Consider the following 144,179-nt stretch of genomic DNA (forward strand, 5'->3'; position numbering starts at 1 on the left):
AGCACGCTGCACTGTCACTGGTGCCCACCCCATCTCCTTCCAAGCCCACACCGAGGAGGAAGAAGCTAAGAAGGGAGCAGCCCACATCGGGAGGAAGCCAAACCGGTGACAAGCTGCACGTGCACTGAACGGCCTGTTACAACCCACGGGACCTCGGCCATCTCACGGGCAAAATTCTCCTCTCGAAATGCAGGGTATCATCACAAACAGCCACTTAAAAGAGGAGCAATGAAACACAGATCGATGCAGAGCCTCACTGAGCTGCTCCGTCACTGCTGAGGCTTCACCGTTTGCACTGTGGTGGCTCACAGCAGCCATCTGGTGACCATGGTCATCATCTTCTAAAGAAACTAGACGAGTGATGGTGCCAGAGCATTGCCAGGCTGCGGCCAGAGCATCCTCCCACCCTCCTGAGCTGACCTGGTGTTGCCTGGGCAGGATGCAGCACAGCCCTGGATAGGCTCTCGTGCAATAATGATTAATGTCATCATCTAGAGGTTTCGATGTATCCAAAGTGTTGGCATCCTCATCAATGCAGTAACGTAACTACTAATAAAGCCAGAGAAACACAGTGCCATCTGAGCCACCTCCACCATGCTTAGTTTTGTGTCTCATTCCATGTTTCTTGCATGCTCAAAATATTTAGGGTTTGATTTGTGTTCAAAAAGAAAAAGGACTTGGCTTCAGCGTGATCTGCGAGGATGCAGGTTTTGCACTGGAGCACTGCAGGGCCTTTCCTTCCCCAATCTAAGTCAAGGCATTCACCCTCTCCAGCCTGCAAACAAATGCACTCATTGCATCTGTTCCCTGCAACTGATTTGAAAAGAAGAAGAAGAAAAGAGGGGGAAATAAAAAGAAATAGGGGACTGGAGCAGCTCTCCTGCGAGGAAAGGCTGAGAGAGCTGGGCTTGTTTAGCCTGGAGAAGGCTGAGAGGGTACCTTATAAATATCTTAAGCGTGGGTGTCAAGAAGACGGGGCCAGACTCTTCTCAGCGGTGCGCAGCGACAGGACAAGGGGCAACAGGCACAAACTGAAGCAGAGGAAGTCCCAGCTGAACACAGGGAAGAACTTCTTCACTCTGAGGGTGACAGAGCACTGGAACAGGCTGCCCAGGGAGGTTGTGGAGTCTCCTTCTCTGCAGCTATTAAAAACCCACCTGGACAAGGTCCTGTGCAGCCTGCTCTGGGTGACCCTGCTTCGGCAGGGGGGTTGGGCTAGATGATCCCCAGAGGTCCCTTCCAATTCCTGCCATTCTGTGATTCTGTGAAAAAGGTGCTTTTAGATCCTCTTACATATCTTTGTGACCAGAAACATAAAGGCTCTTGCTTTGAAACAAAAAGGGCTAAGAGACACTCGCCAGTTTTAATCAATAATGCAGGGAATATTTTGGCTCCGGGCTCACCCCTGCAGGAAGGTGTTGTGTCGAGGTTTTGAGCCTCCCTGGGACCAGACAGACAGGAGGAGATGCGCTGAGTACATCACCCCATGCAAGAAAAACCTTAGCGCGAGATGCTCGCGAGGCATTTAAGCAACCAAGCTGTAGGCATAGAAACTGTCGGAAGGATCCTGCCTTCTCCCAGGACAGCCCCTTCATCAGCAGCATTCATAGTGTGAGGACCCATTTCACCTCTCTGAGAGCGGGTAATTATTTCTTGTCAGTTAGACTCAATCACTGAACTCTGAACAGCTGGTGGTAGAGAACCATTTAGCCTCATTTACCACCGTGATAGCCTTTTAGCTCTTCCACATTTCACACGGTCTCTGCCATTTCGCCCATAAATTCTCCTTTAAAAAAAAAAAATCATAAAAATTTATGAGGGAAAAAAAAGGGCATAAAATGAAGGCGGCTAAGAGAAAAGGTACTAAAATTCTCAAATGAAGATGAGGTTACGTACCCCCAGCTGTTTGAAGTGCAGTGATTGAGGGTCTCGCTGATGAGGGATGATTACATTCCTCCTGCTCCTCACCCCCATTAAAGCGACATGCATCCTCCCTCTGGATACGGCTGATTAACAGTATTGCAGGGGAGACCTGGGAACAACCACATCTTCCCTGTTTTGATGCAATCCACGAATTTTCCTGACCTTACTGAATGAAAACAAGCCCCTTGCAATAAGCTAGCACCTTTAAACACCCTGCAAGGTTTGTAGCAATAGGAGCTGGGGATGCATCGCTTTACAGAGAGGCCAGTTTGAGGCAGCGTTTAGGCTAGAGAACATACACAGAAATTACCTCCTCATTCAGTTAAATGGGGTTTGGCTTCCGGGACTGGTTTTGTCACACAAAAATCCAGGCTAAAAATAGAAATGGACATATTTACAGCACAGGGGTTCTCAAACAGTACCCTGGGCTCCACTGACCAAATCCCAGTTACTTTCCTGGGACCCAGACTTTGCATCCATCTATTGTTTGCACAAGCCCCAAATTCCATAACAAGGCTAATAATGATAAACATAATAATAAAAAAAGCAAATGGTAGGAAGTGAGAAAGAATAGACAGGTATCAGGGCGACTGAATATCTGCAGAGAAATCTTAAATCCACCCTGGAGCAAATTCGCAGCAGCCCCTCTTTTATTAAAGACCTTTTATTTATCATAAAGACCTATCAAAGCACAAAGTAGTACGGATTTGGATGACGAGTGTTCAGAGTGTTTTTGTAATTTGATTTGCTACTGACTTCTCTTAATGTGTTAGGTTTCAGAAAAATACTGTAATTTTTTAACAGTTAGACCATACTAGTGAACCAGATTTTGCCTGCATGCAGAATACTCGATGCCAGCCACCACTACTAAAATAAACATTACCCAGAGAGCATCCTACGCTCATGAGTCCCTGACCCAGGGCCATTTTGCTCCATGCAACGCTAAACAGACACTTCATACTTCCGAAGGTGCCCAAACTCCCTGGGATGTATCCTGGAAAAAACAGCTTGAAGACCCCAGCCTCCTCTGCGACGAGGGCTCCGAGAACAGCCAGGCACCCCAACCCCCTGAACACCTTCTGACCATTATCAAAACAAATGGAACTGCCACCTTTTACCTTTTCCTTTGAAGGTTTTAGCTATTTCCCCAGCCCTCAAGCCCTGAAGAGTGGGATCCATGTTAACTGAGGCTGTGGAAGGCACGGAGCACGGTGTCATGCACCTCACTGCATAGATGCACAAAGCAAGTAGCCTCCAAAACCCCCCTCTCTCTGCTCTTCTCAGCTTTTCTGCAAGCAAAGATTGTGTGACGCTGTACAGGAATAGCCCAGTTTCAGAAGACGCAGCCTGATTTGTTAGTGACACAACAGGATCGGAAAAGGCTGCTGGGGCGATTTAGCCTATTCTCTCACTGCTGCCTTAAAATCCTTCTTACGGAAGTAGAATCCTCTGCTCATCAGTAATTTAATGAAAAGTGGTTGTTAACTAGTGAACAGCGAGTGAGATATGGGACTAGAATCGGAAGAGATGGAAACGCTCTGCTCCCAGGTTGTCTCCGAAGCATCCCCAGTGCCGACTGCATCCCCACAGAATGGTTTTCTCAGGTCAGCATCTTTAATTTTTAGCCAGTCGAAGGCGTTCCTTCCCCTGGGATCTTTTCAAAGCAGCACGGACGGGTGAAAATATTTAATGTATATTCAGCAGTAACCAGAACTGACATTTGAAACCCAGGAGCAGTGGCACTGTGTGAGCAGTCAGTTCTCACTGAACCCATCGAAGGATGCTTTCTGTAGCTTCCGCCTTGGTCTCTGAAAGGCTGAAAGCATTGAGCAAAAGCAGAGAAAAATCTCTGAAAACTGAACCATTCAAAAAAACTCCTTAAAATAAGTATTTGCAGGGTGGGGTTTCTGCTTAGGGCAGTAGGGAGGTGGTTGATTGGGTCACTGTTTTGAAATCCAGTATTAAATCTGCATACTACACGTGCACTAACGGTTCAATTCTGGAAGTTCCTGACCCATCCATCCAAAAAAGGCAGTCATCTTCAGCTATCGGCAATTAATTCACTGCTCTTTCTCTTTTCTCACTGACTTTTACAGCAAAAATCCTTATTTATTAATACCAGAGTGCATGCTCTTGCACTTTGCAAGATTAAATTTAATCTCACCTCTATTCTAATTCTCTGGCTCATCCAATTCCTGGAAGACGCTCCGATCCTCCTCCTCATCCGAGCCCTCCCTCACGCAACTCCCAACACGCTTGGTGAGCACACTCAAACTCTTCCTGCCCAAATCATTACAGAATAATTAAGGTCAACCAAGACCAATTTTTGAAGCATTCCACTAGGCATCTCAAAATTTGATTTTAAAGGTTTATTTGTACCTCCCTTGGTCACTCCCTTTCCACCCCTTCCATAACTAATTTTCAGCCTCACTGATTTCCTCCACCACTTTGCAGTTGTCAGCCTTCTAATTACTAAAAATCTAATTCTCTTAAATATTTTACCAGTTCATCAGCTGGACATCTTAACTTTTAAAGACCACATAGACCCTCATGCCTGATCCTAACCTGGGTGTCAAAAAGGGAGACTGTTTTTCCTCTGTGCTGTGCAATGGCTCACCTGTTCAGCTTATTGCAAGGGTTGGTGTGCTCAGTGGTGCATCAGTCCCACTAAACCACAGTTCGTGCCCCAAGACTGCAGGCAGGGAAAGCCAGGGAAACGTTCAAAGAAGCAAGGAGATAGAACTTGCCAGGTTTGGATTTTGAAGGTTTTGGGTGAGGTTTACTTTTGCTTGGAGCTTTCTGTAGAGGACAATATGTGGAAGAGGTGATGCCGCAGTCGGATATTTACAGGGTGCTCCTATTGTTAATTCAAAACAAAATCAGAAGGTGAAAACGAAGCTGGAACTCTGTAAGCAAAGATGGTTATTCTTACGTTGCTCACTATAAAAACCACTGCATCAGAGGCGTGTTTGGTTTTTTTTACCTCGATGAGCTTTCTAAGGTCACTGTTGCTGGTCACTAACACATCCTCAATCGAGGTACAAGCAGAAATGAACGGCTTGGAGTATCATCAGCGTGCCCCCTAGGCAACGATGATCTCTCGAGCTCCAGCCCCAGTAATGGCGTGACATGCTGGTACTGCTGCACTGACAATGTACCTGCTGGATCACAGGCAGCCACTTCCAGCAACACCAGAGCGACAGCAGGTCTTTTTTACATTTAACTTTGTGAACAATTTTAACAAACTATTACAAAACCCTACAAAGTGCAAGGTGGCCAATTCTGACCTCTTGATACACAACACACCAGCAGAATTAGCCTTCGTTTATGTTGATGTAGTTGTGTTCAGAACATAACTGACAGTGACCATACTGAGCTTGCTGAGAGCTCCTCTTCATGTTGTAAATTAAGATGGGCAATATTTAAAAGTAGAGATCATTTATTAGACACATCAGTATGGCTGAAAAGCAGCAGGAAAGCTTTTACACTCACGAGCTTTTCTCCTACACCTATGTTACGAGACCCTTGTCAGCCTCCAGACCCTCTGAACCAGCCACACCAGCACAAGCCCCTTTTACCACCACCTATCCTCAGCCCCGGGTTTTTCCACCTGGGGCACCTCTGCACAGCTCTGAAAGAAGCCCACACTATCACGCTGACGTCAAAGTAGGGGCCCAGAGACACTACCATAACAAAGAATAAAAAATAAAGAATCAAAAATAAAGAATCAAAGATAAAGAATCAAAAATAAAGAATCAAAAATAAAGAATCAAAAATAAAGAATCAAAAATAAAGAATCAAAAATAAAGAATAAAATAATATGGTATGTGAAGCTTTTTCTGACGAGTTTGAAGCTCAAGTTGTACACCAAGTGACAAGAGAGGAAATCTGATAAAGACGAAGTTTTATTGACATATTTTAGGTACAATAAATATATTTACATGTTGGCATTTTAAACATGGAATTACATGTAAAAAAAGCTTGTACATGAGATAATCTTTGTGTTTCCATTTTTACATTCACTTAAATAGGTACGACAAAGATCTCTTACGCAAGCGGAGGATTTGGTATAGCTCAGTATTACATTCAAGAAATCAGCAGTAAACACTTTGTGCAGATGATGCTGTAGGAAACCTGAGGCAGACGAACCCCCAGTGGAGTCAGCATGATACAGCCGGCTGCTGAATTTATATCCTGAACTGCTAGCAAACAAACTCTGTAATCCAGATGAGAGCAATACACTCAAAGTGACTCTTAAAACACCCAAATATGTACAGTGTTTAAGACTTTACAGGTTAGGAAGGATCACATTCAGTAATAGTAATAGGAGGTAGAATTGTGTCGACAGTGTTCATATTTCTAAAAAAAAAGTGCTATTACTATCACTGAATTCAAGAACAGAACTCCTGAAAAAGTGAAAAGGATAAAAGAGTTGTTAATCCTGTTTCGCCTGGCTCGCCACAGATGCTAGAGCATGTACACGTTTTAGTTCTCCAACACGGGCAAAACTGCAAAGAAAAACCGTTAAGCGATGCTTCTCCAGGGCTTTGGGATGGGCAGCATCTCCCAAGGTGCGATACCTGTAAAAGCAACCTCAGCTTCTGGCACCAAAGTCTGCAAACAGAAGTACAGCACCATGTGCCTTCAGAGTGGGAGGTTTAGGCTCCAGGTGTCCTCCAAGGAGCCTATAAGAACAGAAAATAGAGCAAAAGACTGAATGCAATGCACTCAGACAGGGACAGGTCCGGAGAGAAGAGAGTGAAAAGAGCAGGAACATAACAAGGACACAAATATCCTTGTGGGAATGGAAAAATGGGGGCAAATGAGGTGGAAATGAGGTAAAGCAGAGCACAGAGGAAAAGGGTACCACAGGAAAAAAGGAAGTTGACTTCTTCTAGTGGCACTTTGTATCAAGAAAAATTGTATGCTATTGTACGGAAGCTCAGCTGTGAATAAATGACTGTTAGCATCTTGTCTTTGCTGCATCTGTAAGTGAAAATGTGTATTAAGTAGAAGTGAAACTGCTGAACGATGCTTCACCACCTGAAAAAAAAAATCGGTTTTGTTACTACATAAATAGAAAGAAAACTGTCAGGTTCCACTAGAAAAAAATACAATGCATATTAAAAACCATTAGATGCACACAAAGAAAATCCTGAACGACTGAGCAAACGTAACATTAATACAGCAGTGGTTTAAATTGTGATCTTCCAAGTGACTTCACACCACATTGCAATACAGCCAACATTTAACTGTACACAGGTTCTTTTACAAAAATATTCTTAATCTGTTATACCGTTTAAAATTATTTAAATGGCAAAGATTGCTAAACCTGAGTGCTGTTACATTAAATAAAAGCAATGTAATGTGTTCAAAAACTGTGTGTATATAAAGCCCCTTTCCAGTTAGTTAGAAGAATCAGTGCATCCAACCAAGGAGTGAGAAAGCAACACAGGCACCTAAAAGACCCAGTGAGATTAACTTGCCCCTTGAGGTTTTCTTTAGTGCAGTAAGGACCATACTTTCCACCACAATAAGCAGAGAAGTAGAAAACAGAGGTGTTTTTTTAAATAAAAAAACCCAACCCTGCAAAAAGCAGCATTACAAAGAACAAAATGATCCTTCCCAACCATATTATACCAGAAGATGGTATACGTAAGGATCCAATATGAATCCGTGTTTTTGTACACAAGACCCTGTACTCATGTGGATAAGAAGTCCATCTCCATGATTAAAAATCAGGTTACAAAAAAACCTTACATAAAATCCTTAGGATTTGATACTAATTGAAGATAAAATACTTTCAAGTATTATGTTTATAAATGAATTAGTGGTTAAGGCATGATTTAAGGCAACACTGAAATAAAAGCCCTGTGTTACCCTAAACGACCTTTGTAATACAGCTAAATTTCTGCAATCTGTTCAGTATTGCTTTCCTTCACATTTAATTTCTCACCCAACATGCTGCTAAAAATAATAAAAAAGCACAAAAAAATAATTTAAAAAAAAGTTTGTGTGTCTCTGAACAAAAAAGGCTTTTTGACAGTGAACAGGCGAAGCCAGGTTTGTACCTTTGAGTATCACCACTCACATAAGACACACGGTACTACGCGAAGGACAAGAACAGCACAGTGCTACGCCAGAGAACAAATCCAGGGCATCTCTTGAGTTAAGGCAAAAAACAGGACCCCCCCCCACCCCCCTGCATGAAGTGATACCCTGCCCGCTCCCACCCGCCCTGTCGCCCCAGCTGCAAGGGCAACGCACCCACACACACATACAGACACGCAGTCACTGCCTGCAACTATAGGAAGCGCCTACAGCCGCTCCTGGGAAAACTCCACAATCCCAAGCTCAGCAGCTAAAAGCTACTACATCTAAAAAATGTATATAAAAAAATAACCAGCACCAAGTAAAGGGTTTTCTCGTATTCCAAGCAGCTGAAGCTAAGAAAAAAACGATGGAAGCCCCTCACGATTATTCCGAAATAGCCTACAGTTTTGTGAAAAATGCCTCCTCTAAATCCTTACAGTGGAAACCTAACAGCAAAGAACTACACTGTCAGCCTGCTTGGCGTTTTAATGGCTAGGACTTTCTTTACAGAAATTCGGAAAACTGAAGCGAATCTTCAGAATTAGACTGGGGAATAAACTAGGTATCTGAAGGTACTTTACAGAGGGGGTGCCAATATTTACTCTTCTTTCCCGAAGTCATATTGGAGATGTATGTGGACCAAGAGCAATCTCCCTGTCCATATTTATTGTTTACCACTACTTGGAGATCAACCCGTGCGTGGCAGCTCCTCCTGCAGCTGTGAAGATGCTACAGGCCCATCCTCCTCCTGCCTAGCACCACCGACACCGAGCCTTCCACACACTGCACATCGTTCCATCACACAGCATACGTGCCACATCAGTTGCGAACATGGTGATGAACCGACGGGTTACATGACCAACTTGAATCATGTGTAAAACCAAAATATCCCAAACTTTTGAGAACAATCTTACACGACAGACCTGATTTGTACTTCTGCAGCACAACAGAACAAACCTAGAAGCCCCGTGCTTTGGTCTGACAGTGCACTGTATTTCCCCTCAAAAGTTACAGCACAGAGCTTATTTTTTTTTAATTAAAAAAAAAGGTAAAACATTCTACTAAAATACCACAGATCATACGGCCAACCCAATCTTTTAGTCAAGGCAAAATATGATTAGTTATAAAGTGCCACAAGATGAAAACAAGGTAATAAAAAAAAAGTCGGCTCCATATAATCACCTATCGGAGCTGCCTATTTAAATCATTATAAAATTATGCTAATAAAAACTGTGAACAAATAATACACAGATCAGGATATATGTATTGACTTACTAGCATCTTTATAAAAATTTGAAGATATACACAAAAACACATCAACATTTATGGAACTGTATCCATTAAACTTAGATAAGACAACACAAAAAACTAACAAATAGCTAAGATGTGGTTGACTGTAAGCACTTTGAGTAACATTTTAATTTTAAAAGGTCAATATTTACATACTACATTAAATGTCTTTTTTTTCCATTTTGCATTGTATTTTGAATGCATGATAAAGAAAGAACAAGATAATGGTTGCAACAGATCTTCCAAGAAAGTTAACTTCACATGGTCAGATTTAACTACGTGCTGAAAGAGAACACGGCAAGAACATGTCCGTCTAGCTTTACCTCTGCTTCCTTTGTGGTTTTTGGGAGAAGGCAACAAACGGATCTGAAAGAGCTGCATCGTTCAAACTGATCGTGGCCAAGAGATCCAGTTTTAAGCCAGGATTTGAGAACTAACAAAACACAAACACTTTAACAAACGACTCACCTAATTGCTACTTTTGCTACTGAGTTTTTTAAGATTAGAGAGATATGGTGACAATACAGGGTGGGACTATGTATGTATGTGTATAATAAAAATGCATATAGACATACATACATACAGTACGTTTACATATAGTACGATACCCAGGTACTGCAATAAGCAGCTAAAATCACCACCAGCAATCTGCCCACACTCTCTCTATGCACAAGCAATAACCTACTGCAACCGCCTTTAAAGAGGATGCATCTAGTCATTAAACAGGCATTGCCTATGTTGCCTCCTACGTTTAAACAGATCTGAGGCGATTTCATGTCTTTATTGCAGAGTCACACATTTACCTCAAAAAAAAAAATTTTTAAAAAGCCCAACTGAATAAAAATTATTAAAACTTAAGTTGGCTGAACCTCAGCCTCTTTGGGATGGATTCAAAATCCAAAGCAGGAGCACTTCTACAAACTTCTTTGACTTTTGAATCAAACCCATATTCTTCGGCTCCAAGAAACCCTCTAACCCCAATAACGTTAGCTTCTGACAGGACAGCTGATCAACTGCAGATGTTCCTACTGCTGAACTCAGCTGCTGGCCTGTCTGGCGTCTGCATAAAACCCAGATTTCCAGACACGCACTATCATCGCCCCGCCCCGAGACGTCTTCCCCACCTTCTCATTACAGAGAAGCAGCTCCCTAACAGTAGCATGAATAACTGTTTAATGACTCGCTTTAAAGATAAGCATTTATTCCTTAAAAATACGAATTATGTAACCTGAGGAGGCAGCGTAGCGGTCCTAGTGCTCCCAGTGCGAGGAGTTAGACAGCACGGGGCAGACCACCTCGCAGGAGTCTTCGGGTCGGCTCCCAGGGGGCACTTCCTACCTGTGGCTCGGGTCTGCCCTGAAGCACTAACAGCACTTTGTGAACAGGAACTGTGCTAAATGTTACCAGGTATCATGCATAAATGGGGAACTATACAGACAGGTGTAACTCACTTATCATGATGTTACTGCATCTCATCACTACGCTGTAAACGGGCTTAATCACTCAATTTTTTTTCCCAGTGCAGTTATTTCCGAAGTACCACATTATTCTGTATTTTTTCAATGAACATAGAGCAGTTTTACCTAGAAGATTCATGACAGTATTTATTTTCAATTATTGTTTTTAGTAACTTCTACCTAATTGAAAATCTGGACCAAAATTGTAAGAAAGCCAATTAGGTCTTTGTGACTTGGTTACCACTAAATCTTCAAAAAAAAACCCAAAACCAAACCTCAACCAAAACTATGTTACTATATACTTGCTTAGTTCATCCTTCCATGCTTGGCTTGTTTATTTTGGACCCCATCTGCAGCTGTTTCATTACATACCAACAGTGTTCTGCGGTCACTCAGGTAACAAACCTATAAGCTTTCTGTAAGTCCCCCCACTTGAATTGTAGGTGGAGTGCTTAAGGGGACTCCTGAAACAAAGGATGAAGCAAAAGCTCACAGTTTAAAAACTAAGGAAATGTTCATAAAAACTGGAATCCAATATAAAGATGACATTTTAATAAGTTTATTCAGAAGTAACTGAAAAAAATTGTTCCTTTGGCAACACCATCTAGATGGTTCTAACCAAAAGGAAGTATTATGGATTTTACTTTGAATAAAATAGAAACTCCTGAATGCTTGCACATAATTTTTGGGAACTGCCATGTTCACCAGCAGATTCACAATGTCCTTACAGTCCTGTATTGATCGGGAACAACGCATCAAACCACGTCCTTTCAGTTATGGGTTTCTTATGGTTCAGCATTAGTCACAAAATAAATCTCAAAGAAAAAAAAACTAATCAAAATAAAGCATAAGGCAATAATGAAAAGCTAACCCAAAAGAACTATTAGGAATGCGCCACTCTTCCAGTGTAACATTTTTGAAGTGAGCCACTAAATATTTATTTTTCCTTATACCTGGCAACGTCATTTAAAACAACCTAGTTACAACTTGGAGTTCGCTACCCACGATGCTACTGAAGGGCAAAGATCCTGTGTTTAAAAACCAAGGGTAAATACAGCAATGTTATTCCTGCACAGGGTTTTATGGAATAAGTGGAGTTGGAAGGAGAAGATGGAAGTCTGTGTTGAAACAGAAAATGCAAAGACAGACTCAACATATTTACAAAGTTCGAAACTACATTTTTTCCAGCGTCACCTCCAAAGCTTCTCAGTGTACTGCTACTCAGTGAAGTAGACCACGTTTAAATCTATGCAAGAATACCTTCTGTGCTCTCAGACATACACCATAACTAATGTGTTTTGTTTAGAAAAGTGAGTTTTCATTCAAATACCTCACACTGAAGATAAGAGCAACCATTATCAAATATTCTTTGCTATGAAGAAAGTTTTTCAATCTTTCGATGTAAACGTTCTCTCTCAAGTCACTGTGGTCACACAGTAGTATCTTGAAGAACACTGTCTACATGCATTGAAAGCATCTTGAAAAAAAAAATCCGTAGTTCCATGTGGTTACAACAGAACGCGAACAAACCGAACAGAAATTCCACCTGTGCGGATCCTCTCAAGTTCAGCTCTTCTGAAGGAGGACATCTTGCTGCTTTCTGTAGTTCAACACAGCAATTAAAGACTAAGCTGAAAGGTTTCACAACCCGATGGTTTTGCCACTGTGCCTCACGCAGCTCCACAGTGTGCTTCTGTTAGTGTCAGGGATTCTCTCAGCAGACATCACTCAACTATCAGCGCCACGTTTATGTGGGACAGATCTATCATGTGCCTGTTAAAAGAAATTTAAACGACTCTAGAAGTGGAGAACAGACAAGGAGGTTCTACGAAGGTCACTAATAAACAGATGCTTGATTGGATTAAGAGAAACACTGAGCAGAGGAGACGGATTTAATCTTTTGAAGGGAGGGAAGGAACCGAGGTGGCAGCAGTGCTTAATTATTTACCTGTGGAATTTCTGCTGAAATGCTAAAGCATGTGCTGGCTCCTTAAATTTTGCTATGGCTTTCCGTTGTTGAGGAAGCATCTGTAAACTCTGCAGAGAAAAAAGCCAAAACATATTTTCAATATTCACTTCAAGTTCCACTTAAGAACACTATTTTGCACCAAATTGATTGAAATTTTGCCATATTTCTTTTATCAGAAACGTATTTCTTTTCTCTTATTGGTGTCCAGGGAATGGAAAGAGACTTCTGAGCCTGTGGCGAGGGACCCAGCTGAAGGTGTTTGAGCTCCTGCATTAAGCAACTGTACCAGCTGGAAAACCCAGATCATCACTCGTTAAGCAAAGGTGACAGCTCTTGCACTCAATCCATACAGATGAACTAAACCCTGCAGCTAAACTCCCACCAACCAAATAAGAAACGCTCAGCTGGCAGAGCTCAGCTTCACACACAAGCACCTGGAGTCATTCACCTGATGTACATTAAAGGATCGATGCTTTCCACAGGTTAAACAGGACAGACACAGGAAGAAGTGGTAGGTTTTGATCTCTAGACTGCATATTCTGGCACTGTTTCAATAAAAATAAATGGCTAGCTTTTGACAGACACTAACTACCACATAACCCTGGTGACATGGCTTAGGTCATCACTTGCTAGTCCTCCTAGCAATGGGAAACCGCGAAACACACATCTACTCAGACAAATCCACGGGATATGTGCTTCCCATACCACGAGAGCAGCGTTTCACAATGCTCTAACCATCCAAAAACCCCTCCGTAGCATTGAGGTCTATATAACTATAGCACGCCTCAGCCAGGGCTTCGGAGAACTCATGTCCTTGCTCCCTGTCACAGCAGGAAAAGTCCAGGCAATGCCAAGATGATCCCGGAGAGCAGTCATGCGGCCTTGGTAATGAGAAGTGATCAGACTTACTGAGGTTGAAGCTGATGCTTTGGGTTGGCGCTTTAGTTAGAATGGTGTACTTTTCACAAAGTCACTTGATATTTTTGAGAAAATTAATTTTTACACATTAAGTATGTACACACTCAAGAATCAATGAGAACATGCAACAGGTACTCAGCATCACAGAACGCTCAGGATGGAAAAAGTATGATCCTGCTATCCCACCGCCTGTGAAAACAGACCACAGATTCTACAGTATCTAGGTTATAACAGATCTTCTGAAAGCTTCAATATAATTTTTCAGCTCTGTGTCACAGTGATTCCATTATCTCACAGCAGGTTTTGGATGTGCAATGGCCTACACTGCAGCACATTCAAGACAGAATTGTTCTGATTCAGCATCTGGTTTCCAATTGTTCTTATGGCTTTGGATGCAAAATTAAAGAATTCCTAACATCTCCCTTTTCTGTGCGTAAGTTTCTACATAAGGCAACTCCAATTTTGCACTGAGCGTTCTATATACATCCATATGCATATGTATGTACACACGCACACATCTATAGGAACCTTAAAGCTTTTCTAGATTTTATTATAACCTCCTGGTGGTTATGCATAAACGTAATTCCCTGCTCCTGCATCTTGCCTGGAACTCAGCAGCATCCCCCCACACTTGGATGATTCCAGCACACTGACAGGCAGTCTCCTGGATTTTAAATTTTACCTGCAAAAACTCTATGATACAGAGTCCAGCCTATTAAAGAAGGCAACATCTACCTTTACACAAACAACTGTTCCTTGGGAAACTACGTACAACCCCACTCGCTGATGCATTTCAAGGCTGACACAGTTTGCAATCTCTCAGTGAAAGAATCTTCAATCCAGCTAATGCATTTCCTGTTAATTCAATCAAATACAGCATTTTAAGCAAGGTGTCAAATGCCCAGATGAAATTTGCTATTAAAATTGCCTACCTTTATCTTTTTTGAACAGGTAAGACTCTCATTGATATGACGCTTATTTAACAAGAGCCAGAGCACCCTATAGTTACATTTCTTCGTTTCCAAGCCTGACAATTCAGGTCTAGGCTCTTCCATAACTTATCTACCTGTGATTTTGAAGTCATTAATTTTGGCAGTAGCTACCTTGCACTTTCTTGTAATTGAACAGGAAACTTCCCTCTTGCCAGGCAAATCACAGAAGTTTGATACTTCTGTCACTTCTGTGATTTCAAAGTGAAAGCTGAGGAAAAGTTAAGGGATTCAGCAAACCTGATAAGTTTCAGGGGGTTACTTGCACTGCATAGTTTTTGGAAAGCTGCTGTGAGGGAAAGGTTTAGCTAAATCACTGCAGTTTCTTAGTTTCTGAGCTGGTAGGAATGGGATTTATCTTTAAAAAAACCCAAAATACTTGGCTGACGATTATTTTTTTTTTAAATCAGTGTCATGGTTTAAGCCTGCAGGCAGCTAAACCAACCGCCCAGCCATTCGCTCACACGTCACCACCCCGCCCCAGTGGGATGGGGGAGAGAATCCGGGAAAAAAAGTAAAACTCGTGGGTTGAGATAAAGACAGTTTAATAAGACAGAAAAGGAAGAGAAGACTAATAATGATAATAATGTTAAAAGAAATCCTAAACAAGTGACACATGGCACAATTCCTAACCTGCTGACTGATACCCAGTTAGTTCCCGAGCCGTGGCACCCTCTGGCCAACTCCCCCAGTGTATAAACTGAGCATGATGCCATATAGTATGGGGTATCCCTTTGGCCAGTTTGGGTCAGTGGTCCCGGCCATGTCCCCTCCCAGTTTCTCCCATGCACCCCCTGCCTCCTCACTGGCAGGCCAGCATGAGAAGATGAAAAGTCTTCGACTGCTTTGCCACAGCTAGAAACACCAGTGTGTTACCACCATTGTTTTCAGCCCAAATCCAAACCACAGCACTACACCAGCTACCAGGAAGAAAATTAACTCTATCTTAGCTGAAAGAAGGACAATCAGAAAGCTCTTGACAAGGTTAAGCACATTTTACCAACAAGAACACGGTCGTGCTGCACAAAGCACCAACGGAAGACCTTGGACAAAGCTCAGTTCTCCTGAAGGTTATCTGCTGGAGTGAGTGAAGGTGGTGCTGAAGTTTGCATTTTCCTCCTTGACTGATGTCTCCTTATTATGATTTATACAACTGTATCTAATACACATTCTCTCGACACCCCTCTTCTGGCTAGAAAAGGACAAAAGACTAAGTCAGTCCTAGCACGAAGGACTAAGCCAGACCTAGTACTAAGGACTAAGTTTTGAAGACCACGAATTAATCGCAGCCATTAAGCAACAAGATTCAGAAACAAGAAACTTGTAAGAGTTAAAAAAAAATCTCTGAATGGCAATTAAAAAAAGACATCAAGAGAAGTAAATCTGGCTCCTTTGTTCCTTTCAAAGAACTTGAAACTTTTAATATGAGAAAAACTTGTTTGAATCACTGAAAGGACGCATGTTTCAGAGAACAGTGGGACAAGAGGGGCTGGAAAAGAACCCAGGGACGCATCCCTTCGGCTGTACCCTGCACACTCTGCTGTCACCTGCTTCTGTCCCCTCTCCTGAACCATCTCCAGCCCTCCTGCAGACAACTGAGCCTAACAACGTCAGGGCTTGCTCAACTACCACAGGAGATTTTTCCCAACACTTTATGCTCCAGACCCCTGTTGTGATCAATCGAAGAAGAGAAGCTGCATTTAGTGACTTTTTTCCACAATAACTGAGCTATTATTGCATTAATATTCTTGAGATGCTCAAAAGCAAAATGTGATTTTGCAGTTTATACACCAAAAATGATAAATTATTAAGAAGCTGCTTGGTAATTATCACATAAAAATTGACTAAAGGAAGACACTCTGGTATAGTGCAAATGTATTAGCAAAATTAGGCAAAGTATCTAATTCTTATTATAGACAACTTCTTCATGATTTCACATGAATTAATAAAGTTTATTGACTGACTAGTTTGGGTACTATGTCACAGCCTGTTCTTATGTTGTATCGCTGCCTTATATTCCAAAAGAAAAAAATGCAATCAAAACACTAAATACATTTTAATTTTAATACTCAACTGCTTTGGCAACAAGCCATCAGTTCTTGAGTAAGGCTATTGAAAAGCATCTGTATCAGATCAAAAAGCCAACCCTTCCGATCCTTCGCTGAACTGCTTCACCACCACCCATCGCACAGCCCTGCGGTAAGGCAGTAACTTCTACCAGCACGGTCTTCCCAACTGCCACAGTTACACGTGCCTGTGGCTTTAACAAGAGAGAGAGTTAAGGACTGCGAAACGAAAAGATAAGCTAACACTACACAGACAACACTACTCCAGTCAGAAACGGTCTGTAAAATTTTAATTCAAATGGTTTTCGTACAAATTCTCAGCTTCCACTGCACTCATACTGTGGTACTGAAAATAACGCAGAATCGCTTGGTGTTTGTTTAGGTGTATTAGGTATATACACCTTATTTAGGTATAAAAAAAGTTCCGGTTTTGTTTTAATCAGAAAAAAATACGGCACTCACTAAGCTAAGTTACTTTGATGATATGAACACCATAGCCTGAAATACCACCATAAACATTTTTGCTGACAAAGATTTTTAATTTCTCAACACGAATCATTATCTACCTTGTGTTTTCAAACGAATCCTCATCTATCGTAACTTGGAAATATGATCACTGTTCACCCTGCTAACAAAGATCTCTTGGAAAATTTATGTTCTGATTTCAGGACACCACCTCCTTACTTGCATGACTATTTAAACCCTGAGTTTTATGCTTAACAACATCCATTGCCAGGACAGAACAAGTAGGTACAATTTTGCTGGAGCGTGTCAGTCCTGGCCTGCTGCTATCCCACCCTGAGCAGATGGGTTATCAGATGGGAATACAAACTAGTGTTCCACTTCAGTGGAAACCTGAAGTAAATAACTGCGTACTCATCCTACTGGATTCTTTTCGTCTCCTTGAATTTGGGAGGATATGCAGTTTAGAGCTGATCCCGCATTTCAATGATGTTAACAGTGATAGTCTGGAGAAAACTGTAACCTGTGGAGTTGTTAGCTCAAAATCTTGTTCAAGGCATTATCTTACAGGTTTACTTCACCAGCTTCTGATTTTGTTGATTCCAAATACATCTGCTAGGAAAATACAAAATTCATTTTGCATATCTTAATCACGCCACCTTGCTAGTTTAACACACTTGATTTTTTTCACCTCTTTAGACTAATTTGGCAGACATTTTGTTCAGTGATATCATTTGATATTACTAGCATCCAGAAGATTCTCAGATAGTTTGAGTGCTCGCACATTCACTACAAGGTGATCTTGAAACAACCTCCTAAAGTTGTTATTTTTAATAACACTCTCTCATCAATCAGACTACCCACTGTATTAGCCAGCTTACTCATACAGAATGCTCTAGTAAGTTTCAAAAATTATTGGTACCACTGATTTATGTATTTCATTAATGTGAAAACCCATACATGTGCAAGCATTCATTTTTAAAGCAAAACCTGAAGTATTGCACTAGCTATTGCACAGCTTGCACATAACCAGATGCTCACCTATAACGCTTTCAGTATTATTTTTGTTACCCCACACTGTAGCTAGCTTCTATTTCCAACACAATTCTGTACTTCAGGATAGATTTAAACTTCTATGATTTTTGACAATTTCTTTACATACTGCCCAACTACTTCTAGAGGGGAAATTATAACAAGTTAAACAAAAGTTTCACTAAACAAAAGCTCATCTTGGATGGTTCTCTATACAAGTAAACCAACTGATCTAGTATTCAGACACTTTTAACTATTGATCCTGTTTACTTTTGAAGTTAATGACATGTATTTGAAATTACCACCTGTTCAGAGACAAGGGATTTTTTAGTTAATATCTAACATCATGAGCAGAAACTACATGATTTTAAAGGAAGCAGTTAAGTCTTCTTTTCGGACTACCGACCTCAATGGCTGCTAAAACCTCCATGTGCAGCATGAAATTATGGACATCTCTCCTCAAAACTCACCACATGAGAAGCCTTGAAGTGAGAGCTAACTATAACAGCAAGAGGCTAGGAAGATCACTGCCAAAGTAAGGTGAGAAAAAAATACAGATTTCAGAGGGAAAAAAAAAATCCTCAGTATGTGATAAGCAGTAGGAAGCACAACATTCTCCTTCCTGAAGAAAGTATTTCTCCTTGACAACAGTTAATATGGGCAAGATTTACAAAGTTCTAGTTTGCTCAGAAAAGGTTTTGCCCATCTTTTGCACCAACAAAGCCAAATGGGCCTACAGCAAGTATCTGAAAAAATATCCGTCCTTCGTGGGAAGTGCTAGCCCTCCTGCAACACATTTCCAAACACACCCCAAGGGGTATGTGCTACAGGCGACCGTGCCAGTGTCCTGCTCAGGTTCACATCCTTAACAGCCAGTGCTACGGCTGATACTCGGGTGCCACAACGCACATGTCTTGGTGGTAAGTTGTTGGTTTTTTTCCTTACAAAATCTAGATGACTTCTGATTTGCACTTTAAAGTATGCTTGAGTAATGTCCTACAAAATGCATAACTCTGTGTTCCTACTTAGAGATAGATGTGTTTAAATCTCTATTAAATAATTCCTTCAATGATGTTCAGATACAGTGAGCACCAGAGAACTACAGCATTTTGTGATGGGTTGACCCTGGTTGGAAGCCAGGTGCCCACCAAAGCCAGTCCATCACTGTCCTCCTCAACTGCACAGGGGAGAGAAAATACAATGAAAGGCTCATGGGTTGAGCTCAGGACAGGGAGGAGATCACTCACCAATTACTGTCACGGGCTAACCAGACTCGATTTGGGGAAATTAATTCAATTTATTGCCAATCAAATCAGAGTAGAATAATGAAGAATAAACCCAAATCTTAAGAACACCTTCCCCCCACCCCTCCCTTCTTCCCAGGCTCAACTTCACTCTCGATTTTCTGTCTCCTCCCCCCAAGCGGTGCAGGGGGATAGGGAATGGGGTTATGGTCAGTTCATCACATGTGTCTGGTGCTCCTTCCTCCTCACACTCATCCCCTGCTGCAGCGTGGGGTCCCTCCCATGGAGACAGTTCTCCACAAACTTCTCCAATGTGAGTCCTTCCCATAGGCTGCAGTTCTCCACGAACTGCTCCAGTGTGGGTCCATTCCACGGGGTGCAGTCCTTCAGGAACAGGCTGCTCCAGCGTGGGTCCCGCACGAGGTCACAAGCCCTGCCAGCAAACCTGCTCCAGCGTGGGCTCCTCGCTCCATGGGGCCACAGGTCCTGGAGCCTGCTCCAGCGCGGGCTCCCCACGGAGTCACAGACTCCTTCAGGCATCCACCTGCTCTGGTGTGGGGTCTCCATGGGCTGTAGGTGGAGATCTGCTCCACTGTGGACCTCCATGGGCTGCAGAGCACAGCCTGCCTCACCAGGGTCTGCTCCACGGACTGCAGGGGAATCTCTGCTCCAGTGCCTGGAGCACCTCCTCACCTCCTTCTGCACTGACCTTGGTGCCCGCAGGGCTGTTTCTCTCACATTGGCTCAATCCTCTCTTCAGCTGATGTTCCTCCCTTCTTAATTATGTTATCCCAGAGGCACTACCACCACCGCTGATTGGCTTGGCCTTGGCCAGCCATGGGTCTGTCTTGGAGCGGGCTGGCACTGGCTGTGTTGGACACAGTGGAAGCTTCTGACAGCTTCTCACAGCAGCCACCCCTGTAGCCCCTCCGCTACCAAAACTGTGCCAATACACATTTCTGAAAAAATAATTCACCGTGTTGGTTTTAGACCTCAGGTAGCATCATAAAGCAGCTGAGGGCATCAGACAGGTCTTCATACAGTACTGATGACAGCTGTTCTCTCATTTTCAAAGAGCACATAATACTAATCTTTAGTCTTATGATCTCCGTTACAATGATAAAAATATGAGTCTATCTTTCCCAAAGTATCATGCCTCATTAAGAATTTGGTCTGGATTTAGTATTATTCTGTAACCGACTGATTTGGAAAGGCCATCTAGGGGAGGCAGGGAGCGCCCAGCCACGCAGCTCTGCCTCTGGAGACGGGCCAGTTCTACCGAGCATCGCTTGATTTCCCATTTAATGGGAGGACACTCACGTCTCCTCCACAGGAGATTTCTCTGTTGCCACACTGCGCTCCACTAGCATCTCCTTCTATCATGAATTCCTAAACTGAACTATCACAATCCTCCCAAATGTCACCGCTCTAAGAAAACAACTTCATTCACATCCTCTCTTTAAGTTGACCTAGTCAGACGTTCACCAGAGGATGAAAACCCCTTCCCAGACCCACTCAGGTGTAAAGGATTGACAATACACACAATAACTTCCAAGGGATTTCAAATGACGGGTTACTTTACGGATTCGGGCGCACAGATCTACTGTACAGCACTTCCCAAGACCAACTTGAGATCAGAGGTATTCTGGGCATGTTCCGATCCGACTCAGGAGTACAGAGATTACATTCTGACATATTCCCAGAATTAAAAATCGGTTTAAGCTGAGGAAGAGTATTTTACATTGGAAGGATTTAGATAGCATAGAGCTCATACCGATCTTGATTACCTCCTTTTTCTGCTTCCTCAGGTAGTGCCATGGGAAGATGCAGATCTTGTGTTGAATGGAAAAGGCAACAAAACTAGTATTTCATGATCACTCATGCTTTTGATTGAGAGCCTGCCTACAAACTGTTTTAAAACATACTATTTAATTCAACAACTTAAAAATAATCATCAGCTTTGGTTTCTTCTGCAATGGAACTATTACCAATGACTAAAGCATGAATATCACAAAAGGACCACTCCTTGTGAAGACACTTCTTTAGGCCTGCAGACCCACGCTGCCCTCAAATTTCTCCTTTACACACACTCTGTAATTAAAGCTACATTTTACAGTATCCATGAAAATAATATTGAAATAGCCTGTATGATAACAGCAGCACAATCATCCCTAGTTAAGCTCCACTGCAAAACAAAGAGCCTTGAGACAAGCAGCAGGACACCCAGGAGCAGAAAGCAAGAGACCACTTGCAGAAAGCAAACAGCTTTGACACTGAAACTCTCAGAGGTTACATAGTGAAGAAGTTAAATGGGAGACAACAGAACACTGGGAGATGGAAACCAAGCAGGTAGGAGTGGAGCAAGCACTCATTGCAATTACAGGAGACACACGGAAAATAAAAGTTTCCTCCTTTACTTAATTTCTTTCACTGAAGTAAAGGGACTACCTAATGGACCACACATTCAGTTCACTGGTGAGTTTGGGATGAGGAGTGGCAGTCCAGACAAAGCTGCTATAAAAGGGTCTATGCAAAAAGCAAGTGCAAACTTTCCTAACCAACACGATCTCCAGCGTGTGATCCAACTTGCTCTGCAACAAGTCGAATGGCAGCAGGGCAGGCACTTTCTAGAAAGAAAGATCGGATTCTATTTATTCTTCCCTCCCATCAATAAATGCAGACACCTTTTTATTCTCCTCGCTGTCTCCTGACACCTGAAGCATCTTTCCAGGGAGTGACACTTCCCAGCCACTACCAACAGGCATACAGGCTGGGACAGAATGTATTTATTTTATCCTCAGCTGTTGCAACTGATCTCTTCCACCTTCTGTCCCTTCTCCCTGCTTTTCTGCCACCTCTGACTTCCTACTACCTGCCTTTGAAAGTGCTCAACTTTCCATCTCTGTATGCAAGATGAGATGAGAAGAAAGGTTCTTCTCCTGTCATTGAGATGGGCATCAGTAGCTCAGGCACTGCTCTGCAGCAGGGCTGAACTGGACAGGCTCATGACGGAGCTGCTCTTCTCTTTCCCCGGCCCCAAGGACAGAGCGGGACTTCCCAGGGCCTCTCCCACAGCTTCTGTGACCGCTGAAAATGTTTTCACAGGTAGGAAGACCACACAGGTCACCAGGCCAGCCCCACGTGCCTTGCCGCATGGAGAACCACCCTGCTGATCTGAGAGCACTCGGGTTCCGGGCACGCTCATCCCCGCGGGCTTGTCATTTCCACCAACACCTCTCTAAACTACAAGGAAATCCAGCAATTTTTAATAGTGAGTGCAGAGAGCTGCCTTTACCCTAACTGAGCACTAGGTAGCACTGTCACTCTAAGAAAGCGGGAGAAGCACGTCAACACGGCAATTGTTTTTCACTTCCGAGACCAGAGCAGAAATTACTACTTTATCCGAATAAAACTCGTATTTGTAAAACTACTCATACTACAGCTATAGTTGCAACATTCTCATCCCTCTGATATACAAAGTGGGTTTTTTCTTTTTTGTTTCTAAGATCAGAATTTACGATCTTAAATCTTCCTAAAGCAATACTGCGATTTTGCACTGATGTTTTATGTTTGCAACCACTTGATGTAATAATGTACAATTAAAGATGGTGATGGAACACCTCCACAGAACGATCACTTAGTACTCAAATTATCTGGAGATCTAGCAAATGATCCCCTCTACCTGTCACCATCTTAAAAAAATAATAATCTGAAGGTGGCAATAACTAGCTGAACACAAGCCTCTTTACACAGTATAAGCACTGAACCCGGATTCAAGAGCACCAAAAAAAACGTGCTGGGTTTTTCATGACCTTTGCAACTTATTAGTAGTCTACTTCAGCAAGTGATTCTGGACAGCTATGTACTGAATGTCACTGCTCCAGCGCGGTTCCCAGGAGGCTTCAGTTTGGTGGCATGCTCAGAAACCTTCTGCACTTTCCAACACCTTGAAATGCATAATTTTATTTATAGTCATTATTTTAGATTCAGCACTCAGCTTTTACTGCAGGTACACCATTTGTATCTGAAAGCTTATAGTCTCCAGAAAGGGCCTGACAGCAAATCGTATGTTGAAAGAGTGTTTCAAAGCTCATATATGGGAAAAGATATCTTTCTCCATTTCTAGGGTATGGAAGAGAAAAAACGCTGAATTTCCAACTTGAGCTGTAAAAGTCTCCTTCATCTTATCTGATGCACGTCCAGCTACTCCCAAACCCCAACTCACAGAACCACCACCTCAATGCAAGCTGATGGCAAAGCAAGGAGCATCAAACATCACAAATTGAGGGAAGTTTTCAACTTCCCTTCCCAAGGTTTGTGCTGGGTATTTGTACCTCGATGATGATACTGACATGGAAAAGCTAAAAATGAAAATCCAACCCTTTTGTACCCAGAAAAACAAAGTAATCTCTTCCTCCCCATTCACCCTATTGATAAATTCTAGACTTTCTCCATAAATACATTAAAACTTTCTGTTACGCCAGTGAAGATCCTCTTCTCGAGGAAACACATGCAGAATAAGCACACTGCAACAAAACCAGGAGCCAAACTATGTATTTGAAAACAGGAGCTGGTGTGGGATCGATTGCTCTACAGGTGCACCAGTGTGGAAGGGGCAGATTAAGCAGAGGTCCTGTACAACATGGGACAAATGGTCGCAATCTCTTCTTGTTGTCAAAGAGCAGAGAGATCATTGGGAAGCATTTCTTTCCCTTCTCTGGGAGCTATGCCTCAGTGCAGCCATTCCCAGGTTCATGTCTTGACTGCAGCAGAAATTGATACACAAGACACAATATTCAGATTTATGAGCTGCATTTGCATGTCGCTTTGAAGCAAGATGCTTGCTCACCATTAGAGGCTTACGTCCTACAGTTTGGGAATTTTTCCCTTACAGTTTGCAGAGGAATTTGTACAGCACTGAGCACAAACACTAGTAAAAAGATGCATTTACAGCCAAAAGAAAATCTACTTGTGCACCCTGGGATTTTGACCTTTTTCAAAATCTAGGACCATCTGTATTGAAGTGATTACTGTGAACAGACACAACACACATTTTCAAACATTTTGTTTTCAGTCCTTGCCTTACAAGCCACTTAAAATTGCTACTGCTTCTTCCTCAACTGGTGTGCTAACACTTCTGTGGTACATCATGGTACCATAAAAAAAAAAGAAAAAAAAAAAAGCTAATATTGCATAGGGTGGTATCAGTCTCATATTCTTCTTGCAAAAGGATCAGTTCTCCCCTGCATATCTCACTATCCACACTTGTGAAACATCACTCAGTCTCAAACAAGCCAGGAAATTTCTAGCCTTCTGAAAGTCAGACTTGAAATTCAAGTGCAGAATTAGCACAAAAGCCTTCTGCATCATTAGCTAAACTCAAGCACCTCTTTCAAGCACTATTTCTAGATCTTGGATAAGGTGAAAACAGATGATGATTTAGAAACCATAATTTCCAAAGGTACAGCTGATGCCACTGCAAGAACACATGTTCTGTAGGGCACAGGCATGTATCAAATCCCGCTGGAAAATTAGTTATAATGTTCTTCCTGTAAGTACATCCTTCTAAACTGGTCTGTGACACTGAATTGAGAGACCAGAGTTTAGAGTCTGTTATGAAACAGCAAGTACCAAACTAATTTTTTAGCACATTCTCAATAACTTCTCTCATTTGTGAGTATTTCCTAGCAGGTTTTCTGTTAATCTCCTTCTAATATTCTCATGCAAGATTTAGCAAGTAAACACTGAATAAATGTGCTTTGTAACTGTCTGAATAATTTCCTAGAGTACTACAGAACATGAAGGGACAAAGTATTTTGTAAGAGTATTTTTGCTTTCATAAACAAATTAAATCTCTATGAATTGACGCTGTAAATAATTAAGCATTATTCCATTAACTAAATTGGGAATAAGTGAGACAGAGTGTACATCTTCAGGAGAGCAGCATGTTTTGAAACAGATGATCGCACTAACAAAGAAGTCTCACAGAATAGCTCCAATTCATGTACCATATTTGTCTGCAAATGTTGATCCCATCATAAGGAGCACTGAAAACTGAAAAAAAAAAAATCAAGGAAAAAAAATTCTCCTCATCAATATGTTTCACTATTCATTGACTAATATTTTCAAATGTACTAACAGTAAGTCGGACAGGGTCTCCTAAGCCCTTCCAAAGCCCAGTGCTTTGAAAACCTCCTGTTTTCCTGAAGTCAGTTCAACTGATACATCAGTTCCAGGAGGCAGTTTACGAACGGAAGCTTCGCAGTAGATATGTCAGTGTGTGTGTCATAACCTTGCTCACACCCCTCTCCTAAAGAGAACATTCTGAAAAAATAAAGGATAAATAAAATCCTTCAAAGGAGAGTGCATTTTCATCTGAAAAAGTAGATGGTGCTACATGGCACAAAATCTGCAGTCCTCTTACCCCAGGACTGCGACGACAGGAAAACGTCAATGTCAAAGAAGAGGGCAGGCGCAAGTCAACGATAAAAACAAGGACAGCAATCAAAAATACATTTGCTTTGAGATGATTATTTGGCTTTAACAACCTCACAACCTCTTGTCGAAGAAAATAAAGGAGACAGCACAGGAACTCCAAAATGAAGGAGACTTTTTCAGCAGGAATGTGACAGTTAGCAAATTCCTGCCGTACCTCCTGTGCCGCAGTATCATCACGTGCTTGTCTTTGCTACCAGGTGTAGCGCATGTGGGTGCGGGTGCCTTCAAACATAAATTACCAATAAACACACATTGTGTTCAGTGTCAGGGAATTAATTGAGCTTTCCGGAATGAAAGCCTTTTGGCACAAAAATGATAAACCGAGGCTGACCTACCTGAATGGGTCCCACTGACATCAGCAGGTTTTTCAGTTGGACATCAGTAGTTGATGAAGAAAGCCCTTCAACTGACACGATACAGGGCTGAGGTTTGCACTCCACCACTCGCAGGTTCTGTTTATTTGGCATCAAGCGTCCTCGGCCCATCTGGCCTGCTACTCCTCTGCCTCTGCCGTGCATAATGACCTGCCAACAACAAGAGTAACAGTATTTTGATTTACTTACCTAGTGCTTCTGTTCACTGCAACTGACAGACGATATAGAAGTTGGTGATTTACTTAAAGACTTGACTAAAGAACGAGTTGATTTAAAACAGCTTGTTGCTGTTTGCTGATTTGAAAGGCCACTTATTAACATATTCATCCACTGCTTATACAAACCTCTCTCAAAAGGATAGTGAGTTACATATTGAATTATATACATTGCATTGAGGCTAAAGGCCTCAGCTTTAGCACAGCTCGACCAAGCAGTGGAGGGTCTCAGACCAAAATATATAACCTAGTTTTCAACAGTGATCACGTTAGCAGCATGTGTTCAGTCCCCGTATTTTGAGTCTGGCCAGAAAAAACAACCAGTGATCCCTCTCCTTTTTCTTTTCTCAACCCCCAGGTAAATTTAACGTACCCAACAAGACCAGCAAACTGCTTCAAGCACCTCCAGTCTCTACTGCTACCAACTCTTGGTCTGTTACCGGGATGGAGTACTCACACATGCTACATAACTTTAAAACAACTCTTTTCAAAGTTCCTTTCCCCCACATCCTGTAGGATCTGGCACCACAGTACCTTCTGGAGCAGGAAATGTGTGGATTTAATTCTTGTAAATTAAAGGTTGAACAGTTGGAGAGAGGAAAAAATAACAATGAAACAGAGTAACAAACATTAAACAGAGCTAACACTTAACACTGAGTTAAGACTCCACATGGTTTCCCCATTTCTACTTGGAAAGCCTATGGAGGGTAATGACTTTTCACACCCCTCCGCATCAGCAAGGAGACTTTATCCTTACATGAAGCAGGAAGATTATGGCCAACAGTTCAAAACCAAGAAATAACTTGAAAGCCAAAATACCAGCAATTTCCAGGGAGCATGCCAGTTTGCAAATGCAGAGAAGGCACACGCCACTGCCACCTGATCCCACCACTCCCTGCCCCCTCCCAGTGCACCACCAGTGCAAAAATCAAGTTACGAGATCACCGTTTTGAGCGATACCAACGCTGAGAATCGACCGAAGAGCATCCTGAAACAGTTGCTGTGCGCTCCTACATATGCAGGAATCAGCTGGAATAAAAGCTTAAGCACAACTTCAGAAAAACTCTTGGTTTTAGAGCCAGAAAGCACGTTGGATACCACCTCCTACAGTAGCTATCTTGGGACGCACGCAGTTCCCCCAGGGAATATCATGCTGGACAGAAAGTCAGCAGATGAAACAACCTTCAGGCATCTCCAGTCTGTGCTGGGTACAAACAGGCCTCTCCAGATTAAAAGCTTTCAATGCAATTATGCATCTCCTGCGTCATGCAGCCCTATGCTAGCAATTGACAAACAGAATGCTAGCTATTAATAGAGCAACACAGCTAGACAGGAAAACTTCTAGCAGCAATATGCATCTAAAAGAAAAATCACCTTTTTAGGCTGATGGATTCCCTGGATGTTTTTGACTCCTTGAGGAGCTGGTGAATGGATCTGTGCCTGCTGCTGCTGTTGGTGCTGCTGCTGTTGCATTCCCTTTGTCAATGTGACCTTCCGCACTGGCTGCTGTTTCGGCTCCGGGGGTTGGTGAGGCCGCTGGGGCTGGCCCTCTGGGTGAAAAAAGCCAGCATCCTCTCCCCCCTGCTGAAATCAACAACACAACAGGCGGCTCAGTGCCCGGGCACCGCAAACCCTCGCCCTGCGCAGCCGCCTGCTCCTCAGCGCAGGGAGGATGCCCAGTGCTTCGCCTGCTACAGCAAAGCGCCGGCCGCCGCAGGCGAGTGCACCGGTTCAGCCGGGAAACCGTCCTTCAGCCTAAAATAAATCCACAGTATCTGAAGTACAGTTTCCTTCATTCACACTATTATAATTGCAGCATTCAATAACATCTTTTCATATACAAAGCAGCAAGGTGATTTTGCTTCCCTTCCCACATCATTCTTCCTTCCAGGGTTACATGTGAACTATGGTGTGCTATTTTTTTTATTACTCCTATTCTGAATTTTTTTTTTTTTCTTCCTTAAAGAGAGACATACACATTGTGGAAGGAGCAAAGAACTGCAAAGCCTGGAAGAACCAGGCAAATACTCTCCTCATCTTCAAAACTCCAATCTCTCTTTAGTTAAAAACTGGTATTTCTTTTGAAGCGCACACTTCTTCTGCCAACTTCTATACCAGCAGCCTTTTAAGCAGTCTCCTTCCTCAAACACTGTCCGTACTTGGAACAGTTCTTCCACAAGGTTGGGTTTTTTTGTTTGTTTGTTTATTTTATAAAGGTCTTGTTATAAACTTTTATAATCACAAGCACAACGAAACACCACCTCAGTGCCTCTCTTGCCCAACATAGCTCTTTACACTACATCTCTCAGTGCAATCAAGCACAGTAAAAGCATAAGCTGAAAGCACTAAGAGAGAAATTATTTCCTTCCACTGCCTCTACCCAAACAGCTCGTTTTTTCTACACACACGTGACTTTTGAATGTGACTCCTGAATCTGTGTCCTGCTGTCCAGATCAGATCAATCACTGGAAAACATTCCATGGAGCAAGAGACAGCAGAGCCCAACAAAAGACTGAGTACTTTTGCAACTATGAAGCACACCTTATTATTGCATGGTTTCACCAGCAGTATCTGTACCTTGACTGGACTCAAACTTTAGAACTCAAATACTAGTGAAATTTGCATGTGCAGGGGGAAGGCTTTGTCTAAGTCCCTAACCAACCTCAGGTGACACTGCAAAAGCTCTCAAGTAGAAGGCACATCTGAAAGGGGGAAAAAAAAAATTTGAAAGCATCTTTATTTACATAGGCATTTTTTTCCCTTTCCTTTCATAGTAACTGGCACGTTTCTTCCAGATAAGAGACAAAATATGGGGCTGCAGAGGAAACAGGTTTATGCTTTAAGAGTGAGATTATCTTGATTGAGAATATAAATCATTACCTCTCTACTGGGATTAAAAAAAAAAAGAAAAGGCAACACCTACTAACGACTGGTTACTAAATCTCTTTGCTATCACTTGAAGAGAAATAGCCTGGTACAGGTGGCATGTAGGATAGTCTCATCTTCGCAAGTTCTCCAGTTCAGAATTCGCACCCCTAAATCAAGTCCTCTGTATTATCAAGTATATGCAGGCAACAGCTTCAAGAACTCAACTACTCAAATCCCAGACAAACCAGCTCCATCACCCCCCTGCACCGTCTACACTTCAAAAGCAGAATCTGTCAGAGGGAAAAAATCTCGAAGCTCTTCCCACTTAATGGCTTTAGTCCACAGCATCCAAAGCGAGAAAGCAACAGAAAACTGCATCTAGTTATCCCACTCCTAATCACATACATTTTTTTCTCTGCTAAACTGAATGGCTTTGTGGCTTCACAGAAAATCTTGTATACAAACCTCTGAGAGCAGTAACTAGTAAGAAATTATAAAGCTTTCCCTTTAGAGCCTCTCACTTCAATTACTGCTCAAAAACACAAGAGCAAGAGCTCCCCCCCCTTCCTGAAAAACCCAAATATATGCACACAAACAAAACCTTACCAGGAAACCAGCATTAAATTCTCCCCAGTTTAGTATTAGTTCCAGTATCAGCATCACCATAAGCCCTATGCCCTGATCAGATAATTTCTTTTATTCAGCCCTACAGCAGCTGGAAGATGATGAAACTAAAAGGAACAAAAAAATTCTAGAAGAAATTTAAACACAGTAATTCAGAGCTAAAATCTAATATCTGCTAGCTGCCTGCTGTGAAAAACAACCACAAATGTTCGCAACCATTTCTTTCTGAACCAATAAACGATCCCAGCACACAGAAAGAGCATGAGAGTGAAGCCCTCAAGGTACAAAACACGTCGAACATGCTCATTACCGAAACTTCTAAAACAAACAATTGTTTCCCATAAAAGGCTAGGATGGCCAACAACCACCCAATATTGAACCACTAAGCCAAATCATCACCAAATAAAACTACATAAACTAAACACATAACTGTAACAGAGTCAAAGGCATAAGCACACAACGCTTGTTCACACTGACAAAAAATTTGTCAGGGTTTGTTCCCTGCTGGGGTCTCAAATGCCACCTTTGGGCTTCACTGCCAGTGTGATGCTCCTGCAGAAGCCTGCAAAGGTAGAAACATCTCCAGACTTTCTAATGAATTAATACATTTCAGATATAAGAAAACCCATAGAAAACAATAGAGAAAGTTCACAGGGTAAGAAAAGGGGATGGAGCAAGGTCTGCTTCTTCCCACAGTAAGAAGGAAGAAAGGGCATCTGGATCAAACCCTTTCTTTACACTACTGCCCTGAACATCATCTGCTTTTGGAGATGACTTGAAGAGGGCAAGCAGAGCTGAACCTGCAGCATCACTTCTCAAGAGAGGTCCATGAGCAAGCGACTTAGTGCTCAAGGACTAAGGGTGCTCCCTGCCAGACAGCAACACGTTGTTTCCCATTACAGGTAGCCCTGGTTTCAACTGAAGACCAAATCTGGTGGTTTTCTTAAGAAAATGAAAACCAAATGTGACTCCTAGGTCACTACGTGCCTAACAAGCAAAGCAGCACAGCCTCAGGTAACAAATTTTAGCACCAGTTCCTTTTCCACTCGTTAAAGACATGGCAGTGCAAGGACCAGCACTGTCTGAGCCAAACTGAAGAAGCTATGTCACAGTAGTTAGTGGCAAATTAGACTCACCACCAACATCATCCTTTCAACTCCCTCTACGCAAGGCAACTGGGGGCTTCTTCAGGCATGTCAATGAACAACAACTAAGTCCAGCAAAACACCCACAAAGCGTTTTTAACATCTGGACTTAAAGGTGTAAAACCTCAGAACATTACTTACAGGTCACACGCTCATAAGAGAACATGAACATTTTGGAGGAAAAGACGTACGATTGTATAGATGACTCTACATAGGTTGACTCCCGATTTTCACTCCGGAGGTATACAGTGAGCTGGCACCCAGAAGGGGAATCAAAAGACACAGCAAAGCTACAGGCAAGCAAGCAAGTGAACTGAAGCCGTATTGCAGAAGCTACCCCAAATGTACCCCCTACATCATAGGAACTAAATTGCTAGCATCCCTTCTACTTCAAATGTCTCCGTTCCAGCTCATCTGAAATCAACTTCTGCTTCTCCTAAAGACAATTTCTGTATTGCTAATTTTTTCATGAGCTTACATCACTGCCCTTCCAAAACTTAAACCTGTAGCAACAGAGGTGGTATTAAAATTTTAAGTCTTCCCTCATCAAAATACATTTTTATTTGATTATTTTTTACAGCATTTTGGGACTTACAGGGCAACACTAAATTTTTCAGAGATGCATCTATTCATCATCATGGCCTCCATACAATTTGATGCACAAAGTGCTGACACCAGGTAGAATACTTCTCAGTCCACCACTGAGACCTGAGACTGATTGATACAAGCTCTGGTTTTTAACTGCAAATTTCCTCCACAAGGTCCTATGCAGGGAAGTGAACTTCCACTCGTTGTCTGCAACACAACAAAGGAAGAAAGTTCTCCTGTTATTGTCTACTGACTAATTTCTACACTACAAATCATTCTGACCTTCAAGCTCGGAAGTTCCAGGTTTTATAGAAGGCCTACCTTCCCAACACACAGCCAGGAAAGAGTTCTCTCGAATGAAACTTTACCACTATTCGGTTAACTCTGGAGTAATGAAAATGCCTTTTTTTAAGCCCCAGGAGTTCTGTCCAGAGGAAAGTATAAAAACTACCTTTCAAACTTCAAGCACTGCAAGATTTCTAGTGGTGTCAAAACAAGTTAATTCCAAATAATGTAATTAAACAAAACTCAAAAGATCGAGGCAAAAGGATTTGATCTACATGGTGAATGGTTTTCAGACTTCTCCTGTGGAAGAGTCTGCACAGTTTGACCCAAAACTGGACTAACAAAAAAGAGTAATTACGTCATTCAATGGCCATGAATTGTAGAACTGATTCACCAATACTTATCAAGGCTGTTTTTCAACAGTGAGACTCTCTCACTATATATATATATATACACACACACACATATATATATATATGGGTCAGTGTTGTGTTTTGACAAACATAAAGATCATTCTGTCAAATACGAGATCACAAATTCTAAAAGCAGAATTTTACGAGGGCCTGCTTGAATTTAGCAAGCTGAAGCTCTCTACTCTATCATAACCATTATGACAGTTTTACAATGAAGATGAAATTTATTTGCCACCAACATTAGCAGGACAAATTTATATATAACAAATGCTTTAAAATGTACTGATAAAAATGCCTATTGATACTGTCAGAGCTGCTTGCAATTTGACAGATCAAATCTTATTTTCATTCTTAAACCCCATGAAGGAATGGTATCACCAACTTGCATTCTGTAGTGAGCAAATTGATTAATCCCCCTCTATAGAAATCTCAACTCTTGATTATACCTATCAGACGTTAAGCAGCATTATTCTAGAGTGACAACACTTGACAAATTCCCAAACCATTTTTCTCAGCCTTTGTGGCCATGCTAGCTTGTATTAACCCTGATGAAAAATTAATTTTCCTTATCTTCTGCTAAACCCCAAAATCCAAATCCGCCAAACTGGCAACTCTTTCTGTAAAGGTATTATGAAAACCTCTAAAAGATTAATTGCATGTCTTCAGGTGACATTAAATTAATTTCTGTACTCGTGACAGACATTTGATACTCCGTACTGAGCGGACAGATAACATTGTCAGGATACACAGAAGGACAGTGGTGCAGTGTCCCAGGGCAGCCTCTTATGAATTCTCCTTTCGATAAGGCCATACTTCACTGTCATCGGCGCTGTTAGGGATCTTGCAGCCCGTAGACCTCACTGCACAGGTTTCTATTAACTACGACAATGCTGTGTCTATCCATGTAATCTTTATAAAGCTAATTCAAGATCAGCCAGCGGTAAAGGGATGTGTATGCTGGATAAAGCACTTAAAGGAAACAAACTCTGGTTGATTTGTATAAAAATAACAGAGAGAAGCAAAATGTTTTCATCTTTTCTTAGATGTACCGCAACTCAAATTCTCTGCAGCATGATGAAGGTTTAAATCTTGCTGGGAAATCTCAATCCAGAGATGTCTTGTAATTGATTTCCTTTAAGAAAGGAGAAACCCCTCATTTGTTACCAGTTTAGGCCAATTTTTCTAGAAATGAGTACCCCTACAGTATCACAGTAGTTAAGAGGGGGGGAAAAAAACCCACCCTTTAGGTTATTAAATTCATCTTTATTTCCAGGTCAAGAGAAATTACTATTCATCGGTTATATAGATTTTCATATGCAAACTTGTATTTTACTGATACTGTGACTGACTACAGTAAACGAGGCAGACATCTACACAGGCAACTGTGACCCCCATGTAACAAAGAGAAAACAACAGTAAAGCAAAAACCACACAGAGCAGGAAAGATCACCATCTAATATACGCGAGTATGTTCCCACTACAACTATCAGAAACATCTATTCAAGGCAAACCTCTAGTAAGCAGATATTTCTCTTCAACTGGTGCTCCAAACGCTTTACCACTTTGATACGGCCAGTTGGCAGACTGGGCACCTGGGAACAGGAAGCCTAATCACTTGCCAAACACCCCACCACCAAGCGACCTGACCAAGCACTGTCTCAGAACAGCTGAAGGTCTGTTTTCGATCTGTCAAAAAAGCCAATGAGAAACACCTGGAGACCTGTTTCGAAAGGCCTTCCAAGACCTTTCAAAGTCTTTTTTTAAATTCAAGAATAGCAGTACGTAAAAAATCCTCCGGCTTTCCAGCCAGGCTCTATCAGCACTACTCTACCAGCAGACCACTCATCATTAACAACTGGTTTAAGACATACTAATGGCCTAGTTTTGACTCAGAGTACACACAGAAATAAGCTACACCAGACTACAGAAGTAGCAGAACAACCAAAGCATTCCCCATTCACACCAGAAAAAAGACAATTCTGGTGCTGGACAGTGAATTATGGGTTATTTTTCCTAGCCTAAAAAACTTTTGCATGGGGCAAACTTACCTCAAACAAGAGCACCCAGACTAAGCAATAAATAAATAAAATGCAGATAAATAAAAGGAGATGGTGGAGAACCCTAGGTATACACGTGCTACACTGAAGTTTCACAACGAGTGACAAACACAGCAGATCAGATGTCAAATCATGACTGCGCGTTTTTCTAGTACAACCACCCACCAGTTCATTATGAAAAAAAATACAAATTCTATGTCAAAGCTACAGCAAAATCCAGGTTCTAGACTGGATATGTATAATACTCTCAGAAGTACCTTCATTTTTACTTTGCTATCTGCAAAATACATAGCAGAGAGGTCAATAAACACCTTTTTGAGCAAAGCTTCCTGGTTCCCTTTTCAGCTGCCAGTCTCCAGGACAATTTTTTGTACAGAGAATTTTAGTGAAGCCTGGACACGCACAGAAATCACCAAGAGAACAGGCTCCCATGGGAAAGTATCAGCGATTCAAAACTTCTGACGGCCCAAAGCTCCTGACAGAGCGCTTCTCAGCCGGACACCAGCACGGCACAGAAAGCCAGTACTGGATATTGGAAACCAGTACAACTGGAGCTTCCCTTCCTCGGTCATGTCTAGATTCTGTAGTGCACGTTCCTCGAAGCTTCAAACTAATGGCAAGTTGAATCCCTCTGGCGTGTTGCTCTAAGCTCCTTGTACAGTCTTGACCAGGACAAGCCCCCTGACCTCCCTCCCCACCCAGGTACAGTGCCAGGACTCTCCCAGCCCAGAGCCACACTGCCACAGCAAAGGTCTATTCCAAGCGGTCAGGCCTGAAACACCATTTGACAAATGCATTTGTGACTTCTGAAAACATTATGTTTAAATTGGACAAATTTACATGTTTCCCCCTCAAATTAAGAGATTGCATTCAATTAGGTTTTTTTTTGTTGTGGGGCTTTTTTTTGGTTTTTTATGTTTTTTTTAAAGAGCGTTACAGTTGCCTTTAGTCACTCCTATCGGGAAACCGGGCTACTAGACACTCCATAACACCAACATCATATCAATATGAATTTTGCACTATAACACACACGATGGCAGAAAAACTCTCCTCTGAGACTTAGCGAGAGTGACAACACCAAACGCCTTCCTTTCAGGGTGCTCAGGAGGAAGCAGCACTCTTCAATGTACAATTTAAAAGTCTCCTGAGGAAAAGAAGAAACCTGTTCTGCAGGCTGCGATAGGGAATACTTTATTGCACTTTCGTTCCAAGATATCCACAGCAAAGTTAAATTCAGTTTAGGTAGATCTCTCTTCCTCCATTCGAGGATTTTATTACAATAAAAAAGTGCTATCAGAGTCTGGTTTGGTTGTCAGTCCCTCTAGTTGCTAAGTGTGTCCACACATGTCCTTGTATTTTATTTTGTCAATAACCAAACATGCCCCAAACCGTACAGCACAGTTTGCCTCACTGCCCCCAGGCCATGGAATACTCTGTCTTTACAGGGACCATCCTCACTGGAGGTCTGGGAGGACAGGGTTTATTGCTCATTTTCAAATATTTCATGAAAATACTATGCCTTTTTCACAACCAGAATACCACAGGGCTCCCACACTTCCCCTTTTTTATGGTTGTGGGGTTTGGGTGTCTTTTGTTTTTTTTTGAAGTGGATTTAAGAAATCAATGTCCATTTGTGAAATATTTCCAGAGTGAAATCTTGCAGTTGTGACAGCAAGAGTCTTTTTTCAACAGCATTTACACTCACACTGCTCCAAAGGTCTGGCCCATTTTGACAACCATGGTATCCAGGTATTCATTCAGATACCACCACGGTTTCCACAGCTCCTTCAGCCCACTGCTGACAGAATACGGACGTTATCCATACCTCCTTCAAAGAGAGGGATACGAATAAACCACAAAGCTGTTCTCCTGCTTCTTAAAAAGCAGGACTATGGTGTGCAGCGAGAGTTCCTCTGTTGTTTCTCGCAGCTGGCAGCACTGCAGAGCTGGGTGAAGGGCTCCCTCAAGAACTTGTCATGCAAATACCAGAAATCTTAGTGTTTATAATTCCTGACATATTTAGATAAAAGGCGCTATAGAGCTTTCAAGTCAAATATTTTTAATTAAGCTTGAAAATACACATGCAAGTAGAAACAAGTACAAACATTAAGCCAAGTTGGTTGATAAGGTTACATTATCAAGCAATAATCATCTCAGAGTATTTTTCCATATTTAGAACTCCATATTCATCTCTTACACTTCTCAGATACTCTAAATATGAATAAAGTTGTCTATCTTCCATTCCAATTCTCTTTTTCTTTTTACAATCCGAGGACATTTTTGTGGCAGGCTTTTCGAACAAAAGAACTTGCCAAATCTTTCTTCAAGCTTTTCAGATGAAGCATCATCTCAGGTTTTCAGGAATTATGATCACTAATAAGATACTGCTTCTAGTCCAACAGGGAACGCTGTGATTTTAATGTATTTTTATTTATATGTATTTATGAAAAAAGCTCATTGTGCAGCTTTCCATAGAGACAAAGACTGGTGTGTTCTTGGTGCAGCGTAAGAACCAGTATTTTCAGGCCTTTGGGACAGACACAGATCTCTTTGAGCATGGCAGGACATTTTCTGGCTAGAGAGAAACCACCCAACAACAATGTAAGATGACTGAATGATACAGAGACTTTAAGCTACTACCATTTCCCACAGAACCTCCAACTAAATGAAACACATGTTCAGCACATATTTGATACGACCCTAAGATATTTAAGGTTGGAGCTGGAACAAACCTGTTCTTCCAGGACTAAGGTCACTTCTAATACAGTGGCTTAAGGCATTCAGTTGCACTTGGTACTGGAACTATTTACCAACAGACTGATCACAGAGCCCAAGGAAGACCACCACAAACAGCCAAGGTGTTAGAAAACATGCTCCGTCAAGAGGGAGTGAAGGAGATTAGTGTTCAGAAACAGTTACGAGATCTTTAAAAAGAGAGACAGCCACAAAGTCGCATATAAATTCTTTACCATCTCTCGAAGTATAATACAGAGAGTCAGAGGTTCAAAACTGCAGCAAGAAAATGTGGTTTGGTCACCAAGAAAATTCTCCTAAATGCATACGTTAGACACTGAAATAGATGGCCAAAGAAATCTCCAATAATGAGATCTCAGAAAAAGGTTGGACGAATCTGTCAGGAATGCTACAAAGTTCATCCCTCCTTCAACACAGAATAAATTATTTCTAGGGTCCTTTCACCTCGATTTTTAATAATTTTATCATCACATTTTAAAGTGATTTATTAGGGTACTTCTTCCCAACAAACACTCTACAATCTCACTGAGTTTATTCTTATGAGTATCTTTAGGATTGACTTCAGGCTCCTCACTAAGCCAGGCAAATCTCAGATGTTTCCTTAGTAAAATATACTAGCCTGAATACTCAGCAAATACACTGACCTCCTATATCTGGAAAGGTCAGCTCTGAAGACATGCCACAAACCGTAAAGCATGCTGGATCCATCAAAAGATATTTGGGCCTCCATTAAAAAAAAACCAAAAATCAAAGTTCATCTGCTAAACAATATGCACTGCCTCATTTTCCAGGAACCTAACTTTTAAAGGAGCAATTATAATGGAAAACTCTTCACTATACTGCCATTCCTGCATAAATTACAGGAATATTATAAAGGGATAGGCACATCACTACTGAGGGGGGAGGTAGGGGGCAGGATTTGTTTAAAAAAAGAGCACCAACAGACAAAATCATTAAAGACAGTACCTAACGTGTGACCTTGATATGTAGACTTAGTCTGACATACAGGAAATGCTGAATCATTTACTACTTTCCTTTTCTTTAAGTATAAGAAATCTTAAATTAAGGCATCTTATACATCAAGTAAACTGGGCAAATTAAAATATTTCTTGGAATTTAACTAGTATCTTATAGTTCCATAAAAATACTGAAGAAGCAAAATACTCTGAAGAGAGAACATCTGGAAACAGATGAAAGGCCGTTTTACCTTCTTAAGTAAGAAGGGACACTTCAACCTAGAGGTCAGGGATCTTCAGTAGCACAAAAGTGCGCAGCAACACAAATAAACATAGTCAGAAGCTTAGACTGGGAAAGACACTGTCCTCAAGAGAAGAAACCATTCTCTTCTGACAGTATCTGTACACTAAATCACACCAATACACCAAGTACATCTTAACTGTTCAACAAAAAACATCACCAGCAACACACCACCATTTAACACTGGTTCTACAGATGGTCCTACTAAATTTATAAGTCCTTGCTACCAGCTCCTGTTTTAGGCCAACTGGGTCTAGATAAAGTCAGTACAGGTCTGGCCTCAATCAGCTTCTTCAACTGACAGCTCTGCTATCGTGCTGTACCATGGCTGGCAGGCTGAAAGAGACTTTCCAAGTCTTTGCCAACATGAATCAAGAGAGCTTCAAAAAGGAACCTGCATTGTGTCTAATCGCAAGCCATCTCACTCACACACGGGTATTCAAACCATCTCTGCACAAAAGAGCACTAGAAAGGGAAAGGGGTACAAGTGATTAGATGGAGAGACTGCAGGGCTGCGTAACTGCAGGATCAGGTCAGTGCATACAGACAAGAGATACCAGGCACCCCTTTGGCCAAAGACAGGGAATTAGCGGAAGCACTATTACATGCTAAGGAGAATAGCTAGGAAAAATGAGATTTGGCTTTTGCTTTACCCTTAGGGTAGAGGCAAAAGGTGTGAAAAAAAAGCAAGCATATGGCAGGACTAAACACTAGAAGTAGAAAACAAGTGTGATCTGTGATCTTTACAGTATTCAGAGTTCAAGCAGCTTTTAATTCTTCTTTAAAATCCTGTCAAAATAGACAAGATTGCCCCCCCCCACCGCTGCTCATTTTTTTCTTTTTCCTTGTGTGGTCAAAGAAACAAAGTCATAGATTCAATCTTGTTACTAACTGATTAAAAATTAATTAACTATCCTGGACTGTGTTAAAGAGCTAATTGCAATGCTTGCTTTTATTCTACCACAGTTGGAAGAAAAACTTAAAATGTCCATGGCAATATGAAAAAAGTAACGAAGGCTACATGTACAGAACCTACTTTACCTCGCTAAAACCTTGGCATCTGAAAGTTAAGGACAGAGCAAATCTGCTTCTGTATACAACAAAAGAGGGGTCACACATGCATTTGATGAAGCTAATTGCTCTTTCTTACCATGAGACTTATCTGAAACAAATAATTTACAGTTTTCTGAAACAGAGCATTATGATGAAAACTATTTCATTGTGAATGCTACTGCGGGCACTAAGAACCATTTGTTACAAAGAGCTGTACACAGTGGTGACTGGCATTGTTTTGTTTCACCACATAATAAAAGAAGTTGTGCATGACTGCTTTATTCAGTTATTCATGAATAACAAACCCGTCGTACCTTTTGCAGGCCACTGGGATTCCTGCAAACATATTTATATATAAATATTTTTAGCCCAAAAGAATCAATTTCTTTCAACTTCTTGTGCTTTATTCTCCTGTACTTAAGTTATCCTGTCTGAGGAATTAGACATCGTCAGGCTGTTGTCAGCTCTATGCAGTCAATAAGGCCCTTTATGTTAATATTGTGAAAGACCACATGGTCATTATGCAGTTCACATTTTTAAGTGTAAAGTTTCTTGAGCTGTAGAAAAAATATTTATAAAAAGTAGTTGAGACTTTGACGTTTGGACTTCCTCCCCATTTCTACAGCATAAAGCCTAGCCTCCAAGGTCTTGTTCAGTCCCTGTTAACACACCATTCACTTCATTAGACTTACAGCATTTCTGCAAGTTTCCCTAATTAATGCTCTGAATAATTTAAGAAGCATTCTTCCAAAAAAAATCTCCAATGTACCACAGCATTAAACCACATCACACCCGTCCTTCTTCCTCAGCATAAACCCAAGGACAGATTTCATCCTGACCACATGATCTCGCTGTGTCCCATCATCTGGTTCTTCAGAGCCCTAACAAATTAACTTGTCTTTTCATTAAGACAGAAGAAATTTGGTCAAGATACTTTCAGACCAAAGCCCCAGATCTTAAATATGCACACTGCCATCAAGACCAGCATTGTGAGTCCTCCACAACACTGGTGCTCAAGGGACACTCTGCAGATAATAGACCCCTCATCAAAAGATAAGGAAATCTCATTTAGATGCAGAAGTGAAATAGTCACATCTGAAACCCAGCCTCTAACAGAAAACCTCCCTCTCCAATATACTGCTTAAATTAGTTTCACGACACACTTCCCAAGAAAATAAAAACAATCTTCCCTTGAGTACAGAAACCACACTAACACCAGCATCTGCACACAACTGAATTAGGTGGTTTCAACTACCAAATAAGCAGAGCCCAGCTTTTTTTAACCGAACCTTAAAAATAGTCATCCAAATCCTTTTCTCTGATCAATTATCAGACCAATTAAACTTAAGCAAAAGGAGCTCAGTTGAGGAGTCTTTCAGGCTCAAGTTGCAACTTAAAAGAAAGGAGTATTATTTCAGTGTGATTTAAGTGATAACTGGCTGGCAGTAAAGCATTACAGGAAATGTTAATTTCTGAATAACTGCTAATAACTTACAGTTCTGAAAATATAAAATATGGACTATTAGGTCTGCTAAACCTGCTACTTCCCCTGTCAGCTTAGGTCCATTTTTTATTTTGGGATTACACAGAATGAGACACACATAACCAAAGCACGACAACACAGACACACGAGATGAGCCTTGGAAACTTACCCCTCCTGACAACTTAATCACCCTGACTTTGCTGCCGACATGGGGCCCATCTCCACTACCACTGTTTGTCCGCTGCATGACAGTCCTTTTCACGCCAGGCTTCAGCTCCTGGGGCCTTGCTTGTACCGACGCCACTCGAGCAGTCTGTGTCGCGGGCAGCGATGCCGCAGCAGGTTTTGTCTGTAATACTTTCTGCGGTGCCTGAGGGTGACTCGGAGGTACCGCTCTAGTCTGCCTTAGCTGCTTCACCGGCTTCATCTGCTGTCCTTGATACTGCATATTCGCCCCGACCTGTGGGAAATCTGTGGGTTTGGGTTGGAGATTTGGAACGACCGTATCTTGCTTTTTAACAAGGAGTCTGTTTTTCACATTTTGCCTGGTCTGCAAGCCCGAGTGGGGTATGTAAGGGCTGCCGTTGGTGGGGTACTCGGAGGAGTCGTCCTCCTGCTGCATGTAGGACTGGTGCGTAGAAGGTGGTGGTTGCTGCTGCTGCTGCTGCTGTGCAAGTCTTTCAAGCAATTCTCTCTTCCTAGCACCAGCCTGCTGCTGCCGTCTCAGCTCCTTTTGTTTCAGAATTTCTTCTCTTAGACGCTTCTGCTCTTCTATCTTCAAACGATACAATCTAGTTTCTTCATCTTCGTCTGGATACTACAAAGGAAAACACAAACGAATTTACAAAATTCTCAACAAATGCCCAGCTTGGTCAAAACAACATTAAATTGTTGTTTCAGATATCGTAGAGCTATAACCCTCTGCAGAGCTTTTTAAATTACCCCTGACACCAAACTAAGGCTATTAGTGGAGTGTATCTGCTGGTAAGGTTTATTTGCTATTCATTACAGACAAACAGCTCAAATCTGGTTTAGAACTTAGATATACTACTTCCTAGACAGGAAAAAAAAAAGAGCTATAATACCAGTTGAGAAATCCTATCAGAATACTAAAAAAAAAAAAAAAAAAAAAGTTTTAGAAATTGGAACTCATTTAGAAGTTTCTAAAACCAATTAAACTATTAATATAATTCAAGATATCAAAATATGTTTCAAATGGAAAGTAACAATACAGAGGCAACCCACTGTCACACAGGTTTTATCTTGCTCTTTTCTGACAAAGTAACAAAAGGTAGGGTGGTAAATGACCTGAAAGGCCCTGATTAGAACTATTGATTTTTCTCACAGAATTTTCAGCCTGATCTCAAACTCATTTGTCACACAATAATTGGTTATAATGAACAGCACAAGTCAATCTCTCTGACCTTGAACTCGTGCACCCTCTTCGGAATCAAAATGTTGCCAAATGCAGTATTGGAATATTAATGGTATACAGAGAACGCCTTTAATATTCCAGCCCTGGGGGCTTCTGAAAGTATTACAGCCATCAAATAACCTTTCTAAAGATTCCTCAACTTTGGCACAGTGGGTTCTTATGAAAAGCTGTATAAAAATGGACAAGAGCCAAGGAAATGCATATTCCCATCACCCTGGAAAAGAAATCAAATTGCTCTTGTGATACAAGCACATGCATTTTTCAAAATTAGAAAGCATATTTTTTCACTATATTCTTTTTTTCTTTTCAACTATTTGAAATATTAAGTTAGAGACTTGTAGAGACTGCTTATTACTGCTTACAAATGGTAATGAACACAACATTCTACTCAAAATACATAAATCACCCCTAACAAAAACAGGCTCTCAAAATAACAATACTTTGCATGTTAGCAAATTACAGCATAAAGCATGCCAAGACATGGCTCAAAAACCATGAATCCATGAATCCCGTACCTTGCAGTAACAGGGTGCAAACTCCTGTCAACACAAATGCCATTTTTTGCACACATAAAAACACAAGCATGCAACAACAGATTCACATGTGGGGTGGGTGTTTGTTTTTTTTTTTAACCCAAGTGCTTTTATTCCTGGTACATCCTAGAACCCTTCCCAACCCAAGGGAAAAAAAAATAAAAACCAACCACAAAACAGAACAGATCCAACTATAAAGTCGGTTCACAGATACAACAGCCCAGTAGAGTCGTATTTGTACTCCTAGAATCCAGATGCACAAGTCCTGAACACTTCTTTCCTTCAGATGTAACTGCTCCTTCCCTGAGCATTTAATGGTAGGGATTATTCTCACAGTGGCTAAGAAATAGGTGCACGTCTCACATGAAGTCCAGCCTAAACAATGCCCAAAATCGGACTTCAACAGAAGTGGATTTTTTTTTATTATTATTTTTTTAAAATATGGGCTATAGTTTGGGGATGAGGTCTAACACTGTCCTTTTTAGGAGCATGGATTATATAGCAAAAGGTTCTGATCTTCCTTTATACTTTTCAGATGACAGTGGTGGTAACTATGACTACTCACTACAACAACTAGATTACACGTCTTTGTCGATTGACTGTAACAGGAATGTACTTCTACAAAGTAAAATGAGGAGTGGGAACAAACTCAAATATTTTATCTTATATCGAAAACTGGAGATGCTGTACTGTAGTTAAAAAAAAACAGCCCTTACAAAACACAGTGAAAGGACAAGACCCTTAAGTGTAGTTTGCATAGGATAACAAAATACAGGTAAGCTCCAGACAGAAGGAGGATATGCTGTCATGCAGATCCTGGCGCTATGGATAAAATGTTCAGTCACTTTCAGAGACAGTAAATATCTCGGTTCTTGAAACTGCCTAAACAGAAATCCTCTTCCACTTAACCTAATAAATTAGCTTATTTACTTCCTTTGCTTTAGATCAGAATATCCTATATTTTATCTAAACAGGTTTGATGGATGCCAGCGAGCCAGTACCAAAGTTACCTTTGGAGGTAGTGCAGTATATTTTTTTTAAATGTTCAACTAAGGGTGTCAATACCAGCAAGAATCTGCATGAAACCAGCCCTCCTATCAGTTGTCCTTTATTATCAGGGACTTGTCTGGTCATATTACCATCTATCCAGTTCTGAAGGCCTTGGAAGATGTAGATCACAATATAGTACACACAAAACACTAACTCAAAGGCTACATACAGCAGCACAGAGATGTGTACATTGTGGCACTCTTAAATGGGTCTTGCCAGCAGACAAGCAATGAACATCCCGAGGGACTCTGACCAATACGTCCATGCAGTACAGACAGATACACTCATTTCAACTACACTAGCATTAAACACAGAAGACAACTGACAAACTGTTACTACCAACACAGATGAAGCTGTTTGATGAACGATTAGTAGAATCTTCAGGCAACGTGATCTCAAATATAAACTGACATTTTCCTCTCAGGAACTTAACTCAGTATTTCGGAAATCAGTATGGATCCTATGAAGTCAACTCCTTTTTGAAGTGTAAGCTTTGAAACCAAGGGTCGTGAGCTCTCAGGTTATATGACAACTGCAGATCAGTTTGTTAACAGGCTATAGGTAGACCTAAGTCCCTCGTCTTCGTAAGCGAGTCACTACTACTGTTAAGTTCTCAGTAAAATACCCTTGCAGCTAGAGTAAGACCAAACAGCATGAAGACCCCATGATCATTAATAAAACACTCGAATTAGGAGTCGGGTTTAATTGGAATTAGTTGTGCAATGACCCAACAGTACAGATTCAGAATGGGCAAACCCCTCACTAGGTTGAAAACAGTTAAATCAGTTAACAGGCTGTTAAACCTCCGCTGCTTAGCTTTCAGAGCACCTTACATATACTACACTACAGAGCATGTGTGGATATATGTAAGAGACATATAATATATATGTGACCTATAATATATAATAAGGAGCTTCATCACAGAGAACAGGCAAGACAGTACATTGGGTCAAGCTGGAGACAGTAGGCAACGCCTATTGCTAACGATTTTCACCCCATTAGTTGAATAAGCCCAGGACAGATTTCTCCAACAAGCAGTAGCACTGCCAAAAAAAAAAAAAAAAAAAAAGACGAAAGTAACTGTGAGAAAGTAGACATCCTTCAAAGACGTCGTAAGGTTTACACGTTGTGTTTGGAAGTTTCCTGCTAAAAGCAACATTATCTGTAAGTGAAGAAGCAGAACAACTTGAAGCAGCCTTCTTCCTAGATAAACTCCTGACCACCTTTTTCTGCAGAAAACTCCACAACACGAAAGAACCTTATATTGTATACAGATCCTTCTTTTACAGGAGGCTACAGAGTACAAGGCCAGAGATGAAAAGCAGTTCCCTTGGTTTTGTGGAGGTTTGTTTTGTTGGGTTTTGTGATGAGTTGGTTTTGTTTGGCCTTTTTTGTTGTTGTTCAGAAGTTTTTTTTAGGGGTGGTTTTGTTTGTTGGTTTGGTGAAGATTCTAATTTGCTTTTGAACAGTTCATGAACACATTGTATTTCACAGAATCACTGAATCACAGAATGGTCGGGGTTGGAAGGGACCTCTGTGGGTCATCCAGTCCAACCCCCCTGCCGAAGCAGGGTCACCTACAGCAGGCTGCACAGGACCTTGTCCAGGCGGGTCTTGAATATCTCCAGAGAAGGAGACTCCACAACCTCCCTGGGCAGCCTGTTCCAGTGCTCCGTCACCCTCAGAGGGAAGAAGTTCTTCCTCATGTTTCATTACAGTCTGAAGAGAAATCCAAGCCTTAACTATAAGTTTTCTTCTGCCTTAAGGGCCAAAGAGGCTTTGATGGTAAGTACCAAAAGAAAATGTCACAGGCTGCTTTTCCGAGTCTAACTGAAGAGCAGCAGTAGGAGAAGCAGCTGTCCCACATCATTCTCCAGGAGACCTTAGAATGGCACTGGTGATCAAGGAAAAGCAGCAAAGACATACTCTAAAACAAGGGATTAAGTTTTCTACTAAGTCCCAGTATCAGTAGCTTGTTTCTCATACAGTAAAAAAAGCAAAAAAAACCCCACACACAAAACCAGACCTTTTTAGAGGTCTTTATTACAAATTAATAGAACTAAATGCAGAGTCCTAAAAGCAGATACTAGAAGTGTTCTGGCTTGCTATCAAGTGACAACAAAGGAATCACATAACCAAGGTCACTTGTGTCCCTCACTAGAACGGCTGTAAGAACAGAGCAGTCAAAATGGTTTGATCTGTGGCACACACACAAATCTATTCAGCAGGCTTATCTTTGTTTTTACAGTTGTAACACTAGAAACAAAAGAGGCTAGAATAATTTGTCCAAAAATTCGTGACAAGCCTTCATAAAGGGTAAGGCCAGACCCAAACAACATCATTTGTCTGCTTGTGTTCAAAACCACGAAGTATCCTGAAGACACCTACATACACATGACACATTCCACACTACTGATGAGCTCAGCTCTTGAACCCTAGGACAGGACAAGTCACCCTACAACACGCAGGGGCTGTACATCTTAGACAAACGGGTAGAGCATTAAGAGCAAGGCTACACGTTACTCTGAAGCACAGTGCCCTCTTGCGATCTTCCAACCCAAAAGAGGCTGTGGCAAGAAGAATCTTCTCTAAGCACAAGACAGGAGGCACCATTATCAAAATTTGGAAATAAAACTTATTTATACTGGAGAAAACTCAAATTTAGACACGTACAATCTTTCAGCTAATTTCCAAAAACACGAAAAGATTTAGATACCTTTGTTCCAATAGCGTAGCAACTATTTTCCATATTGCAAGCCTTACTGAAGAAAGACGGAAACATAAAATCCAACAACCCACTTTAAAATTTACTGATTTGGGAGAATGGAATGTCAAGGGTTTTCTTTCAGTAGATCAGGGACATTAACTGCAACGTAAGTAGTAATACCAGAATATCTATGATCATGCAGTGCTCTACTAATTTCTCTCCTGTTCTGAGTTCCAATACCCATTTCTTATAAAGAGATTCACATCACATGCCCACATTCCCCTCCTGTAAAATAAAAAATGTTTAATACTGCCTTAATTCACACCTTCTTCCAAACTAGCCTCCAACAAGAACAGAATTATGCCCACAGTCATCACCCATACTTCCCAATTTCAATGACAAAATGATTTTTTAGACTGAGGATATACAAGTTTAAATCTTGGAGAGCAACAGCTATTCTAAAGAAGGCATTTAAAGACAGTATTTTGCAGCCTCATCGGAACGGGAACACAAGCATACTAATAGTAAAGTCAAAATATACTTTTTAATCTTCCAGTCACTCAGGTTGAAAGCCTTTCAAATATCTATTTTGAAGGTGAGCAAAACCTTTAATAGTCAATATTTCTATTTTTTAGGTGCTTCCTGAATGATAGGGCATTCATAAATGTGGCCACTGACTCTTCAGGAAGAAGGATGCAAAGAAAAGTCTTAATAATTTTCCAGTGGAAGACACTTGCAAAATAACCTGCCCAATTCAGTTATGAGCAGCACAGCTAGAAAAGATGACAGAACTTAACTCTCTCTCATCTTCACAGTAAGCAAAAGAACAGGACAAAGTTAGGTACTTACAAGAAAAACACACAAAAAAGACTGGAAAACATTACAATCTGCCTAAGGAGAGAGATGTAATAATCTACATTACAACAACAGTGAAGAACACGATTAAGTGTTTGGAAATGAACATTACTAGTGCAGCAATCCTGCTTGCAGAAGTGCAAACAAGCGGCATCAGTGAACAAGACCAACGCAGCAACACAGCTGAAAAGGGACAACTGCTACCACAGTGCTGCTGGCAGCACTAGGCCCTACTTCAAATCCGCTTTGAAAGGAGCAGGGTTCTGTGCATGCACAATATTCACACACTTTTCTAGTACTTGCCAAGGGTATCTACAAAGGCTTTACTTTTATGGTTAATAACAGGAAACACTAGAAGATGTCATTTTTTCCAAGGCAACTTTTTTATTTTTATCCTGTTTTGCAAAAACTTACATGAAACAGGTATCAAACTGTTTTCAAAAACAGCTTTGACACAGAAATAAAAAGAAAGCTTTATTTGTAAAATCAGGAATTCACATGAGTAAGATCAGTCTTAGAATTAAAGGTTTGTTAGGATATGTTTAAAACTTGAAGAGAACAAGGTGACTGCTTTGTTAGTTGCTTTTTTAAATTAATTTGACTAAGAGGACTGAAAAACATTCATTTTTCTAAACACTGTCAGAGATATTTCAGAACTAATACCTTAAATTTCATATGACTAAACTATGAAAGAATTATAAGGTGTTTCAGATGGGGAGGCCTTTGCATAGCTCTTCAAAACTTACCTTTACTAATGGCCTGAAAGACAGAGGCTTCTCTAAGAGGCACTGCTTTTTGTGTGACTTAGATTATTCCAAGAGACTGAATTGAGGGAAAGGGGATTAAGTAATTAAAAAAAAAAAAAAAAATCAAAATTAAAAGCTGAAAAGCTGAAAGAGGTTGGGTTTTTTTTCTTATATTCTCGTTGAAGAGCAAGTGCATAGGAAGTCAAACACTGCTAGCTATGGGTTTCTTTTGTGCCTCATTTATGAATATTAGTTATGACCATCCCTAATTCAAGAACAAGATGAAAAGCTAATCGTAAGCAGCTTAAATGGAAGACAGTATTATCACAATTAAAGCTTTCTGACAGTTGTTGAAGAGAACCTGGCCCCTGAGACAAGACTCAGTCAACTAAACTATCAAGATTTACAGTTCTTCTCAGAACAACCTGACACTTAGAAATTGTACAGGGTGCATTTAGCCATCACGTTCCTCTGGCCCCTCCTGATGTTCAGGATCAACAGCACCATCAGCACAATCCTACCCACCCCGTCATACTAACAGTGCTTGTAGAGAGTCTTCCCTAGTTTCCACGAGAATCTGTGCAGGGAAACAGTCATCTGTTCACGCTGCACGACCTAGTCAGCCCCAAAACACTGGCATGCTACTTTGTCAATATGCAGAGTACTAAAGATTACTAGCAGACCAATCACTGCCTTTTCGTCCAGAACTGAAAATTTGAGAGCATCTCCTATTTTCCCTCATGCCAAAAGGTTTCACAAAAGAGAGACTTCCTTCTTCAGGAGCAAGAAGCTCCATGGACAATGCAGCTGTATCTTCCTGCACGAGTGCTCAAGACCCTAAAGGAGACTGGGCAGCCTGAAGGAAAACAGTATGAGGAAGATAATACTGTACACAGCCTTTTTTTTGAACCATACAGCATCATAGAAAATGGAAGAGAAGAGGCTTTCTGGCTCAGAAGAATGGGATTACCTGAAAAAAAGATGATACAATCCCGGAAAGTAAAGATGGACACAATGAGTATTTCAGAGGCTTGTATCATTGATGACTTTTACTCAACCTCTGTCTTTTCACAGTAGAAATGACCCCTCCTCCTGCAAAACAGATTCACCACAGCCCTGTCAACCTTCAACACTTCTTGTTTTGTCAATGGAGACTGGTTTTGCGATCACATTAAAGAGGAAAGTGCAACTCGGAAGGGAGGCCTCTAGTGGCACCAAAAAATACTGGGCGAATAATACTTAAAAGCGTGCTTACAGTTCACAAGTCAAACTAGAAAAGTTTTTAAAAGGCACGAGTATTTTCTTTGTTGTTGCTTGTTCTGTGTTTTTGGTTTGGTTTTTTTTTTTTGGTTTTTTTTTTTTTTTAAAAGCGCCTTACCTCTGGCTCAGATTTCACTTCCGATTTTGCTTGGCCCACTGGTGTGATTGCTTTAGCTTTCATCTCGGGCCTTCCCTGCGAGTTTCCCAGATCAGCTACAGACTTGGTGGCAGACATCGTGCTGGTAATGGGTTTGACCTGAGCAGCTGGGGTAGAGGTTCGCCTGTTGTTGCTCATTTCCATAACATGTGATGGTGCTATCGGCAACTCACGCAAGTTACTATTTCTTGGAGCAGTTGACTGTAGCTGCTGATTTGGACGCTTGACAACATTTTGTGATGGTGTATTCTGAAAAGCAGAAAGGAACAAGACTGCAGACTTCCACTACAAACAAGACTAAGTGTTTCTTGTTTCACATTTTCATGATTTAGTTAAGTTTGGTGAAAAAAGTGTTTTGAAGAGGCATGGTATTTTCAGTGTGAGAAGAAAAATCAGAGAAATAAGAACATTTCAACAGGGTTTTCATTTTCTTCAGTTGAAAACAAAACTGAATCTCACTTGTTTAACATCTTTCTCAGAAATGGGCTTCACTGTGTGACTTCTTTTCCCAATCAAAACAATTATGCTGCACTACAGTCACGTTGTCTTGAGCCCCGCTACAGACTGCTGTATTACCCCAGCCTACCCAGTAACAGAATATGCTGCACTGGAGCAGACTCACAGGACATGAGGGGCACTGTCTGAACCAGAAAGCATATTAGCTTCAAACTGAAAGACTGTGAGTTTCCCACACAATCACAGGCTACCAGCAGTCTTAAAATCTTATTAAAAGCAAACCTATCCTCCAAAAACCCCCAGTTCTTGTGCAACTGCATCACTGCTTATTGGAGCCAGATCAAAAAAAACACTGAAGATTGGACAAGACAAGAAAAAGGGGAAGATATACATGCTATTTTTGGATGCAGGTTATAAAATGATCAAGTCAGAAAAGGAGCAAGAAATGGTGAAAGAAGGGGACAGAACAGGAGGGAATAAATGGGACTGAAAAACCACACTGGTGAGTTTTGAAACCCGCGCTTACACGTCTGTTAACCACGCAGAACTACGCAAGGCAACACTGATGTACGCCGTACTCACATGCCTTGGCTTCATCGGACCCTGTCGCGGCTGACACTGCATCCTGTTGTTATTTGGCTGCTGCTGTTGCGTGGCTTGCATGTGAGGCCTGAACTGGGGCTGGTTCATGGGCATCAAGGGCTGTGGCGGCCCTTGGAGATGATGATGGTGTTGCTGCTGCTGCTGCTGGTGATGGTGCTGTTGCTGCTGCTGGTGATGGTGCTGCTGAGGCTGAGGCTGTGGCTGGGGCTGTAATGGAGGATGCAAGGGACCCTACACGCGAACAGAAAGATTATTTGGTTTTAGTTTCAAGGCAAAAAACTCCTGAAAAGCAGCTCCAGCCTCCCAAGTCCTCAAAACATCTGTAAGCGGCTATAAATCGACCTAAACCAAAACTATACCGAGTAAAAAAACAGCCTAAAACAAAAATATACTGAGTATACTTATTCACCATGAGGGTGGTGAAACACTGGCACAGGCTGCCGAGAGAACCTGTGGCTGCCCCCTCCCTGGCAGTGTTCAAGGCCAGGCTGGATGGAGCTCTGAGCAACCTGGTCTGGTGGAAGGTGTCCCTGCTCATGGCAGGGGGGGTTGGAACCAGATGATCTTTAAGGTCCCTTCCAACACAAACCATTCTATGATTCTCAAAACCAGACTAACAGAAGCTATGCAAGGTCGTTCTGCACTTCAGCTTGTTTAAGTCAACAGCTGAAGTGGAAAGAAATGAACGCGAAGGTTCCTGCCCTCTGCCCGCTTCTCTAATGACTCCAACCGTTAGGGTTTGGTGTTTTTTTTCCTCTTTTTGTCGTGTCGTCCCCCCCCCCCCCCAATCAACAGACTTCAGGATTTCCCCACACTCAAAGCACAGACACCGCGAAAAGACCCCGCACAGAGCCCACCGCACACGCAGGTCCCTCCACACACCCCCGCCGGGCCCCGCGGCTGAGCGCCAGGGGGCGCTCCCGCCCCGCCACCGCCCCCCGCCGCGGAGCCGAGGCGGCCGCAGGGGCGGGGCCGGGCCGCGGGGAGGGGACCCGTCACCCGCCGAGGCTCCCGGCAGCCGCGCTAGGCAAGGCGGCCTCCGGTCAGCAGCCGCACCGCGCACCCCTCGAGGGCCCGTACCTGCATGGCGGGCTGCGTGTGGGCGGCGAGGAAGGGCTGTCCCGGAGCCTGCAGGTACTGCTGCCGCGGCGGGATGAAGGGCCGCGGGCTGGCCGAGCCCGGCTGGTTGAAGTGGAGGATGCCCACGGGACCCTGAGGCTGGATGTTGGGCCGCACCGGGCGCTCCCGCGGGAACACGGGCTGCTGCGCGGGCTGGGCGAAGGCCGGGCCGGGCTGGCTGAAGGGCATCGGGCTCTGGGCCGGGACGGGATGCGCGCTGTTCAGCAGCGGGGGGGGCGGCGGCGGCGGGGGGCTCCGCTGCTCGAACAGGTGATGGCTGGGAAACCGCGGATCTGTGGGAACCCGGGAAGCAATGAAACGAGGACTCCCTCGGGACACACGCACACGCTTTCAAAACACAAAGCTCTGCTTCGATTTGGAAAAGTAAGCTGCAATCTGGGGAAAGCAAAACTGTACGAGCTGGTTCAGCTGGAAGAGCTACCCTCCAGGTTACATTTCTCTTGCTTCTGCCTCCTGTGTATAAAAGGAACCAATGCTCGAAAAACCAGCACAGCCGGTAATTCGCTGGAATCGGGAACGCCTTTTAGAAATTCTACTCTAATGAAGCCAGTGAAGGATTCCAGGGATTACTTTAAAACATACAAGAACTCACAAAATTTTGACACCATTTGCTGACCAGACATTTAGAAAAAATTTTTATATGTATTTTTGGTGTGTAAAATATCTATGAAATAGATGTGTAAAATATCTATGAAATCATTATGATATCATTATGTGTACACACATTACATCTATATGCCTACTTATAGACACACACTACCTATTTTGTTTGCTATGCTGTATCATTTCAGCTAACCTTAACAATTTTCTTGCAGTACAGAAGTAGTCCGGACAGTTTAAAGAGTTGCCGGTGGAAACCAAGGCGTATGGACAGTGCTAGCTATCTAAAACATACCAAATCACAACTTTATTGCAGCAATCACTTAGACACTGATTTCATTTTGTACATGTATAAATACACAGATTGATGGTAGTTACAGATGACACAAGATTACATCAAGGAGGGAAAAAGATACTGGACCACTGGAATTTTTGGCAGCTACTAGTCCAGTCGCATCAAACAGGATGTTCTGGTCTTCAGGCCCTTCCAAACATTTCATTTTGTGCAGTGTAAGTGCGTATCATACAACAAGTGGGCTTTGTATGTTAATGGAAAGGAAAATGCTCACCTGGTATGAAGAAAGGATCTCTGTCCTGAGGTGGCGGAGGAGGGAGTGGTGGGGGCGGTGGTGGTGGTCCTCTCCACTGATCCTGGATTGGCAGCCTTGGTGCTTGGGAGAAGTTGGTAGGAACTGGTCCAGGCGTATGCTGCTGGAAGTCTGGAGGGCCCTATCCAATAAGGCAGAACTAAGATTAAGACTACTATCCAGGAATTCATCTATTGCCTGCTATAACTTTTTTCTCTTAAAAATACAATTGCTTTACAACTTATCTTCTATCATCTGTACAAATTGGCAGCTCTTACCGAGTTATTCTTTCACAACAGAAGAGATATTAAACCCTGGTACAGTATCTTGAAATGAACTCACAATGTTTTAATCATCACTAGCACCACAGGAATGCCATTTCTGCTCAAGCTTATTGAAATCCATGCAATTATTGACCTTCTTTTGCACTAATCAAAAAAAATCTGAACGTCTACTTTGTCAGACATTCCTCACATTTATCTTCTTAAAACATGCTGTTCTTTGCCATTAATTTAGTACAATGTAAGCTACAAAAGTGAAGCAGCTTTACTTAAAAAAAGGAGGTGGAGACAATTTATGGCATCCAGAAAATTAAAGAAATCATCTTTCAAAGGAACTAACAGGAGTAACATGTCTATCTATTCACAACTTAGCATCTGAAGCATTATAAGAGAGAGTGCAATATTATCTTTCCTCCAGTAATTTCTTTTTAAATGTAAAGTGAGCCTTCACATATTGCAGAAAGCAAGATGTTAATTCAAAAGCAGAACTTTGCAAAGCCACACTTCATTGACTAATTCACACTACTGTATTTTTTTTTAATATCAAAAGTTGACAAAATATGTTGGCAACCTCTTGTAACTGGAAGAAGCCATGCCTCACATAAATCATATTAACAAACATTTCCTTATTACGTGTCAGCAAATCAAATAAGTAATTAAAATAATCTAACAACATCCCTGTTTTCCTCTTTATACAGATTCTGACATCAGTTGTGGCATCTGTTCCCTCTACATTTGATGCTCGCCTTAAAGCTTAAAACTTGCCATTGCTGAAGACAAGCCTCCCAAAACAGATTTCAGACCACACACACTCTCTGCTAGACTGAAATACAGTCACCAGCAAAAGACCAAACAACTGAGCTGCAGTGTCTTACCATTTATCTGGTGAGTGCCGCTCAATAACAGCATGCGCAGTCTCACTCTATCCTATTTGTACTGCCAAAACACTAGCATTTTAGGAAAAGATTTTCTCACACAGCAAAAACGGGTATCTGCCCTGGAAACTGAAGTCTACTCACTACCGAAGTAGCACAAGACAAAGCTGCTTCACACCCTTCTACCAGCACAATACATCTGGGACTGGCAAGGACCAAACAAGAAGATGAGAGGGACACTGAGGATCGCAGCCACTGTTAAATCTGTGGCCTTCTTGGAAACACCTTAACAGGGATATGCAAGATACTAAGACCTCTCAATTGGAAGCAAGACTGTCACTACTTATTTTACGCCATTATACAGCCATCAACTGTAAATACTTTATCATTCCTAGAGATTAAAGGGTCTATATGCCCTTGCCAGTACTCCTAGTGAGCCAGTCTCCTGTGGGTATTTCATTTAGTGGAAATACATTATATTACACTCAAGCATGGCAGTCCTCATAACATACACACTGTTTGTAGGAGGAGCTGCTACACTTCCACAAGTGAACAGTTATCAATGCAAAATATTCTTGCCACCTCAGAAGAGACTAACGCCTCAATTTCACAGGCCGCCTGCAAAAAGCAGCAGCTGGAGGAAGAGAGAGTTATTTGGGAGGGAGAAGGCGACATTTATTTGGCCCATCAAAATCCATTCCGGTTTAGCTGAAGCGGGCTGTGCAACGGCACTGCCTTTCCCTCCTGTTGAGCAGGACAGCGCTGGCTGCCTGCCAAACGAGCAACTGCACACAAACCTTGAGCATCCTGACCCTTCACTCCCAAAACACACCTCTACCGTTCACCGCACACAGGAGCTGCCAGACGTACTTTCAAACTAAGGTTAAATGCATTCCCTCATCTTGGAAGCCTTGGTGATAAAAACATACTCCTCAAAGCGTTGCTCTTAGAGCCATCGGTCACCCTGGGGAACACACCACGCTTCTGGAAGCCGCACAGCCTCGAGGGAGGCACCCAGCAAACCAACTTATATTTAGTTATTCAGTTATCACTGGGTAACGCATCAGGTTGAGGGGTTGGAGCAATCCCAAGCACAAATACAGGCTGGGCAGCACAACCGAGAGCAGCTCTGAGAAGAACTTCAGGGTGCTGGTTGACGAGAAGCTCCGCATGATCTGGCAATGTACACTCACAGCCCAGAAGGCCAACCGTGCCCTAAACTGCATCCCCAGCAGCGTGGGCAGCAGGGCGAGGGAGGGGATTCTGCCACTCTGCTCTGGTGAGACCCCCCCCAGGAGTCCTGTGTCCAGCTCTGGAGCCCTCAGCACAGGACAGACATGGACCTGTTGGAGCGGGGCCAGAGGAGGGCACAGAAATCATCAGAGTGCTGGAGCACCTCTCCTGTGAGGAAAGGCTGGGAGAGTTGGGGCTGTTCAGCCTGCAGAAGAGAAGGCTCCAGGGAGACCTTACAGCAGCCTTCCACTACCTGAAGGTGCTTACAAGAAAGCTGGAGAGGGACTTTTGACAAGGGCGAGTAGCAATAGGACACAGGGTAATGGCTTTAAACTGGAATAGGAGAGATTTAGATTAGATATTAGGAAGAAATTCTTTACTGTGAGGGTGGTGAGGCACTGGCACAGGTTGCCCAGAGAAGCTGTGGCTGCCCCCTCCCTAGAAGTGTTCAAGGCCAGGTTGGATGAGGCTCTGAGCAACCTGGTCTAGTGCAAGGTGTCCCTGCCCATGGCAGAGGGGTTGGGACTAGAGGATCCACAGAGTCCCTTCCAACCCAAACTATTCTATGAAGGTCACTGCAACAGAGGCAGGGGAGAAAACAGCTCACCAGGGCAGTTTCACATAAGATGGTTTTTATCTTGCAACTTATTTACAGCATGTAGTCACATGAGCACATCACACTTGCAGAGAGAAAGCCATCTCAGACAACCTGCTTTTTCCTATTTTTGGAGAGCTTGACTTGGAAGCTCTGAAATTCTCCCAGAATTTTTCTCCAGTCACAATATATGCCTACACGCAAGTTATTTCTGAAAAAGCCAGCAAAGAACAAATTATGCGGAAACTAACTGAAACCTGGGCTAATAAAGCATAAGTATCACATATTTGCTACCCGAGCTGAAGAACTGGCAGCAGTAATGATACGGCTCGGCTTGTTTCCAAGCACCAAAGGGCACTGCAGTGACCACAGTCTCCTCTACTTGCTTCTTCCAAACTCAATGTATCCTGCCCTGGTCGAGCTAACAGATCCTTATCAGTCTTTCCCCCCAATCCTAAACTTCAGTTTTAGTGCTAGGCTACAAAATCCAGGCGTAGGCTACAAACTAAGCAGGTTTCTCCGCTCCTATCCCCCAAATGTGTAACGCAGTCTCAAGCATTGTCCCCAGTATTAATTCTTTGTCCAATTAGTCTTGCTGTTCTCCTGGCTCTGCCTGCTCTTCAGATACATCCTCTCACCTCCAACAGGTCTTTCATTCTGCCCAGTGGCTCCTAATCCCAGCCTGGATCCAGCTTCCCAGCTCCCTGACTCCAAACTCGAGATCTTGTCTTGAGGCAGCTGGTCAGAAGCTGCCATTTACCACCCCCCCGCGCCAGGCCCTGCCTTTCTTGCTCTTACACTTAGTCCAGGCAATCTCCCCTCTTTTTTCTGCCAGGGAAAGAGAAGCAAATGAGAGCACAAGTTGAAAAAGATCCTCTACTTATATTTCAAATAAACACTTCTTCATACCAGCTCTCCCTCTGCTGCCAACCCATAGCCTTCTTATTATTCCCAGATCTACCTCATCCCAAAGCAGTCCTGAACTGCAAATGCATGAAAAGTCCAGCTGAATTTCACATAGCTCTTATGCACTGGAACATCCTCAGTGCAGTCAAACTCAATTTTCTTCCTTGAGAAACTGAGCAATAGTAAAACACTTCTAAATTACCTGGGCATAACAGTATTTGGAAAATTTCAACCAAAACGATTCAAAACCAGGCAGGCAACCAGCACAACATCTTGGTTCAAACCACAGTAGCCTGGTAGTACTACACGCACTGAGAGCAGCTTTCTCTTTCTCTTCATAAGGAAACTTTAAACCCCTATGAAATAAGTTTTAGTTAAGTTTTAGAACTGAGTAATATAAGGTTATTTTAGATCTAAGAAAGGTCACAAAAGATTGTAGTTTATTTAAAAAAAAATTACAGAAACCAATAACCAGTAAGATATTTTACTGTTAAAAATACAAGCAATACTGATTTCAACCTCCCTTCAGTACCGAAGGTATCCATCTGGCTTAATTTAAGAAGCAAATATTTATTGTCCTCGAAATACTTCCACTGATTTTAAGACAAACTAACAGCTATCCCACTGTTACCCAAAAGCTCGTACCCAAAAATTCCAACAAATACCAGCCAAGATACATTGAGAAACTTTTTTTCTTCCTCTAGTTTTTAGCAGTGTATTTCATACGAGTATATCCCACCACACAAGTTTGGGTCAAAATAACTCCAAAACACTCCAAGAAAATTAGAGCGAGAAGGAAGTATTTGAAGTTTGGAACTCTTCCTACTGGCCTCTCTTTTTTCCATCCCTCACTTAAGAATTCTCTTTTTTTCACTTACATTTTAAGTGAGATTGCAGTCAAACTTTAAGGCTGAATAGTTTTTAGATATAACAAATATTTTCCAATCCTAAAGCCAACCCTCCTCCATTCTACATTTAAAGTAACGTGAAGATCCTGTTCATACTGTGCAACAAACACGAGTTGTTCCTCACCGCCAGGATCCATCGGTGCTGAACAATGACCCTTCCCTGCCAGAGCACTCACTCCATGCGCACTGGTACAGAGGGCTGGACTTTTTGAAACCTAAAGTTTCAAAAATTGCAAAACTATAGAAGTACAGCTGATATAAATCACACCACAGTAAAGCTGTGTGCTACACAGATAATTGAGTATCACTAAGAAACACGACTTATTTGAGCACTGAACAGATTTTAGCTTTATGTATACAACATTTTGAAGAAGTACTAAAATATGACTGATCACATTTCTTGCCTGATAACCAAAGGACAATCATGCAAAATTAATTGCAAAGACCTTTGTTATTTGCCAAAAAAAACGAACTACCAATGTTTGCTTCTAAAAAAAAAAAAAAAAAAAGAAATTAGTTTGATTCTCTTCCTTCTAACATCTGTGAAAAAGACTGACCTTCACTTTTTCCCCTAACTAGCTTTGCTTTTACTATCCCTAAACAGTGAAATAAAATTCTGCCCCAAAATTACAGTAACATAGGTAGGGAGAAGCTTGTATTTTCAGATTTTACATTGCTGTGGTTTTTCTTCTGAAAAAGCTTTCAGTACAATTCCAACAGGAATTTGATTGTGTGATGGATTCATTTCATATACTACATGTGAAACAAATTCTGCGGTTCAGCCAGAGCTATTAACTTCCAGACACAAATGAACTTTTTTTTTTTTAATAAGAAAGTATGTAAACTATGGAGGATATTTTTCAAAGTTATGAGGTGCCTGCTTATTATTCTGAAATGTCATTACATTTTTATCATTTTTTTAATTTAATAGGCATACACTAATAATATAACTTCAACTTTTACTTATGTCAAATTCTAATTGTCCTAAAAATACTACAAATTAATACAACAGTTCTCCATTACTTAGAGTTTTTAAGTATGTTGCTTTGGGTTGGTTTTTTAATTTTTTTTTTTTGCTTAACAGTAGTTAAACTACAATACTAGGAGTGAATTATTTTACCATTAGAGTTAAACTCTACATTCAGCAAGTATTTGCTACTAATAACCCCCCAGTGCCCTCTGGTATTTTGTAGAAAAGACCACGCAGAACTGTTTAAGTTCTAAAATTAATGAAGAGCAGGTGCAAAAGCCAGTTCTCATAATGGTCTATTTTGGATAAAATAAGCATATTGTAACATAGATGCCTAATAAATCTTTACATGCACAGTAGATACTCCCATTTTTCATGGCTTTGCTATCTGGACAGTTTCAAATTACAACCAACTATTCAGTACACACATCAACTGAGACTCCCTACAAAAAAATAATTTTAACTACTACCTCACCACTATTAAATCTTTTAGGAAGCTTCCCCACTTTATAAATCTCATAGTCTTCAAAATACCTATTCTCAAGTTAACAGGTTTCAACCTAACAAAAGAAAGAATTGCAAATTTGTACGATCAGCCAAGGCTGCAAGGTTCTACATTTCAGCCCAACACTGGGGCCAACTCTGACACTAGGGGAAAAGCATAAAATATTTATGTGCTTTTCCAGTGAGACCTCACAAGGCTGGTTCACATGCATAAAGAAAAGGTTACAAAGACTGAGCTACCGAATGCCCATATGAGAAAGACCCAGCAGAGCACATCCAGTAACTTTTTGGAAGAGTCATCTCCCCTTCTCATCGTTAGTGGATTATATAGTATCATTGTTATTGATTTAGTATCATTATCAGATTGATTACTTAGTACAAGTGCACTGAATTGCAAGGAAAGACTCCTAAAATGGAGTTTTCAGCTATATTTAAAGATAGTTGCACAAAGAGCACGGAATTAGGAAACAGCACAAGACCTGAAGTAGACGTACCCATCAAGCCACAGTCTGGCCTCAGAGCCCTTAACCAACAGACACGTACCCCTTCACAAAACTGCAACCACTTCAGCTCCTTCCAAACCACCACCTGCAGCCCTGGCGTTAACAAGTGTTTCAAAGACCTGAGAGAGAAACTGTCATTTTGGAAAGCTGGAGGGCTCTTGAACAGTCTCTCAGCAAGGCTTTGTGGGCTGAGGGGGACAGCTCTGGCCATTCTTTCACACCTTCTGTGAAAACCAAAACATATCAATGCCTGAACACTGAAAGAAAGGTACTGAACATGAAGATTTTTCTTAAACTACCAAAGCAAGCAATGTTTGGTCTGCAGTTTTTCCTGTTTTTAAGGAATGTGATGAACTCTCATTTAATTTATCCTCTTATAATTTTACTTTGAAAATTCTTATATACCATCTTCTTTTTTTTTTTTAACACAACAACTGAGGTCTAGAAAGAAAATCCACTGGAAATAGGGTTCCATGGGCTTTCTGGAAATCCACACAATCACAGACATTTTAGAAATACTTAAAAGGAGAATATAACCACACACTGAAAAGCCACTGACAGGTATTTTATTGTCTTCAATCTTTAATTTTGTGAAGTTCACTCTGCCAAAAAAAAAAAAACCCAACCCATTCTTCCTCCCCACGCAGTGTAATTCACAGCACCTCAGACTGACATTTTTATACAATTCTGCATGCCTGCAGGTTGCACAATTTCCCCTTTTACTAACTTCCACTATTCAATATAGCTAAGGCATAACTTGCACCTTATCAATCACTTTCAGGAAAAAAAAAATGCAATGCAAACTTATGTCTACAATTCATCAGAGTTGTGAATAGCTCATTGAACATGACTTTCAGACACTGAGGCAATCCCACCTTCTGAAAGAACACGAGATAAGGTTACTTTAATCCTTTCAAAGAACTGCACTATTTTGCCTTCCTTTTATCCCTTAAAATATCCTTCCTAGTTAAGAAATTAACATTCTCTCTCATACAATTCTTACACAAATTGTACTTATACTTTTCTGCATCTCTTGTTAATTACATGATGTTATCTCCAATAATCTATTCATGAAGCACAGATAACTTTGGTTACCAATAAAAGGGAAAACTTAGCATAAATTGCTTAGCACAAAGTTAATCTTATAAAGCAAGGAATAAAGAGGATCTAACAGCCATTATATGACTTATCAGCTTCTCTAAAAGGGTCACTCTATTTTTTTTCATGAGACTAATTAAATACCTTAACAATGTCATTGAAACTTCATGAATCTTTCAATAAATTATACCCTGCCTTTACAACATGTTTTCATTTATTAATCTCACTTAAAATGCAAAGAGCTAGGAGAACCCCATTGACAGTTAAGCAGGGCCACTCAGTTAATTCTTCTTATATGGTTTAAATGCAAAAAATAATGACCACTATAACCTATGACAATTAAAACTATAGCCATCTGTCACAAGATGTTAATCCTCTTATTTCAGCAGCTACTAGACATTTTGAAAAGCTTTCCTAAAATGCCTGCCTTCCAGTGGAAGGAACTCACTTTCCATCCTCTTGTGTAAGAAACCCTGCTTCATATATCCTGGATATGGTTCAAAAATTTTAAAGTAGAAATGTATACATCCCATAAACAATGGCTCTTCACATTCAGGTTTCACAGTATTCTCACTTACTGTGCACAGCATACAGAAAGGGAATGACTCACTAAATTCTATTATTTTATAATAAAATGTATTTTGATTTTTCCTTAAATATAGTTTAAATGGCTCATTAGTGTCTCTGTGATATCTATGACAATCATGTAATTCCATCAAGGAGAACTAAAACCTACTAAGCACCATGATTTTCCTAATGGATTTAGTATTATAAGACGACCTTACATAAAAATTCATGTCTTTAATTTTTGTCCTTCTTGACTGTAATGTATTTAAGTTCAGAGTGATCATAAAATTCAAGACAATGAACGTATGCTACCCATTCTTGAGTCTTTTCAAAGCTTCTGGAGTATATTTTCTGAAGGAAAAATGCAAGGAGATAGCAACTGCTGGTTCAAGGCTGTGGACTGCACAGATCCTAATATTAGAGGCAGGTTGAGTCTGAGCAAGAATGGGTTGGTATTTTCCTCAACTGAGCCAGAAGTAGTTTTTAATATTAAAATGTTCCACGTAACTTGGACATGTTTCTCTTTGATACTACACAACAGCAAGAGATGAAGTAGTGTGTTGGGACATTTAGGTACAAGTCCAAGTCATCTGTAAGAGAAATCACCAATGCTTGATTTCACTGTTTAAGGTCCCAAAATGGAATTCAGCCATCATGGAAAATCAGTACAAGCAAGGAGAGAAAGGCATGGAATCCCTTGTTATTTAAGACAACCCACAATCAAGCAGCTAAAATAAGGACGCAGGCAACACAGAAAAAGGAGGATACTCCCAGCACAATAAGACAATCCCAAACAGTTCAGAAGACTAAAGCTAAAAATGAGATGTATTGCGTGTTAAAAATATCCTTTTCCAGAAAGTTTCAGGGCATCCTCCTAACACATCAAGCAGGGACACATTCATGCTGCAAAGGGAGACAAAAATACTCACAACTTCAGTGTGTTTCTGTAAGAGACACAACAAAGCAGAGCGGCCCACAGGCAACCAACCAGTTCTACACAGAAGGATTGCTTCACGTATAGGTTTCTTGGACCTCCATCTGCTCTACCATCACGGTATGTACGTTAGAAAAGGAAAATCAGCAGGACAAGTGGTCCCATTCGAGAACAATTCTCCAAAAACCCTCCTTAATGAAATGCAGGCATAGGAAAGATCTTGTTAATTAAATCCCAACCCTAGCTTTCAATTCGTAACAGTGGTGATGTGCAGAAAAGCAATGCTCTCATCTGTTCTGTATGGCTGAAGGATCAGTGTCTCCAGCAAGGAGAGACAGGCCATAACAAGAAATAGTGTGACAGACAAGCTGTAGCAGCCTGCACTGCCTGAAGGAAGCGTAAACCCAGATCTCTCAGATTAGAGCACAAACCTAAGTAATGTCTTACACAGGTGTTTTACACTAATTCATCTGGAAGATTCCACTTCACTTTAGTTTGCAGTCCTCTTCAGGGGGGTGGTGTAGAAAAGCGTATGATCATTTTTGTTTGGTGCCCTCTAACTTTTAAAAAATAAGCACCAAACAGAAATACCACAGAACAGAAATTGGAGAAAGTGTATAACAGATATCAGTATCATTCAGAATGATGGACTGTCCCTTGAAAGAAGATAATTCCATAACCATTCTAAAGACAAGAAAATTCTTCTGCACATTTTTGTGCTGAAACCTAACAGTTTCAGGTATGTGTAAGAAACAGGGACCCAGAAGTACGGCAGATTTTGGACCTCTTCTGATTTCAGAACTGTTGAGATAAAACACCTATGAAAATTTATACCTTAACCTTAGACTTACCAGAGACTACTGCATGGAAATATTACAGTGTTTATTGACCTAGTGAATCTTGGTGGCCTGCAAGTCACCAACTAATAGAAACAGCTCTGAGGTCAGAACTAAACTGGATCAGGAATATCCAACTCAGGATTTCTACATAACACTCCAAGCTTGAAAGTGCAGTTACAGTTAATTTAAAAACACTCTGAGAACCTCAAAGATGAATATATGTCACTTGCAGATGATGCTTCTTCCTTCAACAAAAAATGCTCAGATTGCTACAAAAAGTAGTTAAATTTTCTGATTCCTGATTTTTAATTCTGTAAGTAAATCCCATTTTTGAGATGTTTTACACATCTCTGACCTTGCAAACACGCTGATGTGAGAACTTTACGTACCCAGAGCTCCCAACGTGCCTGCAGGTACTACTCACGTGTTGTGTATGAAGGTCTGAACATTTTTTCCTTTTTGGGTATCCTACAGTCAAGTCACAATGTTCCTCTAAATTACCTCATTTTATTGTGAACAGTAGTATGACGTACTGTTTTACAATGAATGAAGCATTTTTTTCCTTTCGCAAACAATTAACAAGAACTCAAGGTACAGAAGGTAAAAAATATCCTTTCATAGATTTTTTTTTTGTATCATGATGACACAAATATACTAAATTATCTTTTCAAAGTACACTTTCTAAGCTCAGTGAAAATGGCTTAAGAGAACTATACTATCATCTAAGACTCTATAATAGTATAATAAATATATTTTAGTTCTCCATTCAGTGTTTCGGCACTAGATTACTCTTACTGCATTGTAGTAGGAGGTCAATTGTATATTTTAATTGGTCTTGACTTCTGCCAAGCATGTCTCTAACAGTGCCTAATTAATGGCTACACAGCTGTATGTGTAATACTTTTTCCTCTTTGCCTCAGTAAAAATTTGTACTTTGCTTACAAGGCTTAAAAATGCCAAATGTCATTCATACAAACATAACAACAACAATGTACATACATATACATACATGTATATACAGAAACATACCTATGTAAAAACATTTTTACTGTGAGGGTGACTGAGCACTGGCACATGTTGCCGAGGCAGGCTGTGGAACCTCAATCCTTGGAGGTACCCAGAAGCCATCTGGACACGGTCCTGGGCAACCGGGTCTAGGTGGCCCTGCTTGGACGGGGCGCTGGACCAGTCAACCTCCAGAGAACCCTGCCAGCATCAACCATTCTGTGATTCCGGACTCAGCAGGTACAGAAACTGAGACTGAAGAAAATCTAGCATCACTAACACTGGAAAAAAAAATTCTACAACTCTGTTTTCCTTGGCAGTGCTAAATAATAATCATTTAACAAAAAGGTAAATTACAATAACTACAAAATTTAAATGCACAAGTTTTCTGTTTGATTTTTATGTCTACAGAGCATGTGCACACTGGAGCTACCATGACAAGTTAAAGGGTTACTGCATTTAGAAAGCATCTATTTCTTTCTTATTTAATAGCTGTTACCATCATGTTTAGCTGCTGCTGCTCCTCCTGCAGATGGGAATTCATTGATATGATTAAATTTGATGGTATGATAATGTATGGTAATCGTGATTAATCAGAAGCCCACTAGCAAATGGAGGATGTTGGGTATTATGTCACCTGCATTTTAAGCTGCATTCCCTCTATGCCAGCCTGACAATATTTGACAGCTGGAGGGATCTCATGCTGCATCTGCTTGCTACTACTTATAGATCTGATAAGAGAAAGTGCCCATCATTCCTTCACTATCTTAAGTGCTGTAATTATAGGGCTTTGCAGTCAAGCTGTGAAAACACTAAGTGTTAAAAACGAAAGCTTTTTGCTAGCTGCTGAACAAGCTCTGTCTCACATCTGCAAGGGCTATAATCTGAAAGAAATGTAATTCGATGCAGCAGTCTCATTCAAACATGATTTGCATGAAATGCTGTATAAAGCAGTATCCAAGAAATGTCAATCAACACCACCTGATACCATGTATCCTGTTAAACGAAAACAAAATGCTTTCTACACTACCTGCGATCTGCCACTGCTACACAGTAAGAGTGAAAATTTCATTTACTGTTACTCATTATAGTAAAGCCATAGCTAAAGCAGAATAATTGTGAGGAAGCAGGAGAAACATTTTTACAACTGGCTTTTTATCTCCATTAACAGTTTGTCTCCTACATTATATACTGTTGTAAACACGTACTAGTTACTAAACATCCTTACTTGCTAAGTATCAGTTTAAAATGATTGACTGTACTCAGATGCAGGACTGCTTAAATTGTCCTTACTGTGAGTACTGAAAATTATGAGCCACGACCTTAGTAACAGTTGCTAAAACCCTTACTCACTTGTAGCAATTCACACCTGAATTTGAAACAATGGGGAAAAATTTCACTCCCTATTTGCATTTCCCCCAATGAACAGCAAACACTATTGCCAGGAGCTCTGTTCCCCAAAGCACCGCTAATTTCTGCTTCTACCTACTGCATTGTGTTTATACTAAGGCTCACCCACATACCCAGGTACATCGTAATATGCATTAAACTGCTACAAGTTTGCTAAAAAGGTGGTGTAGGCTGCTCCAAGTCAGTCCAAGGGCCACCTTGGGGAAAAAGAAGTAAACTGTATTCTAATGTACCTTTTATAATTATTTTGTATAGCACTAATACATTGTCTGTCTAAAAAATATGTTTCAGGCAAGCGGAAAATGTGGGACAGCAAATTGTTCCAGGCAACAACTGGGAACCTGTTTAAAAACCCTCAGATTAAAGCACAAAGAAGTGTTTAAAAGCAGTCTCTGGATTTCAGACAACACCTGAAAGCTCACAATTCGTCAAACCAGAGCTTTCAGCAAAGGTGAAAAAACTGAATCAAAACTACTAAACTGCCTTTCACAGCATCTATTTAAGACAACACCTGACATCCTGGAGATCACGCAGAAGCACGTTGAATGGGGATATAAAGAAAGTTTACTAAGGTTTCTGCAGTTTAAGTGGGAAAAAAATTATCAAGTATTCTTTTGGGATAAAGATGATTTTGAAAGCAAATTGTAAGGTAAGTTCCAAACCCAAATCACATCAAACTCCCCTGGGAGCTGAACAGACATGCGGTGTAGAATATTCACAAGGGCCTGAGGACAAGTTGCTCTATTAAAGTCTTATTTTCATATTGAATAAAACATAATTTGTTACACAATTCAACTTCCAGACTTGAATTCAACAGCTACCTGAGAGGTACCCTGTGCATCAAGGTGTCCTATCAAAGGAGAAAAGCTTTGTGCATTAAAAAGCATCAAAGCCTTCCCAGCATAAATCTGTCAGGAGGGCACTAGTGCCAGTTCATCTTGTGCTTCGTGCCACTTCAGACTATTCCTAAGCGCAGCTCCGAAACTCCAGTTGACCAAAGGTAATAAAACCTGTCTGTGGGATGGACACCTGCCCAGCTCACACCACACCCAGGGTGTCAGGTTAAGGACAGCAGCTAAACTGGAATTTATCCCAATTTCATGAAAATTCTCCTGGCAAAAGGCAGACAGCTGTGTTAACAGGCTCTGCTCCCGGCAGCGGTTTCAGAGGAGGATCCAGGACAGAGGGGGAACGACCCCAAACCTCTCTCCTGCCTTCACCAGCGAGGCAGGTTCTCCCCAATGACTTATTCACTCCAAATACCCCATTTCCAGCCCTAAATTTAGATGCTAGGTACCCCTCACTATCTCTGGTTGAAGAGTCTGGACCGTGAAAAACACGTTTCCTCTGCCATGTTCTACCCAGAACAGGCATGACACCCCTAGCTCCACTTTTGTATGTCCTTAAAAAATTGCACACAAGTGTGCTGCATACAAAAATTACTTCAGTGTTTATTAAGTTGAATAATCTTTGAAGCGAAAATTCTTCACAAATTTTTTCTTTGGGCAAACATTGAAATATTTCAGACACAGAATGTGCTGGTGGACTCACACAAGAGATTAAAAGATTTGGACCATCAATTAGCTCATGCAAATTCCCACTTTAAAGCAAACAATTTTGGTAGTTTCATGTTAAGTAAGGATCCAGCCTCTACAATATTCAGTTAGCAGCAGCCTACATACAAGGTGTTCAGAAACACCTCTTCCATTTACTATTTAATTTATTCCTCCCTTGTTTTATCCCATCCTTCTTCACCAAATGCAGCAGCTGAACGAGAAATTAGCCCAGATAATAAACAGCATAGGACAGAAATCACAGTGGCTCCTCTTGTGTAACAAGAAAGGCCACAAGCTCCATGCCTGTATTCTTGCACCTGCAAGAACTAGTAATTTGGTCAGAAAACATGAAAAATTCAGAGGACCCATACAACTAGTCTATGAATAAAGCCTTCCATCACCTTCCTTCAGTCCCCAAAGCAGACTGCTGTTGTGAAATACCAACCATGACACTGAGACGGCAACTCAGAGAAAGGCATTTTAACCACTTAAAGCAAAGGCAGATGATAAAACAAGACCTCCAGAAGAACCTGGCCAAAGAGTTAGCTTAATCGGTTCTTTAAACAGTGTAAAGAAAACACACAGTTGGCACTTGTACAGTTTCACATTAATTCAAATATCTGGAAAAATATTAGTATTGACTGTGCTTGAAGACTGAATTACTATTGACGACAGCCACCTGAGGAGTAGTTTGCAATTTAGACAAGCATAGAAGCCTTTGCAAAACTCAAGGCTCTAAGTCCCAGCCAGCACAAGTTCACCACATTTCTCAGCTGCGAACACGCCTCACAGCCACCATTTATTCAGTCCTAATCAGCTGAACATAGCTCTCAAATATCATTCACATTGTCACCTTGACTGCTTACAGAGTAAGAGACAGACAAGTTCCTTGCTTGACTGAAGATTACTGTAAATGTTAAAATAACTTTAAGTAGGGAACACAAACAGATTAATTCAATTATGTCCTTCCTAGTACTCCCCCTCTGAACATTTAAGTGGTTAAGCTTTAAGTAAGAAATAATTGAACAATGAGCCTTACCCTGAAATATTAAAATTTAGATCTAGGGTTAAGTGAATTTCATCAGCCCCATCTCCAAGCAGGTTCAATTCTGATCAACATTACTCTAATTTAATACCACATTATTTCTTATAATTTAGAACTCAAACCAATATGCTAACATACTCATCACAACTTTGTTCAACTCTTCAATTACGTCCTTCTGCAAAAGGTTGTAAGAATTAACCATTACATGGTTACAAGTATCTTCATTAGCCCTAAATTAATAACACCTGGTTTCCAATGGACTTATGGCTTGCAATTGATTAGCTCTGATTGAAGCTTTTCCTGTGTTTGGAGCACACACAGACGCTGTGCTGAGAGGTTTCTCTCCTAGAAAAGACAGGAACTCAGCAGCAATTCTTTCTTCTGTTAGGGCACTAGCCCCTTTTAGGTCTCTCCCTTGCAAGAATTTCATTACCTTTAATGTTTCTACCTCTCCTACATTAATCAAAATAAAATGTCCAGTTCAAAGTTAAAGGGGAAAGCAGACTACAAATATTTAATTCTAAATTGAGAGTTTTTTGGAAACAAAGCAACCAGAAAAATCAGTTTATGATTTTCCTTTGATTAGGCAATCCTAAAAAGAGCAGCAAATTCAACTCACTGGATATCCAAGGATTCTGTCTACAATGAGGAAAAGGATGAATGAACTACAGTCTGGAATACTTTGATCTTTTTCAAACAGCTTGTCAGCAAAGCTGTCTAACCATTGCTATACTGCTATAAGTCAACATTTATACATAAACAAGTGAATTATAATAGCATAAAAGCATTTGACATGCAACAGAGCAAAAACAGTAGTTCTGCAAGATAAAACATTCAAGTCAGAAAGTAAATTTGACTTCAGCTCAAGAGCTAACATACTACATTTAATAAAACAAACATGAGATATGTACACAGTGACACTTCATTCCTAATCCTAGTGTGACTGTTAACCTATGCAAAATTTATAAAGTACTTCATAAGGAAAGTCCATATTATACCCATTTTATAACTCAGTGAGTCATGGAAAGATTAAGTAACTTTCTCAGGGTCATATAGCAGATTACTAGCTGCAGCAGAAGGAAAAAAAAAAAATCCACTCACAGCAACCAAATCACTGTATTGGATCCTCTTAGTTAAGATAGTCCCTGCCCCCGTTTATGAAAAAAGAACTACACTGAGTCTTTGCTAGTGCATTGCTTACATAAAAAGGCAGCAAGCATATCAAGTATTTTCCTTCAGGCAAAAGGAGCAAGAGTCCTACCAAAACTGTTAAATCTACTTTACTGCATTTTAAAAACTGTTGCATACAAGATTAGCTAGGTTTGCAACACTTCTCAACTTGCAAAAACCAAAAGTGAACAGAATTAAAATCCAATTTCACAGTCAATTTATAAAAAACTAATTTCCAATTTTTCCCACAATGATGTAAACACACATCAAAGATGTCAATTACAATGCCTTTACAGATATTCCTTGTCCTCCAATTTCTTTTCCATCCCAAATTGTGTTTATTGGCAAAGCAACGTAGTATCAAAGGAAAACAAATGCAAGATCCTTGTTTTAATAAAAAAACCAAGTAGAATTACTTTAAAAATGTTAAGAAGGTCTCCACATAATGCTAAAGGCTGTTGCAGAAAACTACTTCTCTGAAAACCGCAATATTTTTTAGTAGAAAAATCTCTAGTTGAAGTGTTGATGATGAAATTACGTGACATGAATTTACTTAACTAAACTGCGATTGTAATGCTAAATCTTTTTATACTTCACAGAAGAAACATGGCAATTTAAAAACTCGAGTTACTGTACAACATATGGACATCACAATTCCTCAACTAGATGTCCTGTATGAAAAATATTCTCCATCAGAAACAACCAGGTATGCACATGGCAATCAAAAGTCACAGCAGGTTTCTGAAATCTGCTTCTTTCAAATACATCTGATCTCTATGCAAGTTATTTACTGTGTGATACTACACAGACATTCACAAACATCTATTTTCCTCCTTCGATACTGTACACATTAACAGAGGATAATTTTTGTTTTATGTATTTGGAAAACATAATATATGGGTCTTTAAAATATTTACAGCAATATTGAATGAACTATTGTGTCTTTTGCTTCTTTTGATACTTATCAAACCACTTGAACTAAAAATTTAGAAGAGAACTCTGAAATGATAAGAAAAGGTCTAGAAGTGTGCACTCCACTCACAGAACTGAAAAAAATTATCAAGTCAAATTAACCTAATGAAGCAGCTGAAGGCCTTGTTTTAGAAGTTAGAAACATAAGAGAAAGCAAGGTCCTGCAATGCCATTCCCATTTTTTATGTAAAAACATGAGAGCATTTAAATGCCTGAAGTAACGATCAAAATGATTGCTGATTTTTGCAATAAATATATATTACTGCTTTTTAAGCCTAGGGATTATTTCAAATAACATTTTATTATTTCAAATAAAACACGGCTCTTTTTGTATAAATAGAATTCAAGTAATAAAATGAAGCCCATATTCTTTAAGACAAGGTGCATTCATGCCTCTCCCACTGGAGAGACTGGTTCAACAATTTTACAGTTAAACAGAATTAATTCTACCCTCAAAAATCCATTGACCTTAAGCTTTTAACAAACATTTTCAACTGCAGAGTGTATTGTCAATATTTACAAATCCTTAAAATTATATTTCACTAGAACAGCTTTTATTTGCTATATTAATATTTCCTTGCAAATGTATGCTTATCCATATCAGAGAAGAAGAAACAGCTGCTACTCACAGGAAATCTCTGGGGTCCTACAGCAGGTCTGGGCTGGGCTGGAACTGGCAGCAAGGGCACTGAAACAAGAAGCACCTTTTAACACCATTTGTTTTACCTAACAGTTGTTGCTGTTATTTCCAAAAGCAGTTGCAGTAAGAAGCCATGATTAAAATCTGCAACACTTACCCTCACATGTCACAGTTCCTACAATTAACTTCAAGCAACCATTCCCTCCCCTACAACATGCAACAGGGCAATTAGGATTCTCCTAGTTAATTTACATAATTTAATTCCGCATTTTCCAGAATTAAATTGCTCCTTCTTACAGGAAGGAAAACTAGAATACTTATTCAGCCAAAGATGTCTCTTGAATAAAGCTGACAGAGACTCCAACAATAATTTTATGTCTCAAACAGAAGGATACATGATTAATTTGCCTTCTCAGCTTCACGCCCCTCAAGATTTCCTATGTATCTCCCAGTCTCACCACCAACCTCCCACAGCAAGCATGGGCAGGAGAGACTATCTGGTATAAATCACAGCTCACAGGAGGGTAAAATAAGGCAAGACAGCGGCAATTAACAGCAAGCAAAACCTGCTTATCTGGCCTTGCCGCCGTACTGGTACATGGAACTGTGATCACAATTCGTGTCATCAGAACTGCCGATCTCATGAAAGGCTGCTATTTGATAAAGAGACACCAAGCAGAACTAGGAGATCCTTTTCCTGAAAAATAACCTCCAAACTTAGCATTTCAGGGGGATTAACATAGATGACTTATCCATACAACTGCCCTTCAAAAGACTAGTCTCAAAAAATATTTCCCAAAACATTCACTTAATGTTATGGCATAATGCACAAAGCATCTACTGCTGGATCACCCTGGGGACTGAATCTGTATTTGAATCCCCAGTACGAAGTGTAATGACAGATTTCCCATTTTTCAGTGCAGTTTTTCTTCCCTCTCCGAGTTGTCTAGTGCTTAAAAGTACAAATGTTTCAATGTTAAATACAAGGCTTAGAGAAATTCAATAAAGCATTCAAACACCACTGAACCTGTTTGCTCATCTACTAAAAACTTCTAGTAAGTTTATTTTTCTTCAAGTTGTTTTTAGCATTTCAGAGAGTGACAGGAAAATGTTTCGCACACAGGGTTAAACACTGACTTTGTAGACAACTACTGTATTACACTTCAGAGCAGGAAAGATATTAAGAAATGCATCCAACTTCTCCATTAAACTACCTGCATTTCCCAACAGAGTTTGCTAAGATGCCTCAAAAATCCCTTTTTCCTTGGTAACTGAGGCACAAGAACTAATGCCTTAGTGGTTATTTTTAGTTCATGCCCATGTCTGCCTTCTATCCACTTTCGTTAAGCAGTTGTGGTTTACTAGTTCAGGTACTGATGGGGTAAACTAATTGCACCAGCCCTTCCGCGCCAAAGGACTGCGCGCAAACTTTGGATCAGGTTACACAAGCACGTTAGTTGAACAGTCTCATCTCGGCATCTAATGAACATCTGTCAATATCAACCAGCCATGGCCACCTGGAAAAAACTGACAGGGTGCTCTTGACAGACATAGGACTAAAATAGCTCAGGTATTACAAGTCAGAGAGGCACTGAGAAAAATCGCATAAGGTGAGAAATGCAGAGAAATGTCAACTGAACAGGGCACTTGTGTCTATTTCGGTATCCTGCCTCTGGCAGTAGCATAGAGAGAGATATATATTTATATATTTTAAGCAAATGAATTTAATACTCATGAAAGATAGTTCAAACTCTGTGCCCTTTCAATCCTTGGACACTTGCTGAAGCAGCAAAGAAGTCTCAAATAAGCTTTCATTTTCCCGATGTCAAATCTTCCATAGGTTTGAAAAGTATGTTTCAAAAAATAATACACAGCATGTTGTTAGACAATATTGTAAGATTAAATTGCTTTTAGCTATAAATTCCAATACTATACCTGAAAAGATGAAGAAGCAATTCCCATAGTGATTATTTAAGAGAATTAGAATGTAATTTTTCCCAAGACACCAAAACAGTTTTTAAAAAGGTAAATGGCATACTAATCTACCGAGCTGCCATAAACTGCCTATTAGTTCATGTCAATTTTGGCAGCACCACAGTATCCTTGAAATAGTTATCTGTGGTATAAACATTAAGGGAAAAATAAATTAAATACCTTTATCACAGGTTGAAATAGTATTTCGCAGTACGTCTATGTACAGTCCTCCAGTATTTGTAAGTTGACCATATTCAAATTTGGACATGCATTCAGCCAAAAATTACTACTTACAACAGGACACAAAGAAGAGAGATAACTATATGACAAGCAAGGAACTAAAAGACATGGGATTCACACAGCACAAAAGGCACAGCTGAACGTCGACTGACGTATCTGCAGCACGTATGCGCAGAGGCCCCACAACCGTTTGAGGGGTTTTGATAGAGTCCTCCTTAATCACTCATGAAGCTTCAAAGATTAAAAATAGAAAACTGTTTGAAACAAAACTGACTTGAAAGTAACTATTTTTTTGAACCAAGATTCAAGGCTGGGCAGGGAGATGGCAGCCACTGTAAGAGATTTGTCTTTGAGACATCAAAGGAGTAAGACAATGACAGGATTCTTCAAGAGTGCTTCAACTCACTTCCAGGCTGAAGTAGCTGGCTACCAGAGCTCTTACACATGCTGCTTTATTACCACGAAAATTTCATAAAAAATTACAGGAGGTTTGAGTCTGTTTTAGAAAACACCGATACTCGATGCATTTCAAGGCTAACACACCAAAATGATGTTGAGAATGTATATTTCTAAGATTTGCAGTTAGAAAAACTGTCCCTGGTGCTGACAATTAGACGTATGTGAGCTTAATCCTGCCATAAAATTAGAGAGGAAAAAAATGCCAGCCTACACTAAAACATGACAGCACACCATTAAAATTACCAGAATCTAAGTGTGCATATCATGCACTTCCAGACGTGGCATTTTTAGCTTCCAGGCATCACATTTTCGACAACAGAATCCCAATAAACTTTGCACCTACCTGACTGTATTCTCCAGTGTGTAAAAACCCTCTTCCCAGAAATATATACAGCCAAGAAGGGGCAGGACATCAAGAACACGAAATCAATCTGATCTTTCATACATCCTGCTACCCCAAAATAAATGACTCTGCATGTGAAACACACACGCTGATGTTGTCAACCACCAGTCTCTCCCTACAGGGGCCTCAGGCAGACAGACTAAACTGCAGAGGGCTCCTTGAGAGGAAGTTCGGAACAGCTCTCCCTACACTGGAATTTCTGTCTACCATTTGCCTGCAGTGACTGCTTTAAAAATTCATCTTAATATGCAAACGTCAATGCAAACTGAAGATTTTAGAATCATGCTTATCTTTCCTGAACAAGGCTACTGATTTCCTACACATTTTCCTTAGGTGTGCAAATGTATATTTTCATGTAACATAACTGCACTGCTGCAGACTGAGATGGCCACCACTCTCCGCCACTGCAGAAGACTCAGCTTCCTAAACACGCTCTCTAATCAAGAAGATTAAAATTCTACAGTGATTTAAAAGACTGCTTTTAATAGTATGCTGCACATCTATCAGCAGAAATATTCAGTAGTCTTGCTGAGGATTCCTTCAGTAAAACAGACAGCAAAGGTATTTCATAGAACCAGCTGCCATCGATACACATAGCAAAGATCTTCCTCACTGAAGTACAGGTCTTGCACCATTCAAAAATGGATCACTCATTCTCCAGGCCTGTTCATTCTGAGAGGACGACTAGACTTTCACCAGTTAAGAAATGTATGTGCACACAAACTTAGCAGGTATAAGATCTAAAAAACCGATTAAAAATCCAGTATTGAATATCTAACATGCAGGAGCTACACAACTTTGTTAAAATGAGGATCTGCAAGTAGTGACAGAAAAAAAGATCATGCAAGCCAAGATAAAGCAAGGCTCCTGGAATATCCATGGTGCCACAGATGTAGTGGTAAGGCCGAGACAAGCCTGAAGCCACCTCATAATGTGAAAAAAAAAAAATCTAGACAAAAGAAAGGAGATACACTGGTATACTTTTGACACTGGTATACTTTTGACACGAGGCAAAAGCAAAAATCCTCAGCTGACATTGCTGGCATTAGGAGGAAACTTGTTCACCTAGATGCAGAAGATTTGTTAACTGTTTCAAGGGGAGAGAGGAGAGGGATCTAGAATAGCCTAAAAACAATTTTTACTTTATACAGAACAGTAACTGCTGCTTTGTAAATGTTAGGAAAACACAGAGGAAAACACAGAGAAGGCATATATCCAAGACTAAAGGACCTTTTGGACTGCTTCCAGATAATCTGTCCTGATGCATAATTTGGTGGGAAGCACTGATTCTATTAGACAGGAAAAAGCAAAATAATCTCTACAATGCAGCTAACATGAAGCCATCTGTTTAGAAATCTAATAGATCTCTATCAACAGGCAGTATCCTACACTGCCAATTTCCTACCTTTCATTGGTCAAATACATGAAGCAAACATAGCACTGGCACAGAGTTCTGCTGATTTGAATGGGGGGGGAGATACAGAAAACCCAATGGTAAATATGTATAAATCTATATGTATTTCCTTACTTTTTCTAGTCCCAACAGAATCACAAATCAGAGCTATATAGGTGTCTTTTTTTGTTTTAAATCCTCTTAGGGATTAAACACTTCCCAAATAAGTAGTAATGTTAACAGCGCTGCTGAGAGTTGCATTAAAAAGCGTGGCCCAAAGAATGCTTGTGTTAAGTTATGGAAAAAGCATACTTGCAGGCCATGAATCACAGTCACAAATGTGGCACTGCAAGGAGAACCGAAGGCATGTATCTTGTCAAGTAAGGACAGCAGCTGATACCTTTCACAGAGCAACTACAGTGCAAGGAGTGCCTCAGCGTACTCTCACTGAAACAGGTGGGTGGTCATTTTGTGTATGCTTGGCTGCAGCTTGGAACAATGTGGGAAATCATAAACTGCAGTACTTACCTAGTTTTGAAAAGTGACGTTTGCTAATTTTAAAAAGCATATTCTCTTTTCAGTTTTCATTTTTACTGCTCTTTGCAGGCTTTACAGTATAGTAACAAAGATGATAAACAAGCTGAAAAGGCTTTACTAGTTCAGCTGGCCACAGTCCAACAACATTATGTCTTACTTTAGGCAAAACATTTGTTTTGAGCTTAAGGAAAAAATATCAGCCTGAAGCACATTTCCGTGAAGTGATAAACACACAAACTGTTGCATCTCTGGCAAAGAATAAGATGAGCCACACTCGCATGACTAGGGAGGTATTCAGAAAGCTCACCTTGTACAGGTGTCACTACTGTCCCCTTGAAATGTGGATTTATGTGTATGTTCTTCGGTTGCTGAGGTGTCACTGGAGGTGGAGTCATCATTATTCTAGGCGTTTCTATCTGAGGGGGCATATGTAGCCCTGGAGGAGGAGAAGAATGATGCTGATGCTGTAAAGGAAGCAGAGATTGTAACTGTTGCTGCTGCTGCTGTTGGTGCTGCTGCTGTTGTTGTTGTTGTTGTTGTTGCTGCTGCTGTTGGTGCTGCTGCTGCTGTTGGTGCTGCTGGAACAGACTCCTAACAGGTTGCTGGTGTGTTGGAATTAACCTCTGTGAATGAGTCTAAAGTCAGACAAAAGAATAAAGTCAATAGGCTTTAAAGTTAAAATATCCTGACATAAACCAGCACAAAACCAAGACACCTTCGAAGAACAATCAAGGCCAAACATGAACAGAAAAACTTTTCCCACATCATCAACTGGAACTGTTAAGAATCATCAGCACAGGAACGCAAAGAAACAATCGAAGACACTCATGTGAAGGAGAGGACTGCAAAGAGCAAGGAAGCACACAGGGAACGCAGACTTTCATTCACTTGTTTTTAACAGTGGAACTGTCTAGTTTTACATGTAGGGTTCTGCATCTGTCACTGGAAATTCATCAGCTGCAACAAGGCGTATGTGATGAGCACCAGAAATCTGACTCTTAGTATCAAAACAAATCCACTACCTCTTGTCTCATGCATACAAGAGCCTTGCTGAGAAAACAGACATAAGAGTAGCAACAAAAGTCAAAACACAAATTAAGCTAAATTCTTAAGATATCAGTGCAGCTCATCTATACATACTGCTTGAAGAAAAAAACTACTTTAAAGATACTTTTCAAAGGTACCTTTCATAACATAAGAAAGTCTCTTGCTGCTCAACAGTCTCAAACACAAATGGCCAAAATCAGTTGATAGCAAAAACAAAAAAAAAAATTATGTTTCTCTTCAGAGACATTCTTCTGCTTCTGAACTCACTGATAGTAGATATCAGTCCTAGTCTAGTATCTTCCGAATGGGAAGTGCAAGAAGAGTTCCAAATAGGCAACCTTCTAGTAACAAAGATGTGACACATCATTTTTTCCAGCAGCCGTATACATAAAGCAAAGCAGCTACAAAGTGTGCACAGGAAGATCTTGTGATGAGCACAACATGTTTACAACACTTAAGCTTAAAATAACTAGGGAAGACTGCAGCAATACAGAAAAAAAATGATTCCACCTTCACTGTTTTAAAAGCATGAAATATTCTACTGCAGAGTTCTCAACCGCTGAGATGTCCACCAACTCCTGTTAGCGATCAGCACCTAGAGTTACTGCTGTTGGGAAAAAAATCCCCTTTAACGCAGATGACCTTGTCCTGCAAAGACACACACAGGCTTTGTTCTACAATCTCAGCTTCCAGTACATTTTATGAGAGCTAAAAATGAGTGTGGGCTACCTCTTCATCACACACTTACTTTTTGTTTGTGGATGGGAAAAGTAATATCTTTAGTTTGTGATACAAAGCACCCGGGGGGGGGGAAGTAACAAAGTTAAATTTCATCTGAAATCCCAAGATCCGAATTTATCTAGTGGTGATTACTTTCCTTGGGTTTTACGCACCTCCACAGTAGCATGGCAGGTATACAAATAGATTATATTAGAATTATCAGCAAAAATATTAGTCTTAACAAAGCCAAGAAATATTTTACAGAAAACTAAATTACTATCAGTAATGTGGGAGTGAACATGTTTCCACACTGCACGTAGAGGACTTCTCAGAGGAATTAACTTTTTCCTCCATCCTTATGCAAACCAGTAGGTAAGCCTGATTGCATTGTGTAAGTCGTAATCCACTTTTCATTTGGAGGCCTTGAGATTCCTCAAGTTGAGATGGATAACAGGACTAAGCTTATACTTTCACAATCAACATGTTACGCAAAGCCCATCTTGCCTAACAGTACCTTCAAAACGCAAAAAGTGTACACTGGAATATATATTCCATCTTCATAAAGATTCATGACTTAGAATGCATTTCGCCCTAATTTCATGAAAGTATGTTCAAAGAATACTAAGGATTAAAAGGTACCATTGTTGATGGCTGGTTTGGCAGCAGCGCAGGCCTGTGATCCTTCATTCTTCCCCTATCGTTATGGTCTCTCCTTTGTTCTCCCATTCCATGGCACATAATTGAGCCTCCTCTTCGCCCTCCTCTCCTTGAGCCGTATCGTCCCTGTTTAAGCTGCCTTTCCCTCTCTTCAAATTCAAGTAATGCTGCTTTAGCTTCTGCAGAAAGTTCTGTTAAAAAGAGATGGGGGGAAAAAAATATTTTAGCTTCATGCTGAAAAAATGGAAAACATAAGGAAAAAAACATTGCTAGAACTCGAGAAGCATCCCTGTAACTAACATAAAATTTGCAGGCACTTTAATCTCCTTTAGGTGGCATGTTAACATTTCATTAAAGTCATCTATAAAAGGGAAAAGCACATGGATACTTGTATCTGTTGCACAGGCAAAAAGCAGCAGGTAAATGAAACAAACATGAACAAAAAGGTTTGGTTGTTTGTTTTTTTTTAAGTGCTATTGAAATTTGCCTTATGCCGTAAAAGGAGGCTGTGGCTCTTGTCACATCTGTGTTATCTTAAACAGTATCTCAGGTATCTGCAGACATGTCAGGCTGTACAGTGAAATCCCCAGTAAACTTTTCAGTAAAGGGTATGTCGAGTCTATACTTCACAAGTGGTAATTCCACTTAAGAGAGAGCACACTTCAAAATCTGTGCTCAGCTCCAGTCAAATATATGGCCACTGATAACACCCACCCAACTCAATCACAGGTAAACACCAGAGAACAGATGGTACTCAAGAACACTGTCAGATTTGCTTGAAACCTGGGACAGTGCTGATAACTTTAAGAGAAAACCATGCAGTAACAGGTCCAGGTTATTAAATTACTTGGAAATACAGAGCAAGTGTACAACAAACTTCAGGAAACACACTGTGACAGTATGAGCAGTGCCACTCACCAGGTTTCACTGACTTAAAGGGGATCAACCTTAACCCAAACATGCAGCTGATGATTTCACCATGTTCCAGTCAAATCCTTGTTACCTCTCAACTTGTCTTCTGCCTCTAACAGGGAAAAATTAAACTACTCTACAAGAAACACACTCCTGGCAAATAAAAACATATTTTGAATTAATGGAAATGGCAATTAGTGCAAGACTTCCAGTCTTCCATTTAAAAAGTCTGCTCTTAATGTTAAAGGACACTGGATACAGGGGCCCCTTTTCAGGACAAAGCATTTTTACTTACTGATACCACACATAGTGGCTATAATATCTGAAGATCAGAATAAAAATAGTTTGTAGCCAGTAGGTGAGACTACTACAATGTCTCCATATCACTATATATCCTCCATCAAGAATACGTAACTAAGGCAATTGAAAAACTATTACAATTTCTTGGGAGTCTAATAGCCAAAGCTACTTAAACCACCATCTTAAACATCTTCATGAGGAATCTCAATTAGTCTTTGAAGTTGAGGATTGACAGAAGGGCAGAAAAGGGTGAGCACCACGCATTCCCACTGCAGCAGTTGCTCTTACTTGGCTACAAAAACTACCCGCACAACTGAGCTGCAAAGACTGTAAATTTGTATGTCCCAGATTTCAGAAGTATTCAGCACCTCCAGAAAGCAGAGGCTTTCTAATTTTGGAAAGAAAGTTCAGAACTTGCTGACCATCTAAGAACACAGCAAACAAGACAGACTCCTAAAAGCCCAGGATCTGCCATATAGTTTCCTTTTTCAATTCCGCATGTTGGTGACAAGTTTCTCTACCTCCTTTTCTCCCCCTCTCTGATATTGCAATTATGTGGCATAAAGCCTTAATTTACAATCTCACCAGATACTCTTATGAAATGCTACCTTTGCCCTAACACCTACCTCAAGAGATCGGCAGAGCCCAAGACAATCAGGGCTTTATCAGGAAAATCTTACCACATGCTTAGAAAGGGGCAAGGAATCACACTCCGTGAAGTCTTTATATGGTATTAAACATGCACACTATGGATTTCTGAGGAAAATTAAGACAAATGTACTCCTGTCCACAGCAATCAAATGCATTGGATGTGACTAAAAACACCACCTTATTCATCCTTAGCTGTCAGGCATGAAAAAAGCTGGTTTAATGGGGGAAAACAGGGCTCTGAATTCAAGCCTCCTTCTTGTCCAGACCTGCAGCAAGTTCAGTTTCTTCACAGGCTTGCAAGTGCAAAAGGGCTAACCTGGGCTTTGAGTTGGTCTGCAGGAAAGAAAAACTACCAGCTCCCATATACTTATGGGAAGAAATGGTGTCATTCCATGGCAAAGCAATAGCTCTCCTCCCTTTAACCAGAGAGGATCCAAATCCTGCAGGGCATCCTGGGCATGCTGCTGGCTGGAAAATTTTCTTTTTTTCCCCAAGAATAGGACAGGCAGGGCAATTTTTCTGCCGTCTTCCACACAACCCTGAACTCAGCAAGGTACTTCGGAAAGCAAAGTTCAGTCATTGCAACAAGTACCGGCCACTGATACTCATTCAAGATGATAAGAAGCTATTTCCTATTAAACAGATTAGAAGCCACAGGTAAGGAAAGCAATTCTTAATGAACCTGGGAATGGAGTTAGGCTTCCTACAAAGCAAGATCACGTCTGAGCCCCTCAGCCTCTTGAGCACATATTGAAGGACACTGATTAGAAAACAGCTTTCGAAGGAAGAATGGGCTGCTCCAAAAAAAATGGCTTCAGGGGGTTACACTGATTAAGCTTGGGGGAGGGATGACCACATCCAGGGCAAAGTCAGTCCTGCTGATCTTTGATGTGCAGGTACTTTTCACTCTCTTTAAAATAAAAACTAATAAATTGTTTTCCTACTCACTTTACACGAAAGTTCTCAAACTTTAAAGGCTGTGTCTTTAAAGGCACAGTCCATATCTTCAGTTTTCCTGCCAGAAAAGTGAAAATGTTTGTAACACTGACCTTGGAAAAAATATCTGAACCAAAATAAAACCCCCCATGAATTCACTGCAGCAAGCATCATTACCTTCATACATCTATGACCACAGAAGTACAATATAACCATTTAATTACTTCATTAAAAAAAGGAATGTAAGATTACATTAAGATCAAGTATACTTCCCCCACAACATGCCACTGAAGGCAACAGTGTCCTAGTCTGTGAAGAATTTTGCTTACACACGAAACTGCAGGTTCAGAGACTCAGAGACAGACTGTAAAAGTGAAGACTCATGCAATGAGCTAAGCTCATGAATACCTTAAGTGCTTTTTATTGCTATCAGTCACCATGCAGCAAAACATACAGTCAGCTCAGGTGGGCTGGTTATCGAATGTGAGGGCACTGTGCCAGACAAAGAGATCAAGGAGAGAAGACTGTGTGGAAGACAGTTTTGCAGGGAGGAGAGCAAGGAAAGTAGTCCCAGTCTTCCCTGAAAGCAAGATCAGACTGCTAGCTAGAAAAGAGGTGACGAGCAAGGAAGAAGAGATCCTCTTTCCCTCCCTAGGCTCTCCCAAAGCACATCCAGGTATTCACATGAAAAAGCCCACCGATTCTCCCTGGCTAAGAGCTTGTGTGTGTTGTGACCAAACGCACTGAGCCAGGCTCGACTCTGCCGTGCCCCGCACAGGGTGTGCAGCATGCTGCAGCTCACGGCCACCCGCTCCTGGCTGCACCAACCCTGAGCACGGCTCTCTGGCTACATCTGCCTTGCACAGCTCCGAGAGCAACGCCATTTCAAATCCCCAGACTTAAGAATCCCAGAATCCCTATTATTCTGGATAATGTGGAGATTTACAACATAAATCACATGCCAGAACAGCTATTAAAAAAACATACATACGGATTTACATACTTCTGCAATCTAAACTCAGAGAGACAGCAAATGTTCGCCTTCGTTTTAACATTTTTCTCCCTATCATCCAGACTTGCAACCTGATTACACTATGTGCTTCTGCACACAGTGCAACGGCACAACACTGAAATCATTCCTTTTAATTTCCTAGTGTTGCCCAAAATCTCAGCCACTAGTTATCAGACTGAACATAAACCAGCTAAGCAGGACATAACAAAAAGCACTACCATACCCAATAATCTTTGTTCTCACTCTCCAAAGGGCTCTGGATAATTGTAAGGTTTTGTTTTGTAATTTAGGTAGAGAATACACTTTAGTTTGGTGAGGCCAAACAAAGCCATTCTTCACGTTCCTTAACAGGTACCTCAATCCAGAGCATAACAGTAATTCCAACTCTGGAAGACTTCAGCTACATGCACTGAAAGAAGTTATATACTTCTCACCGAATATGCCAAACTCAGTATCTCTGGAAACCAACTGCATTGCTGTTCTACAATACCTCTCCTTTAAAATTTTCAAACCATTACTTACATTATCTTGGATAAAGAAAAGTTTAAGATCGATCTCAGCTACATTCATGAGAATACTCTGTATTTTAATATATTTTTTTTACCAGCGCACACTTATTCTCATCTTGACTGCACATTTCTCACACACACAGTTAATGCAGTGAATCAGCAATTATTTTTCTAGTGTCTCTGAGTGTCAAGATTAATTTCACTATTGCTGGTAATAAAATGGTTTCAAATGACATCTTTAATCAGCAAGTAAGAATGCACTCCTCCAATAGAGACAAGCTGTCACAAAAGGTCACCAAAATGTGACAGGATGGAAATTACGTTTGTAACTTCAACTGAAATGTTAATTCCTTTTTAAGTGTTTTCTCAACTATGTTCAGATTTTAAAGTAAGGAGATGTAGATCTGCAATGAAGTTTCATTCTTAAACCAGTAGCATCTGCAAAAATTTGCTCTATAATCTCAAAAGCAAGCAGATATTTATACGCAAACAAGTATTTTTTGCTGTTTAGCTCTCCACCACATAGTCAATCATTTGGTCTCTTCATCAACAAATGAACATGAAAAATTAGTATGGATAGAAACCATCTCTCAACAGCAAGACTGTATTTTTGCCAAAGATTAGTTTCAAAAAAAGCTCTTCAGTTTACAGAATCATCCACACTGGCATCACCTTTTCCTTGTATCTCAGAGCTACATCCCAAATCACTTAAAATTACACTTAAAAATTAGTCTAACTGGAAACAGTCAAGCTCCACTACAGCTTTTCTACTCATTGGCTGGGTCTTGTCTTTAGGTTAAACTATAGACTAAATCCAGACATATGAAAATGCACGCAATTGTCATTTACCTTGTGATTACGTGCAGAGACTTAGCTATTCCAGTGCACTCTTGCTTTTAAAATACTACGTTTGGTAAAGCCACCAGCACCTTTCATATAAATAACACATGCTCTGTGTGTGGTATGTAGAAATATGGTCTAATAGTTGAAAACACATTTGGAATGCACCTCAGCCAAAATATCCCTTGCCCATATAGACTACTCCATGCCTCTAGAGGATTCCCTTCAGTCTTATCCTAATTAGAATCAACTCCTGATTATTAAAACAATACTGAATAAAGGCCCTTAACACACACTTTGCCTGCAACTGCAAGTAAGAAGAGCTATTTGCTAAATACGAACAACAGATGAGAAAGATTTTGATTCAAAATCATGCACTGACATCTCTCTCTCAGCATGACATGGCCTAAAATGAATACCACAGTCAAAGTCTGGTTCAGCCTCTGCAGCTGACTCCTTGCTGCTCACAAGAAGCCCTCTTAGCCAGAACACCTTTGTTACAGAATTAAAGCGTCTCAATTTTTCCAAGCATAGTAAAAGCCTAAATTCCTTGCAACTGAATTAAAGAATTAATAGGCTATGCAACTCAAGAGAAGAATCTTCAGAATGAGCATCATTTGCAAAGCGAGACTCTTAAGGTACGAAAATTTCATCAGGACGAGTTCCAGGTATCTGGGTGAACATTCCAAAATGCCCTGCTGCCCCGAAGACAGTGACTGATCTGGAAAGAAAGCAGAAGCACCCAGCTTCCAAGCTCAAGCCGCATGGCGCCCAACTTAAAGCAATCCTGTGTGAAAAATTCATCCATACAATCTGGCAAAACCTGAAGTATCATAAAAAGATACATGTTCTCCCAGTGGTATCTGGCAATTAGCAAAAAGTATCTGACAATTTGCCCTCACTACCAGTTCACCTCTCTTGCATGTCTTGATTCTATTCAAAGATCAGGGCTTTTTCTCCATAGTTTGAATTGATATTTTGGTTCAGTAGCCAAACTATGAGAATGCTACACCTTTCTGAAAGCAAAACTTAATTTCTACCCATCTCCCTAATGTGACCTTTTTAATTTGACTTTTTATTATTAATATTTGTTATTATTATTACCACCTCTGTAAGGCCAACACGAAGAGGCAACATAATCATACCCAGCACGGCAGGCACATGCCAGCGAATTTTAAAAACACCAGTATCAGATACTTGAGTACCCAGAGCATGAGAGGGCCTCAAATTAACTCTCAAAACCATGGATCAGTGTGATTTTATTTACAGACTAAAACAGCGTGGCTGCAATAAAGTTGCAAATCTACTGTTTCTGAACCAGCAGTGGCAAATTCATTAGCTACACAGAGCAGTGTCCCTAGACACAAACATGCTTGCGTTGCGCTACTCAAATACACGGAAAATACACCCTTTTAGACATTGCCGAAAGTATCAAAGTGGTATGAGAGATCCAGATTGTTCCATGTTAGAAAAGCTGAACCCAGAAAATGGGTGTTTCCATATTTTTTCAGCACACTCCCCAGCAAGTTAGAAATTCTCTAGGCCAATCCAACAGCAGGAACACAACAGGTTCACAGCACGCTGATGTTCCTGGCAGAAAACAGCAAACATGCAGGTGTTTAACCGCAGAACACGACTAACAAGATTTGTGTTATGAACTGAAAATCTTCCAAGGATGGAAACCCAAAGGAATTCCTTAAAATGTAATCCACCTCAATACGCAGTGAAGCACAGATCAGACAGCTGCTGCTTGAAACGAGGACAGCTTTGCAAGACACCACAGAAGTCTCAATGAACAAACAATGCGCTGTTCTTCAAAACATGATATGCTTAAACATTCTTCCCAAGGAGACAGACACTACACATACTACAACAGACTACATATGACTTTGAACAACTTGGATTATAGGCAGTCTAAATTAGAAGGCAACTGTTCTATCTTCTGCCTTGAAACTCTTTTCTAAAAGTTTAGGCAAGCCTGCCTTTTACTTTATTTCATTACAGCTCTTCAAAACAGTCCATTGCCACAAAACCTTACCCAAAGTTTCTGGAATGTTTCTCCTTTCTCTTGTCACATCTGAGAGCCTAATTATCGTTCCTTCCTTCCGTTCAGTTTTGAAACGTAATCGTCCAGACTCTTCGTCATCATCCTCCTCTTCATCAGATTCTTCTTTTGTTTCTTCTTGAAGTTCCAGAGATTCAATGGCTGCCTGAATCACAAAACACAGAGGACAAGCAAACCGAAAAGTTTACTTTCTTGTGATCATTGAGTGTCAAAAGACAAAGCTTTCTTTAAAGGTCCCTTTATACAAATCTTGCTGCTATTATACATTATTCTCATACATAACTCAGTGAGCATTTAATATCTTGGTGAAGTTTTTACAAATATAAAGATATGAAGTATATAATAAATTATATAGTAAAATCTACTCAGAAAACCCATTTTGCTGCAATGTTTAAGGGAACATGGAAACTCCAATTAGAACCACCATCTAATTAGTAGCTACCTTTTGCACATAGAGCAACATTATATCACTGAAATAACTACGATGCAAACCTGGGATACTACAAGATTCAATACAAACAATAAATCATTAATACTTTTTTTTTCATTTGCTAACAACTGTCAGTGGCATGTTGTTAAAAAACCCAACAAATAACCTTACATTTCAATTTTATTCCTCTAAGTATGTATAACTGTACTTGTCTACTTTTTCTACTCCTTGAACATTTGCCAATTTAATTCAGCAATTGATGGAGAAAATGGAGAACAGGATTGGATAAAATTTGAATATACTAAATTTATATATTGGAATGCTATTCCCTTGTCCTCCTTTACTTTCCAGTTCTCTCTATAAAAAAAAGAACATTTATTTAGATGAAACAATGTCCCAAATGAAAATGGAACCCTCTCCTTCAAATTAAAAAAAAGAAGAAGAAAAGAAAAAAAAAAAAATCAATTTCATTTTCCTGTGCTGGCATGATAAAATTAATGTTCAGGATGTTACACAAGCTTTATTTGATTTATAGAGTTGAAAATTAGAAATGTTCTAATGTAATATGATTTTCTGTAAAATATTTGGTTAACTGTATATTTGGTTATTTCTTGTACAAGCCTACTTGCTCATTTCCGAGAGCCTGCACATGCATTTTAATTCTTTGCAAAGTCACTAAACATATCTTAACTTCTATGTTGCCCAAGGCCAGTTAAAAAAAAAAAGTGAAATAACATGCAAAAAAATGGTTTAATCTTCTAATAAACCAGATTAGTGCATTAAGTTACATGAAAAAGGCATAGTAAGCGTGTCAGTCAGATGGACAGATACTAAGTCACAAATCGCAAAAAATAAATTCTGGCAGAATGGTGCAAGAGATTGCAAACACCCTTATCCAGGAGCCCAACTTCATCCAAGACAGTTTCTACTTTAGAAGACAGCACATCAACTGAACTCAAGCTCAAAGCTACTCCACCTTTGGTCTAGTGAATAATGATCTGTACACTCACTTACTGGGCTTTAATGGACTACTGATCCCAAGTTATTTTCATTTTATCATCTCCTTATCTTGGAATGTGTTTTATCCATTCCAGGCAAACATTCAAGCACTAAATATCCTGACCTCACAAAAATGCTTTAAGATATAACTAAGAGAACAGCCAAAGTTTACAAAAAAGCTTTGAGGCTTATATTTCAAAAATATATTCACTTTTATATAATGACTTTATCATATCAAAAAAATGTAGCTAAAAACAACAGACAGGATAGCAGGCAAAAAAAAAAAAAAATTCCTTCAAAACTGAAAGAAATCCAAACCTCAAAAGCAAACCCACATTGGGCACAACTGGTCTGATTAACACACCTGTGTATAATCAAAGTACCTCTGAGGACAGCCAGTTGAGACTCATGGAACAGAGGAGGGATGTTAGCAAAGAAAGGGACACTAATGTGGTTTAATAAAAACAAACAAAACCAAAGGAGAAATACACGGTTAGAATTTTACTTTCAAATGAGGTACTCCCAAAAGCAAAGGAGTAGCAAAATTTCTATCAAATTTATGTTTTTAAATATCATAAACCCAAAATGCTTGCCTTTAAAAACCTTCCCATCAGGATTTGGAAGTCAGAACTGGAGCGGCTGTTTTATGAGACATGCTCTCTCACTACACGGAGCCTCCTGCTTTACTTTAGGGCACAAATCCAAGACAGACACACTCTCTATGTCCATGCTCCTTAACAGCTACGTTGGAATTCCAGTTTTTATTCATCAAAGACTGGTCTCAGTCACGTAATCTTATCTGAGTGCAAAACTTCCTCATGCAAGGCTCTACGTCTCGCTCAGACTGCAGAATCAGGACTAGAATGGTTAAAGCAGTCTGCACTGTCGTGAAAAATTCTGTAATGCTTAAGGAAATGCTATAGTAAACACCTACGGAAACTGTTGCTGTTTGGTAATTATTCATTCTAGAAAAAAAAAATCTAAAAGCAAAAAAACCCACACAAATTGTAATAGATTACAAGACAACTACTTTCATATGCAACAATAAAAAACATTTCTCAAACTTTTCTAGACCAGTACTATTCTATTATCAGCCACTTCTATCAACTCTGCGGTCTTCTGGGTCTAACTCACTCACTCATCAGTACAATGCTCATGTGACCTATTTACAAACAACAGCCATACAAGCATTAAATACCAAAGACAAAAAAATCAAAGGAGCTAATGAAAAAGCAGGCACCAAGTTAAGGCAGTGCTCAAGAACACTGACCCATGCCCAAGTCTGATTACACGTATTATTGAGGGATTTATATTAGCTGCAATGGAGACACAAACACGTCTGACAGCCAACCGTATGTTCTCCACACACAGCTCCAGGAAAGGTTATCTGAGCTGTGTAGGAGCATACATCCTTCCTCTGCAATCTGTTCAACATTCGTAGCATGCAAGACTTCAGATCATCTTTGCCAACTTCCAGCCTAACAGGATGAGTTTTTTTGCCAAGATTACAGTATATGAATGGATTCTATGTTTCAAAAGAAATTTATACAGGAAAAGACACAAATGTAGACATACAATTAATACATACTAGTACTTACAGGATTCTATTTAATACTTGCTAGTCATGAATATCTGTGCACATACATAAACAGTCCTTGCACAGCCACTTGAGGTCACTTGACTGGACCAGCGAGCCAAGGCTTCTTCGCAGCTGTGCTCAAAGGGAGCTTAACATTTCCCATTCTGACACCTCGCGCAAAGCTACCATAGAGCTTTGTTGACTCTTCCTTACGAAGAAAAATAACGACCTTTCTTCCATCACAAGGTCAGAGTTTTCTGCCATCCTCATTAAATAGTTATGCCATAAACCCCAGCCACTGGTCAGAACTCCCCACGTTGGGTTATGATCTGCTATGGAGCAAGAGTGCTCCCACCCCGGACAGCTTACCATACAGTACCTGCAGGACTGGTAACAGGCACAGCCCAAAGAAAGCAGCAGAAAACACCAGTCTGCATGATAAATGCTGACGTGAGCACAGGATCCTCCCAAACACGGGACTGTCAAGTGTTCTGGAGAGCTTTGTGCCAGAGTGCTAAGATGTACAAAACTGGTAAGCATTGTAAAGGCCAAACCAGGTCCCTTACACGTGAAACATTATGAAGGTGAGACAAAGCGGAGGCTAACACTGAAGCAGCAATCCTAAGGGATCAAGAAATAACACAGAGCAGGTAAGAGGATGTCACACCTATTCCAAGGGCACCTCCACCTCACAGATGAAAAATGGGAATAAAACACAAACCTAGGAGCTTCTAAATATGTTTAAAACTTGGCTGGTTTTTTTGGACTCTCTCCATCATTTTCTCCAGGCTGACAGGTAGTGTCTTCAAACTTGAACAAAACAACTGAAATGCCTAAGTTTCGGCTAAACACAGATGGAACAATCTCGCAAACACACACATTGGCCTTTTTTTTCCAAGTCTGTACTCTGTCAAAAGAAAACCAGTATCCAATCCAGCACTTCTTCATTAAATATTTTGCACTGCTTCATGAAATGTTTTCTTGATTAAAGTCATCATTTCTTACCAGCGTAACCGAAGACACAGTTTAAATTTATGCAGTGAGAAACCCCCCTATCACAGACTTCACAGGAGATTAGTGCCATTACCAAAAAAAGAAATTATGAATTCTAATTTTATGAACATTTTGTAGAAATACTGATATACCTCTAAAAATATTTAGGACATGATAACTCATATAACTGACAGTTTTACCACACCTATTTGCTGCTGAAGTTTCCGGGTATTGGGTTTTGCTTTGCACCTTAGGAAGGCAAAAATATTTTCTGAAACATTCCTACATTTTTCAAGGAAGCTCCACAAAGAGTGTTATTTATTCAAAAAACAAGTTCTAAGCATTGTTTCAAATTAAATAGCAAGTGAAAAAGCATGCCTGATCTTGCTAAGAGCACAAACTTTTCCTACCTCTTCCTCACACCTCCCACCTGAATGCCACTCCTAACAAGTGTCTCACTTCCCTTATTCACCAGTTTCCCTCCATCATGTCCCAACCGCTCAGCCAGTCAGCTTTTCTCTTGGCTTACAGCATTTCTTCAGGCAATGTAATAAGAGGCTTTATTTGGTTTTAACGTGGAAACTGCTTAAAATACAACACTATCAAACACTTTTCTCTATCAGCTCACTCTCAGTTATTCAGATGCCAAATTTCAATCAAGAAATAACAACGCTATTTATTTGTACCGTATCTATTACGGCTCCATTGTTATGTTGCATTTTCTACATGAAAATGTCAACATTCCCCCTTGTTTACAAGCAATGAATGTTATGAGGAGCGCTATTCCATAACACTTGAACAAACAACAAAACTATTCAGAGCAAGAGGCATGCATCTAACCATGTAATAAACAGACGTGCATACTCTACAACGGTTCTCTCTCTTGGTGGTATTTTCATTTGGAGAATGCAATTGTGAGTCTACTGACAAACATAAATAAGCTACATATGAAATAATAAAGGAATAAAAACATGGTATCATTTTGGAAACAAGAAACCTGCTGCAATCTGCAAGCCATCAGAATAAAGCCAGAATGCCTCTTAACTGCATAGGTGTGGCCAAAGCATTCACTTTACATGAAGAACAAAATCTATGAAGGTCTATTAACAAAAGCAATTAAAAACTTGCATTAATGTTATCTTTTGAAAGGAATTTAATTCTGAATTGGACAACTTTAGACAACATGATTATTACAGAATTCTCACTAGTTCATAGTTTAAAAATGAAGCTATGCTTTTTTAAAGCAGTAAATTTGACAGTGAATTCCAGCTATGTACTTAATTTTACACAATGTGCAGTGCTTTCATCGTCTCATGCAAACTGCTGCTACAGATAGCACAAACGCATCAGTCTGCTTTTAAAACCCCAGAAGTAAAGTGTATATAATCCACTGAATGAATAAGAAGTGTTTAAGTGTTTCACAGTTCTTTGGAATGGTATATTTATACTTAGGAATTAGGAAATTAACTATATTACAGTATTAAGGTGTAAGATATCATGCTTGCAACAGCAAAGACTGAACGAGGTGGCCTCTTTCAATGTCTCTCTTCACCTACCAAACAATGTTGTTTTATTATAATAAGTCCAATACAACTCGAGTATCACAGCACACCCATTTGTTAGAAATTCACAGAGTAACACTGCTGTGTCTGAGGAATTAATTTCCAGATGAGTTAAAGCTCCAAAGAGGGAACAGTTCTGACTACACTTCTCAGCAGGCAATCCATTCAATCCTATTTAATTAAGAGCTGGAATAAAAGTAATATTAAAGCAGATTCCTGGTGGGGAAAGGAAAAAAATCCCACATCAAAAACTTGCTGACAATTAATAACAAGTATGGTAACACAGTTCCAGGCTACAGACAGTGAATGTATACTTGACAGTTTTTGGCATAAGCTTTCTTCCTGCAAATGAAGGAACTCATCCTTTTTCCTATCAGAAGAATTAAGATAAACCTCACAGAAATTTCGGTCTCAATACAACTTTTTCCAGAACAACCAACAATCTGAGCTTTTCCTTTCTAACATACCAAACCTTCCATGCTCACGCTCCTCCTCAAATCGGGACACCCAAGAACTGTATCTACACTCCCAACAGCAGCAAATTATCCATCTGGAAAGTGAGGCACCACAGCTGTTAGAGATTTCACCGACAGCATGCAGTATCACTATCATTCTCCTAAACAAAAGGGCCCCCGAGTTTCTAATGTTGAAGCTGAGATTAAACATGGACATTTTAAGCTCTCCCTCACGATTTTCATCCCCAGGAGGGGAGGGGACGTGATATATGCGACAATATAGATGCTATCACATTCATCTTGTACAAAGAGGAATACCACCAATAACTCCACATTGGCAAAGCTGCATCAGTTTTTACCCAGCATCATGGACAATTCTACAAATTCAAATTCTGAAACAACTAGTTATTTTAAGTTTCCATTGAATTCCTAACATACCTCTTCCGATTCATTTGTCATTGTCTGGGATTCTTCCAGCTCCTCATCAGCTGCATATTCTTCTTGTTCTTCCATTGCTTGCTCATTATATGATTGCATGTAATCTTCATCCTAAGGCAGTAAACACATGAAGGTGAAAAGACATACGCCAACTTTACAGAATGGCAAACACATTAAGAGATGGGGTCTGTACGCTTTGTTACTGTTTCCAGAACCGGAAGAGAAGAGCCATATCAGAACTGCCAATTATAAGGGATGTATCATATAAGTGATAAATCAATTAGCAGGGCTTTTAACTAGACAATAATTTCAACGTTATCGGAAACATAACCAGAACAGTTTGCATTCGTATCCCAGCAATGTCAGTATAAAAATCCCATCTGCTACTGTTTGCCCCATCTACTTCTGTACTTCTACATCCTTTGATTACAAATTCCTGAAGCAAAAACTGCAGTACTTTCTTACCACAGGAAACATGCACCTATAGCACATATACATTAACATCAGATTTTACCCTTAAAAGATTCTGCAAGTGCTTACACATGAAGAGGTTCAATTCTGAACAATTATGAACATAAAACTAGAGCAAAACCTTTCTCAGGTAAGTTTGCTTGTATTTTAAAACTCCTCACTGATCACATACAGCTTTAATTAAATCATTTTACCAGCAATTAAAGCCAGTACATGTTCTCTAATACACTGCTTAAATTATATTGAATTATGCAGGTGACATTTTCTGAACTAACCTCCAATCTCTTTATTCAGGTTTAGACAGTTCTCAGTTACAAAAAGGATGAACGAGCAGGACATCAATCACTATGGGATATTAGCACCTTAAAGATGTCTTTAGCAGGTCAATAATCTTTTCACCTTCGAAGGACTTTATCAGATCTAGTCTAAAGCCTGGATAAAAGCTTTTGCATTAAGTACTTCTAACAATTGGCAGTGTATCTCCACCACACAAAGCTGTTTTCTTCCTTAAGGATACAATCCTCAAGGTCATGATTCTCAACTGCCTTCCAGCATGACAAAGGAGCATTACCTACCGCCAAACAAGCTGTCAACACAAACTTTGTCACAGCCTAGATAAAGAAACTGGCAGACAGTGATAATAGGTCTAATTTCCCCTCCTCCCTAGGGAGGTAAACAGATTTCAAATCAGTCTAAAACCCTATGCACGTGAAGCAATGTTATCTTTGAAGATACAATAGAAAGAAACTCACTGGAAATTCATCTAGGGGTTCATTGATTTCAAGGTCTAGCACTTCATCTTCTTCTCCAGGCTCTTCCCCATATTCTATTTGGTCTTCTGTCAGCTCAGGATCATTGCCTTCATAATGTTCTTCATCTGCATAGCCTGACGCATATACTTCAGGTGCTTCAGATTTGTCATAAACAATTTCATCTTCCCCTTGGTCATACTCAGACTCATGTTCTATCGATGGATCATTGATGGTCTCAGAGAGTTCGTATGACGTAAGCATGCCAGACGTAGCATTGAGGCTAACTGTGACACCTTGAGAACTACGGTATAGGGGGAGGAAAAATTCAGAGGTTCAAGCATAACAGTAAACTGCTCACAAAGATTTAGCAAAACAAAGCCAGCAAATACAAATTCTCTAAGTTGGTGGACAAAATTATACCTCACATGCTACTTGACTCCATGCCATATTCTCGTAATGCATACTGGACTGCAGCTTATCACCAGCTGCAGGCTATTTGACCAGGGGAATCAAACCAACCAGATGGTTTAGCAGGTCAAACTGGCAGAAGTTCTGCTTGGTAACCAAAGCAGACTGGATTCAATTTTAATTCCAAGACTAACAAAAAAATACACAAAATTACTATAACTGCATCTGGTATCCCAATCTTTCAGAATACGCTAGTAAATTTTTTTTACTGAATGTATTAATGTTGTTCCTTTTTGATTATCTTGAATTCAAACTTACATTTTTACAACAGATTAAATGTTCTACTTAAAATAATGTAAAATATAGAGTCAAGAACTGTCACTTACATGCCTAAAACTTACTCTAACTTGGGAACAGCACTGGTACAGACACTGAAAGAACCCAATCAATACAAAAGCTGGTAAGTTTATAATTTCAAAGAAAAGCAAAACTCAGAATTTACTCTTTTCAATAGCTAGTGCCATCAACACATAACAGAGCAACTAGCCAACTGTAGAGTAGTTAGAAAAGCAGGGTAAAATGCTCTTCTTGATTTGAGGGCTCTGGGTACAAGGAAAACAGAGTTATTTTTTTTAGTTACATTCCTATTATTCACTATTTTCCTAAGTTTGAGGGAACAAGATCAAGGCAGCTTTGAGCTATTTGCACCTATAAGACAAAGAAGATTTAATACAGAAATGAAGACATTATGAAGGATTATCATGATCCTCCCAACTACAGAGCATAAATGAGTTTGAATGGAAGTAGAGGGACAGGGGAAAGGAGTGGAGCAATGCTCTCGCTCTTTGGCAATAAAATTGCTAAAAATGCAAGACTTGTCTACAGAAACCTGCTTCCACCGAGCAATACTGTCACACTTCTGATACTTTCTTGTCACTCATGCAGTTACATAGCCATCCCTGCTGCCCAGGGCTCACAAGAAGGAAATCCAGAGAAAAAACAGCAAGGACTGTAACTGGGATTCCCCATTTTGAAGGGAACAGTCCAGCCCTCACTCCTGCAGGGAGGAAAACAGTGGCCAGTAGAGACACTGATGGTCTGAGCTATTTCACCACACCCTCATCAATCCAACACAGGGACAGGACTCCTTATCCTAATTCCAGCCAAGCATAGAAAGGAGATCTCAGCAATATGTACATATATCCATACCCCTTCAGATGACGTGCCCCCATAGCATGCAACAAGTAAAGGAAAAGCTGGCAAAACACAGGCCACAAAAAGCAGCAGTGGTAGTGCATCACTTCTGCATCAGAAGCATCTTCCTTCCCCCTTCAGTCCAGCTTGCAAAGTAAAAATGTCAGCACACTCATTTTGACTTGCAATGCCCATAACTGAGTTGTGGAGCTGTATCACCACAGAGTATTCACAGGGCAGGACCCTCAGTAAACTCCCACAGGAGTATCTATTCAAGCCTATAAACTTTGTACAAATTTTTCTCCTGTGTAACTGTATACAAATACTTAAGCCACAAATCAAGCCTTGCAAACTATGAAGCTCCTCTCCTCAGGGTCTTAGGAGGCAAGTTACATTTTTAAAAGAAAAATGGCAGAATAGGACTTTACAGGAGAAGGAAGCCTACAATGATACCAAGACGACACAGAACAAGAGCTCTGTAAGTATTTATAAACAATTCTAAACACACAGGAGATGACGCAGTTTCTTCTTCGTAAGCTTTTCTTATAGATTTGAGTTAAATTTATTAGATTCAAATAAACAAGAACATCATTTTACTGAAATGCTACCAATGCTACTGAACACATTATATATACATCATTAAGTAACTGGCTAGCTAAAAAGCAAAACTGTTGAAAGTATATACCTACAACTTTAGTTCAGTAGTTAGTAGTTATTAGTAATGGGAGTCATTAATAACTTTGAGTTATCCAAACCACAAGATTTAGAAAAGAGATACCGAAATTCTTGTTCCTCTTCATTGTCACTTTGCAGAAGATCATCATTCAGCTCTTCATCTGACAAGTCTGACTGATTCTAGGTTTCAGAAAAAGTCAATCGTGAACATAAAAAAGGATACACACTTTTAACTAGGTAATGAAACTATTGAAACTTCTGAACAGTAAGTATTTTTTACAAGAATGCATTCCAGACTAAGACCATAACTTCAATGAATTACCTAATTCAATGAGAAAAAATGTGCTGCACAAGACAACAAATCTGAAAATGTTTAACAGCCTTACGGAAATTTACAAAACTCAAATCTGCCTAGCTAGCAACACTTTTCACTGATGCATACCCAAATATAGCCAAAGATGACATTTCACTTAAGGAACACCAGGAAATAACAAAGGTTAGCTTCAGTACACTGCCTTGTGACTTTGATGCATTAGGCAAGTGAAGAAAATCCAGTAAGTTGCTGCAGCTTCTAGAGAGCAGAGATACTCAGGAGACTGGAGGAAAGGATACAATGATATGAAGAAAACTGAAAAAGTATAATTATTTATAAGTGAAGAAAAAAAAAGAAAAATATATCATGCCTCTTCTGAACTTGTCCTAATTTGTCTATCATCATTTCAATTGTTTCATTTACCTTTTTCTTTAAATAATTACCCACTAGGATGAGATAACTGAAGTTTTGCTCAGCAACATTATTTCCATTCCCTAAAGTAACAGGGGCAGAAAGGTTATACAAGGGTAGATTTATCTAAAAGTACTGGGATGAGATTAAGTAGAAGTGAGTTTAGCCTAAATAGCTTAGGGAAAACTTCCTGAGAAATCTATTGTGACTCCACCATATGAGTCTGTACCCACAGACACTGCTCAGAGCCCTGTAACATGGCAAACTGAAAACAAGAATAGAAACAGCACAAGAATGCACAATATATTGGAGAAATCTAGTATTCGTTAGTATTCACACAAATAATTTTTTTAATTTTTTTTTTTTTTTTTTTAAGATAAGCAAGTAGCTTTATGAACTTACATTTCAACTCCAAAGATGTATGCATTGTTAACTGCTTATGTTTTTGATAACTGCATAACACACATCTGCAATCCCTGTCCTCCTGGAATTTTATTTTTTAAACCAGTAGAGAAGACAAAGGAACTTCCTATCTTTAACAGGGTTTACTTACAGAATAATTTCAAGAAAGCTAACTTCCAACATTTAGAGTGTGATTCTAAAAAAACTACATCAACTAAAACTCAACTTTCACTAGATCTGTGTTTCTTAACAAATCTATTCATCTCTAAGACTTTAGAAACTATTTTCTAAATGCAATCATTTAGCAGATAAGCTGAAGATAGAGGTGACTAGCCGGTTTTCATTTCCCAAACAGAAGCCCTGTCTTCTCCTGACAATATCTGGCAAATTCAAACATACATTCAGTTCTTTTCAAAGAGTTCAATTTCGGAAACAGGCACCAGAGTGAGGAGTCAATAGTCAACATGGGAGGACTTGTTTATGTTCTCCAATGCCAGCTGCTCCCATATTCTTCCGTCACTGTAGAAGGGGAAATCCTCTGCCTACTCGTCAAAGTAGTAGTGGATTTTGTGCAGTGAGTGGATCTTTAATAGGCACCCTTGACTGCTTTCTTATTTACTCTCTTGTAAATACTGCTGGTTATTTTTGCTGAGTAATATTTAATAGCCACGAAACTGGCAGTTGAAGTGAATTCTCCAGAATGCTAATCAGCACTCAGGAGGCATAATTGGGGGTTTTTTGTTTTGTTTTGTTTTTTAGTTGCCAAGTCAATATGAGCTACAAAGAAACTGATTTTGAGAACCACCTCCTTTTCGAACTGTGTTATGAGAAGAAAAACTATCTCAGAAAAAATAATTCTTCTAGAACTTGTATTTTAAAAAGCCACACTTGCAGGTACTCCACCAAAGAAAATGGAGCTCTGGGTGCAGAGCACTCTAGCAACAGGGCAGATCTCAGGTACCCGTGGCTGTCAGGCTTTGGGGAAGTGACCGTAAAATACATAAAACACCATACCAAACAACTGAAGTTGAAAAATTCACATTTTAATATCTGTAACAATTGACTTTAATGCACATCTCTTACCTTTTTGCCAGTTAGCAAATCCTCTCCAAGCAAGTCATCATCAAGTTCACTGGAAAACATTAACAAATTTAAGAAATTGAACCTTAGAAAACAGAAACAAACACCATATAGGGTATATGCCTTAAAAAACTAACTTCAGAAGAATTGTCTGGAGTCTGCACAAAGCTTTCCTTTTAGCAAAGCACTCAGCAAGTTGAAAAAGGAGATATAAATTTTAAACGAAACAACAGACCATACACACTATGTAAGATTGTTGTTGCACGGTCATTTCATTTTCATACACTCTCCTTTCCATATCCCTTCAACCGTAACACAGCACATAAACCTCAACAAAGTATAGGCATTTAAAACACAGTTACTAGGTCCCCCACTCTAGATCCTTCACTTCAAGGCCATTTGGGCATATTGTCCAAACTGCTGCTTCCCACCTCCTCAGGGAAGAAGCGAGATAGTAATGTCCTGCGGGCAAGAATCAAGTCTACGGGCCACCACATCGCCCAAGCTGCACCTCACAGAGCATCTGTCCCATACATAGGGTGCAACACAAAGACCTACAGGCCAGATCAGTTAAGCTTTAGGACAACTGGTCAATCTCCTTCTTCTTTCAGTGAAAGAATTATCTAGTGACAGGAATAAGCAGATTCTCCCTTCTATAATAAACACTTATTACTGACAAATGCCTGTATTAGAACATGCGTGTCTTAAAACTGAGATGCCAGTGATTTGAAATATGAGTTGTAATTCAAGAATGAGACTATTTCTACCTGCACACCTTAAAAAAAAAAACACAAAAAACATCAAAAGCATTCCTTATATACTACATAAAAATTAAATATCCCAAAGTGAGAATGGGCTATATGAACAGAGTAGGAATATGTATGTATAAGAGTTCCTTGGGACTACATAGGAAATAACTGAAAATGGGGAGGCAATCACAAGACATAAACCAGTGCTAAGACTTGGTTTTGCACATAGACACATCTCTTTCCGAGCTGGTTACTGTACAGATAATGGAGGAGGGAATAAAAATCATGTGGGCTAGCAGAGAGCAGGTGATACTCCAAATCAGCCCTAAATAGGGTGTTATCATCGGTACACAATATTTGCCCATAGCTACTGATGTCAAACAGTTCCAGGAACGACTGAACATTAACAGCAATTGTTTTGTGCTCACTGCAATATTAAACAAAAATTGGGACATAAGACTTATCATACATTCCAAAGAGCAAACTGACTAGAATTTAAGCCCTTTATTTCAGAAACAGAAAACTCTACGTAACAGAAACTGCTGCAGAAGAATTTAGAGCCCAAACTCAAGTAGGAAAAAGTCACTAATCTCTTCAGCTGCCTGTAATATGACAAATGCACCAAAAGGTTTGAAAATATTTCCCAGTACTATGGTCCACCACTGACAGCTTTTAATAAAACTGCACTAGAGAAATTCCAAAAGACGGCAGGACCGTATGTTATAGCAGCATTCAAACCCTTACGACTCAGGTACTAAGAAATGTAGATCAAAAAGGAAAGGAAAACAAAGTGAAAAAATAAATTATTATCTAAACACAGTTAGGGCTATTCAACACATTATTAAAAAATATCCTCAATGTGATTTAAAAAAAAATGATTAAATATTCGTTCAACAGAAGTAATTGTATCCGTATTCTAGATTTTTAAAAGCTTTGGCTTATTACTTGACAGCTATAAAAATTAGAACTAGCACATAAACGAAGCTCATAACAGAAACAAAGTGTTTCACAGAATGCCCCTCAAAACCTATTGAAATATTCAATGTCGTTCAATATTTTCATTGACAAATTAAAAGAAGAAAAATCACTGTTGATAACTTTGTGAATAAACAAAGTAACAGTGAAAAGTCTGCACAATAAAGCTGCTTTTAAAATAGCAGAATCTGAAGCTATCTACCAGAAATAAGAGGGACCAGAATTACCAGATCTGACTATTAAAAAAAAAATTAAAAAATACTTAAAGATCTCAGGCTAGCTGAGAAAAACAGACAAAAATGAATGATTGCAATCTGATACCACACAAAGCTACATAAATTAAACTGGAATAAAAGTACACATCTGTGATAGTTCCAAAGAAAACTCACCCTATCATCAAGACACAAAGGTCTACCCAAAACCACCATTCTAGGAAATTATGGAGGGTTAAGATAATCTTCAGAGTTCACTGCTCTCATGAGAGAGAGACTCATTGCTCTCCTTCCTCAACTCCCAATACTCAACATTCCCCTCACTGAATAAATTCAAAGAAAGAAGAGAAAATAATAATAAAACAGACAACAAAAAAGAGAAAGTTTTCTGCCAGTGTAGAGAAATGAATGATCTCAGAGAAGGATCAGAACAAGTGAATTTCAACAGAAGTCAACTACTAAATCAGCCCTGTCATCTCACAGAATAGCTCCAGAAATGCATATTTTTCCCAAATGCAAGCTTTGGGCTACTTATAGAGATAAATGTATAAATTAACAGCCCGTGATAAAGACGTCATACTGGCCCTTTCTGGCCTCCAATTTCATGAGCATGCCTCATTAAACATGAGCAGTAGCCAGTACACAAGTGTTTCAGGAAAAGAATTTGTAAAAAAATGCAATGGGAAAAATTCTCCAAGAACAATGTTACATTTGTACTCCCAAAACAATAGGGGCCTTCCAACTCTCAGTTATCACCCTCCAGTGTTTGAGGAAGGAGAGAGATCTGGAAATTCAAAATTATTTAAGTGACTGGGGGATGGGACTCAGGTAGCAACACAGTAAGAGCTAATCATTAATCAAGATGTACGACTAACGCATAACCCCTTCAGCGTCCTCCACAAAAAAGTGGTTTAGGTTGCAAAGCAAAGCACGAAGGATTGAAAAACCCAAGTCTGCTGTGCTCAATCAGCATTTTTTCCATCTTCAAGAAGCTGTGCCCCATACTGCATCAGGCCAGTAGTTAAAAAAATTCAAGCAATTACATTAGGCAAGAACATATCCATGTACAGCATTTGTAACTGCCCCGACAACTGCAGAACTTAACACCTCCAAAGACAGCATGGCAATCTAAAATGAATTAATGATAATAATTAAAAAATACAAATTCCAACATGCAAATAAAATAATATTCTATTAGATATAGTTGTAAAAAAATTTTTTGAAATGATCAGCAAGATGAAACTCTGGAATCTCCAGCATGCACCTGAAACCACTTCCCTTACAATTTCACTAAAGAACAAACAATATCATTTTTGATCATCTATCTTAAATTATATGCAGCTAATAAAAAACACGTAAATGAAAACTTGTCTTCTAAAACTGACTCTTTATGTGCTTCAAAGTCTCAGCTTAGTGAAAATACTCTATAACCTTTCTCAGGTCCTATAAGAATCTTTGCCACAGGCAGCTTACCATTGGCAATAAGCTTACAACTTCTGATACAATTCCTGTTTGACTCTTCCAAATTTTCCTAGGTGGCAATGTAATCGGTTGAACTCAGCATTACATTTGTAAGCATAGAAGGTCAGTCCAATCTAATTATTTAGCTAAAATATGTACACTAGGGTTAACGGAAGGCCAAGATGTTGATAAGAGTACTTGATACAGGAACTCCTAATCAGGAACTACTGTCCTTGGGAACAAAGCATATCTTGGAAAAATATGTAAGCTAATTAAGACATTTCTGAACAATTTGGAACTATCAGCAGAAGAATGATAAAGTGTGCCCTTAAACCAACTATCCTCATTACAGTACTAAAAATCACACTCCTCGAGCTGGAGACCCTGGCCCAAGCAAAGACCTTTACTCACTGAGCACACATAGTAAATTTTAGGAGTACTGTATCTTTAAACCAAAGTGAGAAGAGAACTAACCAGTCATAGTTAGGAGGGTATGGCTAACAGGCAGAACTAACATTTTTAGCTGTATAAATATGCAGTGTGATTGTAACCAGGTGTACTAGCTTTGTAGAAAACCACCTAGCACCCGATTTTGTGCAAAACCAAAAATAAACCAGTATCTCAGCTCTGTACGCGTACTGGATGTTGCACACCAGGTAATGAACTCCATTTGTGAGACAACAGCAAGAGTAGGACAGCTAAAACCAAATGTGACCAGCCAGCATCTAAGAGCCCACCTATTCATACAATGAAGTCAGCAAAGGCAACAAGTTCAGAAAATATTCTAATACAAAGCATTTTGCCTGTAATATTGGCCTCAGTATTTCTGAATACCCAGAGCTGGGGCTCGGAGGCAGCACGGTACAGTAACCCAGTGATTTTAATTACACTCGCAAACCAGATCAGTTCAATGTAGTTCACCATCCAACCCACCAACAGCGAGAGCAGACACCCCTCACCAGCATACAGCAGAACACCCTGTATACAGAAGCTACTGTCCACATTCCTTATTCGCTCTTACTCACCTCCTAGAGTAACAAAAAACACCCACTTAACCTACAGAAAAGCGCAGAAGAGGAAGCTAAGCCCTCTGGAATGATGACAAATTGGGAGTAGCTGATTCACTCCGGAAGGCTCAACTCAGTGGAAAACTACTTAGCGTAAAACTTGTTTACTACAATCACTTGAAGGATTATTAGAAAAGGTAAAAATCTGGCTGGAATGTTTTTTTCCCCTTTTTACAGTGAAAACCACTGGCAAAGTCTAAACAAGTCTCTCTGTTACTAAAATGGAATAATCAAAAAGCAACCCCACAAAAAACCAAAAAGTTTTCTCCCACAAAGAACAGACAAGTCTAGCCAGCAGCTTGATTCAAGTCTTTCCCAGTTACAGTGCCTTCACGTAAGAGAATTCTTTTTCTTCCCCAAAATAACCAAATTCATACATACTTCTAAATCTTTTTACCAGTCATTTTTTTTCAGTAGAAGCCTATACTTACACTCCATTACTCTCCTGCAACGTAAAACTGAAGTAGGACTTTAAGTATTTAAACATCTAGCTGGAAAAAAAAAAATTAAGTTGGGCAAATTCAAGTAGTAGCAAAACCTAACTATTTAAACCATTGAGATCTACTAAATATTTGAGGAAAACTAGGACATTAACTGCAAAGCTAATTACACACCACAAGTACTTTATCCGATTTTAAATGGTATCTCCTCACAGTGCTCTCTCTGCTCCTCAAGGCAAGTATGTTTGGCACAATCCAGCAGTGGCTGACACATGCATAACAACCAACATCTTCATTAGTATCTAAATGTGTGCTACTCTTAAAGTTATGATACAAAATGCCAGAACGTGAAACAGAGCAATGTAATTCAGCATACAGAAACCGAACGTGAAGATACTCTACACCTACCTGTCCCAGTCATCATCTCCAGCTCTTCTTCTCCAAGACCTTTCTGCACCAGGCTTATCGAATTGATCAAAGTCATCATCTGCAAAGAAGGGGAGTACGTTAAATAATTCTTACTGAAATGAAAAGTTTCTGAAGCAACCACTTAGGTGGGATTTTTCTGTGGGGGGTGATGCTTTTTAGAAGATGCAAAAATAGCTGTTTCTACTTTCCATTTTAACATGAGGAAAACGGATAAATACCAACATGCTTCAATAATAAAAACCCTATAATGTACTATATAGCTTTCCCTCTTCTCACTATTGAGGTGAGGATGACGGGAGGAAAACAGATAGGGCATGAGATAAATCACTGGAAAATGTTGCCAGCGAAGGCATCTCAGATACAGAAGATCCCCAGAAACGCATGAACCTGAGGTGCAAAGAACCGTGTCTGCCAGCTCTCTGCTTGCCTTGGGGGCCACAAGCTCACCCACCCACACTAAGCCTGCAAAGGAACTTTCAAAATAGGAGTAAACCTCAGGTCAGCACAAGGCAGGATGCTACCAGCAACCTGAGACAGGAGACAGAAGTCAGGTGTAATACACCATCAACTACCTCAACTTGGGCATTAAAAACCAGAATTACTAGAAGTCATTGAAGCATGTTACACTGCGTACCCAAGCATGCACATGCCCTCCAAGACAAAACAGGTGCTCCATACATTTCTCTCAGCAAGTATCCTCACTTTAGCCTATCAAATCACAAATTACTCTTGCATAACTTAGTTTGCAAATAACAATTCTGCTACTTAAAAATATTAAAACTTCTATTTCTCTGGAAAAGAAGTGCAAAGGTCATCTGCTCTGCTCAGACATCCAGATGTCTCATCATCTGTAAACTGGAAGCACATACCTTCAGAAACACTCAATCCTCACTCTCTTTTCCTGTGGCTACAGCCCAGGGAATGCACACCTGCAATTAGTGTCTGTTCACACACTTTAATGATTTTTGTAAGAGTCAAACAAGCGGGCAAATAAAAGTTATGCTGAACACACGGGGAACCTGGCTGCAGTTTGGGGGTCTGCAAAACACAGGAGGTTGAGCAATCCAGTCCTTCCAGCCTTACAGTCGGTATTGGTGAACACTAAGATGTGTTCCAGTCATCCTCCTGAATCTATTTGCACTCAACTCTTTGACCAAGTACAATGCCAAGGATCAACTTTTTGTGTTGTTTTTTTTTTTCAAATGAACCTTCAAAACCCAATCTATCTTCACCTCTTTAAACTCAACCCAGTATCCTTCAGTGAATATCCCCCACATGCAATGACAAACCTACTCACTTCTTACTTCATATAATCAAAATACAAGTGTTAGTGACCAATAGCAGTTTAAAAGGAGGTAAAAACATTAAAAAGAGAAAATTCAGTTATTGCAATGTCACTAAATTAAAAGCTATCAAACTAGAAATTTAAATCAAATACCTATGAAAATACGACTGCTCAGTATGAATCATGATGCAACACAAGTCAAGTGTGGCAACTCTTTCGTTTTGAAACAGCAGGTAAAAACAATTCCCCTTGATTAGGTTCCCCCCTTTACTCCCTACAGATACTTTTCTATTTTAATTAATCTTTTATATTTAAACTAATATACACAGGCCAACACCACTGAAACAAACAGTTGGTTTACATTTCTCTGCTCAAACATCTGCATATTGCACCCTCCTTCAATTCCAATTCCTATTCCACCCACAGGGGAAAGCCAGACAGCCATCCAAGCACTTACTATCTTCCTCTTGAACACTAAAATATCCATTTCTGTGGTCTCCGGAAAAAAATGCCACCTTGTTCTCTTTAGGGTCATTCAAACCCATGCCACAGAGACTATCTTAGTGCACTGCCATTTTAAGGGCACAAATATCCTGCATCTTATCATTCTCACAGCTGGATTGCAGTAATCCACAGACGATATGACAACCTCCAACAATTTTTTTTTTAAGGTAATGCAACTAGTTTTGCAGCAACCCAAATTACAAGTGTCCACATATTGACTAACACAGCTCAGAACCATGGCCACCATCTAGAAGACAGTAACTTAATTTTAAGCTATGCCTTCTTGCTTGCAAGATATCATATTTTTCATGCCAGGCATCAGTTTTCAAACTACAGAGAGCTGTATTCTAAACCAACATCACTCGAAGACAACCTCTTAGCTCTTCAGCACACAGTTCTTACACAGGGGGACTTTTGCATCAGTCAGGTTTAAATCTAGACCACACAAAGTTAGACGCCAAACCCTTTTTCTGTTGAGATCTCTACAGCAAAAAGAAACATTCTTCAGTAGAATTCATAGTACTTTTCCAGGCCAGATAGTTAAGTTTCACGGCCATAAAACTGCTTCAGTCTAGTATTACTGCTAGTGAAGGAACTATAGCAAAAGAGGGTCCAAGTTCCTGCCAAGTTTCTAGTGTAGACCTGGACCTCCACTCAGACAACCTCAGGAACCTCCACCCTTCAATTCTTCTAACCCCTCCAAATTTCTCACACCCTATTCCTTATTTACGAGGAACTCCTACCAAAATCCAAAGCTGAATTACATCCACGCAAAGCCCTTTTCACAAGTCCTCTCTCGCAGGCTGCATACACAAACCTCAAAAATGACTGGTCAATCTGTGTGTGGTGACCACACCTTGTAAGAACTGTTCCACATCAGTTCCCACCACCTCCCTGTTCTCATCTCTTCTCTCCCTCTCTTACAACACACTTACGATACAAAGATCTTTGGGACAGAGGTTGTCAGCTTTTCCTTTTTAGGCTTATTTGTTCTGTGACAGCTGACACTGACAAAGAGCATTACAAATTATGCCATTTTGACATTAAGCGTTGTCAGAGCCCAAAGCAGGCTGTAGCTCTCCTAAAGAAAATGAGGTCACAACAACCATGCATCTACAAATAGCATTGCCAGCTTCATCATTTGTGAGACAGCAAGCATTGAAACAGACACAGGCTTTAAACCTGCAACACGATGTGATACCTAGCAAACCTCAGTGAGGCACACTTTTTTCCAATTTCTGAAGCTACGCATATTTTCATTTTTCTTCTGCCTTTCTAGGCAAGAACATTGGAAAACACCAGTAAACAACAATCAGCATAACATTTATGGATGTTTCTGCTTGAGACACTCTTATAAGTCAATGTTTGTGTCAAGCATGATTAAGTGCCTGTAAAACATTAACTTGTACAGAAAGAGGAACGCTCAGCATCAGCAGAACACAAAACCACTGAGAGCAACAGCCAAAGATTATTTTTTTATATATATATATAAATAATTCTCAGTACTACTGTGTGGGAGGTGAGGAGAGAAGGAAAAAAAAGAGTAGGGCAGAAATCCATAAACATAAGCCTTTTCAGCAGGAAAATGTCCATTGTAGGAGTTAGAAGAGGTTTTGTATTTTTTCCAGCAGTATCAGTGCAGCCTAGAAAGGTAGTTGTACACAGCAACTGTTGCTAAGATGTGCATGCAATGGCTATGGCTCCTCGTTTCAATCCAAGGCTCTCACGGTGAAGCTCACCAAGATGTGTGCGGATTACCTGGGTATCAACTGGAAGATCCCGATAGGTGATCACTAAACACACTAAGCCCCCTCTCTAACTTCCAGGCAGCACTACAAGGGGGGGGGGGGGGGGCACACACCAAGACCTATCAAGTACCAAAGAAGCAGCAACAGAATAAGCAAGCAGGACAGACCAGTTATACAGCAAAACAAAAGAAAAATCCACCACTTGGATTCCTGCTCTTCCTATTGCAGCTCTAAGAAAGCAATCCCACGGCAGTAGGATTCTTCCTACTGCAGCTCTCAGAAAATTTCCATTATCAAAGTGACAGAGAAGTTGCAGGATGCTAACTAACACTGGCTGTTTTGTTAGACTAGCCTGTCTCCCAAGGCTCTGGCCAGCCATGAACCAGAATAAGCACAAAGACAGCCAAACACACTTGGTTCCTGTCACAAAGGAGTGGTTTGGACTGCTTGAAGAATCACCGCCAAAGGTATGTGCAGAAGTGATTTTAATAGGAGTTTATAAAAATGTGATTTAACAACATTCGATGTCAAGGTTCAGTCTACTACTTATTACAGAATCACACAGAATCACAGAATAGTAGGGGTTGGAAGAGACCTCTGTGGGTCATCTAGTCCAACCCCCCTGCCGAAGCAGGGTCACCTACAGCAGGCTGCACAGGACCTTGTCCAGGCGGGTCTTGAATATCTCCAGAGAAGGAGACTCCACAACCTCCCTGGGCAGCCTGTTCCAGTGCTCTGTCACCCTCAAGAGGGAAGAAGTTCTTCCTCATGTTCAGACGGAACTTCCTGTGCTTCCGTTTGTGCCCATTGCCCCTTGTCCTGTCACTGGGCACCCCTGAAAAGAGCTTGGCCCCATCCTCCTGACACCCACCCTTCAGATATTTATAAGCATTTAGTAGGTCCCCTCGCAGCCTTCTCTTCTTCAGGCTGAACAAGCCCAGCTCCCTCAGCCTCTCCTTGTAGGGGAGATGTTCCAGTCCCCTCATTATCCTTGTAGCCCTCTGCTGGAATCTCTCCAGTAGCTCTTCATCTTTCTTGAACTGGGGAGCCCAGAACTGGACAGAGTACTCCAGACGAGGCCTCACTAGGGCAGTGTAGAGGGGAAGGAGAACCTCCCTCGTCCTGCTGGCCACACTCTTCTTGATGCAGCCCAGGATTCCATTGGCTTTCTTGGCAGCCAGGGCACACTGCTGGCTCATGGTTAACCTGTCGTCCACCAGGACACCCAGGTCCCTCTCCGCAGAGCTGCTCTCCAGCAGGTCCACCCCAAGCCTGTACTGGTGCATGAGGTTGTTCCTCCCCAGGTGCAGGACCCTGCACTTGCCCAGGCAGCAGGAGTTCCAGCTGCGGTCAGGAAGCGCCTGATCGGCCCGACTCACTGCTCCTGTACAAAGACCAGAAAAGTGCCAAGTTGTCCCAGCTCACTGCTCTTGCAGTAAAGGCAAGAATACGATGCTGGCTGGTTCTGAGATCACCAGGTGTCCCAGTGGGGCCAGAGGGCTGCACCACCACAGTTCCCCACACTAAAACGTTCACATGTGCTTTATTCTTACCCTACTGTAGTACCAGCAGTGCTATAAACTGCTTATTTTTTTGGTTTTATGATATATGCCCACAACTGTTATCTTTTTTCCTGCTTAATAAGAATAGATCATCCACACTAGAAATTCACAAAATACAAGCCTCATTTCCTCTTTGGCCATGCTGATGGTAGTTCCTCTGTGGACACCCTTTCAATGAAACCTTCACTAATCATTTTTCTATGTAAAATGGAAGTCCTAAGCTACACAGTCAAGTCTCACAAGCGTAGGAGGTGAATCAGCAGGAACACTGCAGAGCTCTTAACATCTTCAAATGGTACCAACATAGCCTAAAAAGGTAGTCCTACATAGCAACTGTTGCTAAGATGTAGTATTTTACTGCAATGAGACGTCCAAGACTTCTAGACTAGGAACATTTGATGGCTGCATCATTCGTCTTCCTAGAAATACACCTGCATGCTTTCTGGAACACTAACCACATGCTGTCTCATAAACCTCCTTAACAGTTCAAAATTTTTTGTTTTGGTTTGCTTCAGTATTCCACTATTCTGAATATCAAACATGCTATTAGTTTTAAGCATTGAAAAAGCGAAAAGTTATTTCTTGCAACAATGATCCAATAGTTCAATGGATTAAAAAAAAGTATTAGGCATTGTTTACCCAACAGATCTTTTAATAACTAAGCTGCACTGCTTTTGGTCAAAACACGTAAGGGGGCTATTTAAAAAAATAAAAGAAAATGAGAGAAACAAGCAGAAAAAAGGAAAAGTCATTTACCACATGGAAAAATGTCACTTCCCTATGCTTAGATTTAATGCTGACACAACAATTCCATCTTGATCTATCCCACTCCCCAGTATCATATTTAAAATACTCAACATGACAACAGTATTTCAAGCACAAGTCTCCAGATAAAAAACAGCTTAGCAGCTTATCTTTTACGCAATAGTTTATTTCTACAGAGTATTTTTCTTCGTATTTTATTGCAGAAGGTTACACAAAACATAGCTATTGTAAAGCCTCAATTTTCAGGAACTGAGTATCCTACTTAAAAACAGACCTATGTTTCTGATAGTGAACTGAATTTCAGTATCTCATGCTACGCGATAGAGAAGAACAACAGGTTTCACGAGGAACAGCCATGTCTAAAACACAAGCTGGCAATGTAACTGTACTGTAACACCAGTTAAACGAAAACTTCTGGTAACAATCACAACAACATCTAGCAGCAGAAGCACAAGGTCAACAGGAACTTCTGAACCTGAGTCTGTGATGTAAACTTAACACACTACGAAGCACACTATGAATCCAATCTCATTTATTACAAATAATGCAGCTCTCTACCTTATTATAAAAATCACAGTCACTCCTACTACTGCACAAGAACACACACACACTAACACACCAAACACAAACTGTTTAGTTTATTTTTTCAGGGATAGATATCATGCAGTCGTATACCGGTAAACAATCACTCATAGAAGCCTTACGTATTCAGTGACTAAGTAATTATAATAATGTAGCATTTACACAACGTGTACCTCAACTACTGTATTTCATGTTTTCTTTCCAAATTACTCCTACAGGATAGTTTAGCTTCCTCAAAGAAATAAAGTAGAAAAAATGAATTTATTCAGGAGATAAGTTCCTTTTACCTTCTCAAAAAGACCTGTTTTTAGAGTTTCTCATGACGCAAAGCAAGCCACTAGCAATAACAAAGAACAGAACTATGATATGCTGCCAGAAACTGAAGCTCTCTTCTTCCTAATCACTGCTTGAAAGAATCAGTACCTTTCAAAAAAAAAAACAAACAAAATAAATGAAAATAACTACAACTAAACCCCAAACCACCAGGCCACAAAAAAACACTTCCAAAGTCTGCTTGGATCTGAATATATTTGCTTTGGAAAAAACATTTCAGAAGTGTCATAATCCTTGTCTCAGAAACATGCTGAACAGTGAATGAAGGCCAAGAGTTTAAATGAAATCCACATGAACTCAGTTCTCAACCGGCTTTGGAGACCGATGAGAAACTGCACCTCTCCAGAAACTCTCCAGTATCTTTCACAGCCACCAAAAGTTATACTCAAAACTTAGGCTGCATTACAGCAGAATGTAACACAGGACCAATCACATTACTTACTCGGAAGTTTTTTGGTCAAGTCAGTGACAACCCTCATCTTAAATTATTCTGGACAATAAGTTCCATGTGACCTACAATCGGAGGTTTAGTATTTAATGTAATAAAGCATGGTTTGGCTTTCAAAAAAAAAAAAAAAAAAAAGTGATACTAAGGCTATGTTTCATTTAGATGACCTGAAATGAGAGAACATTCAGAAGAGTGCGACTTTTAGTGAAAGCTTGCTAAAGAAGCCAAAAGAGATCAAAAATTTCTATGCTTTAAAGCAAATCTGCCTGCCACAAGCTCATTCAAGTAGTAATGTTTTTTGGCACTAGCCCTTAGCTGGAACAATAGCCCACAATCATACACTTCTATTTCATGAACTGTAAACTCTATAGGCCTTTGACACTCCGAGGAGTTTTAGCGTGTCTATATTCCAATATAACCCTACGTTATAGTGACCAGCCGCATCAGTCCACCCAATAAAGTAGGATGCAGTAGCCGCAGAGACGAAAACACAGCCAGCACTCCAGCCACTTTCATCTCGGTACAAACGCAGAATCTATTTCCAGTCTCTGTAGGCTACTGTCGAATAGCCTGAAGCACAACAAATTCAATTGGATTTGTCAGACTGCCGAGTTTTTACTACATCTTTGAATTGGATAGTGACCCACAACACAGAGAAAGGTGTTTGCTGTGCTAGCAGTATAAGCTTTTTTTCAGTTTTTATCAACAGCTTCACAAGATGTTTTTAAAGCCACTACATTGCTGAAAGCACAACAGCAGTCCTCAGATTAGTTAAAATGAAATTAAACTGATGACAGCTTAAATTCAAGCCGGAGGAATAATATAACAGGCTCAGTGGCAGAGAAACAGCCATTCAGCTACTCTTGGTACAGAACTTCCAGCAGGAATATGGGGTAGACATGTATGGATGGGGCCTTCTACAGCTCCTCCTCTGCCCCATTGCCCATCATGATTCACACCCCAAGGATATCTACACTCAAAGTCTTCTAGACCACTAAAGTTCATCAGAAGTGAATTAATCTGAAAGGAAGAAAATTTACAATAGTTTTTCTTTACTTCAGTATGGCAGACAATCAAGCTAAGAAGTGCTCCTTGCTTTGTTTTAGTGATGGTGAGTTGTCTACCCTGTAACCATCTCTCCCTAAATAAGATTACTGCAATCCATTTACAGCTAGATTTTAGATACCAAGAAAAAAAATCAGCATCTATACAACACAGTTACTACATTACACTACAACCAGATAATCACTAAATCTTAGAACAGTTCAGGTTGGAAGGGACCCTTGAAAGACCACCTGGTTTGCCCTTTTGTGGGAATGGGAGCCCTGTCCAATTGCATCTTGAAAACTTCCAGTGACAGAGATTCCACCATTAGGGGAGGTTATTCCAGTGATTGATTGGTCTCACTGTAACAAAAAAAAAAAAAAAAAAAAAAGTCTTTCTTACATCAACCGAAGCCTCTCCTGGTGCAACCTGCAGCCATAGCCCCCTGCTTGTTCCATGTGGCTCCTTGTGAAGAGAGGGCCTCCATCCTCTTTACAGCTGCCCTTTAATTAAGGTGATGTTACTCAACATTCAGTGTGTTTGCTCTGGTTCTGTTTTTCTATGAAAGTTCGAATCAAAGTTTGGGAACCATTGTCCTGACCATATCAATGGACTAATGAGCCCTCAATGTCCTTCATCACCACTAGCACACTCATCTCGAACGTCCATGTTCCAATACTGCCATTCTAGAAGCAGAAGCAAGTTGAATCAGGCTGCATAGCAAAGGAATTTGCGAAGTAATGTGAAGCTGTGAATCACTCCCGGAGATTTCACAGATCATCACTTGACAACTTCTGAGTTCACGTTTATGAAAACTATCACCAAAAGAGCCTTTACCATCATCCTTAGAAAGCTTATCTGCACCAACACAAGTACCTGGTCACAAAAGGACGTAAGAATACTTTATTCTTATGAATTATGCCAACATTTCCCAAAAGCCTACAAAATCATAAATGACCAAAGAGCCTACGCATGCTGTCCAACAGAAAAATCACCTTCCTTCCATCCCATTGAATATACTTAAATGTCCAGCCATCACAGCCATTTCACATTTCATTTTTCAGCCCTGCATCCTTACGGATTTGAACTTTAATCTGCATCTTCAAAGCCAAAACTATCTCACTTTGTCAACTGTTACTCTGCAATATCATCAAATTAACACTGTTTATTTTTCCAAGACCTGTTTTGTACTACTTCACCAACCACTAGAACCTTCTTTATTTACTCTTTTTTAAAAACAAAAAACAGTGGGGTGCTGTTGTCTCCATATATTAAACTCTCCCCTCCCCCCATCCCAGAAAAATCCAAAACCTAAATCCAAAACATTAGTTCCTCCAGTTAAAACTTCAACTGACCAAAAACATTTAAGCCATATAACCACTTAGTCCTGGGCTTTTCACCCTGTATGCCTTCTCTCTCATTTGTTACCACTATTGACTTTAGACAGCAGCTGCTTTCCAAAGAGAGGTGCATATACCAGTCCTGTAAGTGCTAGGCTTTTTTTAGTGGGTTTTAAAAGTGTATTTAACACTTCAGAAGTGTATTCAATGAGGATTTCTCCTTGACTAGTCGTATGGACATACATGTGTGACACCCCTAGGTTTCTTCGTTCAGGTAAGTGCTGTACAGTGATCATCTAGACTAGACGAACATTGTTTACATGGGGCAAAGATCATCTTTAGTTGGCCACCATTTATTGACAAGCACAGTGTTAATGGTGAAGAAACAACTGCTTGTGCCCACTTACAAAGGGATCCTAATTCATGGTTAGACACAAACAGTACTCTGCAACAAAAAAAACAGTCTTGAAACTGCAATTTCACCACTTAGCTGTCTATTGCAGACATTTGTCCATGAAAGCACGCTCATTCAACCTGCACCAGAGCTTTAAACATAAGATGTTTAAAATGCTTCAAAAGTGACACCTTCTTTAAATTACTGTCCTCATACTAGGAAAAAACTTCCAGAGCTAGAACATGCATGCAAAGTTTACTTTCACATCACAAATATTTGGTCTGAACCATAGAAACTAGCACAAAGACTTCTGTAAAGTAACTTAAACATTGCAATATATTTAACACCACTAAAACAATGCCCAAAATACTCAAATATTTACCGTTATACCAATCAGTGCCGTCATTCCTAGCCTTCTTCCCAAACAGCTCAAGTTCTAAATTTAGGGATTTATTTATAACATTTACCTTCATTAGGAAATCTAACTGTGTTAGATTGGGGCCCCGCTCCCCCAGGCGAGACCCCGGCGACCCCGCCCACCCCCAGAGCGAAGCCCTTCGGGGCCGCGGCACCCACCTGCGCCTCCTCCCAGGGCGGCAGCCATGGCTCTTCGCCTTGCCCAGGAGGCGGCGGCTGCCGGCGGCGACCCCGTGCCGCCCCCAAGAGCGGCAGGGAGCGGGGGGACGGGGAAAGGCTCGGACTCAGCGCCCGGCGGCGGCCCCTCCCGCCGCCCCGCCGCACGCACCCGCCGCAGGAGAACAACAAACTACCACAACATGGCGGCCGCCGCCGCCACCACCGTCGCTGTCACCGCCGTCCCCGCGTTGCATCATGGGATGGCGGCGGACCGGGCCCTCCCTCGCGGGGAGGGCGGGCAGCGGGCGCCGCTGGTTGGTTAGCCAGGGCCCGGGCGCGCGGCACGCCGCCTAGCGTCAGCGCCCTCTGCGCATGCGCGGAACGGCGCCCTCCCGGCAGCGCCGGGCGGCCGGGCGGGCTGGGCAGGAGTGCGCATGTGCCGCAGCCTAGCACGTGCTCCGGTGGGGGCGGGGCCGCGCGTGCGCGCGAGGCTCTGAGGCGATCGGGCAGGGCCGGGCCGTGCGGGATGGCGGCCGGGCCGTGGGGGGTGGCGGCCGGGCTGATGGGTCCCAGGGCTGCCCCACGCCTCTGGGGACCGGCCGTGGAGCCGCGCCCCAGCCTGCCCGGGGTCTCTGCCGGCAGCCCGTTGTGTCTGGGCCGAGCTTCCCCCTCACAGAGGGGGAGCAGGCCCGCCGGCCTCCGGCCCGGAGGGAAGTGGCTGCGCGCAGCCTGGCTGCGTGCCGAGGCGCCTGTACCTGAGCGGGACAGACAATGGCGAGTGGGAACGGGAGAGAGAGGGGCTGCCCTTCAGCGCTCCCGCGCCTCGCTGGCGAGGGTCTGTGACCGTCTCTTGCCGGAGTGGGGGGCTGCTCACAGCACCCCAGAAATGCCTGGCTCGTGTAGGGCTGCGTCGAGGCATCAGTAGGGCGCAGGTCTAGCTGGAACCCCCAAGTTCAGCTGCTTCTTGTGTGGGAAGTAAACCCCACAAGTTAATGGGATTAAAATACACCATGAGAGGGGTGGTTTGGGCTATGTTAGGTACATCTGTGGTCATCCATCTGCTAAGGCTTGGGCATGCGGAGGAATTCATGCTTGCATGATCTAAACTAAAACAGACCATGTAGTTCTTGCTTTGCCACTCAAACTTGGCCTGGGTCACAGGCTCAGTGTCGTGACATGCTAAATCCAGTTTAACTCCAAGCTAAAAGTCCAGTCCTGCTAGCGCTTTCTCTAAGTGCTTTGCTCCTGGCTGCTTAGCTACCTGCTCCCACATGCCTGCTCAGAGGACCTAGTGATGGTGTGGCTGCAGAGGAGATTGGTTTGGGTCACTGATCCCACAGAACGGTGATTCACCAGAAAGAGTTTTCCTTTCGAGTTTCCTTCCCACTTCTTCCTAGTTTTAATGGGGGAATCGGGACTTGGGGCATTCTGCGCAGACACAGTTAAACACAGTATAAAATTATGCCTTGATATAAAACAAACTTTTAGGTTACGCTACTTGCAAAGAAGCCAAATTGATCTAAAACAGTTCAATGGCACCTACTATAACAAGAGTAGTTCAAGTAAACTGCAAAACTTTCCCAGGTGAACAAGTCCTCATGGAAATAATTAACAATGTTAGTATTTAAATTATCAGCGTTATCTGATTAAACCCTCGCTATGAGAATAGGGAGGTTCTCATGTCACTTTGTCTGGGCTCCCTGCAGACTTATCTCCGCGTTGCATTTGGTCTCATTTTTTAGGTTTTCTTCACAAGTGTACAGCTAGAGATTTATTCTATACGTATTCCTACAAACTCATAGCCGAGTTCTGACTTGAATTTAGGAAACAGACCATCAGTAGGCGATGTTTGCTGATAAGTTAATACATAGTCCATCAGTCCAGCTCTGACTGCCTGACATGGAGGCAGTATGTAAAATGTGAACACTGCTACTGTCAATGGTAAAAAACCATGGTGATGTCAGTAGGGCCAGGATTTCAGCCATTGCTCATTGGTATTGATCTTTCTTTTGGGTAGCTGGTTTGCAACACAAAAGGATTTCCTTTCAAGGGAGAGAATCTTCTGGACCCTTTAAAGGATGGACGGAGGAGAAGTGTGTGGGGTGAGACTCAGCCATTCTCAGCAGCAGCCTGTTACAATTCACAGCTCTCTTGTCATAATTTTCTGTATTCCTTTGGTTTGAGACTGGGAAATTAAGCGGTATTCACAATGGGCATCTGTGTGGCGTTCAGATATGTAAAAGATTATATTTTGAAGGTATTTTATGCTCTATAGTTTTGCTTATTTTAATGACTGATTTGATTTCCATGACTGACAGTCCAAACACAAAATGAGTTACCATTTGCTTAACACACCAATCCATTATTAAAGAGGAATAACAGGATAGTTCGCTGTTACTCTGTTTGTTAATATATAGACCCGTCAGCCATTTTTCATGTTCCCAGATGTCTGAACTTCAGCAGGTGTGGAACAGGGACCTAAACTACGATGACAGACAGGTGTGGTGACTCTACTCGCCTTCACTCAGGACTTTCCATGAGTTTCCAAATTCCAGGAGCTATAATTGCTCTGGATTCTGTATAAAAAACTCCAACTTTTTCTCAATACTATCTAACCTATGCTATAAAATGGAAGTGTGCTCGTGTCTTCTGTAAATGGGAGTCAACATCCTTGCTGCCTCTGAAATCCATGAATTAACTTCATGTGAACTAATCATCATCAATTTACAAAACACTTTTGGAAGTTCTGCATAAATAACATATTTACCTGTGTGTCTTCCAAAGCAAATCCATCTGCGGTTGCGAATGCAACAGATTGTTGCAAGGGGATTAAGTAAAGAACTGAGCCAGAGCTCAAGAAACCATAATCCTTGTTCTGCACTCGCTTGCTGCATTACTGGGGCAGGTTGCCTTGCATCTGCTGCCTCAGATTTCCCTAAATTGGGGAAAATAATGCTAAACTTCTTTTTTTTCTGATTATCTGAAACCTTTTGGTAAAAATTATTGTGTCCTAACTTCTGTACATTAAGCTGTTTCTACTGCAATAGTCATTAGCAGTTTTATTCACACTGGGTTTGGATGTTAACATTTTTTTCAAAAAATCTTAATAGATTATTTTTACAGCAAGCACATTCATTTTTTTATCTGTTTTTTATTTAAATCATTATTTATTTTTGCGTGCACACTCAAATGGTTAAAAATCACCTGTCAGAAATCCAGTAAAGCGGACTTCCAAGTTTAATTCCATTAAACACTTAAAATTAATACGAGAGTATTAAGAATGGTGTTATCAACAGCAAATGGCTCCTAATTCCCTAGAGAAAATGTTCTTCTGGTTTATTTTTTAACCACAGTTACCTCTCTGTCAGCTTTCATTTTAGTTTGGCAAAACCAGACTATGTTTTCGTAGCATGGCAGGCTGGCCGAGATTCTTGTTCTGGCAGTGGGTTTGGCTGATAACCTTCTTGTGATGAACCTCTCAAAGTGTGACGTAACTCCAAGGCACAGTCCTCCATTCAAAGTTAAGCCTGTCTTTGTATGAGTCCCTCCAAATCGGACACTAAACAGATCTTGGGTTATTTAAGCAACATCCTGTGATGCAGTGAATGTTCTGTCACAACTGACAGAAAATTCTGGGTTTAAAGTGTACAATGAGGGGTGCAAAAGCAAATTCAGTCTCTGGTAGGTGCCACTGGGCCTGACCTATGACCTGTTGGGAGCAATCTTAGAAGGCAGCAATACCTGTTAAAAGATATACATAGGCGAAAGATGCTTTCTCTTTGAACATATTCTCCAGAAGGGCAAAGGCAGAGTAGGAAATGGGAAAGACTTTAAAAATTAATGAGTATCTTGCTTAAGGAAAGAGAACAGCATGAGAATTAAAACAAAATATATGAAAAACAGTGATGTGATAAACTTTGAACAGAAACCACTCTGAGTGTGTTAGCGTGTGGACTAACTGTAGTTTCAGGGCTGCGGGCAATGTTCATGGGTAACAGATTTTGTTATTGCTGTAATTTTTCTTGCTGTTTCCGCACCCATTCTTGTTACTTATTTATCCACTTGTTGCAGCTTATCTGCCTTGTTGTCTGCAATCCATTTGATGCATCTTATTTCGGATGTAATTTCTTCAGAGCAACGTGACCTAAGGACCCTTGAAACAGCTGCTAGGATGGAGAACAGGAGAGCTAGTGTCCAGAGAAGTGGTCTAAACAAGCAGCTTGTCTGTCAAGGGTGTTATTAATGTGTCACGTGTGGAGTCCCTAGAAAGATGGTCAACCACCAAAGATCAAAATCTCAACAGGACGCAAATATTGTAGAAGTATAATGTAAAATATATAGCTTCTTACCAGCTCCAACTGGCTGCAGGGAGGTTTGGGCTGTAGCTTTGGGTTCTGAACTGAGAGCAGCACACAGAAGCCTAGGTGTTGCCCTGGACCCCAGTGTTTTCAATACATTTTAGGGATCTAGAGAAAAGAAATCAAGAAACACCAAAGGAATCCAAGTGTTAAACATATTACAGCATTTTATTTGTAATTGTTTTTTTTTTTTCAGCCTGGATGCTGGAAGTCTTACTGACCAAGCTTTCCTTTGTCTCACCAGGAAGCCCATCTGGTGTCAGGGGCAGCAGGGGAATCGGGGTGAAGCTGACAAAGGCAAGGCAGTCCTTCCTTTCAAGAATGACTCAAAATGTAGTGGAAAATGTCTAAGATGCCCCATTCTTAGGCAAAAGGAATAATACCCCATGATAAACATAGCAGAATAAGTAAAGGTTAGGAGTGTTTCCCAAGGTTTCCTGACGAAGAGCTAATGTATGGCATCTTTCACCTTGCCCAAATGCTGAGTTTTGGGAAGGGCTTGCTTTCTCTGGACACGGGCCAGGCTGGCCCCTTCCACTCTGTGAGGAGCAGAAGGACATGTGATAGCTCCAGGCAAACCTCAGAGCATCACAAGCAACTTCTGTGGCCCAAATTCTTGTGGCCTGTACCTATGAGCAAAGTCTCGTGCTCTGTGGAGCCCCACTGAACCTAGAGACATTGGGCACAGGTACTGAATGTCAGCTATCATACATGAACTTCCAGATCAGAGCCTAAATTTCTAAGAACTCCTTGTACCAGAAGGCTATAATCCTGTTAAAAGCCTTTGGGAACTACTGCAATGCAAGTAATAGTAGCAATAATTAGCTCTGCTTTAATTGATACTGTGTATTCCTCAAATGTCAGTGAAAATTTACTTTGCTAAGCCAACAACTTCTCCCCTGGAACTCTGCTGGCTTTACCAGAATTACACGAGGGGTGAATTTGGATCATTGTATGTTCCAGGCATAAATTATCAGCTGTTGATTCCTTGCCCTTTAAAACTTGGCAAGCATACAGGAAGAGTTTGCCAGACATGCGAGAACTAGGTCTATGCATTTATGGGGAAATCCTCTGGGACTATGCACAGAAAGGAGTACAATTTGCTAGAAGTACCCAGCTGTGAAATCCAAGAACTCCTGCACACAGCTCTAGTAACTAAGAGCATATTTAGCCTGGCCTCGATACCAGTGGTTCCTGGAAGCAGTTTTTGTGCCCTCAGCTTTATGAAAGCATGAATGTGGTTGTAATAAACCCTGTAAGTGTGTGGAGATGCTAAGTTTACAGAATAGCCCTAAGAGGGATCACTTTGGTTGGCATAATCTAGAGTCGTTTTATGGTTACTCCTGTTTATCCCAGTTGCCAGAGCTGTCTCTGCTTAACATTGCGCGTGTAGTTCTGAGCATATCATTGGCATAAAGAAGTAAAGATAACACACTTCAAAACAATCAGTCTTTGGTATGAACAAGATCTGCATCTGGACCTTTTGTCTTGCTGAGCACCCAGTCCTTGCCTTACTGCCCGGTCCTGCATGGGCGGACATTTGTGTCAAAGCACTGCTGCAGCTGCGTCCTCAGACACTCCTTGGGGATTCTTCCTAAGGGAAGGATAAATGGTCTCCAGCTCTAGTTGGTTAAAAGTTAGATGCCTAATCTAACCTCGTTTTGTGAACCTCCTCCTTTTAGTTACATTAGATGGGCTGAATGTGTAGCTGTGGGAGGCCTATCCTGACAAAAGTGAAGGGAAATAAATCCCAACTATAGAGTCTGTATTTTGATAGTGCCAAGCAAGATTAGAGCCAGTAGCTGATCGTAAGTCTAAAATTTTCCACATTTGCCAGGAAAAGACTCCTGGCTTGTAAAGCTTCAGTGCATATTGCAGGATCGAGCCATTTCTGTGTTTGCTGGGCCTGGTGGGTAATGGGTTTAGGCTATAATGGAGTCCTTCAGAGACTCAGAGATACAATGCACCTGGTTTTGTGAATTATCCATATGTACAAAACTGTTGTTGCCAAACAAACTCGGGAACAGATCACTCTAGCACATTACCAATAAGCCAATTAGTGAAATGAAGCATTACAATTATTAGACTTCTTTATTCAAATAAGTTTGTCTGTGTGGAAAAGAGAATCGTTTGGACTGGGTTTCGTATTCAGGAAGACCTTGCCAGTATGGTACCTGGTGATAGTTGCTATAGCTATTATTGACCAGTTTCTTTTTTCATCCTAATATGTGTGGATGTAAATGCAATGAGTGATGTAAACCTTAATGAGTAAAAGGATGGTCAGGATTTAGACCTTATCATGTGTTTTTTCAGTAGTTGTATTTGTTCCATGGGTTTCACAACATCTTCTAACATTAACTTTGGTTATACTATTTTTCTGTTACTATGATCGACAGTATCAGTGTTTTATTTGGGCCAAAATCCACACATCTTTCGCATTCAACTAATTTCCCTACAAGGAAGACTGACAGAATTAGGCCCTACATAACAAACTAGTTTCATCTGGGGACCTTAGTTTAGCTAGTCAATCCAACAGATTTATTTATTACAGCCTGTCCACGTGTAGCTGGGCACCTTTTCTATAATGAATTCCTTGCAACCCAGGAGCAGGTTATGGAACACGACCCATTGCAGCGTGCTGTGGTACAGGGAACCGATAGAGATGCATTATCCAATACAGCCACAGTTTGAAGTGCTATCTTGTATAACAAATTATTGACTTCATTGTACATAGTAGTAGGATTTAATTAAGCGATAAGGCCCATCATAGTGGTCCTTTATCTAGCAGATAAGGATTTACCAAGCTTACTCAAGAGGTCTTTATCTGAAAGATAAGAAAAAGGTACATAAGGTGCCCTCCCCTGTTTTTAAATCGTTAATTGAAAAGACCTTATTTTTTAAGTTCTAGATTGTTGTCTTTTCTTCATGGCTTAGTATTAAAGATTCAGATGGACTTTTATAAGGGAGGTTGTAACAGGGAGGAATGTTACCAGTGGCCTTGACTGGGTGAAATTAATAGGATTTATATAGTTGTTATTCACAGTGCACCAGCTCTCAGCTCAAGTGGGAATCTGCAGGAGATTTTCCAGTGACTCCATGATGCCATGGCCATAAAAGAGATTCATTCTTCATTCATTTTTTCAGAGTGCTACAATTATGATTATGTTGTAAGGTTTAGAAAAAAATGGGATTACATAATACAAGAAAATGGAGGATACAGATGATTTCAGGACAGTTCTTTTAATGGTTGTGTTGTCAGCTAAGCTACATGATGCCAAAATCTCTCGTCCTTTACCGGTGTGATGTAAAGGCATGTAAGCAGAAAACATATAAATAAATTAAGGCTAATATAAAGAACTGGCTCTTAAAATAAGATGAACAAATTGGAAAACACAAAATCATACTACTGCTAACGCTCCGTGGAGAACAACAGAGGAAACTCCAGAGAAAGGAGAGAAGATAGTAAGTGTTTTATGAGAAAGGCATGTAAGGACTACAGCATGGTTGAAAACAGGACAGGATCTTTGGACTTAGCAGATTTAATCCCTAGTATTACAGACACTTTTTTAATAGAATCCTTTCATAAAGGTTCAAGATTTTTTTAGAAGTAGCTGGGCTGTTGCTTCCCCCTCCCTTAGAGGAAGGCCATTGTGCAACATCCTTATACTAATAGTTGCCCGAGACCATCCAGTTTACAGAGTGACTGTATCCCTGGCCAATCCATACTTGTTTGTTCTTATGTGCTGACATTATCTTTTAGCGTAAGTGACATTTCTTTCTTCCCAGCATTTTTCCTTCCCATCCCCACATAAGCCCAGACAGCCATCAGCCTTTACTACGCTACATAAACCAAGCCCCGCCCCCCCCCCCGGACCATTCTGCCCTTTCAGGTCCAGGAGTGACAACCACGAATTGACTCTGTACTCCTTCGGGAACCAGGGACGTATCAGACTCGCTGTTTGTTCCACCTCAGGTTGCTTTGTGTGGGCTCTGTGAAATTCCCCTGAATTTCCAGACATCCAAGAACCTAAGCTGCCAGATACTGGAAATCCAGTAGGTTACTGCCCAAAGCAGTTGTCTACCACATAAATTGATAGCGTTGGCAGCTCTGCTTGTGAAAGACTCCCTGTTCCCCAGATTGTATTAATCATCCTGCTCTGCACCTGTTCCAGCTTGAATTCTTCATGCTTGAACAGGGGCAGTAAAGCAGGGTCTGAAGGGATCAGATTGTATTAGAAGTGCTTGGAGCAATTCAAGCCAGGACCAAGTAGCAATTATAATGAGAGGTACCCTCCAGGTTACACGAGAGGCAAATTGCCTCGCTGGTGAGTGGAAGTTTCTGGTGCTGCTCCGAGCCTGTTTGTTCAGTAACCAGGGGATTTCATTTCCGTTGTTGACAATCTGACACTTCTTTAAAAAAGTATCTGGCACAGAAGCAATAAGTGAATGGAAAGGTGTGAATTAAAATGTGTACACAGCTAAAGACGGTTACTCAGATATTTGCTTAGACCTGACATCCCAGCTGCAAAGCTGGAATTATTCTCTCTTGCTCCAACTACCCTTCTTGAATTGCCTCGTGAGCAATTTTTCTGCTGTGCCTTTTTACTTATTTATTTACAGCTTTGAAAACTGAGCTTTCTGCCTCAGAGAAAGCTATAAGCCTGGTCCCTCACCTTAATATACCCCATATAGAGTTCCCTTACCGTGGTGTAGCCTCTCATGCCTGCAACCCTTTGAAACAAGTCTCTGATGGCTCGTACTCCAGAAAAGCCAACAGAGCTTCACCCACTGGCTTCAGCAGAATAACTTTCCCACCACATACTTTGTGCTTCTTTCACTCAAAAAAAGATTTTACCAGAGTGCTGCTAGCAGGCACTCTGCTGTCCTTTTCCTCCCCGACAACTAGGGAACAAAATCAACCCCCTTCGCTTACAGGTATTCCAATACAAAATTATTTTGCTTCAGACATCTGAATGGTATCTTATAAAAAGGTATTTTTCTTTCTTCAAATCACACTCCAGTGGGAGCTGCCCCAATCAGCAGTGTGTGCTCTCTTGCTCTCTCTGTGTAGTTGTTCCATTAAAGTAGTGTGAAAGCTACAACTGTGTGTCCACTGTCATTCTGTATTAGAAGTCAGGGGTAAGGTAATGATATGCAAGCTTGATCCTTCTGTAATACTTTCCTTGGAAGTACAGTTCCACCGTTTCTGCTGTCAGCCTGCATTTAGAGTGCGGAGAGTGCTGCATGACTTGAAAGCAGCAGTAGGCAATTCCCAGTCTAAGCCTTAGACATTTACATATTTATACTCACTTCAGCGGAGTAAATATGCTATGAATAAATCCTATTATGTTTGAAACTGTACTTACAGTATAATAAAAACACACAGTACGGTGGTGCCATCTCAGGGTTTTTTTCGGTGTCAATATTGGCATATATTTACTAAATTATGTACACTTAACATGGTTTTCAGCTTCCAGCAGCTGTTAGAATACCTTGTATGGTATGGGAAAATAATGAGGGAAAAGTCCTTTGGTCTTCGAACAAGAACCGAAGAAAAAACACTGGCTGCAGGTAAAACAGTTCTGCGGGAAGTGGCCAGTCCGTAAGGGCTGACTCTACAGCTGTTACTGTTGTTGCTATTGCTTTTCAAGCTGTGTGCATCTGAATGTGCCATCTAATGCAAGGGAATTTTTCAAAGCACATTGGCAGGTATTGCTGATACAATGCCACAATGTTGCACATGTCCCAACCCTATGTTGGTGCTGTGTTCTGGGGAAGAGATTGACACCGTAGTAGGTGCCTGACAGAATTTCTGGGAGTTTCATTACTGGAAAAGGTGGCTGGCTGATGCTTGGCTTTACACAGTCCCCTCAACAGTTACTTCTGCATTATGCCAAGATGAGGGATCCCTATGAGAAAAGAGACTGTTTTCTTGTTGCAAAAACCCAGCCAGAACACCTGGTTTCTGTTCTGAGTCTTGCTATCAGCCTTTTCTGTGAATTTCCTCAAGACACAACACGTTTCTCGGCTTCCATTTCCTTCCCAACCTTTTCCATGTGCGTGTTGTGAACTCTTCATGATACATTATCCAAAGGAATTTTAAACAATTTAATTATTTCAAAGCTATGATTTTTTATGCACACAAATCTTTAGCACCAGCCATACAACATACACCTGGAGGAGTCCCACAGAAACCAACGGACTCTTCACTGTAGCAGGCCCTCTGTAGAAGGCTCCATATCACTGTGGATATCTCTTTGCTTTTACAGCTTGATCCTAAATCCGCTGAAGTAGAAAAGTTTTACATTACCTCAGCACAGGCCAGCCCCTAATATTTGTGAAGAGCCTTTCAGTAAAGCCAAAGAACAAGTCTTGCTCTATCTGCTAGATGATGTATGAAGACTACCTGTCTTAATTGGAATAGCTATAGGATTTTCCATGGTGTATTTTACAGCGTCCATCTAGGCTCAAGCTTTCACTGCTGCAGAGATGACCTGTAATGCAGAGGGAACTTCCAGGCTGAGAAGCAAACTCAGAGAAGCTGAAAGTGTGGCAGTTTTCTGGATGTCGTCCCAGTACAGGGTATAAGAAGTCTCTTACAGAGAACCTAAATAGAGGAAAAAATGCTTACAAGACTTGTGGAGTCAGGAGAGTGGAAAAAATAAAAAAGATGGAGAACTATAAAGACTGTAAGAAGAAGACAGAGCTCCAGCTAAGCACAGCACAACTCAAACCGTAGATAGTCATGTCAGGTTGTTGATGATTTTTCAGGCTTTGCTGGACACAAGGATTTGGGCTGAATCCAGTAGTGTCTACTTGATAGAGAACAGATAAGGATATCAATTACATTCTTTGGTATTTGCTGTTGAGACCAAAATGCTTTTCTTAACTTTGACGGAAGAATTTAAAAAACCCCAAAACTCCAAAAGGCATTTGATGCTCTTTTTTTAGACAAAATATTTTCTGTGAAATTTCCAAATGGAATACTTCTCAAGAAAGACCAATACTAATAAGCAGTTGCAGGAAGACATTTTTTGTGCTAATGCAATCTGCAGCCTTTAACATGCCGAGGACTGTGAGCTGAGTGTGTGGTGGGTAGAAGAGTTGCTGTGACCTGTGCTTATCTCAGAATACCTCTATGCAATGCTGAAGTGGTTGTGCTTACTTTAGGAAGTAAAACATGCCACTTGCTTTGTGTGGAGATGGCATGCTGTGACAGTGGCCGTTTCACTTCTCGTAATTGCCCCACTGTTCCTTTATGATCCTCAGGACTGTTTTTTAAGTATATTGGTTGTCTTGCTCTGTACATTTACTTTGTGAGGTCTTTGAGGTAGGGGCAGTCACAAAAGCTAGGAGAAGGTAGATCCCATTCTCAGTATGAGTCTCCAGGTGTAATGAAACACAAAGACCTTGTAAGAGCATTACTTTGGTCAAAGCTCGAAGATGATTAAGAATCAGTATGCAGTTATAGTCTGAGCAGCTACTGGGAGAAGTAGCTCACGAAACAGAAGAAATACCTTGTTTACTGCCTTTCATTGAAGTCTGAATCAAATTTGCTTATATTTCATTGCAGTTTTGGTTTAGGGAAAATAGAGATTTCATTCTGTTAGGCATCAATATTGTCAGAAGTGCTGAGATTGTGATACAATCACAGGCTACTTATTCTGTCAGCACAATCTCACTTCACACCATTTGCCATAGGATCATTATTTAAAAAGCAAATGAGTCCTAGAATGAAGAGAGTGGGTACACCTGTATTGGTAAAGAGACGACATCAGAGATTACCTCTGGCCCTGGAGATATGTGGTCCAGCTCACTGAACCCTTTGCCCCCAAAACAGGGTGGCCAGACTCACCTCAGCAGTCAGCACTATCATCTCCATTTTAAAATTAAGAATAGAATGATACAGGAGGACTAACGGTCTATAGAGAGATCTGAGCTACCTCAGCTATTGCTAGAAGTCTAATGTCGCAGGACTCAATATTGGCTAATGTTCCAGTCTTCTCAGGACTGTGACTACAGAAATATCCTGAGGGTTACAATGCAGATCAATGTAAAAATGCCAGTACGAATTCACTTGGACCTGGCTCGGGACCCAGAAACAGGCCAGCCACAACAGCATGAGGCTCCAGATACACCAGTTCATCACCGACTGCTTCCCAGGCAGTGCCGTGTAGACCTTCACAAGGCTATTGTCCAAGATCACACAAGTAGTTTGACCTTATGGCAAAATTGAGTGCCTCTGTTTAGAAGATTAGATTTCATATCTCTGGCAAATCAAACACGAGTCTCCTGAAGACCGTTGTTCCACAGAACACAGACTGCTGGCAGTTGTTCCCAGATCTGAAGGCCTGTAAAATAAATTATCTATTGTGGAGAGAGCAAAATACTTTTAAATGTATAACAAATATATTTCTAGACTGAGTTTGTTAAGATTGTAGTTGGTAGGAATTTTGCCACTATTTTCAGTCAATATAGCTCTGAGAAATTTGAAAGCGTGAAGACCTCGAGTGAGTTTTTGTTTTAGAAAACATGAGAAATGGTATGCAGAGAAAACTTTTGTACAAACTACAATAACTTGACAGATCTTCTACTGAGGATAGAGTACACCAGAGCAAACCGATATGTCTTAATTAATAATCCTGTCTACTCAGTACAACTGCAGTAATACTAATCATTGCCTGAGAAGCTGTGGAAGAGTCTTGGCTGAATACAAAGGCTTTTTAGACTTCTGTTTGACTTGCTCTTTCAGATCTGTAGTGTTTTGAAGATAAATAAAAACTGCTAATGAATATGTATATGTTTCCTGATGTAGAGTGTGTCAGTGAATATTCTAGGACGGTTTTGTAGTCTGCAACGAACATGCTCCTTTGAAGTTTTTACTGATTTAAAAATGCAGTCATTATGTTTGTGTCACACATCAGTTTACTGATTTGGTTAGACAAAGAAATTAAGCTTAGACAAAATATTTCAAGACAAGAACACTTTTCAACTTTAAACAGCCAAATGCCTTAAAAATTCTTTTCAATAGCTGCTGGAGAGTTAACATTTCTTTTAACATTATGGAACAAGCTTGATTTTTACCTGTTAGAAAAAAACAGTAAAACCCACCATTTTCTCTTCTGCTTAAACAAGAAAAGTGAATGAGTTAAGAGACACCGGAGGGCTAGAGATGTCCATATGAAGGTCGTATGGAGACTATACTGTGTAGAACCTGCCATCCAGGGAGAGCGGTGGTAGCTAGGGTCTAATGGGGCAAGCACCCATGCTCCGCACCCCTGGGCAGTCCCAGGGACAAGGATAGAACTGGCAGTATGGCCGTTTGCTCAGTGGCTGTTCGTGCAGTCTGATTTCAGAATTGCAGCTGCAGGAAAGTCCTTTGACTTGGCTTTTGATGGGAAGCCAAGGTGGGTGAAGCGAAGTCTTCAGTTTTACTTCAAAAGTAGGTGAACAATGAAGCACTCAATACTTAACATTAGATTTCCATTTTATCTCTGTGATTTTTAACATAACAGTGTCAATCAAAAGACTTCAGTGAGAGCATCATCCTGTTGCATAAGGTACTGCACAAGCTCAGGATAAGGTAGGTCCTGTACCAGAAAAATGGCAGTCTAAAAGATAAAACAGGGAAGATGGGCAAAGGAATGACGGCTTGAAGAGGCAAAATTGCTTACAACAGATTATAAGAAGTGAAGAATGTGGTGTCCCATCCAGTCTCATTTACAGACTGGCAATAGATTTGTGGGGAGCAGCCTCACAGAATCACAAAATAGACGAGGTTGGCAGAGACCTCTGGAGAGGTCATTTGGTCCAAGTCCCCTGCTCAAGCAGGGCAACCCAGAGCCACTTACCCTGGATCATGTCCAGACAGCTTTTGAGTATCTCCAAGAATGGAAGCTTCATAACCTCCCTGGGCAACGTGCTCCAGTGCTCAATTACCCTTACATTAAAGTGTTTCCTGATGATGACGGAGCCTGCTGTAGTTACAGCTTGTGGCAGTAGCCTCTGGTCCTGCCACTGGGCACCACTGAAAAGCGCCCAGCTCTGTCCTCTTTGCACCCTCCCTGCAGGTGATATACATTGATAGGATCCCCCCTGAGCCTTCCCTCCTCCAGGCTAAGCAGACCAGCTCTCTCAGCCTTTCCTTGTAGGAGAGATGCTCCCATGCCTTCATCATCTTCGTGGGCCTTCATTGGACTCTCTCCAGGATGTCCATAGCTCTCTTGTACTGGGGAGGCAGAACTGGACACAGTGCTCCAAATGTTGCCTCACCAGTGCTGAGTAGTCTGCTAGATATTAAAGGTGAAACACTCAGGGAACAAGCAATTAGAGCTGCCTCACGGTAGGGTCTATGACAAAATGCAAACCAGATTTATCCAGTGATCTCCTTGCGTTTCACTGTGTGGAACATCTGAAAATGGTTTGTTCTGAGCCAGTAGGGCTTTTCCATTTTGTACCAAACTGACACCTAAAATTGGATGGCAGGGAAGGCACCTTGCAGCCTGAAATAGGCATTTCTCTGGTGTCAAAAGGGGACAGATGTCTCACCAATGTGTGCTTGAGGTCTGAGCCGTGTCCTGTTGAAATATGCCCTTGGAGTCCTGAAGAGTGGCTTGGTAGCACAGGTCACAGTGCTGACAAGTATGGGAACTGGCTTCCTTTGCAAAGACCGTGCTGCAAACACGTGTGTGGAGCTGTCAGGAGACTCTTGCTCTGTCCGTCGCCCTGAAGAGCTGCAGGTCTGCAGTGTGCTGCTGGGCAGGATGACCGCGGGGGGACGGAAGTACCTGGGCGAAGCAGCAGGTCTGGAGAGTGCTGTGGATGAGCTGAGGGACGAGCAAGTGGAAAAAGGGCCTTGGAGTGGATACTATGAGGATTTGTGGGAAAACTTCAGTGTACCCTAGGCACAATATGGTCGTGTTTGCAGATACTCTGAGGGTGCTTTAAGGATCTGCTGTGTGGATCTAAATGAGTAGTCCTCATGAATAAGCTAACCGAGTAATGCAAACATGGACAATGTGAACCCTGAAGTTAACAGAGGTCTCAACCTAGTTGCATGAACTCCAGATTTTCTGGAAGCCAAAGTGCATAATATTTTCCCAACCAAATCCACTTCACTAAATTAAGCTTTATTTTATCAAATAAATGCTGCAGTTAGTGCAATCCATCCAATTTGGAAGTTGAAATTAACTGTATAGTGTAAATAGCATTGCACGCCCACTTAGATATTACATCCAGCCTCTCCCCAGTACAACCAAATGGTTTCAGGTATTATAAACACCATGCCAGCATTACAGAGATGTTCATTTGAACTTTTGATAGCCTGGGATAAACAAAGCTGAGCTGTTCAAATCTTTTAGGTGACACTTTCATCATCATTTTAGCTTCCTTAATTGGTTGCTTGGCCTTCTCTCCAAACTTGGGTGTGTCTGTAAAAATAACTCGTTGTCTGTGTGTGAGCGCTCATTTCACCTTTCGCATAGATGCTCGTGATTTACTTTTCAAGTAAAAATAGCTTTGACTTCTTTGCTTCTTGGTAGCAGAACAAGATTCCTAGATAATCTAGATTACTAGATTATGTCTAGTAAATTAGATAGATGAAAACTTCTGTTGTTCCTCCGTACCTCTCCAGATTGTTCTGGGCAACATCGCTCATTTGAATTGTTTTTTTTATAATAGGAAGCAATTCTGCATCCACTTTTGAACAATAGGGATGGAATTGGTCCTAGGAGCAGTGCTGATAGCTGTGTGCCAAACAGACCACTCAGATCAATCTGCAGTCATTAACAAATGAGACCACACTCCCTCACTCCACCCATTACTTAATGAGCAAGATCAGAAGTGAGCTTTCAATAAATACTCCATATATTTATTTCAGTTAACTACAGAACCTTATCTCACAGTTCCTTCCTGGATTGAACCTTCGTGGGTCATTCCTGTTGGAAAAATCTGTACATGCTGTAATCTTTAAAAGAAATTTGTGCACGCGTAAATGTACTTATGTGCTTATACCTAAAGATATGGTGGCTTCCTCATGAGCAGAAGTCTTTAAATCAGGAGCAGGATGTTTATTTAATGATATTTCTTAGCTCAGCCAGAAATAATAGACTCAGCAGAGGGCTTGAAACTGTTGCCTGTTCAGTGCAGGAGGTGAGACAGAATAATTGCCACCGTCCCTTCTGATCTTGGAGACCTATGGAAAGAGAAGCTGATAAATAACTAGTGTAAGAAAGGGGAAACAAGAAAACTTGAAGCAAATAAATGCTACTAAGTGTCATACAGTTTTTTAAGCAAAAATTTACAGTTGATTTGAATGATTTTGCTGGATATGTAAATACCCTGGGACTGCCTGCAGATGTGGGAGCAGCTGCCTCCTCTCTGACTCCACTTTCCTAGAGCTTGAACCGTGGTCCTGTGCAAGGGGTGCCTCTTAATTTTAAAGCTGTGTGCTTCAGGATTGCTTGCAGGACTGCCAGAGACCAGGAATCAGCACAACTAAGTTCCAAGAGGTGTGCCTGCCTTGGACTCAAGGTAGGTTTAAGCACAATGTGGAGACTGGAAGAAGTCAAATCATGAACAGGATGGAGGCAGGGTAAGGTCATGGTAGGGAGATCATTCAGTCACCAAACATCTTGGTGCAGCTGTTGGTACAATGGCAAAAATCCCAACCTTAACTACATCCTGAAGTGCATCAGTGAGTCTTGAAGTGGGAGCAGAGATTTCCAGTATTTGTCCGTGTCAGGATGTGCCATATACCTCCCTTCACACACACATATAACACCTTCCGAAACTGCTGTCCTAGCAGACCATCCACACCCAACCATTTGGGTTCCATTTAAGGTTATTTTGGAAGCAGTGTGTACCTCTGCCATGGGATGAGGGCATTTATAAGACTTGAAGCACAGAGAGCTGACTTCAGCCACCAATATTGAAGCCATTGCGAGCCGCAGCCCAAACCTCCTTACAGCCCTGAAATCCTTGCTCTGGATCTCTCTGGAGCAGATGCTGCTCTGTGTGCGATACTCCTGTGATGCAACCAACTGGAGATTAGTGAAACCCTGTTTTTACTGACGACTTAAAGCAGGGTTGCCAGTCGCTGAGAGGGAGGCGACGGCTCCTGCAACCAGCAATGCTCAGCATCTGATGTAATCACAGCACTGCAGTCCTGTAAGAAAATTAGCATTACAATTAACTTTACCACATCCCCCAGAAATCTTGTAAGCAGGAAATCTCCAAGGAGGTCATTTCGTGCTGGCTGATTCACCATGGTAACTCCAGTTCCAGCCTTGTACCGGTGCTACCTGGCTGGAGCTTGGTGCAGGCAAGGCGGCGGGCTCTGCCGGTGAGGCTCCCTGGTTCCCCATTTGTTTAGGTGCCTGGGGTCACCTCCCGAAGTGGTGGAAGTAGCAGAGCAGACCCAGACATGGTGGCAAGCGCTGTGTCTCTCCAACGTAGGCACCAGATTGCAGATGCCAAAGGGAGGAAGGACACTTGCTGATCGGTGTCGGGCTCTGAAGGAGTCCAGGCTGAGCTCAGGCTGGGCTGCCTGCTTTCCGGCAGAGCCAGAGGGTTTGGGAAAGGTTTGAATTCCATCTGATGAGGCTGACAGGTGTCAGGCTGCAGCTGCAGAGTGGAGGCTGCTCTTTGATTCTCACTAATCTGGGGTGGAGCCATGGCCAAGCGCTCTCTGCAGTTAAGAGATTTGCAGGGAAAACTGCAGCATCTGTCACCTGCTTGATGTTTTGTCTACATCAGGTTTGACAACCACTTAGAGAAAAGATTAATTTTGGTGGTTTTTTTTCTTTACAAACATTTTGTGTTTAGTTATTCAGAAGCCAGGGATTAACAATCACATTCCTCCCTTTCCAGCAGGAGCTATGCCAAAATGCACATTTGCTTGCAGTCAGGAACCAACGCTGCCGACTCCAGTACCGGCAGCGTTGACTTTGCGCTGTACCTCTCAGAACCTGCTCAGTTTACACTGTCATCGTGAATCAACTCAAGAGCAAACGTCTTGGTCAGTGATTGCACAAGTACCAGCTCGTGTTCAGTCCTTAAATTTACACAGCAGCTGTGGAATTGTGTTAAACAGATTATTTCAGAAAGTGCTTTCGAACCATGCCAGGTATCCCGGCAGAACAGGTTAGCAGTGCTGGTTACTGCCTGAGTTTAGCAAAAGGGATCTTCTTCAGCAAGCTAAGGGAGCACTGTTATGAAATGTTTCTGGCTTGAAAGCCAGGCTTTGTTGGACTGAACATCCCGCCTACCAGTTTGATCTTGTTCCAGCAGTTACTCCAAAGAGCTGACGTGTATCTAGTTTGTTGTCATACTGACGGTGAGAAAAGAGCAATCTCCGAAACACATTGGACTGATTCTGTGAATGCATGCAGGGTGGATGTCTCTGCGAGTTTTGGGTGTGGAAGCTCTGGCTGATAGAGATCGAGAAGAATGTCGGTGCCAGGTTTTGTCTTGTGTCTCCCAGAAGGCTCAACGTGAGACAAGGGAAGAAAATGGCTTCATGATGTCTTTGCTTTTCTGGGCCTGGGGACTGATCCAAGGGCTGGCAGAGCTGCCAGCCATCACCCCAAGCGTTGCTATAGCTCAGAGATGCTGCCCACAGTTGCCCACCAGCTGCTATGCAACCCAAAATAGCCTCACAAAGCACTCCAGGAAGCCTCCTCTTCTTTTCCTTCTGTGTCCCCCTCATCCGGTGCTCTGACATGGAGGGGTTAGCCTGAAATGAAGAGGTTACCTCATGAATGAATTGAATGAATTTAATTCATTTCTAATGAAATAAAACAAAAAACAGATTTTCTTTTCTAGATTTGAAAGGAAACGGCATTTTGTTTTTTTAGTCCCTCTTAGCATTTGTTTTCCTTCCTTAAGATAATTTTAATACTCGCTTCATCTCTTTTTGTATTGTAGGAAATAATGAGATATCAGGGATTTTTCTTTTCCCTTTTCCATCTGCTTTTCCTCTTGCAACTCTGTAGCTGTTTAATACTTGTCTGGTTATTACAAATAGTGCAGGGAAGAATGGTAAAAAAAAAGTTAAAAATGTTGCTAGATTGATAGCATTTCTTTTTCTTTCCTATTTTTCCTTGTGAAACACTTCCAAACCTGGGAAATATGGAAAAGCTAGGTCTTGATCCTACAACCAAGTAACAAGTTGTGTACCAGGTCAGAACAAAAATTCATCTGGCATGGTATTTATCTCCAAGAATGACCAGTAAGAGGTACGTAGAGCCAAAATCGAAAAAGGGAGCAAGAACAGTTACATGTACTCAAAACATTTTCCAGACATTTGTGGCTAAGAGACTAGAAATGATAACTTGGCATGTCATACTATGTCACTCTTGTCATTGCCATCTTCCTTTTCACTTGGTGTGGGCCCAAGGTTCAAAGACAAGGTTAAATCCTTTGCTCCTGCTGCAAAATTGAAGTAATGAATGACCACAAGTGACCATTGAATTTGGGAGGGGTCTTCCCCAAAATTTTAGGTCATGCACAGCGAAATATTTACAGACATTCTTGGTTTCTAAATGCGTTGTGGCCATTCAGCACAGACTGGCTACGAAAGGCCCAAGTACAGCCATGGTGTGGGATGGAAATATTTGTTACACAGGCAAGACTAGTCAAGGAGGCTGCTGGAATGCTTGGATGAGAAGTTAATTTTATCAGAGCCAGTAGAAAATGGAAAAAGATATATATTGAGAAAAATTGGAAATGAAGTGAATAATATGTTTAGAAATTTTCACTTAAGCCTCTTTAAAAATAGTGGATAAAAGCAAGAGCCATTAGTTTGCTTATTCTTTTTGTATTTCTCTTTCCTCTTGGTGCTGTATTTCTTCCTGAATAAAGTAATTTCTAAAAGGTTTTACACGATTTTCCACTTTATACAGCGTTGCTGTGTGTTACAGCATAGCTTAAACAACCCATCTCAACATCACCTACGTTTCACTGCGGAGGAGGTAGGCAGTGATCACCCACAAACCGATGTCTCACGAGCGTACCTGATGGATGCTGCTGGGGTGCTTTGTTATGAGAAACTGTTAGGGCTCAACTGAGCAACGTGGAAAATCTTGCCAGGGTGCTGAGAGGACAAGGTCCGCTGGCCTCCCAGCCTTGGTTGTGTTGTGTTGTGATCACAGAGGTGCTCTGCTCGTGCAGAGGGCTTCTCACTCTCCTTTGCCTGTTCAGCTTTTGACAGTTTTTCTTTCTCGTTGAACAAGACGTCCTGCATCCTACAGAAGAGATGATTTTAGTAACGTCTTTGAGGTGTGCAAATCGTAAGCAGGATTTGCTGCTTTGAGCTAATATTTCATTCCCTGCCATGAAGACAAGCACAGGACAGCTCCTGAGGGCCACCCTGCCATGTCTGCTGCTAACACGCATTTGCCACAGCTTTAAACTTACCTCTGAGATAGGAGATGAGCTGTCGGAGAGCCTGGGTTTTTTCTTCTCCTCTTCCCTCAGGTGCATTGCTCTGGTGTGGTCATCCTCACCAGGATGTTTATAGCTTTGCCATGAACCCAAGGTTTTGCCATTGACCCTGTGAAACCACGTGAGGTTTTCACCCCGTGCTTCCGTGTGGGGGGCTGGGACATGCAACATCGTGGTTGTACTCTCCTGGTGAAAGAGGCTGTCAGGGAGAAGATGGGGAGGAAGAAGAATGATCCAAAGGAGCTTTCCAAGAGTATCTGGTCAGCTTTAAGGGAGAACAAAGCTGCCTTAACACTTGGGTTCGCTGCTGACTTTTAGGCTTGGAAAATTGCCCATTTGGCTGCTGAGGCAGCAGCCTGAATTGTTGTGCAACTTGGCTGTGAAGGGAATGCAAAAGGATTTCTTCCCCTTCAGGTTCACGCATCACTAACCATGCCAGGCGTGTTGCTCCGTACTGTACACCCTGAATGAATAAACTGCTACTAATAAAGGACCGATGTTGCTAATATCTTCGTGTAATTTAAACCAAGGCTTTTTGAATTCAGCTCATTTGGGGAAGAAAAAAAACCCACTGATGTTGCAAACGTTTATGCATCTGATTAACTTTGCCGCTTAGCTTAATTTGCAGGATCAGGGCCTTAGCTATCAAGAGGCTACATGGCATTACAGCCCTTCTATACATCTTCATTAGAGTATCTTTCCTACGAATTTGCTTTCATGCATGTTTTTACAACCTTAGTCATAAACTGGATTGTATCTGCCAGCAGCAGTGTTTAACTATGTCAGCTCCTCTGTGCCTGAGCTAATCCCTTGTTCTTCTTGACAGGAGTCGGGGGGAGTGCTGTTTCCTAAGGATCGATGCTCAGAAGTTGCCACATTGCTGGTCATTTGCCTAAAACATTGAAGAGATTCTGAGTTTTTATTTGGGCCAGCATTCTTGCCCATTCAGGGTTTTTTTTCTCTAGGATTTTTTGCAATTCTCTGTAGTAGCAGAACTGTTATTTCTCTCCAAATTTTCTCATTTTCAGGATTGCAAGCCAATGTTTTTTCGTGCTCTTCCTTACTCTTGTTCTTTTCCTTCTATTCCTCTCCTTTCCATTCTGGTGTCTCCACAGTTTTTACTCTTCCTTTTCTACTTTTTTTTTCTATTTCTAGTCAATCATCTCTTCCATTTCCAATTTTATTTTCAGTGACATGATGGAAAAATAGTCCCCCACAGCTTACTCCAGCTGCTGCTGCTGCTGCATCTCGTATTTTCAGATTTTGAAACTGGCAACCTTAGTGGGTGTCCATCTGGGGAATTATACAGGTGCAGAAAGGAACAAGTGTTTCTCCTCTCGAAGGTCTGCATTGTTGCTGCCCTTCCTGGCATCTGAGGACATGCTCCCTCAACCAGCAGCTCCCTCCGAGGTGCCATGACTCTTGGCTGCCCCCCACCCAAAGCACGATGTGAAAAGCTTGACAGAGGCTGAGATATGAATGCGGATATTAAAACACAAAGGCTTCATTTTTTTAAGGGTTGCGCCTAATCCTTTCTCTCCTGGGGCCCTGTTTTTTGGAGTCCAAATATTTGTTATGGGATGCGTAACTTGTGGAGGCAGATGTAGCACTGGCAGCGTCCCAGTTGTCAGAGACATGGAGGAAAATTTCGGCTACACAGGGCTTCACATAAGTGCTGATGAACTCGGTTCATGGCTGAAGCACCCCCAAGCTGGGGGATCCTGCCAGCTGTCTCCTTGCCACTCCATCAGAGACACAAGTGCAATATGTGGGCACTCAAAATAAATGTGTGCGGGCAGTCCCTGCTGAGAGTTCATGGCAGTCAGAGCTCTGCTGGAGGTTGCTTTAGATAAAGGGCTTTATGTGCTTCAAAGACGTATATACATAGTAGAAGATGCCTGTTTATTTGAAAATTGTTTTGTGAGTTGTTGGGTTTTTTTCCGTGGGCATGTGCAAACTTAAATTATGGCAGAAGTAAATTATGGCAGAAATAGAGAAGATATCTGTAAATTAATATACCCTTTCCCTTAGTCACAGTTTTATATTAAAGTGCTTTAACTTTTTTTTTTTGTTATATCACTTGGTAAATTAAGCCAGAATCCTTCAATGTGAGACAGGAGGAAGGAGCCCAAAGTCTGCAGAGCACCAGTGAAATCTTTGCGTAGAGCGTCTGAAGCTGCACAAACTGAATATCAGTCAAAAGTTGCATTTGGTTATAAAAATCCAGGATGGGCAACTGTTGGTCATTTGGTGCCTCAGAACTGCTCAGAGGCATCTCCAGGCCCCTCACTGTCCCACCTGGTTTTAAGGGCTGCCGCCTGGTCCCCCTCGAGCTGGGGCCACCTCACCTGCCTCTGCTGGTCCATGGAGCCCGGCCAGAGTTGGCACAGGGAGCAGGAGCCTGCGGAGCTTTGCAGAGGTGAGGGGCTCAGCTGGGGGACTGTGTTTGTTGAGGCCAACCGGGCATTTATAGGAAGAGATGGGTGCAGCTGGTACCCCAAAATGCTGCCTCCCAAGGCAGCATCCCAGGTCTGAGCTTTGAAAGCAGGTTTGCAGAAGGGCTGAGCACCACCTGCAGCTGGGAGCGGGGCTGGGGGGCGGAGGGGAAAGAACTTTCTAACCCTGGTGGAACAAATTGTATTTTTTTGGTTCAGTTTTCAGACAGACTTTCTGGCATGCCCACCAACCCCAGAAGTTCTTCCTCATCCCCAGGGAGCTGCTTTGCAGCTCCTGCTGCTGACTTGGGTCTTCCCGGAGGACAGCAGCACTGCTTGCACTGGGGAACGCCACTGGGTGCTGCCGCCTGTGTGTGGGCAGTAGTGCTGCGAGAGCAGGGCAACCATTTGCTTTCCAGTGGAAATAAACCTGATACCAGCTCCTGTTCTGCTTGGGCGAAATACCTGCCCCGAAGAGACCAGCGAGTGGAGGGTGATCAGAACAGGCTGGCTTTGCAGTCCCCTTTCTGTAAAGCTTTCCTTCCTCATGAAAACCCCTTTCTGTAAAACTTCTCTTCCTAACCAATGTCCGCTTTCTGTGAAAGTTCCAGTTTTCAATAAAACTTGCAGTTACAGTCCCCTTTCTGTAAAACCTCCCTTTAAAACTTCCAACCCGCGGGCTCAGGAATGGACCCAGTCACACTGGAGAAGTGTCAGCTCAATATTAAAAGGTGCGATAATCACCCCTGAAAAAAAGGAGCATTATTGATACTTAAGTCAATAGCTGCATATAGCTGTTGGGGGGCTTGCTGCTCACTTCATGTTTGCTTTTTCTCCTGCAGGACCCAGCCGGTCAGTCAGTAGAGCATGGTTTCCTTTGCAGTCTGGAGCGCTGGAGACATGGTGTTTAGTTAAGTGCACACCAAGCCTTCATTGAGAGCTGCGGCATCTCCACAGAGGCAACGGCTGAGGCTTTGGATTTTTTACTGTGTCCAGCATTCATGGTGCTGTCACCAGACAGTAATCTGGGGCAAGCACCATCCGCAGCCTCCAACAAGAGGGTCAAATTTGCAACCAGGGGTGCGAGCCGTGTTGCACGAAGCTGCATGAACTCCTCCTTGAGCTCCGCTGCTGGAGTCATTACTCGGTGCCCTGCAAGCCAGAGGGATTTTGGGGACCTGCCTTTGTCGTTATAGCTGGCTTTGTTCGTTAAGCTCATCTGCACGCCGTGAGGCAAAGTGCTCAGGAAGACCCGTGCAGCACCCTTCTTCCCAGGCGCACTCGTCGTGGTGGTGATTCCACCTGGCTCCAGCTAAGAAGGCTTTGGCATATATTGACAGTAATGCACACAAGGGGGAAAACTCCCCATCTGTGGTCGTGTAGTGGAGAGACGAGTGGCTGCATTTCTTAACAGATGGCATAACAAACTACACGAAACGCGTGTCCCCCTGAGACACATAACCTGACATCAGATAGTTTCAACAACATATTGAAATAAGTCCTCCCTGATGAATGCCATGGCTTCAGATGCAGCCGTACCTCTCTCCCTGAATCCCTTGACAAAGCCATGGGTGATGGAGGCACAGCAGTTTTGAGGGGTCCCACCCTGCTCCCTCCACTGGCAGCAGGGTTTGGGGCGGCATGCTGAGCAGTGATTGAGAGGGCCCCCAGATGTCGGGGACTGAAGAAGCGGGGAGCTGAGGCGTTAGTACTTCTCTGTACGTAGTAAGTCTTTTCAAGCTGAATAAGCTCTTTGTTCTGAGAAATGCTTACTTTAAATATCTGTAGCAGGAGTTTTAGCATTTTACTTTAGGGATAATAGACTTGGGCTTGTCTAAATGGAAGGGGAGCAGAACAACCTTGAGGAGCAAACGCGTTCAGAAGTTGCTTTTGCGGTTAGGACGCTCTACGTAGTGGAGCACTGCCTTAGACCTGGGCACTGGGCAGGTCATCCTGGCCTTCACGATACTCTGGACATGTGAAACAATGCTGTTGTCAAATATGACCAAATTTGAGAATCTGGGAGCTAGAAAGCATAGTGCTCAGCAGCCCAGAAGGACCTGTCAGCACCAGAGGTGCCTGGTGTTGCCGTAGGGGCCAGGAAAGGGCTCCCATTCCATGTCTGCCCAGGGCTGGGGAAGCTCCATACCAGTACGGCAATGATCCACACCTCAGCCGTGTCCTCGGTGATTGCACTGAGTGAGGAGGAGATGGAAACAGCCCACCTGACATGCAGATAGCATCAGCATCAGATGGAGCGGGAGCTGCTGGGGAAACAAACATTAAATTAATTTCGTTCACAACTCTCCTGTAGGGTATGGGATCTCCCTGTTTTCCCAGGAAGAAGTCTAGAGAGATTAATGTCAAAAAGATCCACTAATTTTGATGACCCAATTTGCATGCCTAATGACCTGATTTTTCTGAACACTTCACGTTCTCTAGCACTTTATGCGCTGGAAGGACAGTGCCCTTGTTTTCTTTCACAGCAACGAGTGCTCAGCAGTTTCATGAATCAGAACTTGGGGTATTAATTTATGCATTCAAAAAACAAAACCCCACACAATTACTGAGACAAAGCTTTCCGTGTATAGTTTGGATGACTTGGCAGTATCTCAGAGAAACTCTTCAGCAGGGACAGAGATAGCAGCCAGTTCCCCAGGACACCATTCAGCTGCCTTCACCATGTCTCCTTCCTCCTCCTCAAATTTCCTGCCTCATTCACTGGGCAGCTTCCAGTTTCAGCAACAAATGAGAGGGGAATTCAGTGGACACAGGGCTCTTTCCCAGCCAACACTGATGCAGGCATTTTCTGACTTCTGAGATCCTGATTTGAAACCTTAATGTATTTGTTTAGCTACTTCCGTACATCACAGTGTCCTTTTTTTAGCCTTTTTATGGTTTGGTACATCACATCCCGTCTCTGAAGAACTTATGCTCTGTTTTAACATATGGAGTATCTCTGTAAGTTCCTTCTTGGGCTCTGCAGTTATGTGTGAGGTTTTGAACATAAGGAGGTCCCCAAAGGCCACCGCTGTGGTCCTGCAAGGAGCATTGTCATCAAGAGGGGAAGCTCTGCCCTTCCCACCTCCACCACGGTGCCACCATGGCATGTGCTGCAGTCACGTGGCGGGGCAGACCAGAGGACTGGCCCAGGCTAAAACCTAAGGCTGCCATGAAGCTGAAATATGAAATGCATTGCAATATGGACAGACTGCTGAAAAGAAACAATATTGCTTTGCTTCAGCCTCCCACTATTGCCTGCACCCTTTGGGTGCTGGTCTGGCCCCACCACAGACCAACGCAGGGGGGACAAGCTGGCCAAAACCTCTTCCCTGGTATTTGCTGGGTATTTGCTGTGTGGCTTTTCCCAGGGTAACTTGTTCCTCGGTGTGAGGAAAGCCTGACTCATGTCAGCAGGTTTATGTTCCCTGCACGTACATCAGTGCCAAATGGAGACAGTGTTACCTGCACAGCACTGTGCTGCACAATACAGGAGTCTGGATCTTTGGTGGGATCTGTAGGCTGGTCTGTACCTAGGCTGATCTGCGTGACCCACAGAGAAGCTGAAATACAGCAACCTTCAGGAAGAACGGGGTAGACTTCTGGCTGTGACGTGTTACATACAGATTTGAGATGGACAGCGAAGGAGAAACACTGGCAGTTCTCTTGAAATCAATTGTCAAATAAAATCAACAGAATTTAATTAAAAGCAAAAACATCTTTCAAAAAATCTTTGAATTAGATTGAAGACTCTATCTCTTAAGAACATACTGCAAGCTTAATTTTTGATGTTACAGTTAAATAAAGACATACTTATCTGATTAGCTGTAATCCTCTCATGTTTATTCCTTGAGTCAGAGGCCTTATAAAAATGTATCTGAGATTTAGAAGTGGGACCCAAGGACAGCCTGCACCTGGTCTCTGCGTCTGATTGCGGGGAGATATATCTGCAGCATTACCAACAGAAAATTACTCAGCTGCTTTGGTAATCTCCATCGTGCTAGGAACCGAAATGTGAAATGTATTTGTCCATCTCCTTCCACAGCTACCAGTTCTCACCTGAGATTTTTGGACTTTCCCTTCCTTGTAACTGAAATGAAGCATAGACTTGACCACAGTCTAAGGATCCCGTGTGAAGGGGGTTGAAGCTCTCTTCAACCATGAACAAGAACCTCCATCCCATGGCACTGATCCCCCAATTCATGCTCCCTAAAGGGGAGTCCGACGTAAAATCCTCGATTCAATCTCCGTCATTCTCCACAGCTGAGCGCAAGGGCTTTGGTTTCTGCGTGGCGTCTCCTCACAGCCAAGCCGGGGCAATCTCCACCACGTGTCTGAACTGGTCGGCCCAGTTCTGCGTACGGGCAAGGCAGAAGTCGGTAGCAAAATCGGGAGCGTGATTCATCCCATGCCTGAAATAGGTCAGACCATCAATGGGAATCACACCCTGGATCTCGCTCCCTTGGCTGTTACAAGGATGTGGCTCTGGAAGTCTACATTGCAAATGTCTGAAGGTGAAATAAAACCCATCCAAGCAGACTAATATTCTGATTATTTTATGTTAAACTGATATTCTCACTGTGGAAACGATTCAGGAAACTCTAGTTGGTAACCGTATTCTCAGACATTTAAAAACCAAACACCAAACATGGGGCGAGGAACATTTTGCAGAGTTTTTTCCGCGCTCTCTGCTGGGTTGGGCGTGCGCGAGCTTTCCCCTGCTGCCGTTAGTGGGAGCCATAGCCCAGGGCAGGGCAGGACCCCGCTCTGCCTGGATTCTCGCTCCGCTTCTGCACTGGTTGGGATTTTCAGAGTTACAGAAGCCAAAATCTCAGAGAATGTCTGAGGTGATTTTTTTCTATTAATTAGTTCATTTGTTTGTGAAAAAATGCCATTTCTGAGGGCCAAAATTTCTGAAAATTGTGTGATGATGAGTTTCACTGGTTCTCTGCCCACTCCACGGTAAATCTTTAATATCTTTCCAATAAATCAGTTTGAATTTTCAGTTTAAAGTGGTCTTTTCAGCCAGAAAATTGTCAATGTCTGCCACTGACCATTATTTCCCTTCACACTTGTGTACTCACAGCTCCTTTGCCTGTGAGCAAATGCTGCGTACTAGTAGTGAAAAATTACTAGGTTTATACATCGTAAGAAATGGCATGCTGAATGGCTCTTCTCTGGACTTCAGCCTTTCTATCAGCTAGCCATTTGCTGAAATTTTATATTTCTCTTGTGGTAAAATTCCTATAATATATTATGTACATCAGACATTACACTCTCGCAGAGTTGCACTGATAGTGATGCTGTTTTTGAAGCACCTGCGGCAAGGGTGGATGCTGTGTTTGCAGGCAACTGGAAAAATTTTTGAAGAACACAGAGCCAGAGGCCTTGTGATAATCTTTCCCATCTGCAATATAGTGTCATATACAAAGAAACTGCTCTTCTCCATGGGGAAATGGGACTGATGGTGTTTCTTGCCCCTGCAAGCAGCTCCACCGCGACGCAGAGATGCCTTTCCTCCCTGGGAAAGGCGTTCCTTTTCCAGGGACTTAAGGAATGGTCTGACTTCCACTGAAGTCTTCTGCAGTGCCGTTGCTTTTGGAGGGGGTAGGGTTGGGTCCTCTGTGCTTACCGGAACTTCATTAGGAAATCTCTGCCAGTGCTGTGTAAACTATACAGATAAATAATCAAAAAAATCCTTCCTAACTGATTTGAAAGCACAGATGTGATAAAGGTGTGATAAAAAGACCGGCTCCAAAACCTGTGTTTTCATGGTGGTCCTGGTGTGAGTTACAGCAACATTTCAGATATCTGATTATTTTGGTTAAAGAAGAAAAGTTTCAGTTACTCTAGACTTAACAGATTTTTATCTCGTATGAAATATGCTTAGCAGAGGACACGCTTCAGTATGGTCTCGTTGTTAGCAGACCTTCGGCAGTTCGTGTCAAATATCAGTATAATGGACTTACAGACGCTATTGATTTAATGACAACTATCACTGCAAGGAGTTGATCTAATGTTTTCATTAGACTTAAAAAATGTTTTAACAACAAGTTCATTCAGAACTGGATAATTACAAAGCCCTACATGGCCAAAGATCACATTCCCTATAGAAGTGTAGTTTAGATGATCTTTTTAGAAGATAAGTAGATTAATAATAATAGAGGCACAGTTGAGGGAAATTAAAGCTAGTCTTCCTGCCTTAAAAACATAAATAAATTGAATTATCACCCACTATATTACTGGAGGGAATTTTCTAAACTTTTGAGCAAATCTTAATGAATATGCAAGGGCATTTCCTTGCTCCAATTGGCACAACGTAACTGTTTTTGTTAGCCCTGTCTTTCTGTCTGACCTTTTTGCTCTTTGCCCGGTGGACATTAGCAGAGATGGGTCTCTTCTGCTTGGGTTGGGTGTAAAATTTTTTTCATTTTTAGCAGCAATAGCATCTGTTGCTTGTGTATTTGAACAGGCCAGGTAGGGGCATTTTGTGGGAGGTTTCAGGAGATGCTGTCCTCACGGGTACATCAATGATGTTGGGCCATCCTACAAGGAGACCTCCACGTTACTGGCTGTGATTGAAGCTACGCTGGACTGATGAGTGGCTCTGCATGAGGGCATTGCCTAAATACAGGCAGAGAAAGAGGCTTCCTCTCCTGACGTGGCAGCTACAGACACATTTCCCCTATGACTCCAGGTGACAGTGTTTTCTTGCCAAACCATCTTCAGCTTCTGCTCTGCTTTATACAATTCCAAGTACCATGGTCAATATTTCAGTTTTTTGCTGACACAAAGGCCACACTGCGTGTGCTCACTGTGAAGGGTCATGGCTTGCATTGTGAGTTGCTTGCTGCTCCTTGTAAGGGAGTGCAGCTTTCAAGATGTTTCTTAAGAGCCCGTCCTGAGCCTGGCTGAATGGGCACCTTGTGCTCTGATTGCCTGCAGAGTCTGTGGTACTCACATCTTTAAACCAGATCTCAGCTATCTTATGGTGGATGCTTGAAAAGAAGAGTAG

The 144,179-nt window shown here is 41.2% G+C and overlaps 1 protein-coding gene across 5 annotated transcripts; it reads right to left on the minus strand.

Moving 5' to 3' along the window:
* Nucleotides 1-8,175: 8,175 nt before the first annotated feature.
* Nucleotides 8,176-114,168, minus strand: RBM33 (RNA binding motif protein 33). Of its 5 annotated transcripts, none has more exons than XM_075419771.1 (19): nucleotides 113,929-114,168; nucleotides 103,327-103,405; nucleotides 98,018-98,066; nucleotides 95,912-95,988; nucleotides 93,532-93,832; nucleotides 92,309-92,419; nucleotides 85,826-85,997; nucleotides 78,610-78,818; nucleotides 76,511-76,667; nucleotides 71,187-71,245; nucleotides 53,169-53,328; nucleotides 51,940-52,271; nucleotides 50,839-51,090; nucleotides 49,762-50,049; nucleotides 41,227-41,874; nucleotides 27,905-28,114; nucleotides 26,277-26,465; nucleotides 12,712-12,800; nucleotides 8,176-12,536 (listed from the first exon to the last, which is right to left on the minus strand). In XM_075419771.1, the coding sequence occupies exons 1-19, from the start codon at nucleotides 113,954-113,956 to the stop codon at nucleotides 12,488-12,490; spliced, it is 3,459 nt and encodes a 1,152-aa protein (XP_075275886.1). In that variant the 5' UTR covers nucleotides 113,957-114,168; the 3' UTR covers nucleotides 8,176-12,487. The 5 variants fall into 5 exon arrangements, with proteins under 5 accessions (XP_075275886.1, XP_075275885.1, XP_075275884.1 ...); XM_075419770.1 differs by having other exon boundaries at nucleotides 27,905-28,111; nucleotides 76,511-76,838; XM_075419769.1 differs by having other exon boundaries at nucleotides 76,511-76,838.
* Nucleotides 114,169-144,179: the final 30,011 nt, after the last annotated feature.

The sequence above is a fragment of the Opisthocomus hoazin genome, chromosome 4 (genome assembly GCF_030867145.1).
Source record: "Opisthocomus hoazin isolate bOpiHoa1 chromosome 4, bOpiHoa1.hap1, whole genome shotgun sequence".
NCBI classification, from domain to species: Eukaryota; Metazoa; Chordata; class Aves; order Opisthocomiformes; family Opisthocomidae; genus Opisthocomus; species Opisthocomus hoazin.

Excerpts from the sequence above, each read along its gene's own strand:
- RBM33 (XM_075419769.1), bottom strand. The coding sequence starts at position 113,956 with ATGGCTGCCGCCCTGGGAGGAGGCGCAG. Across the intron at positions 103,406-113,928 it reads CGCCCTGGGAGGAGGCGCAG|ATGATGACTTTGATCAATTC; the intron begins GTGGGTGCCGCG and ends CCTTCTTTGCAG. Across the intron at positions 71,246-76,510 it reads AGTAGTGACACCTGTACAAG|TGCCCTTGCTGCCAGTTCCA; the intron begins GTGAGCTTTCTG and ends TTCTTGTTTCAG.